This window comes from Ziziphus jujuba, chromosome 2, assembly GCF_031755915.1.
Source record: "Ziziphus jujuba cultivar Dongzao chromosome 2, ASM3175591v1".
In the NCBI taxonomy this organism is placed as follows: Eukaryota; Viridiplantae; Streptophyta; class Magnoliopsida; order Rosales; family Rhamnaceae; genus Ziziphus; species Ziziphus jujuba.
Window position 1 is genome coordinate 8,343,326 of NC_083380.1, and position 107,639 is coordinate 8,450,964.

The following is a 107,639-nucleotide window of genomic DNA, read 5'->3' on the forward strand; positions in this document are numbered from 1 at the left end:
TTAATCAATAAAATAAGCTAATCCTAAAGTTTGAATATAAAATTTTATTAATTTTCGTCATTTTTTTTAATGAATTTTTATTAATGTTCAATAATTTTTTTATAATTCTATGAATTTTTTATTTTAAACCTTTAATATTTTTTAAATCTTGGTTAAAACAAAATTAATTTCAAAATTCTAGAATGGCAAAAAGATATTAACTTTCTGTTTTTTTATAGTTTTAGTTTTAATGGAATCCTATTAATAATAATTATTATTTTGTTGCTCATATTTTTTATGTTTCTTGGTTAAGCAGGTGGTAAATCTCTTTTGGCACGGGTCCTTTATTGTTTTTTCGTTGAAACAGATCCCTTTATTATTTATATCAAAAATGGAAGAACGATATTGATGTTGTTAGAAGAAGGGAGTAAGATCCCTTTATTCAATAAATGTTCTGTCTAGCCAAAAATTATTATTTTTGTATTGTTAACTATAGCAAAAAATAAAATAAAATAAAACACTGAATGGTAGATAAGGTAACAAAATCACCGGTGGTGCATTAAATGGTAGATGGTGAAACAGAGAAAGAGGGAGAAAGATAGATAGTGAAAGAAAATTATTAGAAGTTATAATTGTTTTACCAAAATAATTTTACATAGTCATAAGTCCTTTTATTTATAAATTACTGTAGTTATTCATTATCATTGATGACAATTACTATTTTTGACATATTTTAATTAAAATATTTTAATTTTATTATATTTTATTTTAAAATATGAAGAATAAACAATTTAGTGATAACTATTTAAATGACCATTTAATATATAAATGCTGGTTAATTTTCAATATTAACCAAGGGAGTGATCTCTTGTAAGCCCTTTGCCTACAAATTCATTAAAGTAAACAAAGTAAATTGTGTTGCGATCGATGCCTCTCGTAGTACCAGTTCTCGCTTCAGCTTCAGAAACTATACAATATGTATATACATATTAAAACAAGAAATATAAAATAATATTAAAAAAGAAAAACCCAAAGAAAGAACTATATATTATAAAATTCAAGCTTACCAACATATTGCTGCAAAGGGGTCCACCACGTTTGAACATAGACTGAATTTGTCCTTCAAAGTCCACCTTCTTTGCTTCCCGCCCATCCATATTCTCTAATCTATGCAAGAACACCGAGAAAATTTGTGACATAAACTTAATTAGACAATATATATATATATATATATAATGGGAAGATTTTGATTCCAATTAGAATTCCACGTCTGGATAGTGGTAGGAAACAGATAATATTTAGGATTTAGCAATAGTACTATGTTCTTTGTCTCTTTTTATTATTTTATTTTGATTCCACGTGTCTTCATCTAACCTGTTCTCCTTATATATTTGCGGGCCTGTTTCTTCCTTCTTGTTTTGGTTTTTCAGTTCTAAGTTCTACAACTTCCTAAACCATTTTTAGTTTTACTTTTATTTCTATTCTTTTTATTATTCTTTTACTTTAGACTTAACTTGCATCTTTACCCAAAAAATATTAAAAAAATAATTTATTTGCATATAATTTGCTTCTTGTTCCCTCCCTCTATTTTTATGCCCAAATAACATATCTAGAAAATAATAATAAAAATAAATAAAGATACAATTTGTTTTTCAAAAATAATACAAAAATCTATTTGACTTAAAATAATTCTAAAAATTTCCCTTGAATTGAAAATTATTTGCTATTAGCAGCGCATGATTCTTTTTTTTTTTTTTTTTTTTGCATTTTCAATTTTTATTTATAAAATAAATAATTTATTCACATTAGAATATATATATATATATATATATATATAAAGAGATTCACTCTATATAAATGTCATGGTAATAACTCCAATTTATACATAATATTTTATAGTTTCTAATCAATACTATTCTTTTAACTTTAGAATTTTACTTCTGTGACTTTTTAGTCTTCATTTGAAAATAATTAAGTTTAGATTGTTATACCGAAAATGTATATATATATATATATATATATTTATATGTTTGGGTTAAAAAATTTAATAGTTGATAGTCTAGTTTCAAATAAGTGTTAAAAGTAATAATAAGAGTAGCAGTAGTAGATAGCATGTGCAATTTTATTAATAATATAAGATTAAATCAATTTCACATGATTAAATATTGAAATGCACAATTCAAAAGAACCATCCATTCATGTATATACTTCAAAGAATTTCAAAAAGAACCTGGTTCAAGAATGCTATGCACATCACCTATTACACACAGCTGTGCCCTAATTGTGAATTGAAAAAAAAAAAAAAAAAAAAAAAAGGGGAAGAAAATTGGATGCTGCCTCAAGAATCCTACACACAGCTCTAGATCAAGATCAAGAAAAGTAAAATCCATCTGAACACAAACATCAAAAACAAGAGAAAAAGAAAAATCCAGAGTGAGAGCTAGCCAAAAGTAGTTCAGGACCGGAAGCGGAGTCGTCTGATTTCTTCATCATCATCTTGCCAGCATGAAGGTCCAAAGAGAGATCAGCGGCCGATACTTTCCTCTCAATCTCATCAGCGGGTCCACTGACAAATGAGACTCTGACTCATCAGCCGTGGAGGCAGTAGGGTCCACCGGATCAGACGATGCGGGCTCCACCGATTAGCCATCGCGGTTTACAATGAATCGAAGACGGCTTTATTGGGTTGGAATGTGGGAATCAACACCGAGTAAATGATTTAAATGTGGCCGGATCGATCGTCGCTGCTTTGAGTGTCTCTAACGCCGCCGAATTGAGTGGAGTGAAGAGTGTGGATTTTCCGCCACCACGCTCCAACAGAGGATCGAAGATGATAGGATGGTTCAGGGGACGCGCTCCTTCAACATTGGACTTGGAATTGGACGCCATGGAAGAAGAAGAAGAAGAAGAAGAAGAAGCTGAGTATTCATGAGAAATGGACGTCTCCGACTCGGAATATTGAGACGACAACGACGAGGAGGCAGCATCATCAGACGAGTCCTCATGATCATCTTGGACATAAAGAGCCAAACAGAAAAACAAACTGAAGAAGCTCAGAAAGAGATCCATAGTGAGAATTGGGAGGATAAAAGCCTTTATAGAAGCTAACAATTTGCAAGCAAAGTGACGGAAAATGTGAGAGAAACAGAGAGAAAATGCAAGAAAATGGAAAGGAAAATTCTAGAGGATTCTTCTCTGTATATTTCTTTCTAACTGAGAAAGAAAAAAAAAAAAAAAAAAAAAAAAAAAAGAGTACAATGAAAAAGAAAATACAAACTGACAACTTAGACTATTTATACGCTTACACGCACTCTTGGCTCAAGACTGTTTTCTTTTTTGCACCAAATTTCCCAAAACCGACTAACCGAAAAACGGTTAACAGGGTGGTCTGAGTCAGCTTCCACATCAGCACCTAAAATCTGTCCTGTGTGTCAAGTCTGATGAAGTTTTGCTGATGTGTATGAGTCTGTTACAGAAGTGGTTAGGCGGGTATTACGACTGTGATATAACCGGATTAAGCCTGGATTACATTCCATAAGTGGGCTTGGCTTACGAAAATATTTGGGTTGGGTCCTCTATTAAATGAGTTTGTTGTTCCCACATAGACACAAAAAAAAAAAAAATCTTTAGGCCTTGTTTTAAAGCTCACGGTTTGACACTGGTGCCTCTGGAGTCCCTACTAGGTAAATAGACCATGAATTAAAAATTTGTTTTCTAATAATTTTTTTTTTTTTAATACTTAAAAATGAAATAGCGGGAGCAAATGATATTCTAATATATTATTCAAAGCACTAGTATACCTACAACATAGCATTTCAAATAGGAAGGGTGACATAGAGACAAATAAAGAAAGTCTTTTATTGAATTAGAAAGTATTGAATATAATATTATCCTTTTTATATTCAATTAGAAGTATTGAATATAATATTATCCTTTTATTGAATAAAAAAATAATAAGGTCTTAGTTAAGATTCATCACTTCGGGGTTACCTTCTAAGAATATTCTTTGAATTGTAAGCATGGTTCCGCGTTTTTCTTGGCTGGTTGTTAAACAACACACCGGTTTTCAGGCACGAAGAAAAAGTTCAATTTTGGATGCATTCAACACGTATGAACCCCTCTACACAAGAAGATAATAATAATAAAAAAAAAAAGCATGCATGTTAATGATGTGCATCAAAAAAATTAACCAAAACCACTTATGCATCAAAAAGCCAAAACCACAAATAAATAATCTAAGAATTGAATTCTATCAAATATATATGAATATATATATATATATATATCTTGAGTTTCTAGATTCTATGATCAAACGTTTTCAGTTTAGTTTTTTTTTTAAATAATTAATTAAGACCTGATTATTAATTAATCATGATAACTAAAGTGAGAAATTAAGGTGGAAAAGATGCTGTGAATTTGACAATTACAATAACAACTACGAATGAATATTAATGAAATATTTCCCCAAAAAAAAAAAATTAATAAAACCATTTTTTACGTTAAAATTGATTGAACTTACTTTATATATATATATATATATATACCAGAAAGCACTTTTGTATACTAAAGAAACGTTTTCCTCTTGGTTAAAATATGTTATTTTATTGACCAAGTTGTTATTAAGAGAACGTCATTTCAAGGAAACTTTACCTTGGGCTGCTTCTAAACTGTCTATGAGAAAATTGAACCACTCATGCATATCCACAATCCACTCATTGATTAACAAACATAGCAATATCTATATCTGAAACAACAATAATAATTTTTTAAAAATTGGCAAAAGTATTAGCTGCACTACTAAACTAAACTTTACACAGTTATAACTCCTTCAATTTCTTAATTTACCCTTAATTCTCAAGGTTTTTACCTTCTTTTTTCTTTTTCTTTTTTTTTTTTATTTGGTCCTTCTTCTAAAGCTCAACTAAGAAACTCTTATTTTCCTCTTCTCCTTACTGTCACCGCTTCCTCTTCTCACCATATATATTTCAACTACTTTCTTCTTTTATGAAGTTTAATCAAAATTTTTATTTCCTTTTTCCTTTCAGTCCCAAGGAAATAACAAACTCACATAAAACCCAAATTGCACATAAAATTGATCTAATTTTTCTTTTATTTATTTATTTATTAGTTTTGTTGCCAAAAGTGAAAGAAAAAAAAAATGCTGTGGATTTGTGTGAAGCAATTTGATCAGATCCGAAAGCAAATAACAAAAATATTTTAGATTTTGATTTTAGAAATAGTAAACGTTTAAAGAATTATTTTTTTAAAAATGAAAATCTTAGAACCGCCCCAGTAGAAGACCACTGCGACAGCCAGCAGTGTACTGCAATTCTAGTGGCATGATATCGAACAATTTTTATTTGTTGGTAGATTTGTGAATGGTGTTAACGGAAAATAAAATTTCAAAAAGTAAAAAGCAATGACAGGATAATTTAGTAAAGTACAATTTATGAGGATGGTATAAAATCCAAATAGAATTGCCAAAAAAATTTCTTAAAATTATAAGATTCTCAAAACTTTGTTAAATTAGAAACTTACCTTCGAAAAATTTGTTATTACACAGACCTTTTCCAATATATATGTATATATATATGGACATATTCAGTTGAACCAGCCTTCATCCATACCTTACATTGCTACATTACTATTTACTACACTACATGAAAACCGAAAGAGTAGTACTACTACCTACATAACATTTGCTAAAATTCATCGAAGTTGTAATAACCTATAGACATCGTACCAGCAATTCTCGCTTCAGCTTGAGAAACTAATACAATATATATATTCATATTTAAACACTGAAAAATAAAATACAAAAAAAAAAATAAAAAAAATTAGAGTTCCATGTCTTCGTGGTAGTAGGAAACGGATAATATTTAGGATTTAGATATAGTACTATGTTCTTTGTCCATGTTATTGTTTTTTTATTCCGCGTGTCTTCATCTACTTGTTCTCCTTTATATATTAGATTAAATTAATTTTCACATGATTAAATATTGAAATGCACAAGTCACAGAGAACCCATTCATTCATGTGTACCGATTACATACGCAATGATGGGATCTCAATCACATCAGCACCTATAGAAAACTAATAAGTTTGTTGTAGTTGTGCTGAGGTCTATGGGTTTTGTACAGAAGTGGTTAGGTGGCATTAGGACTGTGATAAGTCTGTTAAGCCTGGATTATAAATATAAAATCTAGTTGTTATGGTTTTTTCTTTTTTTTTTTTGGGTGAATATCTAGGTGTTATCTTTGTTTATCTTTTTGTATCTGCATTATTAAATCGTATTACAATATAAAAAAACATAGACTTATTATTATTAGGGTGGTTAATGTTTTAGTTTGTTGTAAGAGGAAGATAGTCTAATTGCATGTCTTAAAAATTTGTTATCTAGTTTTATTTTTTTTAAAATAAAAATAAAAATTAAATAATGGGACAAAATGAATTTGGTTTTTTTTTTTTTTTTGGGTTATCTGAATGATCATTACCTTGTTTCTTTCTCATGATCAGAAGTATTATATTACCTTCTGCATATTTGCTATGAGAATCTCATCAAATTGCTATTAACAAAGAGTAGGATTGCCACATCCGTTGATGTGACTAAAATTTCTTAATTAATCGGGATGGCAGAGGCGACGGATTCCCTTTTTACATATATATATATATATATATAGTTCAGATTGGAACTAATCAATATGATGTGGACTAAAAATATATAAAAAAATATTAGATCATTAAATTCAAATGATTACTCAGACGGTTTAGATTATCAAAAAGCTCAAGTATCAAAAATTGCTAAAAATTACTTGCACCGAGCTTTTTTCTCCTCTGATTTCCATTCACACCACCCCTCCTCTCCTCTTCTTTTTTTATTCTCATTCGCACATTTCTCTTCTCTTATGGTGTTTTTTTCCCTCTGTTTCCACCACTGTCTCCAGCTTGCACGTAAGCCATTTTAGTCCTGTCACACCAAACTCAAACTTACCAAAAAAAATAAAAAAAGAAGAAGAAAAAAATTATTAAAAAATCAGAAAAAAATTACAAAAGAATTACTCCAAAAAAATTTCAAAAAACTTTTATTTCTTTTTCTCCTCTACGAAACAACCGCTCAAACTATCTCTCTTTGTATTTCTCTTTCGCTCTCTTAAAATTCTATAAAAAAATTTACCAAAAAAATTAAAAAAATTGTATAAGTCGATGCTATTGTTGATAATAGCGTTGGCTTTAATCATTTTTTATTTTTTTTTATTTTTTTTTCTTTGATATTTTTTTATGTAGTGATTTGTCATAAGTAATTTTAAAAGAGAGAAAGAGACTTTGCACATAAAGGGAGAAAAAAGATATAAAAGGTCGAAAGAGAACGAGGGAGAAAAAGGGGGATCCATATTCGACATATAATGGTACTTTTTTTAAAATATTATTTATTTGTCAATACCAATTCCAATTGTCCCGTGTGGATCCCTCTCTCTCTCCTCTTCTCTCTCTACCTTTACAAAAGAATTAAAAAAAGAAAAATAATAAACAAATTTACAAAAGCCAAGCAAAAGCGCTGGCTTTGGTAAACTTTCTAAATTTTTTGTTATTTTGCTTTTTTTTTTTAATTCTTTTGTAAAGGTAGAGAGAGAAAAGGGGGGAGAGAGAGAGTGGGACCCACATGGGACAATTGGTCAAAGACAAAAAAATAAAAATTGTCAAAGCCGAGGTTGTTATCAACAGAAGCGTCAGCTTATACAAATTTTTTTTTAAAATTTTTTTAATGGAATTTTAAAAGAGAAAAAGAGAAATACCTAGAGAGAGAGAGAGAGAGAGAGAGAGAGTTTGCACGGTTGTTTCGTAGAGGAGTAAAAAGAAATAAAAGTTTTTGTGAATTGTTTTTTTAATTTTTTGGATTTTTTGAGTAATTTTTTATTTTTTTCTAATTTTTTAATATATATATATATACTTTTTTTTTTGGGTAAGTTTGAATTTAATAATAGGGTTAGAACAGTTTGGATGCGAGTTGGAAATGGAGATGCGAGCTTTAATTTGCAAATTTATTTAATTGTCAACAATAAATTAATTAATATCCCTAAAACCATAAAGCGCACATATATATATATATATACGTATATATGTCTGTGTGCATACGCGTGCACACATCACTAATTGAATTTAATTTAATTAAAGTTTTTGTTAGAATCGGTAATTTAAATTTTTTTAATTTGATTCGAAAAGTTCATGGTGCATCTGTTACAGATGAAATATATTTTGAGAGAAAAAATAAGATTCTGTGATAGTAGCAGAGGTCAAAGGCTAATAGGTCTGAGACCGTAGTCCATCATTGAGCACCGATAAGGTGCGGGGGCAATGGCCCCATGGTATGGATCTTTCTAATTTTTAGTTTATTCCGTCTGTATAATATATATATATATATATTTTTTTTGGGTCGTATTTATTTTGAGGGTTTTAATCATTCTATTTTGCTTATCTTTTGTACCAATTTTCATTAATAAAAGTTTGTTTTTTGTGGTTCATGATTTTTTTCTGTTAAAAATTTTCCACATAAATCTGTGTGTTTTATTTTATTTTTTTATTGCTATTATTTTATTCTATTTTTCGTAACAGTTTCCTTGACAGAAAAAAAGTAAGCATGAATTAATTAATGCACAATACTGTCATATTATTAGGAATAAATGGTCTAATACAAAGTTTTAATTCAACTTCGGATAGAGTAATTCTTAAATATCAATTCCATGGATGTGTTATATATACAATAATAACACCAGGCTTACATTTTACAATACCCAAAAAGCTGGACAAATTAAATGTTATTTGAACAGGGAAGATCAGACTAATATCAATGACTTTTCTCTTGTCCATTCTTCAAAACGATAATGCAATAACTCTTTTATGTCCATTCTTCAAAACTCAAAAAAGTCTTTTTTTTTTTTTTTTTTGGCTAAAACTCAAAAAAGTCTTCTTAATTCCTTCAGATCCGTCCCAACATGTGAAAAATTGACACTGAGAACAATGCTCCAGAAATGCTTACACAGTGAAACTTTGACAAAAATTTTCTTTAATTTGCTCATAGATACAGATCCACCTTGGATATGGCTATCGCGGCATATTATTAACCAAATACATTTTTGTGGCTCTAAGTTAGCTTTTTTTTTTTTTTTTCTCTTTTTTTGGGTGGGGGGGTGGGTGTAAATGGTTCTAAGTTAGCTTAGTCAACCCACTTTTTAACCATTTCTTATGGACAATGGCTCTTTTGACAAATATAATAGGGATATTCAGAGACTTCAACCACATTTTACTCTCAACGATAACTACTGCACATATATCGAGATGATCATTCTCCTATAAAAACAAAATTGGATGCCATAAGGATTTTTATTATAAGCCATTAGATTATTTTAAGTGTGGAAACTCGAAGATATATGTATATATGTATATATGTATAGGATTTATGCAAGTTTAATAAAATATTAAAATTTTAAAAGTGCAAAATAAGCCTGTTAAAATCAATATAAATTTTACATATTTCTAAATTTTAATGTTTGAAACAATTAAAAGGCTAATTGAAAAGATTATGGTAGTTTTCCATCACGATGATCGTGGGCTAGAAAATTTCTATATTTCAATATTCATCATAGCTTAAAATATCAAAAAATATATATTTTTTTTTTAAGTTTTGTAAAATTTGTATTTTTTAAACATATGGAAAATAAATTTAGTTTCTAAATGGAAACATATATAATTTTTATAATATTCACTAAAATTTTTTATATTTCTTTATAATTTTCATGAAAATTTCCGTTATAATATCCATATTAAATTCTTCACAATTTAGTTAAAAAAATTTATAATTTTAAGAAATTTTAGTGAAATTTTTATAAAAATTTTGAAAATATTTATAATTTTTTTATTAAAAAATTTTATAAATATTATTGATGTTCGTAAAACTATTAGCCAAATGAACATGATTGATATATTTTTTTTAACTTTTTAATCGTCTTTCAATAATTAAGCAAATATAAATAACAAATTCACATTTAACAAATAATATCTAAAATTATACTAAATAAGTCTACCTACATATTCTTAGAGAAAATTAGAGTCACAAGTTACAAGTTTCCTTATTTATTAGTATATACATATATTTTTTTACAATAATAAATTTAATATTTGTATAAATGCTATAAAGCAAATAAAAATTAGAATATATACAAAAATTGAAGGATATTTAGATAATATATTCTCTGCAAACTTATCTATCAAATAATCATATCAATGGTATATTAACATTTAAAATATATGCATCTTTTAATAATTATTTTTTATATTTTACATATTAAAATAAGAATAGAAAAAATATAAACAATTTTCAACCATTCAAAAGTTTTTTGTAGTATTAAAATTATATTTATGAGATATAATGTAATTGTAATAATTATTTTATACATCTTAATTAATATGTATTTTTGTGCCTATTTTTTTATTAATAATAATATATTTATAACCATTAACGTTTAATATAAATCGATTGATTATGAAAAATATAATATTCATTCAATATTTTTACAATTTTTATTTGATAATTAATTAATTAATTAAGCTAATATTAAAGTTTCAATAAAAAATTTTATTTTTTTAAAATAATTCTTTTATCAATTTCCACAATTTTTTATGAATTTTATTAATATTCGATAATTTTTTATAATCTATTGATATTTCTATATTTTGAACCTTTAATATTTTCATCGATATCGAAATTTGAACATTATATTCAATACATTAATTATTCTATATTTTTCTACTTTTATATTTTTCTTTTTTAATTATTTTTCCTAGCATTGAGCAAAAACAATGAATTAGTAGAAGAAGAAAAAAGCAAGAAACTTTTGTAAGAAATAAAGTTAAGCTGTTCCAGGAAAAAAATAAATAAATAAGAGAGAAGGAGAAAGCAAATTGAATATGAAAGTCTACTGTGAGATTGAGAAGAAGGAAAATAAGGTGCTGTGCATGAGTGGTCCAGTTTTAGGAAGAAATTGTCAATTTCCTACGCAAGTTGCACAAGTAAGTAAAAGGCAATATATACAAGCAAAGTTATTTCCCAGTCTGCGCGTATATATACACACACAGAATTATGAGCTGTATAAAAAACTCTAAATATGATTATGTGTATAACAGTCGCCATCAGCAACTAAATACTTAACCAAGAATAATCAATTACTTCAAAAAATGTTCAATTTTCTTACAATCTTCTTACTTAATTTGAAAGATTGTTTCATGGTTTTGATTACCATATTACTCATCAATTGCCATCCTAATCCTTTTGGTATTATTTGTTACCTTGTAAAATTGACATAACGGATCCATATGCTTGTACAAATAGCTATCATATATTTCTGTTGACATGATATGGTATCTAGAAATTATTCAAACCAATGTAAAAGAGGGCAAGGATATTATAATTCAATAAAAGTTTTTTTTGTGAAAATACACGCCAATTCTAAACCTTAAATGGTACGCTACTACTTTATTATTAACAATAAATTAAATTTTTAAATTTATTATTGTTGATGTATCCCTTATGAAATAGGATTGACGCATGTGTGACTGAGTTGTATAAATATAATAGTTTAATTTATGTAATATACTATCGGAAAATCTCCATATATATATATATATATATGTAAATTATATAATGGATTGTTGAATAATGTATTTTCTTTGACATTTTGGAAGAAAAGCAAATATAACAAGACCTTCCAGGATACTCAATAAACCTACTCCCACCTTTTCAGCAAAAAAAAAACCTACTCCCACCTATATAGTTTGTGGCATCCACAGAAGGTTTCGTTATCCATCATGATCTTCTACTACCACTGCTACTTTTTCTTCCCTCTTTAGATTAATCTATATTATTATATTTTCGTGGGTTTATGATTAATTTATCACTAATTGGGTATTTGAACACATTTACTACTACTTTTTAATTATTAATTTGCTTTCTCTCTTATCATTTTTTCTTTTTTTGGCACTGTGCGCAAGCGTTGAAAACACAAAGAAGTGGCCCTCTCTTTAATAAAACACAAACATATGACCTTTTGCTTTTCTTTTCTTTTCTTTTTTTAATAAAACAAATAACTCCCGTAGTCAAAATCTGTCGGCGTTATTGAGGATCGTTGACAAACACCATATTATTGAGATTGAGTAATGTTAACAAATTTTATGATATATTATATGCAATACATATGAATAGACAAATATGATATATATTTTATATAATATGTCGCTTACAGGTACGGGTTTATATAACAGTGCCGCCTTTCCTACTCACACATTGTCCACTTAAAAACGCTTCTCTTCTTCAACTCTCTCATCATAGGCATACCTCGCGAAGTTGTCTTCTGCATATTTCTGTGTCTATCTATCTATATCTATATATATGTATAAACTCTTCTTGGTCTTTCATTTCTTGAGCTACAAGTCTTCTTGAACTTTATGTTTTAGTTCATCAAAACTTTGTTCATCTATTATCATATAGTATCATAGCAATCATTTTTTCTGTTTTAGTAATATACAAAAACAGCCAAAAATTAGCTAATTAAGCTAAAGCAAAGCTCTTTCTTTGTAAATTAAAAAAACAAAAATTAAGCTAAAGATTTAAACTCTTCTATATATATGTATAAACTGTTCTTGGTCTCACATTTCTTGATCTGCAAGTCTTCTTGAACTTTATGTTTTAGCTCATCAAAACTTTGTTCATCTATTATCGTATAGTATTATACCAATCATTTTTTCTTTTTTAGCAATATACAAAGACAGCCAAAAATTAGCTAATTAAGCTAAACTTTTGCGTATCGAATGGACGTCGTAAAAGCGAAATGGAAGAAGAATTTGTTCTGCAAGGCATGGGAGAGGTGTCTTTCACTTGGAAATGGAGGCTCATCATCATCATCAAGCTCTTTGATGAATTTATTGAGAAGATGCAGAACAACACCATCAGAGAGGAAACAGAAGCGAAAAGTGGCTCCGAGAGGTTGTTTTTCAGTATATGTTGGGGAGCTGAAACAGAGATTTGTGGTTAAGGCAGAGTTGGCTAACCATCCTTTGTTCAAGATGCTTTTAGAGGATGCTGAAATGGAATATGGGTTTAATAGTGAAGGTCCTATATTGCTTGACTGTGATGTTGATTTGTTCTATAAGGTACTTGCAGAGATGGAGAGCGGTGATGAAGATTTTGCAGCAAGTCCTAATTGTAGCTCAGTTCTTCTTAGTCCATGTCGTTCAAACTATAGCAGAATTAGTAATGGTTATGGAAATTATACGGCTTTCAATCACATTTGAGAGTTTATTAGATCTTTAATTTGTTTATAGTGTTTTTTTATTTTTTATTTTTATTTATTTATTTATTATTTTTTCTATAGTTTGTAATCTTAGCTTGTAAATAGAAATTGATAAAAAAAAAAAGACTTAATTTGCATATAATAATTATATATTTATATATAATTTGCTTCATGGTCCCTCCCTCTATTTTTATGCCCAAATAACATATTTAGAAAATAATAATAATAAATAAATAAATACACTAATCTTTTTTTTTTTGGGGAAAACAGTACAAAAATCTATTTGACTTAAAATAAATCTAAAAATTCCCCCTGAACTGAAAATTATTAGCTATTAGCAGCGCATGATTCTTTTTCTTTTCTTTTCTTTTTTTTTTTAATAAAATAAATAGTTTATTTGTATTAGAACATATATATATATATAAAAGAGATTCAGAATATATGAATGTCATAGTAATAACTCCAGTTTATGCGTACTTAACATTTTATAGTTTCTAATTAATACTATTAGTTTAACTTTAGAATTTTACTTCTATGACTTTTGAGTCTTCATTTAAGAATAATGTAAGTTTGGATTGTTATACCAATATATATAAAAGTTTGGATTGAAAAAAATTAAAAGTTGATGATCTAGTTCCAAATAAATGTTAAAAGTAATAATAAGAGTAGCAGTAGCAGATAACATGAACAGTTTTATTAATAATATAAGATTAAATTAATTTACATGACTGGATATTGAAACGCACAATTCAAAAGAACCCATTTATTCATGTATATACTTCAAAGAATTTCAAAAAGAACTTGGTTCAAGAATACTATGCACATCACCGATTACACACAGCTGAGCCCTAATTGTGAATTGGAAAAAAAAAAAAAAAAAAAAAGAAGGAAAAAATTGGATGGTGCCTCAAGAATCCTCTACATACAGCTCTAGATCAAGATCAAGAAAAGTTTCCACATCAGCAATGAATTTCCCAAAACCGGCTAACCGAAAAACGGTTAACAGGGTGGTCTGAGTCAGCTTCCACATCAGCAACTATAATCTTTTCGGTGTGTTAAGTCTGCTGAAGTTGTGCTGATGTGTATGAATCTGTTACAGAAGCGGTTAGACGGGTATTAGGACTGTGATATGAGTCCTTTAAGCCTGGATTATAGATACGTCAAGATTTCTGATTAATACAATACAGAAATGTTCTTCTTCTTCTATTTTCTATCTGCCTTATTAAATCCTATGAAAATATAACTAAAAAACAAGTCTTTTTATTAATTGGTACCACTTGGGGGATTCTTAGGTATGTTGTTATTAGGGCAGTTAATGCTTTAGTTTGTTATATGTATAAAAAAATCTCATGGACCGAAGCACCATGGGAAATTTGCTATGGTCTAATTATAGTCACATTATGTTATTCTGTCTTTTTACTTTCGTGAAGTTTATTTACACCCAAAATATATATATGTACAATTTTCCTCTAAGTGCAGTGTATATATATATATATATATGTATAAAAAAATCTTATGGTGTAAATTTCTCTATTTTTTTTATCATGCAGATAATAAAAAAAATAATAATTTTAACCTTCATTTTTATATAATAATATTCATGACATTTGTTTTTCCCTAAAAAATCATCATTTTTTAGAACATTTCCATGATAAAAAGATATAAATGGGTTTCAATTAGTCGGTACTATACATGGACTTCTATATATATATAAAAAAATTCTATGATACATACGGTCCATACGCCGGATCTACAGTATTGATAATGATTTTTGAAAAAATTATCTTCAATACTATCTCTGTATGATAATATTAATGATAATTTTTTTAAAAATCATCATTAATATTGCAGGTCTGCATGCGGAAGGTACATACCATAGACGGACTATGTGTGTATATATATAAATATATATTCCATTAGTGGGCTTGGTTTATGTAAATATTTGGGTTGGGTCCTCTGCTAAATGGGTTTAGTGTTCACATAGACCCCAAAAAAAAAAGTCTTTGGGCCTTGTGTTAAGCTCACGGTTCGACATTGGTGTCTCTGGAGTTCCTACTAGAGCAACTAGACCATGAATTAAATTTGTTTTCTAATAATTTTTTTTTATTAAAAATGAATAATGGGAAGAAATGATATTCCAATATATTATTTTAAGCACTAGCGTAGCTACAACACAGCATTTCAAATAGGAAGGGAGACATAGAGACAAATAGACAAAGGCTTTTAGCCTAGCTATTATTTTTATATTCAATTAGAAGTGTTGAAATCCTTTTATTGAATAAAAAAATTAATAAGGTTTGTGGTATTAGTTGGATTCATCAATGGGGGGTCACCTTCTAAGAATGTTCCTTGAATTGTAAGCGTGGTTCCACATTTTTCTTGGCTGGCTGCACTTAAACAACCCACCAATTTTCAGGCACCAAGAAAGTGCACTTGTCGATGCATTCAACATACATAAACCACTCTACTCAAAAAGATAATAATAAATAAAAATAATAAATGTGAATGTTATGCATCAAAAAATTAACCAAAACCACTTATGCATCAAAAAGCCAAAACCACAAATAAATATTCTAAGAATTGAATTCTATCAAATATACATAAACACACACACACACACACATATATATATATATATATATATACACATCTTGATTTTTTAGATTCCATGATCCTGAAACGTTTTCAGTTTAGTTCTTTAAAAAATAATTAATTAAAACCTGATCATCAATTAATTATGATAATTAAAGTGAGAAATTAACGTAAAAAAATGTTGTGAAATTGGCATTTACAATAACAACTATGAATGATTTAATGAAATATTTTTCCCAAAAAAAAAAAAAAGTTATGATTTATGAAACCATTTTTTACGTTAAATTTGATAGAAATTTACTGTAAAAGCGGATTAATAATGAAACGTTTTGTCACTGGGTAGAATATGTTCTTTTATTGACTAAGTTGTTATTAAGAGAACGTCTTTTCATGGAAACTTTACCTTGGCTTGCTTCAAAATCATCTGTGAAAAAATTGAACCATTCATGTATATCCACAGTCCACTCACTGATTAACAAACATCGCAATATCTATCTCTGCAAGAACAATAATAATTTTTAAAAAAATTGACAAAAATATTAATTGCACTACTAAAAACTACCTTTAATTCTCAAGGTTTTTACGTTTTTCTTTCAAAAAACTTTGGTCCTTCTTCTAAAGCTCAACTAAGAAAATTATTTTTCCTCCTCCTCTTCGCTGTCACCGCTTTCTCTTCTATTTTTTTAATTAATTTATTATTATTATTATTGTTTTGTTTTTATTCTGTTGCCAAAAGTGAAATAAAAAAAATGCTGTGGATTTGTATGAAGCAATTTGTACAGATCCAAAAGCAAATAACAATAATATTTTAAATTTTAATTTCAGAAATAATAAACGTTTAAAAAATTATTTACAAAAAAAAAGAAATGAAAATTCTGGAACCGCAGAAGACCACTGCGACAGTCAGCAGTTTACTGCAATTCTAATGGCATGATATGGAGCGATTTTTATTTGTTGGTAGATCTGTGGATGGTGTTAAAGAGAAAATAAAATTTCGAAAAGGAAAAAGCAATGAAAGAATAATTTAATAAATTATCATTTATAAAGATGGTATAGAATCCAAATAGAATTGTAAAAAGAATTTTTCAAGATCATAAGATTTTCAAAACTTTGTTAAATTAGAAACTTAAATTGGAAAATTTTGTTATTACATGTAATTTTCCCAATATATATATATATATTCGATTGAACCAGCCTTCATCCATGCCTTACATTACTACATTATTATTTACTAAACTACAAAAAAACCGGAACAGTAGCACTACTACCTACACAGCATTTGCTAAACTTCATCGAAGTTGTGATAACCTATAGACGTCGTATCAGCAATTCTAGCTTCAGCTTGAGAAACTATACAATGTGTATATTCATGTTTAAACATTGAAAAAAAAAATACAAAAAATAAAAATAAAAATAAAAACAATTAGAGTTCCATGTCTTGGCAGTCGCAGGAAACGGATAATATTTTGGATTTAGATATAGTACCATGTTCTTTGTCCATTCTATTGTTTTTTTAATTTTTATTTTTTTTATTCCACGTATCCCATCTACCTTGCTCTCTTTTATACATTAGATTAAATTAATTTAACATGATTAAACATGGTACAGTACCATGTTCTTCGTCCATTCATGTATACTGATTGCATACTCATATTATAGCCATAACAGAGAATCTCAGTCACATCAGCACCTATAGACAACCAATAAGATTGTTGTAGTTGTGCTGATATCTATGGGTTTTGTACAGAAGTGGTTAGGTGGTATTAGGACTGTGAGAAGCCTGTTAAGCCTGGATTATAAATATAAAATCTGGGAGTTATTTTTTTTTAATTATTTTGGGGTGAATATCTAGGTGTTGTTTTTGTTTGTCTTAATGTATCTGCATTATTACAACGTAAAAAAGCAGAGACTTATTAGGGTAGTCAATGTTTTAGTTTGTTGTAAGAGGAAGATAGTCTAATTACGGTTTATGTTAATGTTATTCTATCCGTACTTTTGGTAAAGTTTAATTACAGCAGAAAAAAGAAAATAAATATATACTTTTTTTTTTTTTTCCCTCCAAATGTGATATATATGGATTCCATAAGTGGGCTTGGGTTACCTAACCATTTGAGTTGGTCCTTTAGTAAATGGGTTTGGTTTTCTAACATGTGTTTTGTGTGAGAAAACAAGATAGAAAATGAGGTTCTCTGACCCAATATGGGGAATCCCAATCTGGTCTCAGCTCCTAATAAACAGGGAATGAAACCGGGACGAGGAATGGGAAATGTCACCAAACAAAAGACTTTTTTTTTTTTTGGCCCCCTGAAAATAATAATCTAAAACTCAGCGATATTAGTATTTAGCAAGGTACTAAAAAAATTTATTCATCAAGTCCAAGCTGCAAATGAATATTCTATTGTATTGTTGAAAGCACTAGCATAACTACAACCTAACATTTCAAAGGGGAAGGGAGATATAGAGACAAACAAACAACGGCTTTTGGTGAAAATGCTGAAGACTAGCTACCTATTATTTTTATATTCAATATTAGAAGTATTGAATAGAATATTATCCTTTGAATTGAATAAAAATTTAATAAGGTGTGTGGTATTAATTAGTTAAATTTATCACTTGGGGGTCACCTTCTAAGAATGTTCTTTGAACTGTAAGCATGATCATAGCAGGTTCCTCAGTTTGGTTGGCTGGCTCCACTTAAACAACCCACCAACTTTCAGGCACCAAGAAAGTTCAATTTTGGAGCATTCAACATGTATACCTCTCTCCTCAATAAGATAATAATAAATGTGAATGTTGTGCGTCAAAAAATTAACCAAAACCACTTATGCATCAAAAAGCCAAAACCACAAATAAATAATCTAAGAATTTAACTCTATCCAATAAATAAATAATATATATATATATATATATACATCTTGAGTTTCTAGATTCTATGATCCTGAAACGTTTTCAGTTTAGTTTAAAACCTGATCATCAATTAATCATGACAATTAAAGGGAGAAATTAAGGTGAAAAAAAAAAATGCCGTGAATTTGGCATTTATAATAACAACTATGAATGATTAATGAAATATTTTCCAAAAGAAAAAAAAAATGGAATGATTAATGAAACCATTTTCTACGTTAAAATTGATAGAAGTTACTGTGTTCATACCAGAAGGCGGATTAACAAAAGGCATTTGTCACTAAAGAAACGTTTTCTTGCAGGGTAAAAGATGTTCTTTTATTGACCAAATTGTTATGATGAGAGCGTCTTTCATGGAAACTTCACCTTGGGCTGCTTCAAAACCCTATGTTAGAAAATTGAACCATTCATGCATTTCCACATTCCAATCATTGTTTAAACAAACATAGCAATATCGATCTGAAACAGCTATAATAATTTTTTTTTTTAAATGGAAAACTTTTAATTTAAAATTAACTAAGGAATCTTTAGCTTAAACGTTTTGGTTAGTTTATTCATATAAAAAAAATTTGTAACGTTTCATATCTCATGCATGATGAAAGCAAGAGTTTTCGATTCTACTAAGCATGCGCCAATTTATTAATATTCTTCTGGCAAATATATATATATATATATATATATATTAATATGTCAAAAACGATGCAAAATTTAATAAATACATCGATTATTTTAACAATATTTTATATTATAAATTTCAAGTTTTAAGCAAAAAAATTATACGGGTTCTAGTCCTTCCTTTAAAGTAATCTAACGGCCATATTTAACATGTTGGCTTTAGTTATTTTCGATTTTTCTGTTCTTTTGTCTTCTGCCTACGTGTCCTATCAAGAATTTCTTCTCAAAAAGAATGATTATAGTTAATTTGAAAAATAAAATCTGTTGGCAGTTGGTCAATTAACCTATTTTTATTTTCATAGTAAAGTATTGGGAATCATTAAAATTTAAAAGCAGAATAAGTATTAGGATCTGATTAACTAGTGTTTATGAACATGTGCCTTTTTCCAATTCTATTTATTAATTATTATATATATACACCATGAGGCCAAGAAAAAAAAAAAAAAGTAACCCTACATTAAAATATATATGTGCCTTAATTTGCAAATTTATTCAATCGTCAACAATAAATTAATTAATATCCCTAAAACCATAAAGCGCGCACACACACACACACACACACACATATATATATATATATGTATACATCACTAATTGAACTTAATTTAATTAGAGTTTCCTTGACAAGAAAAAGTAAGCATAGATTAATTAGTACACAATATTATCACATTATTAAGAATAAATGGTCTAACACAAATGCTTTAATTCAATTTCTGATAGATTAATTCTTAAATATCGATTTCATGCATGTGTTATATGTACAATAATAACACCAGGCTTATATTATACAATACCAAAAAAGCTGGACAAATTAAACGTTATTTGACCAGGGCAGATCAGCGTAATATCAACGGCTGGGAACTGGTTTCAAGATGAAGACAGCATGGGACTTGGTCATATATTGATGCCTTTTCTCTCGTCTATTCTTCAAAACTATGATGCAATAACTCTTTTATGTCCCCAACGAAACTCAAAAAAGTCCTCTTAATTCCTTAAGATATGTCCCTACATATGACAAACTGACAATGAGAACAATGCTCCATAAATGCTCATACAGTGAAACTTTCACAAAAATTTTCTTTAATTTGCTTATAGATACAGATCCACCTTGGGTATGCCTATTGGGGCATTATTAACCAGATACTTTTTTTCTTTTTCTTTTTTTTCTTTCTGTTTTTGGTCTTTTTTTTGTGTGTATGGCTCTTATAAGCTAACCTAGTCAACCCACTTTATCATTTCTTATGGACAAAAGACTAAGATACTTTTGAGAAATATAACTACTGCACATACATCGAGATGATCATTCTCCTATAAAAACAAAATTTGGATTTTTATTATAAACCAATTAAGTGTTGAAATTAGAAGATATATGTATGTCTATATATATATATATAAATATATATATAGAATTTATATAAGTTTAATAATATATTAAAATTTTAAAAATGTAAAATAAATTCTGTTAAAATCAATATAAATTTTAAATATATTTTTAAATTTAATATTTTAAATAATTAAAAGGCTAATTGCACAGATCATGATGGTTTTTTATCTTGTTGTTTGTGGGCTAGAAAATTTCTATATATTAATATTCAATCATAGTTTAAAATATCAAATTTTTTTGTAAAATCTTTATTTTTTAAATATAAAGAAAGAAAATTTAGCTTTTCAAGTAAAAATGGATATAATTTTTATAATATTTACCAAAATTTTTGATATTCTTTTATAATTTTTTTGAAAATTTTTATCATATTATTTACATCAAATATTTCATAATTAGATTAAAAATTCATAATTTTCATGAAAATTTTTAAAAAATTTCATAAAAATTTTGAAAATTTCTATGATTTTTTGTTAAATATTTTTATCAAATTTTTTTATAAATATTATTGATATTTAGTAAATTTTTTTTACCAAATTAACATTATTGATTAATTTTTTACCTTTTAATTGTTCTCTAATAATTAAACAAATAAAAAAATACAAATTTAACAAATAATGTTCAAAATTATACTAGATAAGTGTACCTGTCACATTCTTAAATAAAATCAGTCACAAGTTACAAATTTTCTTATCCATTATTATATTTTTTTACAATAATAAATTAGATATTTGTGTAAATATTATAAAATAAATAAAAGATATACAGGAAATATATTCTCTATAAATTTAACTATCAAATAATTATTTTGATGGCATATTAACAATTACATGCAAGGTTATCAAATATATATATCTTTTGATAATTACTTCTTATGTTTTATATATTAAAATAAGAATGACGAAGATACAAATAATTTTCAACCATTCAAAAATTCTTTATAATATTGAAATATAATATAATTGTAATGATTGTTCTATATATCTTAATTAATAAATAATTTAATTCGATTTTTTTTCATATTAATAATATATTTATAAGTAATAATGCTTATTATAAATTGATTGTTTAAAAGAAATATAATATCTATTCAATATTTTTATAATTTTTATTTGATAATTAATCAATTAAATAAGTTGATCTTAAAGTTTCAATAAAAAATTTTATTTTTAAAAATACATGTTCATCAATTTCTATCATTTTTATGAGTTTTTAGTGATATTTAATAACATTTTATATTTTCATAAATATTTTTTTATTTTGAACTTTCAATATTTTCATCTATATCGAAATTTTGAACATTATATTAAATACATTAATCATTCTATATTTCTATTTTGATATTTTCTTTTTTAATTTTTTTCGTTGTATTGAGCAAAAACAATGAATTAGTCAGAAGAAAAAAGAAGAAACTTTTGTCAATATGAAGTTAAGCAGTTCAAGGAAAAATAAAATAAAATAAATAAGAGAGAAAGAGAAAGGAGACAAAGCAATCTTGGTGAGATTGAGAAGAAGGAAAATAAGGCGCATGCATTTTACTTATATCCATGCACTCAAATCATGATGATTTCTTTTAGGATGAAATTGTCAACTTCCCACGCAAGTTGCAGAAGTAAAAGATAATATATATATAAGTAAACTCATTTCCCAGTCTGCACATATATACATGTATATACATAGAATTACGACGTTTTGTGACGACTCTGAATATGATTATGTGTACAAAAATCGTCATCAGCAGTAGAAATAATGAAACTAAATACCTAAATTAACTAAGAATAATCTCAATTACTTTAAAAAATGTTGAATTTTCTGACCTAATTTGTAAGTTTGTTTCATGGTTTTGATTACTATATTACTCGTGAATTGTCATCCTAATCCAATTTAGAACTATTTGTTACCTCATAAAATTGACATAAGGGATCCATATGCTTGTACACATAGCTAGCATATTTATATTGATATGAAATGGTACCAACATACTATTCAAACAAATGAAAAAGAGGGTAAGGGTATTATAAATAAAATAAAAAAATTCTAAAAAACATATCAATTCTACATCATAAATGGCAGCTATTAATTTATTTTTAACACTGAATTGAATTTTTAGATTTATTATTAATGGTGTACCCTTATAACATAGGATTGACGTACATATAACTAAGTTGTATAAATAAAATGGTTTTATTTATGTAATATACTGTTAGAAAATCTGCATATACATATATATTATATAAATTAAATAATGGATTTTTGAATAATGTATTTTCTTTGAAATTTTGGAAGAAAAGCAAGTATAACAAGACCTTCCAGGTTGCTCAATAAACCTACTCCCACTTGTACAATTTGTGGCATCCACAGAGGGTTTCATTATCAATCATGATCTCACTAGTACCACTGCTACTTTTTCTTCCCTCTTTAATAAATCTATAATATTATATTGGCGTTGGTTTGTGATTAATTTATTACTTATTGTGTATTTGGACACATGCACCACTACTTTTCAATTATTAATTTGTTTTCTCTCTTATCCTGTTTTTTTTTTTTTTTTTTTTCTTGGCACTGCGCTCAGTCGTTGAAAACACAAAGAAGTGGCTTTCTCTTTTGTCTCCATATGACTTTTTTATTTTGTTTTGTAAAACAAATAACTCCCATATTCAAAATCTATCGGCGTTATTGAGGATCGTTGACAAACACCATATAATTGAGATTGAGTAATATTAATAAATTTTATAATATATTGTATGCAATACACACATATACATATACAACTATAATATATATTTTATATAATATGTAGCCTACAGGTATGGGTTTATACAAGAGTGCCGCCTTTCCTACTCACACATTGTCCACTTAAAAACGCTTCTCTTCTTCAACTCTCTCATTATAAGCATACCTCGTGAAGTTGTCTTCTGCATATTTCTGTGTCTATCTATCTATATCTATATCTATATATATGTATAAACTCTTCTTGATCTTACATTTCTTGAGCTACAGGTCTTCTTGAGCTTTATCTTTTAGTTCATCAAAACTTTGTTCATCTATTATCATATAGTCTTAGAGCATTCATTTTTTTTTTTTTTTAGCACTATACAAAGGGCCAAAAATTAGCTAAATAACCTAAAGCAAAGCTCTTTTTTCGTAAGTTTATAAAGTTTTTCTTGTCGAAATGGATGTCGTAAAAGCAAAATGGAAGAAGAATTTGATCTGCAAGGCATGGGAGAGGTGTCTTTCATTTGGAAATGGAGGCTCGTCATCATCATCATCATCATCAAGCTCTATGATGAATTCATTGAGAAGATGCAGAACAGCACCATCAGAGAGGAAACAGAAGCGACAAGTGGCTCCGGAAGGTTGTTTTTCAGTATATGTTGGGGTGCAGAAACAGAGGTTTGTGGTTAAGACAGAGTTGGCTAACCATCCTCTCTTCAAGATGCTTTTAGAGGACGCTGAAATGGAATATGGGTTTAATAGTGAAGGTCCTATATTGCTTCCCTGTGATGTTGATTCATTCTATAAGGTACTTGCAGAGATGGAAAGCGGTGATGAAGATTTTGCAGCAAGTCCTAATTGTAGCTTAGTTCTTCTTAGCCCATGTCGTTCAAACTATAGCAGAATCAGTAATGGTTATGGAGGTTATAAGGTTCTCAATCACATTTGAGAGTTTATCAGATCATTAATTTGTTTATGGCTTTTGTTTTTCTTTTTTTCTTTTTTTTTCTTTTTCTTTTTTTTCCTAAATTTTAGCTTGTTATTAGTAATTTAGGAAAAGTGGAAAAAGAACTCTACTGCAAAAGTATATAATACATATGTAATGTAAATCTATGGGGTGTTTAGTAAAAGAAGAAATATTGAAGAAAACTAATTTTAGAGAATTAGTTTTTTGGAATTCAAATTTCTAAGAATGAATTTTTTTGGATCATTTTTATAATGTTTGGTTAATTATAAAATAAAATAAGATTTACAAGTAATTAAATAAATTTATACATTAAAAGTAAAGAATAAAATTATATTTAAAAAAATACATAAAATCAGTTTCTCAGATAATTTTAAGATAACACTTCTTTAGTATGATTCATTTTTCTTGTTAGTTTTCCATATTATGAAATTTATTTTTTACTGGGATCCATAAATTTTACCACTATCCAAACACTTCATTAAAATTAAAAAATAAAAAAAAAATTATTTACATTAATATTGCTGAAATCTTATACAATCCTTTTGTTTCATCTTATTCTTCTTCACGGGTTTGAAACTATAGGTGCTTTAATTCAAAATCCAAAATCCTTTATAAAGACTTGGATTTTCCTGGGAAAGGTACTACAAACTTGTTGACTTTGCCCTCTGGGCTGGGTTGAGATGATGATCATGTGAACCAACATTTAAAACTTTTTTTGTTTGGAAAACAAAATTTAAAACTTTGGAATAGGGGAACTAAAAAAAAAAAAAAAAAAAAAAGAATGGCCCTTTAATATATAATAAGGATGATATAGATAAGATTTGTAGGTTATTAAACCCATTCTTATATTAGTCTTATTTTGTTTTTTGAAAAATGTATTAGTCTTATTGGTCTTATTTGATCAAAAGGAAGTGCTTTTTTTTAATTAAAATCTTCCAAGGGAAATATACAAGCGAAACAATATTATCATATAACGTTTACATTCCATTTTGATTTAAAAAAAAAAAAAAAAAAAAAAAACGTTTACATTCCTTTTCTTGATAATTTATAAAATTCTAACTATAAACTAAATAGAATCTTAATTTATGTTTGAACTAAAATTAAAGAGTTTCCTATAACAATCTGCCTCAATGTATTTGTCTTTGCTGCAAAGTAATTTAAATTTCAATGCTACGCAAATTAGTTGGTAGTATTTCTACGAAATACTCTTTAAGCCTAATTGGGAATTAAGTTGAGGGACATTTGATTTTTTGGTTAACCAAAACTAAAAATAAAAAATAAAAAAAGTTGGGGGCTTCTATTTGCACGACCAATGCTTCTACCCCAACTTCATTTTATCAAAGAGGATACCTCCAATTGAACTTTTTCATGTGAATTTTATTTTTAAAAATTATATGGTTAAATTGAGATTTTATTTATTCATTAAATCTCCTCTATCACGTAGTACTGCTATTAAAATCATTAAATAAAATTTACGGTAGATTCTGTCATATTTGAGTTGATTTAAAGCTTTACATTTGAGAACATAATAGAGAATTTGTTTTTGAAATATTGAATGTATGTTTAGCTATGGTTTCTTGAACATATTTATATGGTTTGGTTGTAGGAAACCAAACAAATTTTAAAGTAACTTCATTTAAATATCTTCAACATTTACCTACTAAACCAGTGTTGAATGTTTGGCTAGTAAATAATGATTACCATACTATTGTTTGAATGAAGTCCAGTGAACATGCAAACAACGTTCAGCTATGTGAAAATAAAATAATATTTATTTAATAAATAGGAATATTTTGGGAGCTTCGTACATAAAGTATTTGTCTGTAGGGAGAAAAAGTGGTTGTGCTGAAAGAACCCCAAAAGAATAAATAGAATGGTCCAAGATAGACAATAATGGGCCTAACTTGATATTCCTTCTTTTGTGGGCCTTATTAATGTATGGAATTGGGCCCAAGGAAGGCAAAATGGCCCTTAAGACTACCGACAGAAGAATTGGAATGATCAATGTTCTTGACCTTGGTACCCTACCCACGATCCATCATTCTCAGATGTTCCTTTTTTAAGTTTGATATTAACTACGATGTTACTTATAACTATATCTTAAATCTTTGTTGTTAAATATATATATAAGCAGAACCAAAAATAAATAAATAATACAGAAAAAAGAATAAGTAAAATAGTATTGAGGGCTCACCCCATAAAGGAATTGGATAATTGGATTTAAAGGATTATTATTATTATTTTATGATTTTTTTTTTTTTTTTTTTCAATTGGTTAAGTTATGAATCTAAAGTTGAGATAATAATTTTTAGTCGATGGAAAATTGAAGAAACAGTTTAAAAGTAATTTTCAATGGAACAACTGTTTTTTATGGGAAAATTCAACTTTGACAAGCAAAGTTGCTTTTGTTTCTCTTTTGTATTCTGGATTCCAAAGGAACATTTAGTTTTGTTTGATCATCTTATTACTATGTTAAAAAAAAAATGTTATTACTATATATATATATATATCGCTAAGTTAGATGCTATTATAATTTTCTGCAATGGTACCATTCTTATCTGATTTATCTGTCTAAAAGTATTTCCCAAATATGATTTCGAATGGTTACTAAATTCTTAATTTTTCCTCTGTAGTGATATGAAATTTGGACCTAATTATTTTCTTTTTGATATTAGCCCCACAAAAATAAAAAAATAAATAAATAAATAAATAAAGTGCTGTTACAAAGAGAATCTGGTGTACCATTTTTCTCATCACTGTTTTTCTCAACTGAGCAAGAAACTTGAATAAAGAACGTAGAAGATTAAAAGGGACATTTGTCTTAAAAGATTATATTGTCCTTTTATTTCCAAAGAGTAATCCATCCCCACTATTGAATTGCACTAAACTTGTCGGATGAGCTTTACTCCTATAACACCAACAACAAACTGATTCAAGATCTCAGTAACCCTGAATCCATTTCACAACCAATAATAACACAATGTATAACAAATGCTTCAAATAAAAATAGAAAAATTAATTTTTCTGAATTACTTTTTTAATTAAGAACAATTTGGTTGTATAATATAGAATTTTCCATCTTCATATCTGCATCAACTCCTCAAAGATCTTCATTGCAGAAGCTGGCAAACCCAAAAGAACATTTATGCTTTTCCTCTCTTTTCCATGAGAAAGGAATAAAATCACTTCCTTCTCTGGCAAAGCCACTGGTCCTGATAAAACAGGCTCTCCCCAACCAAAATCTGTGGTGTGAAAAGACAGTCTAGACCAGGTTGTGATCAGAAGAGTAGCTGCAAGAGAAGGCCTAGCTCTGGTCATTTCAAAGTAATCTATGGCAGATCTCATATAATTGTCTGTGACCATTTGGACTGCCTTTTGAACAAGTCCCACGGAGAATGAGATTGGGTTTTCCAACATTTCTCCAGTATTGCATATTGAATTTGTCAACACAATTGCATTGCCAAAATACCCTTTTGGAATTGGTGGTTCAAATCTTGGACGACCATCTACTGCAAAGAGGAGCTTTGTTTTCTGGTTAGGTTTCATCCTTAAAGCCTGAGTTCTAGATTTCCAGACAAAAGCAGAGAGGGATTCAAATGTTGTGCATTTTTTAAGAACCCCATCTGCCATGACTTTTTCTTTGAGGTGTTGAAGCTTTTCGGGATCGAAACAGAAGGATCTGTAAAGCATTTCTTCTTCATAGAGTTTGCTGGTGTCTGATATATCTTGTATCTCAGCAAATTCATGGTGTAGAGACTCTATTTTTGGTGGGTTTCTTGCTTTGAGTATGCTTCTGTCTAGGAATGGAGGAACTTTTAAAGGTAAACCCCTGGCAGTTTCGCCCCATGAGTTCACAAATTCCATAGCTCCAAGCCCATCAAACATGCAATGGTTCATACAAAGACCAAGAACAAACCCTCCACATTTAAACTTGGTCACCTGCAATTATGAGATTTTTAGCACAGGAAACTATTTTGGAACTGTTCATAGATTTAGATATAACAAAAAAAAAAAAAAAAAAAAAAAAAAAAAAAAGGGCATTAAACTCGATTAAACTAAGGAACCCTGATATTCCAAACTTGCTTGTAACCCAAGCAAGACACTAGAACAATGAGATGCTTCAGAACACCCAAATATGTAAAAGTAATCCTTTTGGCTTCTACATCCAAATTAAATTTTGAAAATAAAATTGAAATAAACTAGTTTGAGAGTTATGTCACATTTTGTTAAACATTTAGATGTTATTGTCCTAGACACTTTTGACTGTCTTAACTTCCAGGGAGTAACAAGTTTGAGAATTGAGATTGTCTTCTCTTATGTCATTATTCTTTTTAATTCACATTTCAAGTTCTTTATAAGAAACTAAATCAGAAAAAAATGGAAAAAAACTTTGAGAGATGCAAAACCTGAGCAACGAGAGGAGGAATCTCAAGAATGTTCTTGGCACCAGGAATATCATAAACCAGCTTCCCAAGGGTCACAGGGTCAGGCTTTGTTATGTCACCTATTTCTTCTATACCACAGTTAGCTTCAGCCTCAACAAATACAGCACCTTCTCCTGTACAATCCACTATAAGTTTCCCTTCTGAGCTTATTGTTAATCTTCCAGCGAGCGGGTAGTAATGAACAAGAACTGTAGACAAAGCATTCTTGATAACTTCAACAGCTTCCTCATTGCCTCTTGTATCAGATTTGAAGCAGTAAATCGTACGAACAGTCACCGCGATGTTCTGGTCCAGGTTCGATAGGAAATACAATCCCTTCTCTGTTTCCTCTGCTGGAGGAACAAGTGTTGGTTCTTCTTGGTGTACACCAAGTTCAAATGTCTTCTTATTCACACTCTCCATTTGAAAAAAAAACTCTTTGTTCTAGACCCAAAAAAATTTTAAAAAAAAAAAAAAAAAAAAACATAACCCAGAATTCAGTTTTTGAGAATATGAAAGAATTATAGCATGGACTACATGCAAATAAAACAGGAAAAGCAATGCAGAATTGGTTAGGAAATGAAAATATTATACCTGAAAATGCAGTAATATGATCAAAGAACCAAAATTTTGGAATTGATAAAAACTAAGATATTGTTGTATAACTTTTTGGAAAGGAATTGGTATTATATAGGAAGAATTGGACCAGAAATTTGACTATTTAGCTGTATTGGTTAAACGAAATTTTAATATATGAAGGGGACAGTTGCTGAGGTCGAATTGGAAGTGGTTCATACGCAATTATTTTCATGTCTGAAAAGCTTTCTTCAAGAAAGATAGGGACAGAATTGGTGTTTTTATGGAATTATTTTTTATTTTTTCTTTTTAGGTTTTGATCTTGTTTTGAATATTTGGTCTTTTTGTTCTAGAGAACGTGCCTAAGCTCAATAGGGAGGCTGAGGTAGGCTACTGGTCAGTGAACCAAAACATTACCAGCCAAAGAGTTTAGCGTGAAAAAAGAAAGAGAGAGAGAGAGAGAGATTGTGAGGTTTGGTTGGTGTGGTTGGCATCCAAAACTTTTAGGTTACTTGGTCTACTTGTCTTCAAATAATTTAACCAAAATTACTTTCTTCTTCTATTATAAACCATTTGAATTATGATGAAATCTTGGTTGCCTTAAATGGGTTGGGTCTATGAATTTGCGACAAAATTGATGAAATAATGTAAACCAACCCAACCTCCATTTTTTATCACAAAAAAATAAATAAATAAAAAAGCCTCCATTCCATGTGGTAGCGGTCCAATTGGATCAACTTTGACTTTGGATAATCTTATAAGAAAAATTCAATTATGGTTCCGAAAATCTATATATATATATATATACATATATCCATATATACATATGTTTAGTTGAAAAGAAATCACTAAATTCCAATGTTGGTAATATTGTGGGATTATCATTGCAGAGCTCTGAGTGAGAATGTGTAACGTATAAGATTTATCATTTCTTTGGAACTTTTCAATCAACTTTTTTGAGAGTACAATTAAGCAATTATATTATTGTTTGAGATTCTTCCTTTTGGTTTAACCCTAATTTCAGTTGAAATTAAATTAATGGGGTAGCATATCTCTGCAAAATCTTGTGTTGTATGAAAAAAATCTGCTTTGATGTTTAAGCATCGCCGAATTACCGACAAGTCTTCTTCTGCGTATGTTTAATAGAAATGCATGCAATGCAGGATAAGATGGAAAATGTTAAAAGACATTGATGACACAAATTTTGTTATAAGCTTTTTAAAATTTTGTGATGTATATTATAAAATATTGTTTATCAATCAAATTGAGTTCATAGAATGGGTTGAATGTTTCAATTGAATTATTTTCGTCAAATTATTAAAAAATAAAAAAGGTGGAGGATTGAGCAGCCGACAAGAGATTGCATTATACGAACAAACACAACCATATACAGATAATATAAAGTATATATAACGTAACACAATCAAATTAGGAAATGAAAGCTTATCTAGGCAACAATAATACCCCTTTCACCAAAAAATAAAATAAAATAATTGAAAATTTGAAAAAACCAATAATACCCACATCCGAATTAACACTCGCAATACGCACAGATTTTTCCACCCTAATTTTATTTGTGTAATAACAACTCCAAGAAAATATTATCTTTGAACATAACAAATGAAATTAATGATTAAAATAATAAAACTCAAAATTTGCTCATATGATATTTATTCAAGACCTTGCTTAAAAATTATTACAGAATTTACAAACTCTCCCGTCATGGATGTATATATAACCAGCAAAAAAAAAAAATATATATATATATATATACCTACCAACATTTCTTTTGTTTGATGAATTTTGCAGATTTGTCAGTGTTTTTATTTAAAACAAAAAATAAAAAATGCAGAAAAAAGCTTGGTTTTTTATTTTTATTATTTTCTCTTTGGATAAAAGTCACGCTTTAAACCCTCATGTTTCTTGGATTTTTCCTTTTTTTTAAAAAAAAAAAAAAAAGACTACGGCATTAAAATTCCATGAATGATTTCCAATTTGTAGCTTATCGTATTATCCATTTTAAACGTCCAAGATCCAATATCCTCGGAAAGCAATAATATCAGTAACCAATATGCATATATATACATAGACCTGTGTGCCTGCATTTATATGTGTGTGCGCGTGTGCGTATGTATACATACATATATATTGTAAACAAGCTGATGGGGAATAATCGACCAAAAAGAATCCACTTACTAATCTGAAGGAACAAAGACTAACAATTACAGCTAAAATTTTTTAAATTATGGGAGTAATATCTAAGAGAAAAAAAAAAAAAAAAAATTGTTATCACTACAGAGAGATAAATATATATGGTACAGACTACAAACACACCCAGTCGGGTCAAGGATCTAGCATCCCAAAGATAGTTTATCAATTTCCACAACTGCTTGAAACAACCACTGTTAAGGGTCAACAACCTCGTCCATGCACCATCATACACCTCAATCCTCATCATCTGCAATTGGTCATGCACATCTTCCAGCCACAAATGAACTAATCATCATCATCATCACCATCCTGCTCATCATCATCATCATCCTTGTCTTCATCTTTCTCTCCATCATCGCCAGCTTCGGTATTCTCCTCAGCTTCATCCCCTTCATCTTCTTCATCACTCATGTTATTTATCACTTCAGTGATTATATCCTTCACCTCTGCTTTTCTGTGCATTAAATCCACCCCAAAATGGGAACCTAAAAGAAGTTGCATTTGAAAGGTTAGCCAAGTCAATTTTTGTTGGTAGTGTAACAAAAAAACAAGAGAGCATTACCTAGTTGCCTGAGAATATCAGATAAAGTTGCCTGCATCAAAATATAGAATATTTGAGGATGATACACAAATTGGAATTACAAGAAACAAAACTACTACAGGTACCAGAATTACATACAGTATTGAAATCCACTCGCTTCAGGATATCAACAATTACTGAATGCATCTCTTCTTTGGTGGGCTCTGCCTTGGCCTTCTTGCTGTTTTTCCCTTTCACTATTTCAAGCATGAACTTTAAACCATTAGAATACCCATCACTATTATAACTCTCAAAACAAAGAATCAATCAAAACCTTCCACAACCCAAAGATCATAGTCCAATAATCAGAGAAAAGTATAACAACGACCTCTTCAAACTTACATGTACTTAGTACCCAATAACCTAATTAAATTCAACAGAAGGGTGAGTGATCTAGTGCCCAACAATTATTTGAATCAAATCAAACGCCACTTGAGATAATCCTTTACATCAAATCTCTAAACCAAATCTATCATCCTTGATTACAAGAGTCAAGAGCGCATAAACACAAAACAACTCACCTTGATCCTTGGCTGAAACTTTTGATGACGACCTGCTTGACTTTTTCTTGCTTGCAGCTTTGACCTTGACATCCTTCTCACCTTCCTTCTCAATCTTCTGTTTTTTAGAGGTTGATCCCTTTGATTTGGACCGTGAACCAGAAGTTCCATCAGCATCACTTGCACCTCTTTTTGAGGAAGACCTAAATTTTTTAGGCGTAGACTCTGCAGGGTTCTTCGTAGACTTTGCAGGGGTGCTCTTTTTGACCGGTGCAGTCTTGCCCCCAGTTTTGCTCCCCGTGCTCTCCTTCACAGCCCTTTTGGATGAACTTTTTGGGGTTGACTGCTGGTCCTTCTTATCCTCTTCCTCTTCATCAGATTTATCACCATGACCACTTTCTTCGTGCACTGTATCTTCATTCTCTTCTTCATGAGAGTCATCTTTCACATCTGAAGATTCAGCTTTATCTTCACCCTCATCTTCAACTTTGGATGAATCCTTTCTCTTTTTTCCAACATTTGGAGTTTGTTTTTGTTTCTTGAGAAAGTAGAACCACAAAAAAATTATCATGAGATGAAAATGGAGCTTCATGCTATGATATTGGAACACCAAGAATTAGAAAAACACAAAGCAATAGAATAATCATGGGTCATGTTGTTTGGTAGAAATACACTATTTAACAGAAGGGGAAAAAAATCATACATAGAAAGGAACACAAATGAAATTATTTAAGATCTCCCTTCAGAAAGATAGGGAACTAAATCAGTAGCATAGCACATGCCTTACTGTATCACAACGAACACTATTTTAGTTTTAAGCACAAATCCTTAAATAAAGAAACTAAAAACCAAATCTCCAAATTAGGGAGAATGCATGTGGGGGAATCCTTGGAATTAAAATATTATATGCTTACATATGAAGCCATACCTTGGCTGGTGTTTCTGGAGAAGCTTCACCAGTACTTCCACTTTTGCTTTGTGTTGACTTCCTCCTCCGTTTTTGACCTTTCTGAAAATCAGTTAAGCAATGAGGTTTAACTCCAAAACATGACAAATAGACATACATCCAGCACTGTGTCTAATATAAGAAAACTGAAATGATATATAACCTGTTCCTTATCAGCCAGCAAAATGTCAGTCGTAGCATGTGGGGATTCCAAAAACTCCAATAGTCTTGCAGAAAGTTCTTCCTGCAAGGATGCTAGGAAGATAAGCAATGGCATAAATTGCTCACATCAGAGGAGATATTATTCATTATTATTACACTATCACTTACCTTTCGAGTACTAGCCTTACTTATCGGAATATTGAGCACATCACAAAAATCCATTAATTTTTCTTTAATGCACTTATCAAGCTTCTCCTTTACTTTTGCCCTCTGCTTTTCCTGCTGAAACATCAAAAACCAAGTAATAAAAGAAAAACATCATATTCACATGCATACAAGAAGATACTATGTATGTTAGTTAAAACTTAAAATGGTGAATGGAAAGAATCAAACTTGGCATAGATTACCTCATTCTCGACCCACACATAGCCTGAAAATTGACCTATATTTCTCTTCAGACTATGTGCCTGCAACATTTTCAACAAGTGAAAAACTTAGATTGATGAGAATAGATTAGTAGAGAAGCAAATTTTAGTTTCCAACAACACATTATCTGAGATTTAACACAAATATTGGAATGAAAAGCAAAAGCCTCAAAATAACAAACCAATAAAAGCAAATCATTTTATCACCTTTGCTTTTTTCCCAAAAAGTATTGTATGAAGTAATTGCAAATTGTCGTCAGGTTTTCTCTTTGCAAGCTTGAAAGCCACTGAAACAGTTTACAACATCAGACAAAAAACAGGCCAGGCTGCTGTAACAAGAAATTTAAATGGAAGTAAATAATGCTTTCTAGACATAGACACATGGTAACTTGGACAAAACAAGGGATGAAAACTTATACCACCTTCAACATGCATGCCATTATTTGATGTGTCAAAAACCAAACTTAATAACAAAGTCAATATGAAGCGCATTGAAATAAATTGCACAAAAAATTTACATCTGCCACTAAACTGTCAATATATCAGAGGCAAATTCAGGTAATTTACCATAAATCAATAACTTAGAGTGTAAAGCATTTTCTGTTTCACTGATGACAACCATAATCATGTCTATATTCAAAAAGGATATCATAATATATGCAGTAAACAACTTTTCTTTTGAGACACAAGAACCACTGAGAAAACAATTTTACCATAACAAACAGAGAATGATAAAAAAACAAAATTCTGTATTTCCAATTAGTTATTTTACAGTAGACGGTAAAAAATAGTCTGCATCTGTAAATTCATTATAAGGATTACATCCAAATGAACATGGACCTCTAAATAAAGGGAGGTGGATTGTAGTGTTAAATGGGATCAAATTAAGCAAGTACCAGATCAAAAAAGCATCCGGTAAGCAAGATTTTAAACCAGCAGTAACATTATCATATTCTTATACATTCTCAACACAAATCCAACCGATTATCATCTTCCAAGATGGAAATTCTGACAGGAGGGAACCACATCACTTTGCAGCTAACAATTTCATAAAGCACCTAAAACTACTAAGTTTTGACAATAACTTACAAATACAAAGCCAAAAATTCGGAAATAGTATGAAAATCAATTCATAAGTTGTAATATTCAGCATAATCACGAATTTACAAGTCTTGTAAACAATAGGAACACACAATGTTCACCATAAGCGATGTCCCCCATCCCTTTTTTATTTACAAAAAATGGATAATAAAAGTTTAAAAAATCACTCATCCAAAACAGAGACAAATAGTTGAACATAAATAGCAGGCACTAATTACCCCATCACAAACCTTGCATATTACGCAACACGTCCATCAACAAAAAACACCATTACAACACCAAGCAATTGAAAACATACCATTTGGAATATCCTTGAGCTGCGTACCACGACCCTGAAATCATAAAAGAAACACATTGTGACCCAGAAAAGGAATCAACGAAGAAACAAACCATATGAGAGTTGTTCACCACCATACCTTCTCAATTGACAAAGCTTTACTCGCCGAAGACCTGGGAGTGGAAGGTGCGGAGTACCTCTCAACCAGTTTCCTCTCCCTGGCTGGCCTCTCAATGGCCGGTGTAACAGGGTGGTCTTTCTTCTCCTCCAACGAATCTTCACCGGCTTTCTTCACCGCCGGTTCTCGAACCCTCTTCTTAGACACACTCTGGTCTTTATTCCCACTTCCCTTTCGAACCCTCTTACCTTTTTTCTCATCGCTCCCTTCACCTTCTTTCTCTTCCTCAGCCTCCTCCTCCACTTCCTCTTCGTTTTCCAGCGACCCAGCTTTCTCTGGAACTTCCTTAACATTACCCTTCTCTTCCTTTTCTTCTTCCTCTTCCTTTACTTTTCCTTCCTCTTTGCACTCTTCTTTCTCTTTGCACTCTTCTTTCTCTTTGCTTTCTTCCTGTTCCTTCTCCTCTTTCTCCTCTACTTTACTCTCCTTGTCTTCAATAGGAGCCTCATCTTCAGGCTTCTTCTCCTCTAGGGTTTCCGACGACATGGCTTCGAAAAAACCAGAACACAGACAAACAAAACAAACTACAAAATTAACAGGAACTTCCTAAAACCCTAGATTTGGGGTTTTGGGGAAAAAGGTAAAACAAAATTGAAAAAAAATCAAAAACCCTAGCAATTCTAGAGTACTGGTAGAGAGCAGACCGGGCCTACGAAGAAGAAGAAGGAGGGAATTTGAAATTTTGGGATCTAAGAAATTTTGGGGGAAAAAATTGAAATTTGGGAGAAAATAAAAATCAGAGCTTTAAGGCGTTAAGTGAAATAGGGAGAACCCAAAAAAAGAAAAAAAAAAAAAATGAGAGAAAGGGCGGGGGTTGGTTGGTTTTGTTGGGGTTTCAAAATTTGATGCCAAAATTTTGATAGCGGGCTCGCCAAATTTTTATTTTTATTTTTAATTTATTTTCATTCAACAAAAATTTTCGTACCCAAACCATGTTTTCCTTCTTCTTCCCAAAAAGGTTTAAAAAAAACTCAAGGGTCTGTTTGATTTCTGTCCTTTTTTTACTGAATACCTGACCTTTCTGCTTGCCACGTGTCCAACAGATGTGGTCATTTTGGTAAATGTACTTTACAGTTTACTTCTTAATCCCCTAGTTTTGAAATTGGAAACCAAAAAAAAATAAAACTTTTTTTTGTGTATATTTATCATATCATACTTTGGTGATGTTGACATTTGGAATTTGGAGTTTGTTTTGTGCAACTTAAGCTGTTTTAAGCAGAAGATGGTGATAAATAGTTGATTTTGATTTTTTTTTTTTCCCTCTTTTGGACGAAGATGATAAATAGTTTGATTGAATATCCACCATACAATAATATTAATAACCATTTTCTTATATTAAAGATTTTTTTATATGAGTTTATGAAGGATTATCTACAGATAAAATTAATATACCATACGCAAAACAAAGATTTTTATTCAAATTATATGAGTTGTCAAAATTTAGACCCAACTTAATTTAAGTACTTAAAATAAGAATAGTTTTAGACCCTATTTTATAGGTAGTTTCATTTAAAGTCATGAAAATTAAGCATCAAAATTTGGAGGTGTTGTTGACTTGCTAGCATTTCAAATTCATCCTTTTAAATTGACCTTTTTGTATTACATGTATAGTGTTGGATCCCATCCAACGTGCTATCGTATTCATACAGGGATAGATCCCGAATTTAATTATTTTATACTCAGTCAATCGTAATTTAAATTCTTCAATTTCAATATCATTAAATATATATACACATACATATATATATATAATATATATATATATATATTTACATATTCCATGGCCAATGAACCATGACAAGATAAGAAGAGTGCCCAATACAAGCGACAAATAGTTTGTCATGTACTGTAGCATTGATATTTTCATTGTCTAAATTATTTTAGACCACCTTTTCTAGTGGTACTTTAAAATGGTTCTCATACAGAAACTTCATTCCTGAATTGAGACTTGGTTGGTCCTGATGATAAGTGTTTTATATATATATATATATATTTATATATATGGATAGAACAATTTTATAATACGAACTATTTGTACTGTAAAACTATTATATATATATTTCCCATATAATATTGCTTTTTCTATTTGAAATGAAAGTTATCAAAATCATCAATACCTTTGCTATGATCAGAAGCTAATATTTGCCCCATTTTCCTTTAAAAGCAAAATTGATATTGCCATATAAGGTCATCTCTATCTAATTCTTTTTCTCTATAGTTAAGGTTTTGATTTGGTGTATATGTACCTTTTACGGAAATTGAACAAAGATGTTGATTTGTCCCTTAGACCTTGTTTGATTGTCATGTCTTAACCATAATGCATCAAAAGTTGTAATATATATAGTTTGGATATAAGCATGCTTATATATTTCGTAGATTTCATTTATATCTTTTTAATTTTATTATTATTTAATTTAGATTGTATTTTAAACTCAGCAGCCCTTCCTTTTAAATCAATCCATGCGGTTAATGCAACAAACGGAATGACATTTGCTTCTTAGTAGAAGCAAACAAAAATTTAAAACAACAAAAAATAAAACCCAAATTTAAAATTATTACATCAATATATAATGTTAGAGAGTAGTAGTGTATAAAAATATGAATTTTGTTCATTGATTACTAACCGTATTATTGATGGTGGTTTTGGGACATGCTCATCCTGTAATTAAATGGAATAATTAGCATATGTACCTTAATGCAAGTAGTTGAATGTCTTGCAATTCAAAACTGACAATAATATTTGGTATGATTATGCAAAATTAGCATATGTACCTTAATGCAAATGTCAACATTTTATGTACATAGCAAAATTCCTTAATAATACCCACTCTCTCTCTCTCTCTCTCTCTCTCTCTTTATTACATATAATGTGTCGAAATCCTCGGTCAGAAAATACCTTAAACCAGATTCCAATTCGATAATGAAGTTTCTGTGTGGGGATGAATTTACAAAGTTATGTATTAAAAATTATTTCAGCATCTACAAATGCAATCATAGAAGATACAATAACAAATCTTTAATGGAGATTGATAATTTTTTGCACAGACGCAACAAATCTATTTTATATATCATAAAATGCTTAATATATGCCTATTGGTAAAAATTATTATTTCCTCTCATAATTATCAGAGTTAGAATTTTTTTATTATCAATAAAAAAATTATATGTATGCATTTATTTTAGAACAATCTTTTCAGTGACATGTAAAATAAATTAATATAAATCATTGATATGAGATTGAACATTTGACAAAGATGATCATGTGGTGTCAGGATATTAAATATTACTATTTAAAAAGAATATAATTATTATTGAGGTTAATATCATTTTACCTTATAGATAATGATATGTTTTTAAAATTGTACCCCTTGTTAATTTCATCAAATTCACCCGTTGTAATTGGACTAAAGTGACACAAAAATAATTATTTGAGTGGAAGAATCTATATAATATATAAAAAAAGAATCATATGGGTCACCTGTCAGCATACTCTTATTCAAAATTCCCTCCAAAAGCATTATTTTTTTATTTATTATTAATTATCTTACATTTTATCAATATAATCAAATATATATAAGATTAATTATTGATATAAATATCCATAACTATCAAATAATTGATAAAATTATATATGGTAATAATTTTGAAATAAATTAAAAATAAATAAAATATTTGATTTTATCTTATTTACCAAATTATCTATATAATATATAAAAAAATAATCGTATGGATTACATGTCAGCATACATTTTCTTCCAAATTCAGTCCAAAAGCATAATTTTTATTTTTATTTTATTTTATTTATTATTAATTATTAATTATTATTAATTATCTTACCTTTTATAAATGTAACGAAATATATATAAAATTAATTTTTTATATAAACATTCATAACTATCAAATAATTAATAAAATTATATATAGTAATAATTTTGAAATAAATTGAAAATAAATAAAATATTTAATTTTATCTTATTTATCAAATATATATTTATGGCATAATTATGGCTAAATTAGTATACATACATATTATAATGGAATTATACATATATATAAACTAATATATATATATATATATATATATGACCTAATATGTATTATAACAGAATTATGGTCTAAATATATACATATATGTTATAATGAAATTATGGCCTAATTGTGGCTTAATATATATTTTAATAATATCTATTTAAAAAATATGAAAATAGTATAAGCAAATTAACTACTGATAAAAAAAATGTTGAATATAATTAATCTTAAAATTATTTAAATTTTAATTATTTTATTTAAGGATAAATATCAATTTACCAACGGAATTATCTTTTTCTATGATTATTTGATTTGTAAGTATTATTTGTCACATAAATTTATTAATGCATAGATTTTTCTAAAATATATAATAGTTACTTTTATTTTTTTATTTTTTATTTTTTTGGTTTTTCTTATTAAGATGTTATTGAAGAAGTAAAATCAATTAAGCTTCCATATCATGCCTTACATAAAAGAAATAAATTTTACAGAAAATAAAAATCACAATCTCAGAACTTTACCAATGAAATCATCTTTTTTTATGATTATTTAATTTGTAAATATTGTTTGTCACATGGTAAAAATAAAATACATTTGAATTGGAATTTGAATTCCATAGATGAAAAATATTATTTAAATATATTTAAATTTAAATTAAATTATATAAATAAATTTGAATTTGAATTTAAATTTCATAAATGAAAAAATTATATAAGAAAATTTAATAGATGAAAAAATTTTTTTAGATAATTTATATAGGTAATTTTTGAATTTAAATTTTATAATTTAATAGTATTATATATAGAAATCAAATTTATAATTTTTAATAAACTCTTATAGCATAAATTAAAAAAAAATTTAAATATATTTATTAGCAACAAATTTTTTAAATATAATTAATTATTATATATTATATTTAATATTATCTATTATTGTTATATCATCTATTATATTTACATAGTAGGAGAATGAATGCTAATATAAAAAATTATAGTTGTAAGGTGTAAAATGTTAAATATGTATTTATCAAAAACAAAGATGTTAAATATGTAAAACAATAGTAACCGATACTATCATTATTTGGAGAAATTAAAAAAATAAAAAATAAAAATAACAAAAGTCAAAATCTGATTGGTCTGTCAGATAAGTAAAAGCAAAACCCCCGGGAATTCGAAACGAGGAAGCCCAATGCCCCGGCGCGCATAGTGCAATAGAGAGAAACGCAACACATCGGACAGCTAGCTTTGCCTGGTCCGACATGGAGCTTACACAACAGGATACGAACTCTAAAGAGAACCGACCCGAAGACCCAGAACTCGACCTCTACACCATACCAAGCCACTCTAGTAAGTCTCTCTCTTCCTCTCTCTCTCCATCTCTCTCTCTCTCTCTCTCAACTAAAACCCTCAATCTAAATTGCAAAGCCCTAATACTTTTATTACAAAACCTGCAGTAAAAAGGTTTTAGATGGAAATTGATTTTGTTTTTTTGTAATGGGTCTGTTTTTTTTTCGGTGAATTGGTAATGGGTCTGTTTGGCTTTAATGAATTTGTTAATGTGAATCAATAGCGAGGTCCAAAATTTGAACTTGGTCGGTATAATTTTTTTTTTTTTTTTTTTTAGGTTGGTTTTCGTGGGACGAAATCCATGAAACCGAGGAAGTTGCTCTCAAAGAGTTCTTCGATGGGAGCTCCATAACGAGGACACCGAAAATATATAAAGAATACAGAGATTTTATTATCAACAAGTACAGAGAAGAGCCTTCTAGGAGGCTTACATTCACCGAGGTCCGAAAATCATTGGTTGGTGATGTTTGTTTGCTTCAGAAGGTTTTTCGTTTCTTGGAAAACTGGGGTTTGATCAATTTTGCTGCCTCTTCAAGTGAGGGTGAGATTCCTGTGGTTGGGGATGATGAGAGGTCTAAGGTTAAGATTGAAGAAGGAGTACCAAATGGGATTCGGGTTGTTGCTATGCCCAATTCTATCAAACCTATTTCAGCACTGCCTAGTGTGGGAAATAGTGGGGATGCAGCTGATAATGGATTTAAAATGCCCGCTTTGGCATCTTATTCGGATGTTTTTGCTGAGTTAATGAAGCACAGGGGGTTGGTTTGTGGGAATTGCGGTGAGGTTTGCGATTCCGGACATTATAAGTGTACCAAGGTATGTATTTATCAATACGAGATTGTTTCCTTGCCTTTTTATTGATTGACAAAACAGATAATCTTACTGGCTACAGCTGTCGGAGTTTTGTTGCCACTTGTTTTTCTAATAATGTAGTCCTTTTTGAGCTTGATCTTACATTTATTGAATTGTTCAAATTGTCATTGAATAGCTCTACAAGATATACCAATTAACCATGATCTAGGTACATTTATTGCCAGTACATCTGATTTGTGGCTCTGTATGTCTTTCCACTTAGAAATACCACATGTTTGAGTAGCTTGAAGAGAGAATAGTTTGCGAACGGAGACTCCAAAGTCTTATGTCTGTATTACAACCTTAATAGAGGTGTGAGTCACATAATCCCAAGTTCAGTGTTTAGGTGTGTCTTTCAAAATTGGGAAGCCATAGATGATGACAAGTCTGGAAGAGATAACCATGGATAAGTTTCTTGAGAAAAACTTACCTCTGCGTTCTTTTTGTTTTCTTGTTTAATGAGTGGCTGCTCATTATGTACCAAATGATTTGTTTGGCAGGAGCAGTAGTGAGCTTCAAATCCTCATTCTTTTGCCAGTACAACTAGGCAATATTTGCATTATAGTTTGCCTCTGTTGCTTTAAAACTTTGATTAAATATACAGGTGGAGCAAAAATAATAGTTTACGTTGTTTCTGTAGATGACATGTAAATTTGGGTCATGGGATTAGTGTGATATGGTTAATTGTTATTTTTTCCCTCTGCTATTTAAGACTAGTCTCTCTCTCTTTTTCCCTGTTTGTCTGTCTATCTTACTATGTGTTGAAATATTATTTTGATTATTTTATTCTAATTATTGTATTGGCAGGATGATCTGCTAATTTGTGTAAAATGTTTCAAAAATGGAAATTATGGAGAGAGCAAATCAGTGGATGATTACAAGTTTAACGAGTGCTTTCAAAACAGTGGTAATCATGGAGCTCTCTGGACTGAAGCTGAAACTTTACTTCTGTTAGAATCTGTTTTGAAGCATGGGGATGATTGGGAGCTTGTTGCTCAAAATGTTCATACAAAAACCAAAATGGACTGTATTGCGAAGCTCATTGAGATGCCCTTTGGGGAGATTATGTTGGGTTCTGTCCAGAGAAAAGGTAATTCTAGTGATCTCAATGGCAACTTGAACAATTCAAAACAAGTCCATCTACCTTCAGCTGAACATCAAGAGAATGCCAAAAGTGGGGTACAACATGATGAGCAGACAAATGAGAATGAGCTGAATGGAGATACTGAGAACGAAGGTCCTCCTTTGAAGAGAAAGCGGATTGCATCCCTCTTAGGTGATGATGGTTCACTGATGAAACAGGTAGGTATCCTGGCACATTCATAATCTTCAAAACTTGTAGAAATAATGTAATCTTGTGGCATAATTTTGGCAAAATTGGTTCTATCCATGTCTTCTAATTGTCTTCAATTCATTTTATTAAAACAACTTTTGAGAATTTGTTTGAACTTAAAGTTCAACTGCTTACATTTTTACCTCAATATCAACAACGAAGTATTGATAATGTTTCTTTAGGTAGCTCATATATCAACTATGGTTGGGCCACATATAACGGCTGCTGCAGCTGAGGCTACCATTGCTTCACTTTGTGAGGAAAACTCATTATCAAGGGAGATATTTGATGGTGAAGATGAATGTGTAACTAATGGGCTGTTGTCTCCCACTGCTGATTATGAGGCAAAGAGGTTAAATTCTTCCACTGAAATTGTTCCATACTTGTTGTAGTAGTATTACAGTTTGAAATTAGCAGGTATCTTATACATTTCAGAGTCCTTGAGGGTGAAGATTCGGAGATCAAGGAAAGGTCTTCCCAGTCAGGTATGCGTTAACCCTATGTATGGTTGTGAAATTCATTCACCTGCATTCACAGTTTTTTAAGATGGTAATATCCCCTTCCTAGCTCCGTTGTCTAATTGTTGTTTCATTATGCTAGTTCTAATCATCTCTCACTATATACCTATCTACAGAAGATCAGGATGCATCTTGTAACAAGGATGATATACCTCTAACTTTGCGAATTAGAGCTGCTGTTGCAACAGCTCTTGGGACAGCTGCTGCTCGTGCAAAATTACTGGCTGATCAGGAAGACAGGGAAGTTGAACATCTATTGGCGATCATAATTGGAACCCAGGTGGCTCAAATTTTCTGTCTCCTTTTTTGTTTATTTTGAGGGGTTTGGGTTGGTCCATTCCTCTTCATAACTGTTGCATTTTGTTTTATGGACTTTTACATTCCCTGCTTGTTAAAAAACTTGCGGTTTCTCAATCATACAAGCCTAAGGGCCTGTTTCGTACTGATTCATGGGACTAATTCCTAGGAATCACTTCCACTTTAGGAAGTGATTTTTTAAGAATCATTCGATTGGTTATTCTTTATGTGATTTTATATCAACAAAATCACCGAAATCTGGTTGCATATTTTTTTGGCAAACATTATAGGAAGCGTTTTTTATGTCTCGTTAAAAGTTATTTTAGCCATTCTAAAACACTCTCAAATGGGCATTAACTGTGTCTGCTTTGCATGAATACTTTTTTAGATGAAGAAATTGAACTGCAAAATCAAGCATTTTGAACATCTGGAGATGATTATGAAGAAGAAACACGCTGAAATGGAAGAACTGGAAGAGTTTCTCATATCAGAGAGGATTAGTGTGTTACAAAGGGCGTTGAGTGCTGGTGTACCTAGATGGAGGGGTCATTCTTTTGTAAAATATTAGAACGCTTAATTTTATTTCATAATGTAATATAGTTAGAAAATTGACAAGCATTGATGCATTCTCATAGGTTTCTAGTCTTTGTTGTGTTCAATTCATATGTTGGAGGAGGAAATGATTCAGTCTGTGTAGCATTTAGGTTTTTGTACGCTTTTGAGTTTTCTATTTTTACAATACCTTTCAATTGGCATAATGACATTTTCATCTTAATATTGAATGTTGCGTAGTTATAACAGATTCTTAAGAAAGGAGATTGAGAGTTTGATGAGGGGAATTGGATCTATACATTTTGCACCCTTCCACAATATGGCTCTTGGACGAACTCTATTAACATAGTTCGGTCTTGTTCATGTTTGTTAGGTATTCTAATTTTCTTCAAAGTAATGAGGGAGAGAAGCATTTTATACTAGTAAAAAACAGGTTTTAAGATTAGAACAGAAAATTATTTACAAAAGTTTATATTTCTATTTCTCTGTACTTTATTTATCAATACAACTCCTAAAAGCCTATTTACAGGTGTTTAGATGCTAAACTGGAACCCACTTCTACAGTACAAATATAATTTAGTTTATATACATAAAAGGGCTCAAAGAAATGATTCTGATTCTGGATTGGGATGTATATCCCATTTCCCAACACGCAATTGCTTGTGAACTTTACTTTTTTCTTTTGTTGTCTTTAATGTTCCTTCCCAGAAAGAACATAAGCCAATAAACTAAAAAGAGTAGGGTCGCTGAGTTTAGAAACTTTGGAAACTTCGACCTTTGAAAAAGTTCCCGAAGAGGAAACTTCTTGTGGTTCCCTCCTCCTGGTGTCTTTCCGGAGCCATGTTAAACTGATGTTTCACCTGCAATATGCTTTGTCCTACCTGTTCCTTAACCAAATCAACAATTTTGGGTTCTACAGGGTTTCCTGAAACATCACTAACCAAAAAAGTATCTTTGGCTTTCCCACTTTTTGTTGAGATTTCTGCACGTTTTATGTACAAACCGTTCTCACGAAATATCCTTGTAACATCCGAAAGGAGTCCAAGCCTGTCGCTTGTGCACAATTCTAGTTCTAGTCCCTACGAGGAGGAGGAACAACAATCATTTTCTCAGCAAAAAGAACTCTGTGAAAGTACCTGAAAACAATGGCTTAAACTAGTTCTATGTTTATCAACCTCAGTGGCCCGTCTCTCTATGGCTGCTTCTAGGCATTCTATTACTCGTTGTCGTTCAGCTTCGGAACCCAAAGGAAGTCCATCAATATGTCTTATATAGTATTCCTACACAAACAACAAAATGTAAAAAAAAAAAAAAAAAAAAAAAAAAACAACAACAACAACTTTATTGCTACATAAAATTTACATAATTTAAGGGAAATTTCCAGCTCTAGACTAAGCACTTTCTGGGTTGTTAATGCTGTCAAATCAAAGTTCATACTTTTGGCTATTGAACTTTTGGTTTCGAAAAATTGAGCTTAAATTTTTTGTACCTGGTAAGCTTCCCTTCTTCCTGTGATGACAGTACCATGGAATACCACATATTGCATATCTGTTAGAGAGCACAAAGTATCAAACAAAAGGTTTGATCGGTCCTTGGACCTCACGGTAACAACCGTATAGTCTCTGTCATTGCAGTCTAATACGCAGACATGAGTTCTTGAATTCTTGTCATTGACACCTTCTTCCTTCTCAAAATCCCTATCAGAAAACATCAACCGATGCAATCTTTGACCTGCATGTGATGACCCGGATGAAGAAATCATTATTTTCGGGGTCCTAGTATTGTTGTTGCCTTTGAGGACATTGCCTAGCAGATTCTTGATCAAACACAGCCTTTTTGGGTCTTCAATTGCATTTCCAGTTAATTGGTCTGTGACATGAATAATAGCCGCAGCTCTAGCATTGTGTGTCCATATTTCAGCATTCACCACATTGCATTTAAGATCTGTTAGCACTGCAGATACTTCAGATAGCAAACCAGGTCTGTCTGTGCCAATCAATTCAAGTGTAGTATGATCTTTGATGGGCATTAAACCGAATGAACCTCGATTCGACTTCAAGAAACAGACATCAGTTTCAAGAGTCTGCAGGAGATTGATGATCATGGAAATTACATATCAGTAAAATCTAAACAAATATTGGGCAAAAAGGATCACTTCAAGGTTATAAAACAGGGTTCTAAGAAATTTAGCATATTAAGTATTCCTAAAAGAGGAAACAGAAAAAACATTAATTGTGGACGAATTAGGATTTTCTTGCTGGAATTGTGAAGAAAATCACTCACCTTCTTCATATATTTGAGGATTCCTTCATCTCTAATCTTGTTCCCATGACAGTCGGTCACATTAAAAACTGAAAATTTCCATCCAATAAAGAGTGAGGAATTATAAAGAAAGAAATAGGTGGGAAAACTAAATATGCTTATATAAAGAAATTGTATGATTTAAACCATACCATCCATTAACCATCCTCCATCAGAGGAAAAGTAAGCTTTCGTTATAATCAGTTTCAGGTCTGTAAGCAATTGAACAACTTCAAGAAGACTTCCCTGTCTATTATCACTAACAACCTGAACAATAAATCAAACACCAATTCAAAACTACAAAGCAGGAAATCTACAAAAACCCAATTTATGTTTCAATAATCTCCACTGTAAAAGCTTACCTCAATAACAGTAGCATGATCACAAGTTTCATTATCAATGAAAGCCCTGAAAACGACAAAAATTGTGGCAAAATAAATATATAAAAAGCAGAGCAAACTAGAACAAACTACAAAGAAACTCTGCATAATATACAAAACTTTTAGCCTTGACACTACAATAAAAACAAAATCCAATGTCCGAAACAAAACCCAGATCCTATTATGTCCATGAGATTACATAAGAGAAATGAAGAGGTTTCACCATTATTATATTATATATATATACCTTGGAGAGTTCATTCTCCTAATAAGCCTAGCATACTCGTCTTCCATTTTCTGATCCTTGTAGACCTCCATAGAACCTGAAACTCAGACCTCAAACATACACACACAAAATCTCAGAGTAGAGAGAGAGAGAGAGAGAGAGAGAATGTGGAGGGGTAGAGAGAGAGTGAAGTTTGGAGAGGGTGTTTAAAGCAGAATTCCAAAGGGTAAGGAGGTAAAAAGTCGGTTAATTAGCAATGAAATAAAAAATAAATAAATAAAAAAAGCCGAGAAGTGATTACGTGGAGGAATATGATTGGTTTGATTGACAGTTAAAAGACGTTAATCAGAGTGACAGCTGTCTAACTCGAACTTCGTACACCTCTGCGCGGGAACTTAAGCCCACGTGACTTTTTTAGGTCGGCGGGCATGGTATTCTGCGTCCATCACGTGACATGTAAAAAATAAAAAATCAAAAAAAAAATTTTTTTTGCCGCAAAAAAAAAAAAAAAAATCACATTATATATTCTTTTTTTGATATTGGGGTTGCACATTATATATTCTTGATTTTTCCAGTAATTATATAAGAATTTTCCTGATTAAAAAAAAAATGACATTAAATGTTAGTACATGAAAATTAAACTTTTTACGTGAAGAAAGATATAATTAATAGAAAGCTTTACATTTTTAATCTCTCTATATATAGTTATATATGTTGTCCACACTAATAAATAATGTGGATATATATCTTCCACTTGTTCAAATGCAAATCCTTTATTATTACATAAAAAAACAAAATTCAGTACACTTTCAATCATGACTAGATGTTTTATTAATTTATGTTATGATAAATAAGCTTGATTTCTTAACAATTATGACCATTTATAGGTATAGGTTTTAAAACTTTTAATTCACTCTAAATGCTCTACTTTAATTAGTTTGTTTTATAACACAAATGTCCTAACTATATTTTCCTCTTTCATTTATTCCCAAATTACGTGGATATATTTCTTCCACTTATTCAAACGCATAAATTCTCCATTCAAGAGAAATAGTTAGAAAGAAGAAGAAAAAAAATTATTTTTTTCCCCTTAAAATATATATTTATGGACAGTCATTTAACATGTAGTTGATTGATTCACATCATGCATCCAGCTGTCAAACAAATATCAGAAGAAAAAAAAAAAAAAAAGTGAATCTTGCTACGAAGGAAAGAAATATTCCTTAAAAATTAATTAGAGAAGGGCAAGGCCATTGGAACCCAACTAAAAGATTGCTTGGTTGAAAATTATTATGGCTTTTTAGTTTATGTTTCAGTGATTGACATAATTCTAACAAATTATTTTTATTCACTGTATTTTGAAATGCATGTGATTACTACTGATAAAAGAAAGAAACAAAAAAAAAAAAAGAAATACTGTGCTAACACTTTTCTGTGTGGAACCAACTTATTTGACAAAAGAGCTAAAAGAAACTTTTTTCAATTTTGTTTAACTGTAATCTGTGAGTGAAAGATCAAGAAACTGAAACCATTTAAGATTATGGCTGTGAATGAATGGCAGAGGCAGAGCATTCTGGTCCACAAGGGCTGGTGCCAATTAGCTAGCCAACAAACACAACAAATGGCATGCTTGTTATCTTAATGTTGTTTTAAGAAAAATGGTTAATCTCTACACAGAAAACTGAATTGCAAAACATTTTGTACTTTATATCGCTTTTTTTGCTAGGCTTTCTCAGTTTCTTGATCAAGATACAGTTTCTAATTAAGTTCCAAAAACAGTGACAACTAATATATAATTTTATTAAACAGTACAAAAGGAAGTAATAGAACATAGAAACTGCATGTATGAAAAACAAACGAGGGTGTTTCTACAATTTTTTTTTTTCCCTCCCTGCATATTCCACACCATATTTATATTACAAAGATACTTTATTTTATATTCAGTCGGTTGATATAACCAAAAAGGAAAAAAAAAAAAAAATCCAATTTGACCTGCGAAAACTTACAAATAATGATAAATAATATATGTATTACTTGATAACGTAGTTAGTTTTTAGCTTTAATTTTTTTTTCCTATTTAGTTTTATGTAATTTGCTTATGTTAAATATTAATTTATGGCAGTTAGAATTTATTAGACATATAAATTAACTATAAAATGAAGGAAGAAAAAAAAAAAAAAACCCACAAATATCAAATTGTGTTAGTTTTAGGGATTTCCTTTTTTTTCTTCCTTCCTTCAAATTTATAGTTATTTAAAGCGTCTAACAAACTATAACTAGTATTTGCTAATACTCAACACAAGCAAATTGCATAAAATTGTGTATAAGAAAATAAAAACAAAAACTAAAAACTAATAGTGTTACCAAACGACACTTAAACTTTTATGTTTTTTAAGCAACATAGTAACTTCTAAAACAAGTAAAAGAAGCAGTTCTTTAACCAATTTCAACCCAAACAGATGCAAAGCTTTCCCTGAGATTTTGTTGCACAGGTTGCACTAAGATACTTCTCCTTCAGGGCCTTTTTACATTCTTCAATGCATTGAGAAAGTGTGCATGGATTTAGTTGAATACCAAATGCACCCTCCACAGATTTTGGGCCAAAAACTAAGAAACCCAGAATCATGACCACCATAAGCAGAATTAATTTCTTCATTACCTTTCCTTCCATTCAAACAATTTCTCAATCTTTTTTCTGTTTGGGTTACTGAGTTCTGTTTTCTTGAAAATGAATACGATGCATATATATACATATATATATAGAAGAAAAAAAAGCCTAGAATGATTCCCATCTTTAGCCAATAATTATTAAACAAACTCACAGATTCATTGAGGAGCTCTCACCAACCATTGCAGAGATAAGATTAGCTGCAAAATGAAAGTTGATCAATCCCATTCTCTTTAAGTGTTTTATGCTTACACCTACATCCACCAGAAAAATATGCCCTGAGCTGGCCACTCCATGTTCAAAGTTTCTTGGATCCCAACCAATCAGAGACGGACTCCTCGAATATCTAAGTGCCTTTTCTTTACACGTGTAGACGTTGGATTTCCAGGTTCTTCATATGCCAATCGCTGTATATATAATTGAATGGCTCACTATAACCAACCAAAGTTTGCAGGTAAGATTATTATATAAGAGGTCAAAAACAACTAGTTCAAAATTGGAATGATTTTTTTTTTTTTTCCTCATTTTGGAAAAAGTATGCTTTTTGAGATATTTTTTGTTTCCAATCAAATTTCAGAGATGTTATATTGGCAACGAATAAAAGCTTGACCAATAGTTTTTGGTGAAAAAAAAAAAAAATGGACCAATATGATTGTTGATATGTTCCCTGTCAAACCTCCCACTGGCAAATGCTTATTTCTTGATACAACCTTTCATTAACACACAATATAATGTTTTGGTAAAAAAAAATGTAAAAACATTTTTGATAATTTTGCTTTTAGGAAATAACTTTTTATAACAAATGTCCATTCCATTCCATAATAATCATTTTCAAGTGCGCACCAAACCTATCACCATCCAGATTGGTAGGCATAGTTATATTTATAAAAAAGGGTATACAATTTTGCTAAATTGATACTAATGCATTCATCATTTAGAATTGCAGATGCACATCAATCTTTACCCTTCCAACTTTTTTTGAATTACTTAAAAAAAAAAATTTCGCACCAAGCCTTTTTCTTCATACAATTTTCTTAGTAGAAAAATTTAATTTGTACCTTTAGACAAGCTCAGAAGAAGAACAAAGATCAAACTTAGTTGAATAAGGGATGGCAACTTGAAAAAATGCAGTTTCCTAAGAAACGACGTGCCGTTTCTTTAAGAAATGCTCAATGCTTAAAGAGTGAACGACGAGCCGTTATCGCTCCTTTGTGTTTGGGGTCATCGTAGCGCGGTTTGATCAACGTCTCTTTTCATTCCCTAACTTTCCCTCGCCCCAAACGCTTTCAAAATTGTCCAACCAAAGCCACTACATCTTTTTCTTTTTTCCGGTGAACCCAAAATGCCCCGAAGGCGTCTCAGGCTGAGTACTTCTTCCGACGATGAAGAAAACGACGACGTAGAGCCGCAGAATCATCATCAACCCCAACAAGAAGATGAACAACCACCTACAATCACTCAACATCACCCTCTAAACCCTAACCCTAATAATCGCTCTGAGCCGCTTGAAATATCCGACGATGAAGAATTCATTGACGTCTCCGACAACCTCTCAGAACCCTCACCTCCGGAACGGATTTCAAACCAACAGCCGCAGCCTCAGGTTGCTCCGCCGAGCTCCGGTGGTGGCTGTCCGATAACTGGGTTTCTTCAGGGGCTTGGATTGACACTGAAGAGAGAGTGGTTCGATGCTTGTGTTCTTGAACTTGAGCGGTCAATGCCGGGCTTCGCTAACCTCGATGTTGGGGCTAAGGCAAAGCTCGTTTTCGAGCGGTTCTTGGTTTCGGATATGAATTACTCTGGGGGTGGTGGGCTTCCTGAAAATGTTCATTCCCTTCACTTGGTTGATCTTTCAGGACCGTATGTTTTGCAGGTATATATCAAAACTCTACTCTTTTGCTATATTGAAATGAAGCTAGATTTTTTATTCAGTGTCGTTGCTTGGGGAAAGTTAACAAAAATAAGGAGGGTGATAATTCTTACTGGTTGTTGTTGTTGTTGTATAGTATCTTAAACCGATTCAATTTCAAACAATTTCAGGTCTTTACATTGTATATACGAATTCTTAAATGCCGGGACGGTACCCATTTTCAAATTTTTATTGGTGAATGTCAGAACCTTTTTTCTAACAGGGACTTAGTTGAGAGAGTAAACCACATTTTGCAGGTTGATGAGATTGTTAACATCAGTAGTGCTCTCAAAAGCAGGTATCAGAAAGCACCTCCTGGGATCAAGAGATGCCTCAAGCTGTCCATGACGGATGGTGTTCAACGTGTGTTTGCAATGGAATACAGACCGATCAAGGATCTTGATGTTTTGGCTCCTGCTGGATTGAAGGTTTTTGTTATAGTTTGACTGTTATGGTTATCTTGTTTATAAGCTGTTAAGGTCCATAAGATAGATTGTCAGGGCTTATGTGTTAAGTTGCTGTCGAATTTCTGATATTTCCATTTTTAATTTCACGGTTTTTCTGTTTCTTGGCCACTTCATGCCCGATAGGAGAAATGTGTATTACTATTCACTCTTCCTTTTTCAATAAGGGCTATTATGTTCTGACTTAGACAGGTCATCCTCTTGTGTTGTAGGTTGCTATCTGTAATGTGCATGTACGACGTGGACTTCTTATGCTTGTCCCTGAAAGTTTTGAAGTTCTAGGAGGATTAGTTGAGGAATTAGATGCGGCACGACAAAGGCTTGTCGATGAAGTAAATAAGCCACCAAGGGGAAAAAGGTAATTTCAGAGTTCTAACTGCCAAGGGTAAATTAAAATTGTTGAAGATATGAGATGCTACTCTTCATTTGGATATTTGACTGCTTCATATTCACATCACAATTTGATTTCCCCAGTTAATATGCAAACTTTTTGATGTTTTACTTATTTGTACAGGTTTTTAGTCTCAGCATCTTAGTTTGATCTAGATTATTGATGGCTAAATTGCTGCCATAGCTAAAAGCTCTAGTGGTATAAAATCATTTTTAGTTGAACTGCTAGAGCAGTGAATTATGTAATTTTCAAACTATTTAATACATGCATCTTTCATAAGTGGATAAATGCGGGTAAAGTTTGATGATCCATGATGTTGGAAGCACGAGTTACTTAACAGTATTTGGTGATGAATGTCTGGTTTAAAATGCTTCAGGAACAGATTCTTAGTCATGATTGTTGTAACTCGAAATATTGCTATGATTAACTTCTGCAGGACAGTAGTGATATTTAAATTTTTTTGACACTGTTCATGTTACAGGGTAAGCTCGGGAACTGTATTGGTTAATATATATAGGTTCATTCTTTTTAAACTGCTGATCATTGGCATAGTTGTTTGACCTACAAATGGTCACTTAATTACCAATTTGCTGTAAACTTCATTCCTGTTGATACCATTTTCATTGTTCTTATGCAGAACCAGGACAGGAGTGGTTCCTCCTTTAATTACTAGAGCAACACTTGCTGCATGGCCATCTACCGATGCTCATAATGCACATACCAATAATTCCACATCTCAAGACACAACACTTTATCAAGTGCATGACCAAGGTATATACGAATGACTTCATTGGAATCATACACATCTAAAAACTTTTATGACCCACCCTGTTCGTATATGCTGAGAGCATATAAAGATTTATATGGTAGAATCTCTTAATAAACATTGATTAAGTTTAGATTAGTTCATTATTTCAGATTCTGTTTTTGCTTTGAAATAGTCTATTCTTTTCTCTTCTCAAATTGTAGGTGCTACTTTTGTTGCATCTGGTGGTAATACTGAGCGCCAAAGGACTCTGGAAGAGTTTTCTGTACCTGTTAGTGAGCACTATGCCATTCCTAACCCATCAAGGAGCACTGTTTGGGATGATGAGGAGACTCATATTGATACTGTTCCTAGTCACAGATCAAATGGTATGCCTAACCCATTGCGGAACATCGTTGCGGATGCTGAGGAGGTTCATATGGATACTGTTCCAAGTCACAGATCAAATGATATGTCTAACTCATCACTGAACATTGTGTCGGATGCCAACGAGATTCATATGGATACTGTTTCGAGTCACAGATCAAATGATATCCCTAACCCATTGCGGAATATCATTTCAGATGCTGAGGAAATCGATATGGATACTGTTCCTAGTCACAGATCAAATGGTATGCCTTACCCATCTCGGAACATCATTTCAGGTCCTGAGGACATCCATATGGACACTGTTCCCACTAGCAGCAGATCCAGTGGTATGCCTAACCCGTCCACTGATGTTGCTTCAGTTGGGGAGGAAGTTGAGATGGATGCAGTTCCTTATAGCAGGCCAAGCGATGTGTCTGAACCATGTTTAAATGATTTTCCAAATGATGAGGATGTCAGTACGATTGAACATCCACTCATACTATCTGGAGACCAAGAAATGCCTTTCACTTACTTAGCTAGTTTGTCAGCCAAGTGGGCTGCAATGAGAGAGAGTGCTCATTTTGTTCGGGGGAAAATTAAGGTATATTACTTTCCAATTTCTTGCTTTATCAGAGGACATTATCTCTTTGGTGTCTCATCCGTTAGAACTGAACTTGCAATACTGAGATTTGTTTCAGCATCTAATGACTGGGTTGAGTTGTTCTTGTTAATTGGAGGTCAAATATGTGAATTAGAAAGTCAATATGTTATAATGAAATAACCTCTAGTGTCTATAAACCTTTGAATGGCTGCACAATTGCGAATAGAAATTTTCTGATTAACTCTGAAATTTGTTTGTTTGTTTCTTGTAGGATTTAGTATTCATCTAACAATAGATTTATCCACACTTGCATTTACTTTGGTACGAGCATATATGTTTCACTTTTATATTGATTACAAGATTTTTCAGATCCCTCTTGTCAAATATAGATAGTGTGTCACTGTGTCTTATAATAGTAAAAGCTGGCATATGATAATATAGTTTAATTATTGTCATCTAAAATGTGGACAAAATTTTGTAGTGTTTTTTGACTGGCGTGAAGGGATTTCAATATAAGAGAAGGAAAACATATGAGCTTCGGGTGTATGTTGATGATGGTAGTCTCATTTCTGAGATCATCGTCGATCATAAGGTGAGATCAAGTTTGATTTCTCATCATCTCAGTGTGTTGGAGTTTCATATTATCGATGGCTATATTGCTCTTCAGGTTGTACAAAAAGGGATAGGTCATTCTCCAGAGGATGTCACTGCTGCTCTTTCTTCTTCAGACACATCAGTGGTTCGTGCTATGAAGGAGACCCTAAAGCAGTTCCAATTTTTCTTAGTGAATTTTGAGGTAATAATTAACAAGCTAGATTTTGGTGCTAATGCATGATTATATCTTTTATTTGTCTTTTGTTTCTTAAATTTTCATTGCAAGACTATTGAGCCTGTCCTTTAGAAATAAAAATGTATTTTTATGGGTTCGTCATGCACAAATGTTATGGTTCATATTTCAGGGCATCATACTTATAGAGATAAATGAAACCTCTCCTGTTCCAGTTGCCCTTGAGATGAATCAAGGTTGTCCCGAATCAGATGCGTGGCTGCTTTTGAGAAGACTGAAGGCCTCTGCTCCAGCTCAAACACTACGTTCTACACCTCTGAACCCCCTTGATATATCCCCTTGAATGGCTAAACTTGTGTCTTTGTATCTTGGACAATATTGGAAGGGCCATTAAGTATGCAAACGCTGGGTATTAATCTGCTGGCATCTTGCACGCAAAGGACTATTTTAATTCATGGATCAAAACCTATGAGTCGGCAGACAAAGTGGAACCAGATGAAAATTGTATACGAGGGCCGAGGCACATTTCATGGCAATACCCACTTGCCTGAGCTCAGATTTGGAGGAAATCTACAGCTGTATAAGCTCTGGTAGGAGAAAGTGATGGTTGATGGTGCACTATCCTGTAAATCCTTCTAGGGCTCCACTTCCTGAATTTGTCTTGTCACTGGGGAAGGTCATGCTTCAACAAACGACCTCCAATTCAGTAATATTATATGATTTGAGGTGAATAGTCCAAAGCAGACAGTTTGAGAAGTAGCTCCAGGACAATAAACGGGAATAGTTAGCCAAGAGTATCTCTCTCTCATCTTCTGAACTGAGGGGCACTCTAAAATGGTATTTATTTTTCATTCAAACTTATTGATAAATTCGGAGTAAATTAAGCCTTTAGAATTTATGCATCTATATATTTTTCTAAGTTCCTTGTAATATCATCGTACACAAAAATGACTGAAGATTCAGCAAACTACTGTATAGTTGCATTAAATAAGATCTCAGAGCATACAAGAGTTGCAGGTTCATCTGCAACAGAGAACCATATTTCATTTTCTTCAAAAAGCTAATTGGTAGAATTTGCTTTCAACTTTATCTCTGTTCTATGTCATCCCAAATACTTTTCTTATTTACTTTACAGATAGGTCTCTATTCAAATCAATGATAGTATGCAAAAATCTCTTCTGCATCCCCCTTGTGTTCAGGAAAATGAATGGTCCCTGGGTGCAGATAGCGGTCAACACCAGGAAACAGGTCAAAGATCTTCTTACTGAGTGTATCCGTCTCCGGTTGCCCTGGTCCAGGGACTAATAGAATTCGGTTGCACCAGTCCAGTATCTCAGGCCAAAACACCCTCCAGAATAATGTTGGTCTGATCCAAGGTGGCTGTGCCACGTAATCATCTCCCTGGCAAGCGCTTTTCACAATTGCTCTGGCACACTCTTTGGCAGGCATTATAGGCATCAAGCTTATTTCAGTCTAATGGCAATCAGGTTCATTTACTCGTAAGGTTTCTATACCAAAACACTTTTAACATTAGCTATGAAGAAATGCAAATATAGAGTAGAGAAGCTTACATCTCTCATTTCTGGGTCTACTCGCAAACGGCCTTCCCTGGATAGAAACTTGCCTTGAGTCATTTCTGACTCAATTAACCCTGGAGTCACAATTGTTATTCCAACATCATTCCCGATTTCAACCCTTAGTGTCTCATAGAAGCTTATTACTGCTGCTTTGCTAGCCTGAAAGAAAAAATTGCAATATTTAGAAACTCATTCACAATATTATACAGAAACTAGATAGTATTTGAGTGAAGAATTTTATTTTGGTTTACTTACACTATAGATGCTGATTCGGGGTGTTGCTAACCATCCTGCAGAAGAAGCAATTCCTATGATCCTACCTTTGCTTTTCTTAAGGTGAGGAATTGCATTGTAAGTGCAATACACTGAACCCCAGAAGTTTGTATCCTACGAACAGGAAGCAGACCAATTTGTGGAAGCATCTAGATATTAATGTTTGAGAATAGGACTGTGTCAAAATTTTTTTTTTTTCTTTATTTAATTGGCCAATCAAATGGAAAAAAGTCCTATCTAGCAGAAGCTGAAGAACGAATTACCATTGCTTGCACATAGTTTGTGACATCTGGGCAGTATTCAAACATGGAAACAGGAGCTATCCCAGCATTGTTAACTAGATGATCCACTATTACCATAAAATTCGAATAATTGTGTTTTTTAGCAGATTAGCTTTCAAAAGCCCCTCAATGAACATCTATGAATATGATAAACAGAGAGAAAAATCAAAACCCTGCTAGTTTCACTCACATCGCCCATAATATTTTATTGTCTCTTCAATGCACAGTTTACAGTGTTCAGGATTGGACACATCAGCACACATAATGAAAACATCTTGACAGCCGATCAAAGTGGTTGAGTGAGCTACTGATTCAAGCTTTTTTTCTCTTCTTGCAACAAGAGCAAGACAAGCTCCTCTTCTAGCATATTCAATCGCCAATTGCTTCAAAACCATTGAAAAAAAAAAAAAAAAAACAACCCTACATATCAAATAAACTTAAGAGAACAAGGATTAAACAAAAAAAAAAAAGAAAAAGAAAAGAGAAGTAGATTTCTGAATTAGGTGCTAATAAATAACCTTGCCGATGCCTGAGGATGCCCCGGTGATAAGGATTACTTTTCCGGCCACGTTTTTGCTGAGAACCGGTTTTATGGTCGTGGAGATGAAGTACTTGACGAGCAGATATGGTGGGAGGAAGAAGAACAGCAAGATTATAGCAATAGGAGGAATTACAATGTTCATTAACAAGTTAATGATATAAGTAATTCCATTGTAGAAAAAGAGACAGATAAAGGTGATAAGAGTGAAATCCATGGCTTCTGATCTGCAGAAAGAGATGGTGAAGGAGGAAAAAAGAGAGAGAGAGAGAGAGAGAGAGAGAGAGGTAATGAAGGCTTTAATGGAGGTGTCATTGTGAGGATGACTAAGAAGGAAGTAAAATCTGCAACGTAGCAGCGTTGCATGAAGAGGAAACAACACGTAGATTGCCTTTTACGTTATCGTTTAGCTTTTTCTATAAGCTCCACTCCACAAAGGGACAAGCAGTTTTTGTGCCATCTTTTTCTTTTTCTGGGGATGCATGGTTTTTACTTTTAAGGTCTATCCACTTTATCCCGTTGAGTCAATTCATCACCTTAATCCAAGTAAAACAATTTTTATTTTATTTTATTTTATATAAATGGGACATGAATGATTTGGTGTGATTCATAGTCTAATACTCAGCAATAAGAGTATTTTGAGTTTGTAGAATATTTTTAACGGTCACACATGACTATAGTTTTTGTTTTTCTTGATTTTTTATTTTTTTATTTTTTTGGGTAAGGAAGATAAGCAACTTTCAATTAACAAAATTACATAAGTCATCTTGGATTGCAAAAGAGAGCCAAGGTGGGCCGTCCTCTAATCAAGTTTCATAGGAATTTAAATCTAAAGCATATAGGCTTTTTTTATTATGTATATACATAATTATAAATTATTCAATTTAAATCTAAAGCATATAGATTATTCTTTTTACGTTATACATAATTATAGATTATTCAATTTACATTTTACATTAATATAATAAGTGATACCATATGACATACACATTAACGGTTACAAATAATATCTTGTTCTTTATTCAATGCAGATAGTAATCGTATTTGTTGAACTTGGTGCCTAGATACAGACGATTCGAGGGCCTCCAAAAATGAACATTATTTATTTATTTATTTATTATCATATTATTTCTTGGAATATAATTAACATAGACCTATTCAGACTTGAGCTGGGAAGATGGGAGTGAAGCCTGAGTTTACAAACGAGAAAGCCAGCGGTTGGCAGGGTCCCCAAGCTCAGTTGAAAAACCTTAAGAGGAAACAAAACTCTGTCCCAAGAAGGTTCTATCAAATACATGTCTCCTCCGCTAGCACACTTCACTATTGCCTTTGCACACCTTTCTACTGACTCTGCCGAAACTAGTTGCAAAAGACCCTTTAAAAAAACAAAACCATCAGACATCAAAATTATTAGCTACCAAAATTTGCTGCTAATTAAATTCTTTCTTCCTAACAAAGCTATATGAATGCAATATATGTTTGTTTACCTTGTGGGTTTGTTTGTTGGTTATAGATGATATGGTTAAATGTGCCATTATTAATCTACAACCAACTACAAATTAATTAATCAACGCAAATTCTTTTTATTTATTTATTTTTTAATGATAAAGAAACAAAATATTTGTCATACCATTGCTTGTGACACTTTCGTCTTGATCGCACCAGGAGTCACAATGGTTATGCCAATACTCGAACCCAGTTCTGCTCTCAGAGTCTCAAAGAAGCTTATCAATGCAGCTTTTTGCTTGCCTGAATATCCAAATTGAAAATTGATCAATTGGATTAATTTAGAGAACTTGATGCTAAAAACCATGAGGAAATATATGATTAAGGTTTGTGTGTTTTTGTCTTTTTACATTGTAGATGTTTAATCTTGGAAAAAGGGTACCATCCAAAGATTGAAGCAATGACTACTATTTTCCCTTTGGTCTTTAGCGGGTGTGGAACTGCAAGGTGTGTGCTGAAAACTGTACCCCAGAAATTGACAGCCTACCAACCAAAATTAATGAATTTCAGAGATGAGGTTTCTACACAATCAATGAAATTTATGAACAAAATATTGCAGCTATACACATTATATTAGAATAAACTAACTAAATTAATTACCATAACAGGAACGAATTTGAAACTGACAGTCTCTTGCTATCCCAGCATTGTTCACCAGATGATCCACTTTTTTGCATGGAAATTAGGAATTAATTCATCATTTCATTTCAAATATATAAGAAACAAATAAATATCACACAATACATGACCAAGTATAACTATAGGTTACATCGATGAAAATGGTTAATTGCTTCATTCATAAACCACCGACAGTCTTCAGGCTTTGAAATATCTGCAACAATGGAAATAGCATCCGGGAGCCAAGAGAAAGAGCTTTACCACAAACTGTTACCAAATTTTCCTCATTGATATCAACAAGGACCAACATTGCTTCTCTTCTACCATACTCATAAGCAAGTTGCTGCCCAATTATAATAAAATTAAAAATCAAATAATTACATTATATATATATATATATATAGCAAGAATAATTAAAATAAATTAAAGAAACAGATAAGGAACATAATTAAAAAAAATATACGTAAAACAAATTAATTAACCTCTCCAATGCCTGAAGCTGCTCCAGTGATGAGTATCACTTTTCCAGGCACATTCTTACTGGAAATGGATCTTTTCATGCAAAGAAGAAGCTTGAATGCTAGAAAAGGTGGCAGCAAGAAAATATGTAGGAGTGTTAGGAGGAAATACAAGGTTCATGGATTTGTAAATCAAATCCATAGAGACAAGATAGCTTTTGCAAAATTTTCGTGTGATAAACTACTAATAAATATTGCTAAGAAATTATTTATTTATTTATTTTTAATCGACTGCTCACATAAATTTACATCTTCATATTTTAATGTTTTGCATGAATATCTTTATATACATTTTTGGAAATTATAGAAACACCTCCTAATTAACCAATAAAATCATAACAACGCATCATTTTGCTAAGTTATAATTGACTTTTGTTACAATGTCACTCCTTTTACTAGGAAATCCAAATGCCCCGCGAAATTCTAATTTGGTACCTCTTACTTTTTATGACGAATAATTTGTCACCACCTGCTTGTCCCATTTAATGCGGTAGTAAGTATTTATGTGCCAACCAGCTATTTTTCTTTTGCCACTTTTCATCTCCATCACCCAAGGAGACATATTTAATCGTTGAGCCATTAAACACCATTAATTGATGATAAATACTGATTATCGGCAAGTTTTGATATATAATAATAATAATAATAATAATAATAATTATCCAGCTATAATATTTTATTTTTACTTATTTATTTTGATTGATTTGAAAGGTATTTGATTTTATAAAATCAAAATATCCTGATTATTGAATCACAATTATATATATTATAACATAATATTTTATATATGTAGACATTTTTTCATATAATTTTTTTTAAAAATTTTAAATTATTTTAAAAAATTAATATTTAAAAATACATTTAAAATTTATATTATGAGCTTACACAAGATTTAATTTACCTTTATAATATTTTAACATTTTACTAAATTTATGCAAACTTCAAAATGCACTTTAATATTTGAACCCTTTAAGCACATTAAAGGCTACTAATCCTGGATGAGGACAAGCAATTTGACAAAATCTGTTACGAGAAAAAATATATGTAGTTAGGACAAGCAGTTCTTGTGCAATCTTTGTTTTTAATTTTTCGGGATGCATGGTTTAATATTTCTCTATTTGTTTAAAACATTTATAAATCCCGTTGCATTAATTCACACTCCAATTAGCTTCTTATCCACCACTTTTTATGTATTTATTTTCTTTATGTAACCAATACATGGATGTAATAGTGTCGTAAATAATTCATAACAAAACTGATGCAATCCCTTATAATCAATCTGATAATGACTACGCAAAATAATATTTTGATGCTAAAATTTTCAAAAAGAAAAACAATTTATTTTACATGATCATATATTTTATATTAATTAAAAGTAATACAGGTAACCGTTATACATAATAGCTAATATTTATTCAATCCGGATAGATTATTATTATTATTATCATGTAGTCAATTCATATGTATTAATTTTAGCTAAGTTTGGGAGGTACATTACAACTTTTCAAGTTTCCAAATCATTCCAAACACTGCAAAAATTGCATTGCACTAATTTATGAATCCCCATTGTTATTTTATTGGATACATGGTGGGAAATTTCCCCAAAAAAAAAAAAAAAAAAAAAAAAAAACTAAAATCCAAGGCAATTAAAAAAATAGGCTTCAAACTTTGAAAAGAAAATCGTGGACCTATTCGACCTTGAGCTGGGATTGGGAAGATAGGAATGAAGATTTGATCTTCAAGCGAGAAAACCATCTATTTCCAATGTCAACAAGCTCAGGACAAAAAACCTTCAGAGGAACCAGGACTCTGATCCAAGATGGTTCTGTCAAATACATGTCTCCCCTACAAGCACTCTTCACTATTGCCTTGGCACATCCTTCTGCTGACTCTGCTGGAACTGGTTGCAAAAGATCCTTCAAAACCATTAAAAATGAAATATATCAAATTATTAGCTACCGCTAATTAGTTCCTTGTTACAACTTGTCCAGACAAATCTTTAATGCTATATATATTTATATATATGTCTGTGGGGATGTTTAATATGGCATTGTTTATCTGCCATCAACTACAAATTTAATAAAAAAAATATATATTAACTACGAATCAATCAATGCAAATCTTATTAATAAGTAAAAACAAGAACATTTTTCTGGTCTTATATACCCCTTGTGTCAATTTAGTCTTGATAACCCCAGGAGTCACAATGGTAATGCCAATATCCCAACCAAGTTCTGCTCTCAAAGTGTCGAAGAAGCTTATAAGAGCAGCTTTGCTTGCCTGAAATTCAGTGGAAAATTGCAATAACTGTATCATCAACTAGGATTTTATAGAATTTTATGCTATATAAACCATGAAAATTATATATATATATATATATATAATTAAGGTGTTTAAATTTATACGTTGTAGATGATCAATCTTGGAAGAGGGTACCATCCACAAGTAGAAGCAATCACTACTATCTTCCCTTTGGCCTTTAGCAGGTGTGGCAGTGCAAAGTGGGTACTGTAAACTGTACCCCAGAAATTGACATCCTACCCAACATACCACCAATGCAAATTACTGAATTTCAGAGAAGAGTCAGGAACGGGTTTGTATACCATCAATGAAATTGATGGTTTCATTTATGATGTACAAATATTGTACAATATATAGTACATATACTGAAATACAAATCTAATGTAGCTGAAATTAACAAATTAATTACCATAACAGGAACAATATCAGAAATTTGTTCTACATTCTTAAACACGCCATCTCTTGCTATGCCAGCATTGTTCACCAAATGATCCACTTTTTTGCATGAAAACAGAAAAGGAAAAACCATTTTTTGGCAGTTAGAGAAATTTGTTATTTTATTGCAAATATACACAAGAAACAGAACATATACATATTGGCATACACTCATACATAACACATACATACGGTCAAGAAATGCAAGCTTACATCGGCCAAAATGGTTAATTGCTTCGTTTATAAACCTCTTACAGTCTTCAAGTTTTGAAATATCTGCTACAATGGAAATAGCATCTTGGGAGCCAAGAGAACATGCTTTACTACAAACTGTTGCCAAATTTTCCTCATTGATATCAACAAGAACCAACAATGCTCCTCTTCTACCATACTCATAAGCAAGTTGCTTCAAGTTATTTGAAATTATTACATAATTTATCAAACAATGAACGTTTAAAGAAACTAACGAAACAGTTAATAAGGAATAACACATATATAAAACTGTAAAAAAATAAAACCTCTCCAATGCCAGAAGCTGCTCCTGTGATTAATACTACTTTTCCAGAAACGTCGTCGCTGGAAATTATGGATCTTTTCACGAAACGAAGAAGCTTGAAAGTTAGGAAAGGTGGAAGGAAGAAAATGAGTAGAATAAGTGTTAGGGGAGGAAGTAGAATGTTCATCAACTTGTGAAACAAATCCATTGACATACATAGCTCTGGAATTTTTTTTTGTGAACTGCTAATTAATATTGCGAAGAAAATGGATATAAGTTTTCTCTACCTACTGCCCACCTATATTATTAATATGCATGTTATCTGCCAAAAGCCACTTTTGTTTTGTGGCCTCATAATATCCCCTTGTGTCATTTTCGTCCCCATCAAGAAGTGTCACAATTGATATTCCAATACACAACAAAGCATATCGCTTCAGATTTTGCTTGTCCAATCCAGTCGCAAAATATCAATTGGGATTAGAGATTTTGAGGCTAAAACTATTATCATTGTTATTTGTCACCATTGATGATAAATACTAATTTAGAATAAAATTTTGATAGTAATTAATAAATCGAAATACATTACATGTAACATGTTATCTTTGTTCTTTGAAACTGAAATCTTTTTCCAGTTGGAGCTGAATACAAATTAGTCTTTGATTTCTTGCTAAACAAGTTAGTTCCCTATTTTGGAAAGGAATATAAGACTGTATATGTAACTCCACCATTTATATATATAAAATAAATCTTTTGTCAATTATAATTCCAATGTACAAATGACATATGGGGTTTTACTCACCATGGATTACAAAATATTCTTAGTTTAAGAATAAGATGAGTTACAAAATGCTTGAAGTCCAAACCAAGTCTAATTTTGGGAACATAATCAAGAGCTTTTATATGCATATGCCGGCTTGTTCTAGGCATCTTTGTTTGAAGTCCATGGCCTGCTGATCATCATAAAGTGCATATAATCCATCAAAAACTCAGGAAAGAATACCTTCAACCAGAATCCCACCCTGAACCAAGATGGCTCTGTCAAGTACAAATCTCCTCTGCAAGCGCTATCCACAATCGACTTTGTGCACCATTCTACTGACTGAAGTGGAAGATTGTCCAGTCGACCCTAAACAATATACCATGCACGCAAAAAAAACACCATTAGAACTTTCCTTCCAGTTTCAGAGATTTTGACAAAGGAGTTTGGTCAAGCTACTTTATGTTGTATGTTCTTTAAATGGTTGGAAGGATTATAAGCAACATGATTTTCTTTCCAAATTGTTTGTCTCAGGTGCTTGTGTTGGTCTTAGTTTTATGATTCCTTTTCATTCAAGTTTTGTGGTTGTAAATTGGAAATGCATGCACTGACATGGAAAAAGTTTGGATTTTTAGAAAATTTTGGGGTTTATTTTTCGTTGTTCGACCCAAGGACCATTAAGAAGTTTGGTGTATTAGCATTGGGGATTTCATTTTGTCTCTTCGTTTTTCCGGGCTATTTTTTGGTATAAATACTGCATTTCTTTTGTGCTCTGCTTATGTTTGTAATCATACTGTGCATGTGTAATTCTGCTAGTGAATGAAAAAAGGAGATGGCCCTTGACTTCAAATGCAGGTTGTATTGCATGCAGAGATCTCTGAACTTTCCCCCAATGTTGGCTGAATTTCCCTAAATGTTATTGTGTTTTGATTAATTTGTTCACTTAAGAAGTATGAAACTCAACTAGAATCTACTTATATACTACAATTCAAATTAATATCTTTTATTTTGATCATAACCACTACATTAGACATTCATACTACCACAAATCTTAATTTTCCCTAAATGTTTAGCCGAATTTCCACTAATGTTGAAACTTCATGTTTTGATTCATTTATTCACTTTAAAAGTATGAAACCCAAGTAGAATCCACTTGTAAACAAGAATTCAAGTAGATTTCTTTTTATTTTGATCATAACCCGCTACATTAGACATTCATCCTACCTCTAAGCTGAATTTTCCTCATATGTTGAAACTTTTGTATTTTGACCCATTTATTCACTTAAAAAAGTATTGAGACCCAACTAGAGTTCGAGTTAATTTCTTCTTATTTTGATCATAACCCACTACATAGACATTCATCCTGCCACAAAGCTGAATTTTCTCCAAATGTTGAAACTTATGTGTTTTGATTGATTCATTCATTCACATAAAAAGTATGAGACCCAACCAGAATCCACTTATAAACTAGAATTCATGTTAGTTCTTTTTACTTGGATCATAACCCAGGGCATAGACATTCATCCTACCCCTAAGTTGAATCTTCCCAAAATTTTGGTTGAATTTCTCCGAATGTTGAAACTTTTGAGTTTTGATTCATTTATTCACTTAGAAGGTATGAGGCCCAACTAGAATCCACTTATATAAACTAGAATTCAAGTTAAATTTTCTTTATTTTGATCATAACTTGATAGACATCCATCCTGCCATAAAGCTGAATTTTCCCCAAATGTTGGCTAAATTTCCTCAAATGTTTAAACTTTTGTGTTTTGTTTCATTAATTCACATAAAAAGTATGTGAACCAACTAGAACCCACTTAGAAACTAGAATTCAAGTCAGTTCTTTTTATTTTGATCATAACCCACTCCATAGACATTCATCCTACCACTAGCTGAATTTTCCCCCAACGTTGGCTGAATTTCTCTAAATATTGAAACCTTAGTATTTTGATTCATTCATTATCTTAAAAAGTATGAGACCCAACTAGAATCCGCTTATAAACTATAATTCAAGTTAAATTCTCTTTATTTTGATAATAACCACTGCACAGACATTGATACTAGCACTAATCTGAATTTCCCCAAATGTTATTGTGTTTTGATTCACTTTTTCACTTAAAAAGTACAAGATCCAACTAGAATCCACTTATAAACTAGAATTCAAATTAATTTCTCGTTATTTTGATCATAACCCACTACTTAGACATTCATCCCACAACAATGCTTAATTTTCCCCAAATATTCTCTCCCCAGATAAGAGCAGAAGCTCCAGGATAAGTAGTATGTCCAGGATTCCCAAATTCATTCTCTGCTAAATTTCCCCAAATGTTGAACATTTGTGTTGTAATTCAGTTATTCACTTAAAAAGTATGGCCCTTGCAAATATATGAATATATAAGTTGTAAATGATCCCTTGGTCTAGTGGCATAGGGAATTCTTAGCAAAATGTTAAGAGTTGCTTCAAGCTCTAGGTTGAGGCTGCAAGGGTAGGGAAGAGGTTAAATGTGGGTTGAGTTGCAATTTGAAATTTCATAGACTAAACATTTGTCATTCTTTTTCTGCAAGTGGATAAATTTTAACTTGTATTTTATATCTGTTTCCTTTTCAGAAGAAGAATACTAAACTTTCTTGTTCTGTGAACCATAATTAAAACCCAAAAAGATGCATTGTCTTTTAGTATGTTTGCTCAATTATGTATAAACAGCATTAAGATTAACATGATTCACTAGTTTGTATGTGTAGGAATTCTGTGCGATCAAACTGTAAGAGTGTAATTTCCTATATCTAAAGGACCAGGTTTCAAACATTTGGGATTTGGATGACAGTTTTTAAATTCTTGCTTTGACTATAACTGCTTTCTTGTTTCTTTGCTGCAACTCATTAATAGAATCGCTAAAACGAAGCAGCTTTGGTTCCTACATACCTTTGATATAACTTGTGAACTTGTCATTTCCGATTCAATTAGACCAGGAGTTACAATTGTTATTCCAATATCACGTCCTAATTCTGCCTTCAATGTCTCAAAAAAGGAAGTTTGAGCTGCCTTGCTTGCCTGAAACCATCACATTTGAACCAATCAATCAGTAGAAAGGCCAATTAGAAAGGTAATGACTAGAGTATGAAACATACAAATATAATTATAAGCTCATCCTTACACAGTAGATGCTCATTCTTGGTGAAGTAATCCAACCTGCAGATGAAGAAAGCACAATAATCTTCCCTTTGCTTGCTTTTCTTAAATGTGGAACCGCAAAATACGTGCAATACACTGAACCCAAGAAATTTGTGTCCTACAAAGTCAAACAGAAGCTGGTTTGTTCAGAATTTCCAAAAAATGAAGCTTAGTATTTCACACAGAGATTGGTTAAACTTCATCAAGTCCACATAATCTTGAATTCGGATGACAAATATTTTGTTCATGAAATACACACCCAAATATGCAAACAGATATCCTATGTAATCCTATGAAATGAAATTACCATAATAGAACGGATATCAGAGAATTGGGTGAAATCTTCAAACAAGCTAATATGTAGAACTCCAGCATTGTTCACCAAATGGTTTACTGTTGCATAAAACCCCAGGCCAAAACCATTAGAAACCGGAAAAAATTATGCATTGCAGAAAGTACTTATTGATGGATGCTTTACATTGGCCAAAGTGGTTCACTGTCTCTTCAACTATTCTCTCACAATCTTCAACTTTTGAAACATCAGCAGAGATGACAATGGCATCTGGGGACCCCAGCTCAAGTGCTTTATCAGCTACTTTCTTAAGGCGGTCCTCTCTTCTCGCTGCCAGAGCTAGTCGAGCTCCTCTTCTAGCATACTCATAAGCCAGATGCTTGATAAAAAACATTGAAAAAATCAGCAAAAAATGTCCCAAGAGGATAAGGAAAAACATCTATCACATTTCAGAATAACAGACTGATAATACAGACCTCACCAATACCAGAAGATGCACCGGTGATGAGGACAACTTTTCCTGCCACGTTTTCTATGCATTTCGATCTTTTTATTGAGTGAAGGAACTTGTAGATCAGAAATGGTGGCAGAAAGAAGATGATAAAAATGAGTGTAACTGGGGGGATTACTATGTTCAATAACTTGTGGATTTTATCCATTATTGCTTCTCCCACAAGAAACCAAGTAGATGGAGATGGAGAGCAATAGAGAAGAAAGAGAGATCCTTTTTTATGTATATTTTGTATGTTCCAAGTAGTTGTAAGCGATGCAAATCAAATGTTTTCTAGATTTTGCTTCCCTACCTCACGAGAAAAGCGATGCAAATCAAAACAGGAATACGATTATTGGGGTCAACCATGTTTTCTAGATTTTTTCACCAAACTTTGGATTTTTGTTTATCTTTCATTATCTCCATGGAGTCCACAAAAGAATCTAAAAATCTTATGGATTTGGAAAATCATCATCCATTAGTCTCTTAGATTTATCATCTCTCAGCTGCGGATTACATGTCATTCACTTCAGTTACATATAATCCGAGGGTAGATGCCAAAATTTCTGATATAAATATGCTAAAATATACATCTATATGTGGTAGTTATAAAGATAAAATTAAAAAAAAATAAATTAGCAATATATAGGAAGAAAATAAAATAAAAAGTGGAGAGTACTCATCGATTATTTTAAAATAGGTAGAGATATATAGGTTTCTGCTATGCAGTCCGTACCTATAAGCATATGATGTCTTATTTCATAGAAATTTTCTAGAACTAGAACTTGTGAAAACCTTCAATATTCCTTGCACAACAACCACACAAAAAGACCAACAATTTTATTCTTTCATTATTTCGGAAGCCTTTAGAAATATTGGTTTTGTCACTTCATAGTTCTTCATCATCATAATTAAATTTTCTTTCGCGTGCGGATTGTGAACAGAAATTTATTAAAGTAATTGAAGAAACATAATTGGAAGTTTTTGATTTCATAACCTATAAATCATATGTACTCTGTTTTAACAAGGGACAATTAATAGCTCAATGAAATTTATACATTCAATATTTTGATTTCTTGTCCTTCACATGGTAAAGGTTAAACAATATGATCTCTTAATTTCTTAATATTTACAATTATATATCTCTTGCATCTGGAACAGGTCAAAAAACCCAAAATTTTTACAATCTCAAGAATTTGCTAATTAAAAAAAAAAAAAAAAAAAAGAAGGGTTAAGTCTCTTTCTCACACATTCATATAAAACACCTCAAGTCCAACATCTGCAAACAAACACATAAACCTCCACTCACTACCACCGAACTACATACAGATCCTATTCATGACACTTTAAAACGAACTTCAGCAGTACTGGAATTTTCCAACTAAATAAAACAACAGTAAAAAGGTTGTAAACATACATGGAAACTATGGAATTCTGTTCTTAATCAGTCTTAACATCAGAAGTTTGGATGAAAGAAGGATGTAGGATATTTGTGGCTCCATTGAAATCCAAAATCTTCTTGCTTGGTGCCCACTCAGCTACATCGAAATTTTCCATATATATATATATATGTATAGGTGGCCTTACACCATGATGGTTATGTAAAGTATCTTTGGCCCTGCAAGCACTGTTCATAATTTCACTTGCACATTCTCTTACTCTCCTGGTCTCACCAACCAATATGGAAAAGAAAACAGATTTCCCACCTATATTAATATGCATGTTATTGTTTAGTTTTGTTTTGTTTTAGTTCATAATTTTCTCATTATATGTTGTTATTATACACATGCGGTAGAAGGATATTGAATGTGGCATCATTTATACATCAGCCACCAACTGCTTTTGTTTCCTTAGATCCTCTCCATCACCCTGAGAGTCATAATTGTTATTTGTTATACCAACAGACACCAAAGCTCATCATCACTATAGCTTTTGCTTGCATTACATTTGTCACTATTCATGATAAATACTAATTTATAAGTAAATTCTGATACATAATGAAATGTAAAATTATTACATGTCACATGTTATCCTTTGTCTCTAAATTGAAATTTTTGTAGCCAGAATTGAACACAAATTAATTTTTGATTTCTTGCTAAAGAAGGCAATTTGAATTTGTATTTTGGGAAGGAATATAAGACAGTATATGTAACCTCACCATTTATATAAAATAAGTCTTTTATTTTTTATTATAATTCGAATTTCCAAATGACATATGGTGTTTTACTCACCATGGATTACAAAATATTTTTAGTTTAAGAATAAGATGATACAAAATGCTTGAAATCCAAAGCAAGTCTAATTGTGGAAACTGAACCAAGAGCTTTTATATGTATATAAAGAGCTTTTGGCATTAAAACCAGGCTTGTTTTATGTGTCTTTTTTTGAAGTCCATGGCCGGCTGACCAGCATAAAGTACAGACAATCCATCAGAAACTCAGGAAAAAACACCTTCAACCAGAATCCCATCCTGAACCAAGATGGCTCTGTCAAGTACAAATCTCCTCTGCAAGCGGTATCCACAATCGACTTTGTGCACCATTCTACTGACTGAAGTGGAAGACTGACTGTCCATTTGACCCTAAACGATATACCATGCATGCAAGAAAAACCATGAGAACTTTTCTTCCAGTTTCGCAGATTTTGACAAAAGAGTTTGCTGAAGGGTGGATTTTAAGCAACATAATTTGTACTCAAGTTCATGTATTTAACAATGTTGCAGAATTGCTAAAAGGAAGCAGCTTTTGATTCCTTCATACCTCTGATAGAAATCGGGAACTTGTCATTTCTGACTCAATAAGTCCAGGAGTTACAATCGTTATTCCAATATGTTGTCCTATTTCTGCCTTCAATGTCTCGAAAAAGGAAGTTTGAGCTGCCTTGCTTGCCTAAAACCATCACAATCTAATCGAATTAGTAGGAAGACAAATAAGGTAACATTGCCGAGTGTGTAACATATAAAATATAATAAGCTCATCCTTACACAGTAGATGCTCATTCTTGGTGCAGGAATCCAACTTGCAGTTGAAGAAAGCACAACAATCTTCCCTTTGCCTGCTTTTCTTAAATGTGGAACTGCAAAATATGTGCAGTACACTGAACCCAAGAAATTTGTGTCCCGCAGAGTCGTACAGAGGCAGGTTGTTCAGAATTTCCCCATAATCCAGTTAGTATTTTTATACCAAAGATTGGTAAAACAGTTTATCAAGTCCATATACACATGATTTTGAATATATCAGTCAGACAGACAAAAAAAACTAAAATAAAAATACTGTTTATGAAATATATACACACATATGCAAATGGATATTCTATGTAATCCTGTGAAATGAAATTTACCATAACAGAAAAGATATCAGAGAATTGGGTGAAATCTTCAAACAAGCGAACACATGTAACCCCAGCATTGTTCACCAAATGGTCTACTGTTGCATAAAAACCCATAGAGAAACCATTAGAAACCAGAACGTTATACATTGCAGAAAGTACTTATCGAGAAATGATTTACATTGTCTAAAGTGGTTCACTGTCTCTTCAACTAGTCTCTAACAGTCTTCAACTTTTGAAACATCAGCAGAGATGACAGTGCATCTGGGGACCCCAGCTCATGCGCTTTATCAGCTACTTTCTTAAGGCGGTCCTCTCTTCTCGCTGCGAGGGCTAGTCGAGCACCTCTTCTAGCATACTCATAAGCCAGATGCCACATTTACGATGCATTTCGATCTTTTTATTGATAGAAAGAACTTGTAGATCAGAAATGGTGGAAGAAAGAAGATGATAGCAATGAGTGTAACAGGGGGGATTACTATGTTAAACAACCTGTGAAGTCCATCCATTATTGCTTCACCGAGAAGAAACCAAGAAGGAGATGGAGAGCAAGATAGAAGAAAGAGAGATCCTTCTATATATTGTTGTATGTTACAAATTTGTTGAAGCTACGTTGGTGGAAACTTCAAAAAGCTATAGAAAAGCCATACAAATTCACGGCAAATTTGTTTTTATATCAGGAATACTATTTTCATTTATCTTTAAAGATTTGGAAAATATTCATTATTAAGTTCTTTGTTTTCTCTCTTTTTTAATTTTTGTTATATTCTCTTTCCTAAGATTTTAGAACAAAATAATAATAATAATAAAAAATTGAAAGGATGGACAAGATAACAATTGACAAGAAATATGTATAATATTCTAAGAAGTTACAAAATAAATTAAAAAATTTGTAATATGTAGGAAGAAAATGAACTGTAAACAGGTGGACTAGCCAACTAGTTAAAGAAGAGGTAGATACATAGGTTTCTACTATGCAGTCGGTGCCAGTTCTCATTCAACACAACTAGAACATGTGAAAACCTTTAATTCATTGTACAACCACACAAGAAAACCAACACATTTCTTCTTTCACTATTTCGCCCTTTAGAAATATTTTCTCACTTCATATAGTTCCTCGTCATAATGAAATTTCCTTGAGCATTAATTTATTAATTAATTGAGGACAAATAATTACATTTTTTTTTTTTTGACTTCATAACCTACGTATCATATCATATTTACTCTTTTTTAACAAGGGACAGTTGGCAGCTTAAAAAGATTAATGTATTCAATATTTTGATTCCTTGTCCTCAAATGGTAAAAGTTAAAAAATGTGATCCCTCAATTTCTTAATATTTTCATTTATATATCTCATTTCAAAACACTATATCTATTATCTTTGGACCAGGTCTAAAAACCAACATTTTTATAATCTCAAGAAATTGCTAATTAAAAGAAACAAAAAAAAGAAGGGGGGGGGGGGGGGGGGGGTGAGGGGGAGGCGGCAGTGGGGGTAAGTTTCTTATCTCATACATTTATATAAAACACATCATGTCCAACATTTGCAAGCAAACATACAAACCTCCACTCAGTACCAAAGCTACAGAACCTACTCATAACTCTTTAACACAAGCTACAGTCGCACTGGTGTGGAGTTTTCCAACTAAACAAACGGCAGTAAAAAGCATATAAAATATTATACATGGAAACTATGGAATTCTGTTTTTTCTAATCAGTCTTGACACCAGGAGTTTGGATGGAAGAAGGGTATAGCAAATTTTTGGCTCCAGTGTAATCCAAAATCTTCTTGCTTGGTGCTTCACTTGGTGAAGTTCCTGGATTAGTGAGGTAGAGTAGTCTATAAGCCCACTCAATCACATCAGGGCACAAAACTTTCCATATATAGGTGACCTTGAACCATGATGGTTCTGTCAAGTATCTTTGACCTCTGCAAGCACTGTTCACAATTGCCTTTGCACATGCTTTTGCTCTCCCAACTGGCATTACACTTACTTGAACCTGCACATAAACAAGAAAAGTCAGAGAAAAAAAAAAAAATCACATTTTTATCAAAAACATATAGAGCTAATACAAGTTAGAAACAAAATTTCAGACAAGCAGCAGAAAAAAGTTTCTTACATCTCTCATATCTTGATCCACTGTCATTTTGCCTTCTCCTTGTAAATATTTGCCTTGATTGAGTTCAGACTCTATGAATCCGGGCGTCACAATTGTTATCTTGATGTCCGACCCAAATTCAACCCTCAATGTATCAAAGAACATTAACAAAGCTGCTTTGCTTGCCTAACGTGAGCAATGGAGTATAATTAAGAAAACGTGATTTTAATAAACAAGCAAAATGAGGAAAGAGAAAGGAAAACAAGGTGAGGATGATTTACTGCTTAAAAAAGATTACTCACATTGTAGATGCTCGTTCTTGGCATAGGCAACCATGCAGAAGAGGAAGAGAGCACTACAATCTTTCCTCTGCTGTTTCTAAGATGTGGAATTGCAAAACGGGTTGTATAAACTGAACCCCAGAAGTTTGTATCCTGTAAAGACAAGCACAATGAATCACAAACACCAAGATTTACATGAAAGATTCTTGCTTATAATCGATAGGGATTTGAGTTTTGCAATCAATTGGGGGAGAGGCATATCGGGTCCAAAGCTACCATTTAGATTTCTTGGGCAATTATAATTTGCATATGATCACTTTGTTTTAAGGAAATTAAAGAAATCATGATTAAATTTCAACATTCATGAGAATCTCGCTAAAAATGTATGAAAGAAAACACAACGAATGAAAAAGTAAGACCAACAAGAAAAAAGACAAAACGAAGAAAAAAAGTGACAAATAAAGTATAATAAAGAAAGCCTGGTAATTACCATAACAGGTCTAAGATTAGTAATTTCATCTACTTCTTCAAGCATGCATACCGAACTAATTCCAGCATTATTCACAAGATGGTCCACTGCATCAATCACATAAGTTATCCATCACCCATTTATATATATATATAATCATCAAAATGCTATAAAGCATCCAGATATGGAGACATCAATTCAAATACATTATAAGCTTTATATATATATATATATATATATAGCACTTACAGGTCCCAAAATGATCCACAGTTTGATCAACGATTCTCTTACAATCCTCAACCTTAGAAACATCTGCACCAATCATCAGAACATCAGGGGAACCAATCTGCTCTGCTTGTTCCGCAACTTCTCTTAAACGGTTTTCCCTCCTAGCAACAAGAGCTAAACGAGCTCCTCTTCTAGCATACTCATATGCCAAATGCTGCCAAAAAAATAAATAAATAAATAAACTTTCCCCAAAAAAAAAAAAGAAAAAAAAATCATAAAAAAAGAAATGGGTATTGATTTATATACCTCACCAATACCTGAAGAAGCCCCAGTGATGAGAACGACCTTACCAGCAACATCTTCACTGAAGATGTATCTAACAATGGAGAGGAAGAAATTGAAAAACAGAAAAGGTGGCAAGAAAAACAGGAGGGAAAAGAAGGTGAAAGTTGGAGCTGCTACGTTCAAGAACATGTGAATAAGATCCACCATGGTTGAAAAATAGCTTAGAATGAGTATAGAAAATTTTCAGTCGAAGAGAGGAAAAAAAAGAAAGAAAATCTCAAAGAGAGATGAAAGATGGCAGAGTTGGCTAAGCCATATGGTGTTTATATCAATGCAAAGGTAAAGTGGTGGAGAGCCTGAAAGGAGAAAAAGAAAACTGCCTGGTGGCGATATTGCATGGCAATGAAACGACACGTAGTTAGATGGCATAATATATATCATCAATATATACATACATATATATATATATTTATATATTTTCTTTTTAGGTCTGGAAATTTGCTGGATAAGTATGGGAACGAAGATTTAAACCAAAAAAAATTTCCCACTAAAAACCAACGACAAAGAATGCCAAAAAAGGATTCATTGAAGCAGAAACCGGTTTTTGCTTTTGTTTTGAAGCATGCTTTTTTTGTTTTGCTTTCGTCGTTTTCGCCGCTTTGGAAACGGTGGATTTTGTGTTCATTTCAGAATCCTCCTTTGTCACGTAAATTTATTTATTTATTTCAATATATATATATTTTTTTTCTAAAAACATTGGTGATGATACATACATTATCAATTGATTCTATGTATCTTTGCTTATTTAAAAAGATGATTGGATTAGATTCTATTGGACTTATAATTTTAAATAGTTCGATTCAATACAACTGTGCCAACTAAACCTGTTAAGAGATTTAAGATAAGAATTAAGAAGGCCCTAAATATTATTTTTTTTAAAAATAAAATATTTGATTTATATATATATATATATATGTATATATATATTTTTTTTCTTTTGACATGAAAAATTAATAGTTAAAATTTTAGAATGCATTTTTTTTTTCTAAAAGAAAGAAATCTGTTTGTCATGTATAGAAATAGCAATTTATAATGTAGGAGTGCCTAATGTATATTAATTGAATATAAAGAGAAAATGTTAACTTAATTAGCTTGGCTATTTTAAAACAAAAATTAGTTAGAGATATTTATAGATATAAATATTTGATTGATTCCAATGTAGAAGTTTAAAAAATTTAATAAATCTCTAAATATATATATATATATATATGGAATAATATTTTGGAAGGTTTTTCCTCGATGGTCTCACTCACTTTACCTTATGACGGCTGCGCAATACAATTCAGTCCTGAATTTCCAAATGAACAGATGTTTACTTTTTCATATTAAAATTTTAATTTCTAAAACTATAAAAATATTAAAAGCAAGCATCTAATATTTAGCAAATTAGTTGGGGATAATTCAGACATAAGAAAGTTTGTCAAAAGGAGCTATGGATTGCGTTCTCTGTTTTGGGTAGCAAGTTGGGCCTCTTTTTAGGGCAAGCCCATTAGAAAATAAGTTCACTGTTGGGCTGCCAAAAGTTTAAGCCTAATATTGCTTGACAAACATACCCTTTTAACTTTTTGGTTGAATATTCTATAAATATTTTAAAATTCAGCATGCTTTTTATATGAATTTTGGTTTGGTCATTTAAGTCCGGAATAATGGTGAAATTATTGAAACCTGATTTAAAAAAAAAAAAAAAAATTCCAGTATAATGGTACTGAGATAGTAAAAGTGCTTCCACCAAGAAAAGTAAAAGCCCAAAATGATTCTTTTCGTCATTTCTATTGTGAAACTTTATATTTATTATTAATAATACAGTAATAAATATAAACTTGGAATAATTGTCTAATAATAAATCTAACTGTTATTATAATTGGAAGAAATTTATTATATATTTGGATTTCAATATTTTAAAATTCAGTATACTTTTTATATGAATTTGGTCATTTAAGTCCAATATAATGGTGAAATTATTTAAAAGAAAAAAAAAAGTCCAATATAATGGTACTGAGATAGTAAAAGTGTTTACACTTTCTAAGTGGCCAAGAAAAGGGAAAAAACCAAAACCAGCCTCTAAAATTCCTCAACAATGTGTAGAAGATGGAAGCTGTTGCATGATGAGAGATACTGTAAAAGCTGGCTTCTACCTTAAAATGAAAACTAGAAATGATCTTATGTGTGAATATAAAGAAGTTCATGCTAAATTTTATTTCCACAATAAAGGATTGGATGTGCAAATACTTGATTTGAAAGGCTCAGGCCACAAATATATGTATATATATATATATATATATACATACACACACATAAAAATTCTAATTCCACCGCCATTAATGGGATAATCCATTACAGGAAAACCAGTAGTAGACAATTAACCCCAAAAAAAAAAAAAAAAAGGCTTCAGCCTTTATCTACTCAAGGTTCTTTCTTCTTCCATTTACATGGGAAAATTACCATATGGAACCTGGATATTTGAATGGATTTATATTTTTCACTTCACCATCGCGAGGAAATTGTCTAGCTTCAAACATTCTCTGTTTGGTCACCCTAGCAATATAATCATCAGCTCTTTTTCTCAATTCCTCAGTTGGTAAAATTAGCCCATCATCATCACCATCATCTTCATCTAAGTCTTCCATTCTTTTCCCTTTTGTTTCTTCTTCCTTTTTCATTGTAATATCCTTTTTTTCTTCAAAATACTTCTCCAAAATTTTCTCTCTCTTTACTTCAATGTCCAAAGATTTTTGAAGTTTCCTGCTCCTGCTCATATATTCATCATAGTAATTTTCACTAGCTGGAGAAGAATTTGAGTAGGAAAACATTTTGGACTCCCCTATAAGGGCAGCAACAATAAGGTTGCCTACTATGAACACAAATTTGGAGCTGTAAAAGAGTGAAAATATTTTTGGGGAATTGTCATTTAGAAAAACCTTCATGGAAGAAAACAGAGAAGGAAGCCATAAAGGGCTTGAACAGAATAGACTACAGGTTAAGGCAGATAAAGAATACAGGAAGAGATTGTTTGGTTTTTTATGGTTTTTATATTCGTTGAGAGCTTGAAGCTTCTTTAGCTTGATGGGATCCATTTGTGAAATTATTGTACAGAGAGGATTAGAAGTGGGATTTAGAGTAAAGGAAAAAGTACTTGATTAGGCAATTTTTGGGTAAGTGTTCAAAGGCAAGGAAGAAAAACCATGAGAAAGATTTTCCATCTGCCTGAACATTGAGCTTTCCAAGCACTGGGATATATAGCGGGGAAAATGGGGTTTAGTTAGGTAATTAAAGATTAATCACATGCTACTTTATAATTATTTTAATAATGGAATGACTTTTGAAAAGCTGTGGGGAGATTGCTTAGTGTTTTTTTAACTTTAGTGGTTTAAGTCTATCTTTGAGTATCCATTACTTATTTATTTATTTCTCTTTTGGTTAATAACTATAATCTTTTAAACTATTATCACGGTAACCACTTACAGTAGGGATAATCAAACCGTGAATTTTTTTATTTTTTTTTAACTATAAATTAAAAAAATTTAGGCTATGTTTTGCATAGTTTTTATTTTTGCTTTTTATAAATGTTTTCTAAAGAAGCCACTCTTTATTATTTTCGTTAAAAGCTTTTTTGAAAGTTAAAAGCACTTCCTGAAAATTATTCAACCACTTTCCAAAGTAGTTTTGAGTTTCCAAAAGCCTTGTCAAAAAGGATCTTAATTGATGTTCCTTCATGAATACCAAATACATAATTAGTCTAATTTTAGGGTTGGTGTTTGGATAATCTTGAGTTTTTCTATTATATTGACCTCATTGGTGTGTATATTGAAGGTCACTATGCGGATTTCCCAATCTCTTTAGGGCTCATTTGAGACGGAGAACAAAGGGGGATTAGATTTTGAATATTTTAAGGATCCCAAATCGATTGTTTATAAGGTGGTGTACGTAATTCAAATTATTGTTGAGAATCAATGCTAAGGATTTAAAGTGTGAATGCATCTTTAATTACTTTCAGTAGATGAACAGGTAAAATTGCATTTAGACTTCTGAGATGTGCTTCACTTATGTTACTAATATAAATCATAATGGTTATACATCATAGTAGAATATTTTCTTTTTTCATATATAAGTAAAGCAGAAATCCACTTTAAAAGCAATTTTTTATATAACTCCTTTTTTTTTTTTTTTTTCCTTCTTCTTTTTAGGGTGTTTGATTAAAGTAAATAGCTTTTCCTCTCATAATTCTATTCGGTCTGATGTGGAGTGACGCCCAAAAGGGGAAACTATAGCAGAGGGACATGGCGGAATTTGGTTCTTAAAAAGGCAAAGAACAGTGATACATAGTTATGAAGAGGCTTAATTTTAGTCTTATATATTTTCACCCCAACTAAACTTAATCTTTAATTTACAAATTAAAAACAATTTGTCAATAAACTTTATGTCATTTTCGCAAATCTATTTGTATATGCAGAGAGAGATTGTAATGTTAGTGATTGCAAATCAATTTTGCCAAATTGAATCCTTATCTGCATCAAAGTGCTCCACCACAATAACTACAGGTTGACGCTTAGATAATATATTAAGAGTAAAAAATCATACCAAATAGCAAAACAATTACATATTATATGGATATTATATATGAATTTAGTGACTGAAATAACTTTATTAGGTATTGGAAGAGCCAATGGGCTTTATATATGTATGGAGGTGGGAGTGTTTTTTTTTTCTGAGATGGGATCTGGTTAGGAAATTAACTAACCAAAGAAGATTTGGCAGCCTTGGGCCCTCCCTTGTTGTTAAAAGCAAAGGAAAAGGAAAAAGAAAAACCTGGCCTTTTAATTATATACATCTTTTCCTAGCCGCTCTAGTTGATTTTTGCTAAAGATTGAAAGAATTATTTTGCTTTTTGTGCTAAAAAGTTAAAGATTTTGGTTTCCCTAACAAAGAGATCTTTCACAATTATATATACTCATGTGCATTTCTGTGTCTTTGGGGAAAGAGAGTGATGAAAATTATATGCAACTTAAATCATTTGAAAGATATTGTTTTCACGTTTAGATTTTCTTTAGAAATTACCATGCAATTTGGATTATATAAATATAAATATATATATTTTATATACCAAGATTTAATTGATTATATTAATATAAGAAGCTTCACAGAAGTTACCTAAAAGAGATTTTTCATAAAGACAGTTCTAGAGAGATGCAGAGCTTTAGATGGTACTTTAACCAGAAAAAAAAAGGTCTCTTTTATAGCTAATTGGCTAAATGTGTAAAGTACTCATCCCATGCGGTGCATGCACGTATATGTTCCCACAGTACAATAAAAGTGTTATTAATTTCACCAAATTAAATCTTTGTGTAATATTCAGAAAATAAAAATAAAGTAAAATATGCATGAGAATAACAGCCTGAAAGCCATTGTTGCTGATATAAAAGCTCTAGCCTATGAATACGAGATGCCAATTACATCATTTTACTTTGGCCTTTTTTTTTTTTTTTTTTCCTAGTAAAATAAAGTATAAAATGTACTTTAGCAGATGGGCATGAAATGAATGAACTAAAAACTAAAAGACCCATATATAAATGCATGAATTCTAATCGGTTTCTTTAATTTTTGATTATTCAACAAAAATATTACGTTGAATAATCAAAATACATGACTAAAAGATCCCACTAATATCTTAAAGAGATACACACCAGGTGTGATTTATTATTATTAAAAAAAAATTATCTATTATTAAAAATAACAGTTCAACGAAGAATAATCGATATAACATTCATATTTAAAGATTTAAAAATTAAAATTAAAATTTTGATAAGCTTTATTATTATCTTAGATAACCATATATTTGATTTTTTTATACTATTAAAAGGTATTTTTTTTGTTTATCGAGAAAAAAAATAAAAAAATAATTATCTCCAATCTAATAATGATGCGCATAAAATTGCATCTAGTAATTTTTTTTTTCTCTCTCTTTGTCCATTAAAAGGTGTCTGTTTTTCTTTTCTTTTTTTTGTTTAATGAAAATTAATAAGGTGTCTATATGAACAAACAAGGATTGTAAAATAGCTATAAATAACGTTAAATTAGCAAAGTATTTCTCCTATCTTCTTTTTCTTCTTTTCTCTTTTCACTTTTTTATGACAATTAACTTGGCTTGTAGTTTTTTCTTTTAAAGTGTGTTTTTTTTTTTTTTGGGGGGGGGGGGGGGGGGGGAGAAGAGGTGTCGTTGGTTAACGATCCACCGACCACAACTACCATGGTGGAAAATTCCACTTTTTTTCTTTTCTTTTAGGGAAATAAAATTAAAAAATTTGCAGTTGGAAAGAAACAGAGAAAATGTCTTTACACGGAAGCATCCATGATAAGACCCAGACCCACTGGGCTAGTCCAACAAATGAGGATGGTTTTATGGTCTCTTCTGGGCCTAGAAATATATTCTCAACCCTACCCAAATCAGAAACGGCCCTTGCAAAGGCCCATCTTCTTGGTTTGTCTCTTCTTTCTACTTGATTTATTTATTTATTTTAATGAAAAGAGAGTAACAAGCCTATTGTTGCGGATCTGTATCATATTTGATGAACTGTGTTAAGACTTGATTCAACATATTTTAAATTCAATTTACGTAAAACTTTTAAAATTTAAGGGGTTCAGATCGTTTTTTGCCTCTTGCAGTAATTAACCCAAGAAATAGAAAAAATTCTAAAACCATTGAGAAAATACAAGAAGAAACTCGTAATCTCCATTAACCCCATTGATTATTATAGTAAATTTGAAACTAGGAAAAGTGGTTGAAAAAACCGAGTAAAGATTAGGTGGTAGGTCCACATATTGGCCCAAATTGATGTAAGAAAAAGCATCACGCAAATAAGATTTCAACAAAGTCATCTTTGCCTTGCATATTTTTTCTCATTAAAACATCATTATTAATTCAAATGTAGGGTGTGTCACCAAAAGCCTTACAAGTAGTGACTTGTACATGAATTTACAAAGACCAAGCAAACATTTTTAGACAAAAGTCCAAAAGAGTAAAAGAAAAGTTCAATCCAAGAGACTTGAAGTCCAAGATCCTGATCTTAAGCCGGTTCCCCATCCTTTAATAAGCTTCATGCTCATCCTGTTCATGCCACAGTATTCACAATAATCAGTCAAATGAATGTAACAGTGAAATAAAGTGCTTGGCAAGTGGGAAAATTGTTGGGGTATGGTTAATTTTGAGTTTTAACTCACTTTCTTGGTGGTGATAAACTGCACAAACTTCTTCTTTCCTTTGCCATTGGGGGATGATTTTTGCTGTTGCTGCTGCTGTGGCTGCTGATGCTGCTGCTGCTGATGATGGCCCAAAAATCCATGCTTTTTGATTTGCTGTCTAACAAATCTATCATATAGAAAAGCTGCTCCTTTGAATTGTGGTAGAACCAACCATAACCCAAATATCAGCTTCACAGTGTACCAAATTGGAATCCTACAATTCCATAAAATTAACCAAATATGATTCAAAATCTCAGCCATATTTAAAGAAAAAAGACCAAAAATTTCTATCTTCCTACTGTTTTTTTTATTTTTCAGAATAAATTTTATTATTATTTCCATAAAATCTTTTAGAAAAGAAAATAAACCATCTGAATATTTCTTACCACTCAAGAATGGGTTGGAGGACCATTTCCGCGAGAGTGATAAAGGAGTATAAAATCCAGTAAGCAAGCCACTGCTCATCATCTAGTTTTGATGTGGTCTCCATAGCCACAATCGATGCATACCTATTTAAAAAAAGAAAGAAAAAACCAAACCCATAACAGAAACAACAATTAGAATCAAAACCCTTTTATTAAAAATTAAACCATAGAAACAGGGGAATATTTGAAACAGAGTCGCTTACAAAGGGTAAAGTAACATGGTCACAGGCCTGCAGAAAAAAAAAAAGAAAAAAGAAAAAAGAAAAAGAAAAATTTCTTATTAGAAAAACAAAAACACCATAAAAATGGATTATGGAGTATTAGCGAAAAAAGAGTTTTAATTTACCCAGCAACGGAATGAAGTTGGGTAAGCAAAGTCCAAAATTTTCCCATTTTTCCTTTTTTCAACTTTTTGTGGGTCTCAGATAGAAAACAACAAAGAAACTAAAAACTGAAGCAAACTAGCGAAAGATTGGCCAAACCAAAAGATAATTCAGGGAGAAGAAATTAAAGGTTCAGAGATACTACAAGAAAGACAAAGATGGGTTAGTTTAGATGACTTTGAAAGTTACGTCAATGGAGGAAAGAGCCAATTTTATACAATACAGAATAGAAGCCACGTGGCCGTAGAGAAGTCAGGATCTGATTCTGCCTTAAACGTGTCGATTTACAATTAGCACCGGCCAAAACCCGTCACGCTGAGTCTGCCATATTTTCTTCAAGCTTTGGATAATTTAATTTCATAATTAAACCTTGCGAATGTGCAATTGTGCTTTGCCCCATGAACAAGCCACGTGCTCATATCTTTTAAAAAGACGGTGACACGTGGCACGGAATGGAAGGTCCAAATGTATTAGGATGAACTGGTGGTTTTTTTTTTTTTTTTTTTTTTTTTGAATAAATGGTTTTATTTCTTTCACAGGAGATAGATGGTATGATCCTAAGATTAAACTTTTTTTCTTTATTTTTTTTTGTCTGGTTTATCTTAATTGTTTATTGACAATTGATTTTGATTAATAATTTATTTTCTTAAAAGCAAGAGCAAGGTGCTGGTGCATAGGAAAATGTGTTTATATGTCAAGTATAATTGGACCATAGACAGAAAACTTTCACATAACAAAAAGCTGAAAATGAGTAATACACTTCTCGGAGAGAGATTTGTTTATTTATTGGTCAATCAACAACCCGCAAACCAACACCTCTTCTATGTCCTTTTCAATTTTCTGTGGAAGTCATTGTTTCAAGATGAAGCATTTTATGGACAATAGATCATGTTATTTGTGTAACTTCTAATTAAAATGCAAATTGAAACATCATATTAAAGCGTGTAGGTTTTTTTATTATTATTATTATTTAAAAAAAAAAAAGAGCATAAGTGTTCAATTTATTAGACTTGTAATAATGGTTGCATATAATAGGTGTGCAACTCGCCGTGGAGCTCAAGTGGCGGAGTTTCCACATCCCAGCCTCTATGTGCTCGGGATCGAGTCTTAGTGGGGGACCGAGAGCCTGGGGGCCCAGCCACACTAACTAGCAAACGAAAAAACCAAAAAAAAAAAAAACAGGAGTGCAACATGCAATTAAGGTCTCCAAATAGTTTTAGAATGACATAATATTTTATTAAAAATTACAACATTTTCTCATCTCTACATAAGTTGGGTATATTTTATTCTAGCTAGTAACTCGCAAAATCTGCAGAAAATATTTGCATCAATGTGAAAAAAAAAAAGAAAAGAAGAGGAAATTAGGTGGACAAGAATTGGCAATATAGGAGGTTAGTTCTTGGCAAATTTTAGGGAAAGCGTTCCATATGAGGTACTGAAATGTAATGTAATTTGTAAAATCATTGAATTTTATGAGTGAGAAAGTTATACATTTTCATTTGGTTTATAGTTAGTAGCGCTGGTACTAAATGAAGAGGTGAAGAAGGGAAACAAAGTGTGAAAACCTCTGTTTCTGGATGAAGCTCATGAAGTGGTTTAGCAGGGCTTTTGCCTGGTGATTGTTCGCTAAATGACGCCCAATTTAGAGTTTGTGGCCCCACTATTGTCTACTCCAGTTCCGTACAGAAAGGTTCAATTTCAGCGAGTTGCTATTTACATGGAGGTTGAACTCTATATACACCCCCAATTGTGATGACTTTAAACTAGAGAAAGGAGGAAATTTTTCAGTACTCCTCCTGCCTTTAATTTATAAAAAGTGGATAACTCTTCGACATCAGAAATTCAGAATTCACCTAAACATGTCCGATCATAAATAAATGCTTAATTTCTAAATAAACTCGTCCATTATAACATGCTATTTACATTCTACTCATTTGTCTTTCATTAACCATCGCAAGAAAAATAATAATAATAATAAGAGTCTTTCATTAACATTTAAAAAAAATATATTTTCAAATTTATTCTTTTAGAACAGTTTAGATGGTAATAAAAATTGTTGATAATCCAAGATCGTGATTCGATCAGGCCTACAGATTACAAAAAAAAAATAATAATAATAAATAACGAAGTTATCAATCTTAATATTTCTTACCAGTCAAGAATTGGTTGGAGGTACATTTCAATAATTGTGAGAAAGGAGTATAGAACCCAATAAGCAAGCAACAGCTAGTCATCTAATTTTGATCTGCCCTCTATGGCAACAACAACCGATTCATATCTGTAAAATTAAACAAATAAGTCATTGGATTGGGTTTTATTGGTGCGAAAGTTTTATGGATTAATATCATTCACCACACCCCTAGTCTTGGTATAAATACAATTTAATTTTTTTGTTTAAAATGTATCATAATCTCTTATTTGATTTTGAAAAATCATCGTCTTCCTCATATACTATTATTATTATTATTTTTATTTTTTATCTTTGAATTTTTATCGATATTTTTTTTATAAAAAAGCTAGTTAAATTTTAAAAATTTTAAAAAATTAAAATGTAATTGATATAAATTTCAGAAGAATCATATCAAATATAATCAAAGTCCTAGATTTCTATTTTGTTTTTAGTACTATAAACTACAAGGGGAAGAAGGAAAACCAACAACAAAATTTAACATACCGCTCTCCATCATTTTCTTTCCAAGGAAAGAGAAAATGAAATCCACTTTACAAGGTTGAATCTGTGCTTATAGACCAAGCTCATCAAATGGTTGACCCAAGCTTATGGTTTAATGAGTGTCACCTCAGTGACGCCCAATAAAAATTTTGTAGCATCTACTCCATTTTGGTTTTTGAAAAGGCTCACGTTTGGAGCGTTTAGTTACATTCCAGTTGAACTCTGTGCACACTATATATATCAAATTACCTAAACATCAATCTCCCTTCTTTTAAGTTGGATATTTGGGTAAATTTGGTGAGGATGGGAAGTGTATAGAATTCAAATTGGATGTAAATAGAATCACTCAAATGTAATTATGAGACCAAAATTAAACCAAAAAAAAAAAAATTACCTTTACCAAAGTAGCCAGAAAGGAAAAAAAATCTCCTCTTCTTTGTTATAATAACTTAACAACACAAAGGGAGAAAAATTTTAATTTAAAAGATTTGTTATTTGTTATTGTTATGACTGAACGATAATAATAACGACCAATCATAAAAAATAATAATTTTTAAAAAAATTTAATAAAAATTGAATCACTTGTCACGTAAGCTCATCAAACTATTGAACCATAAAAGCTTAATTTCTGTGTAAATGCCTTGATTTAACACTGAAACGTAAAAATTCATTTTCATTGTATGCAGTTGAGTCACGGCACTGAAGGCCGACGCCAGAGGAATGTTATCCACAATATGCCTCAAAATCAAGTTTCAAAAAATCTCAATTTCTTGATTGGTCTTTTACTGCACTTTATTTATATATGAAAAAAGACATTGGTTTAGTGGACTTTATTCATTTTTAAGGTAACCGTATTTTGACATAGGCTGTTGACGAGTCACAAGGAAGTTTTAACAAACTGATCAATGCGTTACATACTTTATATAAAACTATAACGAAGGGTCAGAAAAGTCTTACAAGTAGTAACCATCAATGTGCATTCACAAAACAAAGACCAAGCAAATATCATTTTCAAAAAATTCGAAAAAAGAAAAAAGCAAAAGTTGATCCAAGACTTGAAGTCAAGTAGTCCATTAGTCCAGTTCCAATTGTTTCATAAGCCTCTCATGTTCCTCCTGTTCATGCACAACATTCACAAAATATGAGAGTCAAATGAAAGTAATAATAAAATCGCTGTTCGGCAACTGGGAAAATGGTTGGTTTGGTTTTTGAGTTTAACTCACTTTCTTCATTTCAAACTTGACAGTCTTTTTGTTTTCATTGCCACTGTGGGGTGCTTTATCTGCCAAATGTTTTTTGATTCGCTGCTTCAGGAACCTCTCATACAGAAAATTTGCCCCTTTGAAATTTGGCAGAACCAGCCATGTCATGAATATCACCTTCACAGGATACCAAATTGGAATCCTACAGTTTCATAATCCACCCAGCAGAAAATTAAAATTAAACATATATATATATATATAGTATTATGGCCAGATGACTCAAAAGCTCAACCATTTTTTTTTAAATAAAAAAACAAAAATTTGAAAGAAAACTTATTGTTCTGTTTTTTTTTTTTTTTTTTTTTTTTTTTTGGGTGTAAAAGAGAGTAGATTACTCATATAGGTCCCTGTTCCCAAAAGGACAGAATATAAGAACAAAAACCAAAGAAAAAATGAATTTAATCGAAATCTTAAAAAAAAGAAAAACAATAAAAATGTTTCTTACCACTTAAGAATAGGCTGGAGGACCATTTTCAAGAAATTAATGTAGGAGTATATAATCCACTGCTGCTTATCTAGTTTTGATTTGCTCTCTATGGCCATAATTGATTTGTATCTATACAGAAAACCAACAATGAAAGTCAAAACCTTTAATTATAAAAGTTGAACAAACTATAATATTAAATTGAACCACATAAATGGAGACTTATAAAACAGAGTTGCTCACAATGGGTAAAGGAACATCAATAAAGGCCTGCCCAAAAAAAAAAAAAAAAAATTGAAGAATAAGAGCAATTATTTTAAAAAAAAGAAAAAAAAACCATAAAAATGGATTTTTTCTTGGAAGAACTCTATGTGAAGCAGTAAAAGAGTTTCAGTACCCAGCAATTGAACAAACTATGTTGAGCAAAGTCCATAATCCCAAAAGTAAAATAAAAAAGAGAAACAAGGAATGTAAATGAAAATTATAATTTGATAATAACAGATGAAAATTATAAAGAAACAAAAAATATTTTCTTCAGAAATTCCATTATTCCTTACCTTTTGTATGCTCAGACACACACACAACAACCAAAAAAAAAAAGAAAAAAAAAAGGACACGAAGTAAAAACTGAAGCTAAAGAAATTGAGTCACTGAGTAGTTTTTCAGTCTTTGTTGCAAGGTACACAAACACTCTATTGGAAGAGCCAAAGTTTTTCGAGGAGGAAAGAGCCACGTGGCAACATGGGGAGCAATAACAGGATTCTGCTAAAATGTGTAGAACTGGCTTTTGAATTTCTTGAATTATGGTTAATTTTGGGCCTTTCCAGTAGAGGGTTGGTGTACCTTAAAAAAGAGAGGAAATTTGGTCCAATATTCCTTTCCGGATGAGCTTAATAATATTTATTCTTTCATTTGTTATTATTTATTTTTTATTTTTTAATATCTATTTTAATTTTAAAATAATAAAAAATAATTTAAATATCTTTTTATATTTTAAATAAACAAAGAACAAAAATCTATTTTTTAGAAAGAAAAAAAACAAAATATATTAAGTAATTGTTTTTACAAGAATACACAAAAATACAAAAAAACAAAACTTGTCGTGGAAAAAACAAAAGAAGCTTCATCTCAGCACCCTTAAAAAATATAAAGAAAAAACAAAAAAACAAAATTTTATCTCATCTCAATACCCTTGAATGGCTATCTTTGAGTTAATTGTTTTAATATTTTTATTTATTTGTTGCCGTGAACTGGTGTGTGTTTGTTTCTGTGTTAATTTTTTGCCTTGCCGTGCCAGAACCGAACATGCCACAATTTTATTTTTATTTTTTTTGAAAGATTCTATTGTACCAAGTTGAAGTTTTACAATTCCATAATCCACCCAATAAAATTAATGAAATATTTTTTTTATTATTTTATTTTCTTTGTGGCTAAATGCCTGAAAAACTCAACCATTTGAAGAGAAAAGACACAAATTTTCAAAGTGAAAACAAAGACAGCCACCAGCCTTCTTTTTATTACTTTTACCACATATATATATATATATATATTTAGATATTTAGATATAGATATATAAATTTAGATAAAAAAAAAAAAGTTTAATAATACACACCAATTGTCAGTCTAGGGGAATATATAAAACTAGTTAATTATTTTTCCATGCGTTCTTTTTTTTATAAAGGGTTAAAAAAAAAAATTATCTGCATCCCAATAAGTTTATTAAACCATTTGTGTGTGTGTGTGTGTGTGTGTGTGTGTGTGTGTGTGTGTTTGTTATTTTCTGAGAGAAGTGTGTTTATGTTTTAACAAATTGATAACAGGACAATTTTATTGCTTGTATATTTAATAAATAAATAAATAAAAAGGTTGTATGTTGTTTGTGCATACACAGTTGTGATTGTATCTAGCAAAAGAGGACAGAAGAAAGGAGCAAAAATTTTCACATGACCCAAGGTAAAAAATGAGCCGGGCTGAACTTCTGTTTCTAGACCACGTTCATCAAGTGGGTTAACTGGGCTCTTGGTCTAATGATTGGTAGCTCAATGAAAGCCCAATAAAGAGTTTGTGCGCTATCCTCATTCCTCAACATCACACTAAACTCTCCTAGCGTAACATTACCAAGTACCCAAATCTCTTTACCCCATTTCCATCCTTTTTTTTATTTTTATTTTTTCCCCTAACTTGGGTATTTTGGCATATGTTTCTGGATGGGGGGGTGTATATAGTTTAATTTGGATTAGCATATAGGACCTCTCTTTAAAATAGACCAGTAATCTCTTCTTCCACAGCTGGTCAATATTCAACAATCAATAAGTTACTTCCAAAAAAAGTTTCTGATTATACCATCCAACATTTTTTGCCCATGTCTATGGACATGACCAAAATTGTCCTTTTCATCCAAAATGGAAATAAAAAGTTGGAGTTTGGATTACCCAACACAACCTTTTAATTACATTCAAACTCTAATTTATTTTCCTCCTCCCATATGCAAACCACTCTATTTGTTTAGAGGCATCCCTTTTTTCTAGCGTAATTAAAAACACAAAGGGCTATGAATTAATAAGGTCGTATACTATTCTCCAAATTAACTATTATTAAAAACTCCCCTATTTATATATATATATATATATATATGTAAAAACTATGCCCAAAAAAAAAAAAAAATACCACTAAATTCTCTCTACATTTGCGTGCAAGCTTGGATATGTTTAACCTCCCAATTTCTTATTTCTTCCCCACCCTTTAAAGTAGTTGAGCTACAAATAGATTCTCGATCTCATGCTTTGATTATTAATAAACCTCTCCACCCACATATTTAACTTAGATAGTTTTTTTCCTTCTTTCCATTAATCTTTTTCTTCGACAACTTTCTTAATCAATAGTAGTTAAACTAACCAATATTTTGAAAACTTTTTTTCTTTTTTTTCTTTGTCACAGAGAAGCATGTTCTAGAAACCAAAACAGTCTCTCATTTCATTTTTAAAGTCCTGTTGGTTTTCTTTTTTTTTCCCCTTTCTCCTTTGATCTTTGGAAAACCAATGAGCACTTTGCAAAACGACAATAATGGCGGCATCGAACAGTGTTAGGTTATATGTTCCAGCTGGGAACGCTTGCAAGGCAGAGAAGATGATAATGGCGGTTTCCATGTCAGGTTTTTATAACCCTTTGAATGTTGCAGTCAGTAATTATTGTTCAAAGCAAAGAAGAAGCTTCTGCTTTAGTGTTAGATCAGCGAGTGTTCCTAGCAGTCGGAAAAGTGTGGGAACCATTAATATTAATGGGAATAAAGTGAATGGGATTTCAGTGGGAGAGAATCCAATATTAGGTACGGGTGGGAAAAGAATTAGTAGTGAGATATTAGGAAATGGAAATGGTGGTGGTGATGATGATCTTCATGAATGTTTGCTCGGAAAGTTTGTTGAGAAACGGTTCGTTTATAGGCAAAGCTTCATTATTAGGTCTTATGAAACTGGTCCTGATGGTACTGCTACCATGGAAACACTCATGAATTTGCTTCAGGTGATTACTTGGATTTGACCAAATATCATGTTTATACATACATACATATATAGAAATTATCACATCTGGATATCCAAATTTAATGTATTCCCAATGAATTATATGTTATTCATCGATAATGATTACATGTAATTGCTTGAAAGTAAACTGTATTTGAATTTTATAAAATCTAAGTATCTGAATGAGAAAATAAAACAATCATATGTATCCGATTTTGCTAATTAATGCAGGCGATGTCACCCACCTTTTGGTGAGGGTCAACAATGCAATTACATGTAAGCACGATCTTATTACATATAACCAACTTGATAAGATCATGATCAATACTTGTTGTCGTTTATGGTAGTATTATATAAATATATATATATATATATATATTAGAATATCCTGAGTTTAATAAAATCAATATACAGTAATTATATACAACCTTTTTCTTCTAAGAGATTAAATATTTGTTAAAATCACAATATCTTGATACGATTAGGATTTTATTTATATATATATATATATATATAATGTTCTTGATGAATGGTGAGCAATGGATGATGCAGGAGACAGCGTTGAATCATGTGACAAGCTCAGGGCTAGCGGGGAGTGGATTTGGAGCAACCCGAGAAATGAGCCTCCGGAAACTCATTTGGGTGGTTACCCGTATCCACATTCAAGTACAGAGATATAGTTGCTGGTATGTTACTAAAGACCATTTATTTATACAAATTATACTTTGTGTCATTAATATGCGAATTGCATTAAAATGTTGCTAATTATATCGTGATTACTTTAATTTTACGTTTGACAAATTTTTTGTTTCCTACATATCAATTTAGAAGATCATGAATACTAAACACTAAACATTATATTGGGTTTCGATATGCTTATCATTATCTTTTTCCCCTCATCTACTTGTGAGTGTTTATATTTACGTTCTTTTAGAATTAAACTTGAGGGTTTAACTTTATCCCAATTCCTTCATGATTAAATTTCATCAGTAATTTTAAAATAATGATGTTAATAAAAAGTGATTTATCCTTCTATAGACATTCTAATACTATAAATGCAATTGGGGGTTTCACTTAATTTTCTTATGTGACATATTAATTCACAATTTCACATCATTCAAGGGATTAATTTTTTCATCATTGAGCTATGAGGATTTGAGCTCATAATCGTTGCTAAAAGAAATCAAATAATAACAAAAATATTTGTCATTAGAGATGCAGATCCTTTTATCCAAAACTAATAAATTCATTATAGGAACTCATAGCTCATGAATGATTGTCTTTTTCAATCTTCCACAGAAACTAATGCAGAAAATAAATATTAAAAAAAAAATTGAAATTGAAATTGTAACAGGAGAGACATTGTGGAGATAGATACATGGGTTGATGCAGCAGGGAAAAATGCAATGCGAAGGGACTGGATTATCAGGGACTATAAATCTAAAGATATCATAGCTAGAGCAACAAGGTTTCACCTATACCCTATTATAATCTTCATGGACTATATCCAAGCTAGCTAGGTAGCTAGATTAGCTTTATTATTATTATATTTTTTTTTTTTTGTTAATATTTTGTCAATTAATTTATCTCCAATACATGTATATGTAATATGTTATGCAGCACTTGGGTGATCATGAATAATGAAACAAGAAGACTATCTAAGATTCCTGAACAAGTTAGACAAGAGGTTATGCCCTTTTACCTAAACAGATCTGCAATCCACAAAGACAAAAATGACATCGAAAAGATCGACAAGATCACCGATGAAACTATTGATAGAATTAAATCTGGTTTAGCAGTAAGTGTGAAAAAATTTCTGAGTTTATTTTAAGCATCCAATTTTGTATATATATCAATCTTATTTATATTGTTTCATTGACACTGCTTTCTTTCACTACAATTTTCCAGCCAAGATGGAGCGATATGGATGCCAACCAGCACGTAAACAATGTCAAATACATTGGATGGATTCTGGAGGTACACCATTTCCTTTTCCTTCTTTTTTTTTTTTTTTTTTTTTTTTTTTTTTTTTTTCTCCTCTCTCTTTATAATCGCTTTTTTGGTTTCTAACTAGATAAAACATATGATCTCCAAGGACAATATCATAGAGCATGGTGACTAAAACTATATTTAGCAACATGTTGTAACCAAATATAACTTTTAGTTACAAAGTGGTGCAACCAAAACACCTTTATTAGTCGCAACATTTATAGCTAATGACATTTGATGTATCATAAAGTCTTTGGAAGCATACACAACAAAACCAAACATAAAAGATTTGAGGCATAACATATCAGGATTGATGAGCTTACAATTTGTCATGGAAATTGATATGCAGAGTGTGCCAATAAATGTGCTAAGAGATTATGATCTAACAAGCATGACTCTTGAGTATCGCCGAGAATGCACGCAATCCAATTTGCTAGAATCCTTGACGAGTCCAACAGCAAGTGTGGCTGAAGATTCAAACAATAACTCCATCAATCGGAAACCAGACAACGAATATACACACCTACTGAGGATGCAAGATGATAAGGCAGAGATTATACGAGCAAGAACAGAATGGCATTCCAAACAAAAACGATGATCTCCATTACACTTCAAAAATATATTCTTTCACGTATGGTTTTTACATTGGTTTTCTTCATTTGTTTACTACCTTTTTTTTTTTTCTTTTTTTTTGTGCTGTAATTAATTAATCATCAGGCCAATCCATATTTTGCCTGTGCACCTCCATGTTTTACGGTGCATTGTTAGGAATGAATCAGCGTATTGTGAATTATATCACACTGTAATCGTTATAACCATTTCTCTGGAGTCTCTCTTTTAGATTTGATTAAAAGGCTGAGAAAAATATAACTTGTGCTACAAGGAAAGGCAATGGGTTTAGAGCTCAAGCCCAAAAATGTACTAATTGACCCATTTGCAAGGAAACTCCTAGGGTAATGGATTCAAGAAGCCCATTTTTTTGTTACAGACCCACCAAGTTCTAATGGGCTTTATGATTTAAGCAAGCGCATTTTCAGAACAAGGAAAATGTCTCTGCAATCTTGCAAATAAAATTACCATTCACAAACAAAGACACATTAGCAAAACACCCAAAAAGAATCCTAGTTTGGTCAAATGTCTTGGTTTCAGATCTCTGATTTTCTACCCTTCAATCAGTTTAGGACCCAGAAGTACAAACAACAGAAAGCAAAAGTCTCAAAATAGTAAAAATGCCCCGCATTGGTATAAGAAAAATCCAAGTTGGTAATAATTAAGCTCTTCATTGATCTTGAAACAAGTTGAACCAAACCAACCATGCATTTGGACAAAAGCATTGTATAGGACTTTCAAGTAGCAGAAAAAGGAATATTAAGGCCTACAGACCCCTCCATTCCTTCTTCCTCTTAGGCACTTATCCTTTTCCCCCAACAAGGCATATAACCCCACCACCGTGGTCCTCATTACATATTAGACCCCCAATAATTTTGGTTTTGAGAGTAACCCCAGACCAACAATTTACTCCACCACAACAACAAAAACAAATAAAAAAAAAAAAAAGGCAAAGTAGTGATTAGTGAAGAGAAGAAGAAGAACCAAGTTATGAAAGATTGGAAGTTGTTAATTGAATCCATTATTATATGCTTTATGTCCTACTTTTTTGCAGACACACACAGTATTTTGGGGTACTCTCTTCCTCTTCCTCCTCAAATCCTCCACCCAATTTTTCTTAATTTGTCAGCAAAAATTGAAAGTCTTTTGACAAAATTTTAATAACCAGTCAAAGTGTGCAATCAATATGTTTGATGAAAAAAAAAAAAAAAGTTTCTTATTATGCAGCAAAAGCAATGTATTATACTTTGGAATATAATATCAATAACCCATTTTATACATGTTTTGGAATTCTCTTTCAACCCTATTTGGAGAAGACATGTGACCCAAAATGATTGAGAATTTTAATCTGAGAAATGCTCAGTTCCGTAATATAATAAGGATCATATACTTGCAATGATTTCAACATATGAAAGGTCTTTTACCTTCATTAAAAAAAAAAAAATGTTATTTTTTGACCATTATTTTAGTTATGATATTCTCTTTTGCAAACCAGATCTAGTGGAAGTGAAACAAGTTCGAGGTGAGTCACATTTTCTTTTTGTTTGTAATCTTTAAATAATTAAGTGAAGCACAGAGTTTTGAACATAAAATATTATGCATATAGTTTTTATTTTTTTATTTTTTTGGACAAATCATGCACATTGTTTGCATATATATAGTAATTTACCCATCTTATGAATCTCACTCTTCTTTCAAAAGATACCCATTCTAAGTAGCATTTTTTTTTATTATTATTATTTTAAGGGTTCTCCATCATGCTGTCTATATAAGTATAAATATATATTTTATTAGAAAGTTGGGTGAAAAAAATAATAACTCCAGTTGAAATCAATCTTTCAACTTTATCAATCTAACTCGAGATTTAAAACAATAGAATTAATAAATGGATCTTTACTGTTAAAGATGTTTCATAAAACGATAAAACATCATTTACGAGGAAACCGTACGTTATTAAAAATATTAATATATATAATCACCAAAAAAATATTTTTCCTCTTTGGTATATGTTTATTTATTTTGCCAATAAAAGTTGCATTTAAAGTCAATTTTTCTCTGCTAGCTACTAGTAATTTAACATGAATATGATTCAATAAAGAAGTAACATGAATACCTTATTTTAAATATTTTTATTGAGCAGCACAGAGTCCAATTGCAACAGCGCAGTCATATTTGAACTGATTTAGTTACAAACAAAGCAAAAGGACTAATTTATACATCTAAAACTATAGTCATTTTATTTATTTAATTAATTATTTATTTTTTTGGGCTAAATTTGTACTTTAATAGGTGCACCCTATTATACTATAAGGCCTGTTTTCCATGCTGATGCATAGTGGCAAGAAGCCTATTTTCCATGCTAATACATAGTGGCAAGAATCTTAATGGTACTCAATACTGATCAGCATTAAAATACTAGTACTTACTGATATAAAAAAACAGCTTTTTTGTCTAGTCAGTACTAACACTACTGTTAAGCATCAGCTAAACAAATTTAACATATTATTTTATGTTTCATAGATTGTACCATATTGTCACCATCTATTTAGGTCATTTTTAACTGAGGTAAAATCTATATGGAAGGAGCTTTCCTCAATTGTTTTTCGTGAATCAAAAAAGAGCTAAAACTAATTACATTTAGTTGTAAATCCACACCAAACCAAAATCAACACCTTTTTTTTTTGGTTAAAGAATACCAACTTGATTTTTTGTATTCTTAAACTCTCTCTCTCTCTCTATATATATATATATATATATATTTGTGGAAATAAACTAAATAAAAAAAATCTATTTATTCCCTGAAAAAATGGTCCCCTAAAACTCATCCTGAAAGTATAAATGTCTATAAATTGATGCACCTGTCACAATTTGAATTAAGTTCTAGACAATGTCAGATACTTGTAAACACTAAATTAAATATTTTTGTTTCTCATTGTATTACAAACTAAATATCATTCCTTTCCCTACTCACTTTATATAAAAATAACTATTTTTGTTCTATAGTAATAATTATGAACTTATAACCCAAAAATAAAAATAAAAAGGAAAAAAATAATCATAACAGTAGCAAGGTGATGTAACCATGATATATGGTAAATATATATTAAAAATTTTGTCATATGATATGATATCATATGGTCCACAATAGTAGGCTGGCTAAGTAGACAGGACAAGGCAACTAATTAGTGTCACCACGTGATCCCCACCACCCTAAACAGTCCACCTCACCAATTCATCATAACAAATCTGACACATAAAGCCGCACAGGATCACCAATTACCTTCTCTTTCTGATCCGTTAGATTATTTGACCAATGTGATAAGATTGTCGTACTGAATTACCACCCACGTGGCGCAAAATGCAGTTCTCTTAAGCTTTGTTGTATCCTACGTGTATGCATGCATGTGTAAAAGAATAAATAATTTTAATTTTATTATTATTATTATTTTGGTTTATCGATTTTAGAAAATGTTGGGAAAAGTGGAAGAATCAACAAATGCTTTTCGGCTTTCGGGGTTGTGCGGGTGTAAATTGATAAAGTAGGCGATAATACAGGAGATCTAAAAGGAAGAAAAAAGACAAAAAGCCAAAGGAGGTGTACGAAATTTGTAATTTTTATTTTATTTTTAAAAGGGCAAAAGAAAAAGGGATTTTTTTTAAGGGGGTCACGTGGGTTCGACCCGTAAAATTATACGGACCCATCATCGTGGGACCCTCTATAAACCCCATCATCATCAAAGTCACAACTTCCAAACCAATTTTCCATATCCTTCTGAAACAAAAGAGCGTTTGAACACGCGCTTCGTGTACAGCGTGAGGGAATTATTTTTTATGAATAAGAATATTGCAGGAAAAACGTCAGAGTGAGGTAATGGGTGCTCTGCAATTGTTGGCTGAAAGCGTTTGTGAGAGAATCCTTATGAGATCACCTTCGTCTCTATCCAATCAAACTTGAAATTGTTTTTTTATTTTTATTTTTTTATGTGTGTTTCAAAATTATTTAAATTGTGAAAATGGTAATATTTTTCAGTGGAAGTGTCAGAACTACTAAAATGGATTTTCAAAATTGAAATCCAATTATTGGATAAAGATGAACTTTTAGATCAATTAAAATTTTGGTCATGAGGAATCATAAACAGAGAAATTGATTCCTAAATTCCTATGGAATGGATGTGAACATGTCTATACAAAAAATAGGACAAAACACATGATATATCGCACAATCTTTAGCCACCCACTCCCACATTCTTCCATTTTGGACCATGGGTTTTGTGCACTTTGATCTCAGATACAAATGATATATTATAATTTCTTTTTAAAAAATATAAGAGACAAAAAATGAAATTGGTGCCATGTATATGTATTGACATATGTGGTACCAAAAAGGTATGGTTTTGTTGCTCATTTTTTGTTCAAAAATCTTACATTCATAAATGAAACTGCGTAAAACAGTTTAAACAAAAAGCATAATTGTCTCCTTTTTTAAAAAGTTTTAATTGGTATATACTTTTATTAAATTGTGAATATTCTTTTCTTTATTTTAATAGAATTTAATTTAATATTTGAAGTTTCTAAAACCATTTGACTAGCATCCCCAGCTTAACCATTCTGGGATATTTGGCATAAAAAAATAATAAATAATAAATAAAAAGAAATAGAAGACAAGTCTGTGACGCATGTGATAGAGTTTTGTCAAAGACACGTCAGCATTCCATTTTCGATTGTAAAATTCACCACGTAGTCCCACTCAGCTCAACATTGCCAAAACCTCACTCCTCACGCCACCTAATCTTAACGACTCACAGCATTCTGGCGCGTGGATTAACTAAGAAAATATGAAAAGGAAGAAAAAAAAAAAAACTAACTGAATTTGCGGCGTTTTGCTAAAGGGACCACTGGCATCACCATCATCTTTCGTCACTCGTCGCCCGTAGTTTTAGAATTTAAAAATGAAAAATAAAATAATAATAATAATAATAGAGCGTCAAAATTCGAGCTAAGCTTAGCTACCACCATCACTTGCATGCATTCACTCGCTTCATTTCTGACACCTAAATTTAGCAGAAAGACACCCATATCTTTCACCTTCTGTTTGGATGAGATTTGTAAAATGTTCTTTGTCAAATACAATTATATATGAAGACTGGGGGCCACTGTAAATTTTCTTTTCTTTTCTTTTCTTTTTTTTAAGTGAATGTAAAAGGTGGGAATTGTAAATGTTGACTTGCCCCTCTAATTTTGGATGGAGATTCATTCCCAATCAATTGGATTGGACAATTTGCTTGCATTTATGTCTATAATTCCACGAATATGACTAAACTTCCAATTCAGACTCTTGTGGAACTTGAATTATTTGATCAGAATTCAAGTATGTTCGTTACCCATCCATTTGTTAAACATCTGAATTTTATAATAAAAAGGTCGTAATCTTATCAATATTAGATAAATTTACTGTTATGTTTTTACTATTTATAAAATATATATATATATATATATATATATTTTTTGTTTTGAAAAATTATATAAACACTTTCCCAAGTTTTATTTTTGTTTCAATATATTACATTTTCTATATATACACGTAAAAATACAAACGTATTTTCATAAAACTCAAAATGAAAGGGGTGAGTGAAACTTATATATATATATATATATAAGTTTTGATATGGTATTTTCTATAGCAGTGAAAATGTATTTTGTGCTATTTGATTGGAAATTTGAGAATGTATATTCAGATTTATATGTTTATTATTGGATTGATTGTGGTTTTAGAGATGGGGAGGGTGGAAAAATTCTGGTTTAAGAAACCCTTTTCAACGTTTTCGAGACTCCTCGTAGTAATATATACATATATATATATATATATACTAGTACTATAGCATAATATTTATTCATTTAATTAGGAAATATATGAGAGTGTACAAAATATATTTATACATTTTAAAATATTATTTGTACGTCGCTGTTTATAATATGCTAACAATGATAATAAAGCAATTTAGTTACGATACGGAGCTTTTGGGAAAGCAAATTTAGTGGTCCAACAAAACAAGCTCCAAAGCCACCCCCCCATGGATTAGTCAATTTTATGAAAGTTACCTAAATCATATCGTGATCATAACCACAAAATTAATCATACAGATATTATATTCATGTCTCATACAGATATGGCGATTTTCATTTTACCATCTAAAAAGTTTCATAATTAGTTAATTGAAACTATTCAAAACTAGCCCGGCGTTTATTTTAATATAATTAATTATTTTTCATTTGATTGTTTATTTAAATTATCATGAAATAAATAGACATATTAATTAAATTAAAGAAAATAAAAAGCATACATACATACATATAATATATATATATATATATATAGTTCCTAACGAAAGATCATGATCTATAGGTGCCAGGTCCTAATCCATATAATGTTATCTTCTCCAACCCTAGTAGGTATCCATTTCCTCCATCCATATCTAAACACATCCAATTAGGTAGGTCTAAACATTGATTAAGCTACCCTTTATATTGGAGTTTTTCATAAACTATATATAAACACCAAGAGAGAGAAGTGGGGTTGAATCTATGGGTTGGCTTTGACAAGTGAAAGAAAAGGGAAAGGAAGAGACAAAAAGAAAGCGACCGTGAAATATGGCGTTTGAATGTCCACATAGCCATATCTCATGGAGCTTTTAGATAAAGTAATGGGGCTCCATCTTATCTCTTTCTCAATACTGGCAATTACTCCCAAGAAAGAAACTCTCATCTGAGTTTCGTCAACACATGCAAATTGACAACGAGGCGGCCGGACTAAGACACATTTCCATTTCTATACTATTTTAAATTGTTTATGAAGAAGCTCTTACCATAATATCGTAACAGTAATATTTAAGTTTCAACAAAACCACGGCTACTAGAAAGCCATGAATACCAATGGCCTATAGACTATATCTATATGGTTGCCGTTGTAATTAAGATGAAGTTTTCGTGCTAATTAATAATCAAAAACTAAGCTCAAGACGAAAAGAAAAGTTAGATTAGAAGTAGGAAATGACAAAAAGAGAACATGAGAGGCTAAAAGAGAGCATGATTGGCATCTTTTGTATAAAGGAGTAGTAGTACCAGTCCAAATATATATATATATATATATATATATATATTAGCGGAAGATTGATAACTTTATATGATGGAAAAACCGACAGTCGGCATTGAGAAAGCTAAGCTTGTCTAAGGTTGATTAATTTTTATGTAATAATATAATATTAATAATGTGTGTGATGGGGGATTTTTAGAGTATGTAGTCCCTGCAAATGAAACAAAAACGAAAAATTTTGTTGTCTGGAATAATGAAAGTAGCATGTGATGGATCGGGGAATCTGATGCAGCGAAGGTAGGATGCATGGAGTCAGTAGTACATTATACGCTAAAATTCTTTTTTGAAAAAGAAAGAATTAGTATACACTATTTATATTATATAGCTAGAAAAGAAATGATTAAGCGCTATTAAAATTGTTGCAAAAAGAAATTATTAAGCCCTATTAAAATTGTTGCAACAATTCTGGACATCACTCACTATGCTCTACTTTCATCCATTCATTCTTATTATCCTCTATTTATATTATATAGCTAGAAAAGAAATGATTAAGCTCTATTAAAATTGTTGCAAAAAGATATTATTAAGCCCTATTAAAATTGTTGCAACAATTCTCGACATCAGTCACTATGCTCTACTTTCATCCATTCATTATCTCTCTCTCTCTCTCTCTCTCTCTCTCTACATTTATATATATATATATATATAAAGCAAGTTTTTTGTCAGAAAATCTAAATCAGAAATTATTACGTAATAAAAAATTTAACTATTATATAAAATAATGATTAATATTTAAATTTAAATTTACAATTTTAGACGAGATATAATAGTTTTTAATATTTATCATGTAACAATTTCTGATTTAATACAATTAAAAATTTCATAACTAGAGATTTCTTTTATAATATGTACGCATATAGTATACGATACACACAAACAGAAAAAGTTCATTGCATGTGCTAATATCCTCCTCTAGTAGGGTTGTTATGAAGCACTGATCTTGGTATTATTTTGATATGCCCCACTTATGACTAATTCCACTTCCATTTGCATATTTTTGTCAAGCCTATGGCTAACCATAAATTGATTATTATAAAAATTAACAGCCAACTTTCCAATGTTAACCCTTAATTTTTCCAAACTATTTCCATTTTTTTTTTTTTAATATTTCGGAATGGAGATTGGAATTCGAACTTGTGTCCGAGGCTTGCCACTGACTATGCAACAATGGAATTTTTATTTCCCCGTAATATTACAGTAGGAATTAACGAAGAGAATTAGAGAAACAATTATGTGAAAGGGTTTTAATTCCAACTAGTTATATGAAAATAATTTAATTAGTTATATTAAGTAATTTTTATGTAAGACGTAAAATTTGAGGAAGCATGGTTTGCGGTCTTCCAAAAAGTGAGATTTTCAAGATTCTTAGGTTAATAGTATCTGGTTTTTGACTAAAAACCTTGATGTTTACAAAGAGAGCAAAAAGAAAAAGGTAATAATTTTCTCAAACGAATTTTTTGGTAACAGAAAGGTGAGAAAAAGAAAAAATTTGCCATTGAAATCATTATTGAAAAAAGGAACAGAACAGAGAACTACCACACAAGTAGGAAAATAACCACGGCTTCAACGTGTTGCGGAAAAGCTGTTTTCGAAAACAAGAGGCACAGAAAAACATACAACTATTTTCTTTTTTTTTTGGTATATATAGAACTATATATATATATAGAGAGAGAGAGAGAGAGAAGCATATTTGAGCTAACATTTTATGCAGGTGTACGTTGCCAATGCCATTGTTTATATAAGAAAAAAACAGTTTCATGTTCTCTATTTCCGAAATGCATGCCATTGATTTCAAATACCAAATTTTTTTTTTTTTAAATCATAATTAAAAGGGGTGAGTGAAAGAATGTACGAATGAATGAAATTTATCCATTTTTGACAAAAACTTAGGATTAGCTTTTCTTCTTTCGTCATGATCCATATTGAATATTGTTCTTAAAACAAACCGACCATATCCATAACCATGATGCTGTTCATTTCAAAGGTACAGTCACGAATGGTCATCGCCACGTTTGATTGAACACCTCACTTGACCTCACACCTTGCACACATGGCCCCACCAAACTCTACGGTAAAACCAAAAAGTTCTTTTGATATTCTGTAATGATGACCTATTTCTGTCTCGCCATTAGGTGGGACCCCCTTTTTACTCTCATAAACCAAAAATAAATAAATAAATAAAAGATGTGGACCCCTATGTCTATAGTTACGAAAAAGAAAAGAAACTAAACCCAAAAAAAAAATAAAAAAATTCCTTATACATATTTAATCCATTGAATTTGGTCAATGCCCATATACTTCACAGCCAATGTTAGTGCCTATTGCTCAGAACCCTGTAGTCCATCGTTTATTCATTTCAATCATCTTTTTACGCTAAAACCCATTTCCCTGCTTTTTAAACAGTGGGAGAGAATTATTAGCATTGAAAACCCTTCATAAAAAGATATTAAATTAAAAAAATATAAAAATCAATACATAATACTTTGCTGTAATATTAAACAGTGAAAATTTGGATATATAAATTTACATTTCATTGCCCATATGAAGATGATTATTTATTCTTATTTATTGTCTTTATTTTCTTCTAATATTTGATATGTAACAACTACTTTTATGAAAAAAAGAAAAAAAAAAAAGAAAGTACAGAATCCTCACAAAATTCTACAGCGTATCTGTAGATTATACTGTATCAGTAGTTTATACTTTCAAAGCAAGTAAACCTACAGATAGGGCATATGTAGAAGAACAGAGCAAGGGTAAAGGCAAAAGACGTAAATGACTACCCTTTTTAAGTTTTTTTTTTTTTTTTTTTTTCCTTTTCTTGATCCCATTCCCAATTCTACCCTTGAACTTTCTCATTTTTTACATAACAGAGCAGGCGTTAGGATTCTCATCACTGAAGATCTGAGGTGGATAGGCATGGTAAGAAGCATACATCTCCATTCCATATCTTGGTGGGTAATAGGAATATTCATTCCTCTTCAGCTCCACCACCTTGGTCTCTTCTGCAGCAGCAGGTGGATTTGCTTCACCTTCTGCTGCTGGTTGAGCTGCTGCTTCGCTGTCTCCTTCTTTCTTCTCTTTGTTTCCTTCTGTAACTTCACCACCACCTTCACCACCTTTTTTATCTTTGTCTCCTCCTCCACCTTTTTTCTCTTCTTTATTATTATCACCACCACCTTCTTTGCCTTCTTTGTTTTCTTTCTTTTCTGGTTCTGTCTTCACTATCACCGCATGTTTGCCACTCCTCTTGTACACGTAATCAACCAGGTTCGGTGGATCAAACACTCCTTTTACTGTCACTTGGGATCCTTTTAGATCTGCTTCGACTGATTCCACTCCTTTAATTGATTAAAAAAGAAAAAGAAAAATAAAAGTTTGATTAATTTAAAGAAATGGGTATTGAAAAGGAAATTGATATATGAAACGGGTTGGATTTGGATTTCTTATTTGTTTAATTGGATTTAAAATGGAATCTAATTAAGGAATTTTCAATATTAATCTTTATGAAAAGAGAAAAAAAATTGTATTTTGATTTTTTATAAGTTTGGTGAGAGAATAAACTCTTTTTTTTAAGAGATATTCAAAAGAAAGTGACAGATTATTATTAATTTTTTTTGCTTTTCTTTTTTTTAAGGGGATGTATGTTACAGATAGATTACAAATTAATAGTGTAACACCGTTATGTGCCAACGGATTCAAACTAAAACTTTATTAAAAAATTGAAAGCTCAAATTGCATGAACTGAAAATGAAGCAGAGTGGCAGAGGGCATTAAACAAATGACTGTTTTTTTAATTTTATTTTATTTTTATTTTTACCGTTTTCTCTTTCAAGAATCAAGAAAGAAAAATAGAATGAGAAAAAATAAATAAATATATAAAGATAAAAGAGAAATATACCTTTCATTCTCAGTATACGTTTCCTGATCTCCTGTGCACAAGCTTCACAATGCATGTGAACTTTAAGCAACACTGTTATAACCTGAGGCTACAGGACAACAAAAATCAAAATCAACCAAGAAAACTTGAATAATCCAAGTAAAACCCAGCAAAAATCACATTAAAATTTTATTAAGAAAAAAAAAGTAATGGAAAAAATTCTGTGAAAATGGTTTTTTTTTTTTTTTTTTGGTTTTTATTTACGAAGTACAAACCTCTTCTTTCTTTTCCTCTGCTTTGGGCTTCTCTTCTGGTTTTTTCTCTTCCTCAGATGGTGGTTTTGGTATTGGAGACAGAAGCTCAACCTGTCTGTGACTCTTCCTCTGAACTCTGTCACGAACCTGGATAGGATCAGCTTTTTCTCCTTTCACAATCACTTTGTGAGTTTTGCAATCTGTCATAACATCTTCAACTCCTGAAAAAATAAATAATAAAAAACCAATAAAAAAAAATCAACAAGAGCTCAGATTGAGAAAATATCACAACCATATTCAGTGCATAAAAAACAAAGACCAAACCTTCAAATCCTTTAAGGCACCGCTTAACTTTACGAGCACAGCCTTCACAATGCATATAGACTTTGAGAACGATTTCTTTTGGTGGTGGTGGTGGAGCAGGAGCAGCAGATTGGTCTTTGTCTTTGTCTTCTTTTCCATCTTTGGATTCCTCTGTTTTCTTCTCCTCAGCAGCTGGTTTCTCTTCCTCTTTCTTCTCCTTTTTCTCTTCCCCTGCTGGTTTCTTTGCCTCCCCTGTTTTTCCTTCTTCAACTTTCTTCTCTTCTGGCTTCTTTTCCTCCTAAACAAACACCAATCCACGTATCAGAAACTAAAACAAAAAACAAAAAAAAAAAAACAAAAAAACCATAAATGACAGAGAGATTCTAAGGCTTCAAAACCTCTCCCATTGTTAATCAGATGAGTTTTTGCCAACCGGGTTTAGATTAAATAAGCCGTGAAGCTTTTTTATGCTCTGCTTCTGAAATAAGGTGGTTTCTCACTCTCTCTCTCTCTCTCGCTGTGTCTGTGTTTCTCTCTGTTTATCTATGAGGGTGTGTATAAAACTTTTTAGAAACTAATCTTTGGATGAGATTGAGAACCATCAGATCTGAACCGGGAGAACTCGTTGATATCATCATCATCACACAACGTGACGTGGCTTTTTATAAGGAGGCACGTGCACTGGAGTTAGAATGTGCTCGAGACAAATGTAATCTGAGGTTGCATTTTACGGGCATCTTTAGGAATTTACTAGATCTTCTTTGTTTGGGCTTTTGTTTTAGAGAAAAATATAAATGGGATAGAAGTTTAATTTTTATTAGTTTAAATTTTTAAAATTAATGATAATTTAATTGATATTAGAATTAGAGATTTAACAAATTTTAATTCAAAATTTAATAATTTTATCCAAAAAATTAAAAATATATAAGAATTTTAAAAAAAAATCTAAATTTTAATATAAATTTATATGAAAAAGAAAGTAATAGAAAAAAATATAAATAAAAAAGAAATTTAATATCGTTTTACCACCCCCGGCCCTTGAACTGTTTGACCATGATTTAACATCTAGAGTTATTTTTTATTTTTTATTTTTTTTTAAGGTTTTTGAAGATTTGGAGTAATTTAGCTTTAATTGGTAGGATGTCATCATCACCTAACCTCTACTTAGGTTTGGAACTTTTGAGGATTTTTGAGATATAAAGAAAATAAATTCTCTTGAATATCCCCATATTCTTTTTTCCTGGTAGTTTTGAAAATTTTTATTATGTTAAAAAAATCAAATCTGTCAGTAGAAAAAAGGTAAAAAATTTGGGCAACAATTTCAAGGCAATTTGGTAACAGCCTTTTGCTCGTCATAAATATTCCAATTCATTACTTATCTGTGTGACTTACCAAGTTAGGAAAATTATAAATGCAAAACTATTACTGCAAAGTCTAATTGCAGAATCTGTACTAAATACATTGGAAAATTAACTTGTGATTTATTAATATATTAACTAGAAAAGAAAAATAAAAAGAAAGATAAGACGTGAGATTTTAGATCATTGAATTGTATGATAAACATTAGCCGTATGATTAGGGAATCATATGTAATTTAGTGGACCCACAAACTTAGAGACAGGCTTTTTAAAGTGATAACATATTTGTATATATTATATATATATATATATATTTTTTTTTTTTTTTCATTACTAACCAATCAATTTGTGGGCTTACCATGTGCTTCACTTGTCTATCACATTTCTAATCATTAATCTAACGGGTACCCAAAAATCACATGGTTTTCAATCTTATGTTTGTAAGAGGAAAAATAAATAAAATAAAATAAAT

The 107,639-nt window shown here is 31.1% G+C and overlaps 16 protein-coding genes and 1 pseudogene across 24 annotated transcripts; 5 read left to right on the forward strand and 12 right to left on the reverse strand.

The window, feature by feature from the left end:
* The first annotated feature begins 12,308 nt into the window (after window positions 1-12,308).
* LOC107403462 (auxin-responsive protein SAUR71) lies at window positions 12,309-13,451 on the forward strand. The gene has a single exon (XM_016010348.4). It carries the CDS (start codon window positions 12,838-12,840, stop codon window positions 13,318-13,320), a length of 483 nt encoding a protein of 160 aa, XP_015865834.3. The 5' UTR covers window positions 12,309-12,837; the 3' UTR covers window positions 13,321-13,451.
* Window positions 13,452-23,727: 10,276 nt separating this feature from the next.
* On the forward strand, window positions 23,728-24,704 carry LOC107403461 (auxin-responsive protein SAUR71). Its single transcript, XM_016010347.4, has one exon. It carries the CDS (start codon window positions 24,044-24,046, stop codon window positions 24,533-24,535), a length of 492 nt encoding a protein of 163 aa, XP_015865833.3. The 5' UTR covers window positions 23,728-24,043; the 3' UTR covers window positions 24,536-24,704.
* Window positions 24,705-27,287: 2,583 nt separating this feature from the next.
* LOC107403469 (omega-hydroxypalmitate O-feruloyl transferase) lies at window positions 27,288-29,724 on the reverse strand. Its single transcript, XM_016010354.4, has 3 exons — window positions 29,572-29,724; window positions 28,960-29,421; window positions 27,288-28,492 (listed from the first exon to the last, which is right to left on the reverse strand). Exons 2-3 carry the CDS (start codon window positions 29,398-29,400, stop codon window positions 27,635-27,637), a joined length of 1,299 nt encoding a protein of 432 aa, XP_015865840.2. The 5' UTR covers window positions 29,401-29,421; window positions 29,572-29,724; the 3' UTR covers window positions 27,288-27,634.
* A 1,994-nt stretch (window positions 29,725-31,718) lies between these two features.
* Window positions 31,719-36,891, reverse strand: LOC107406484 (DEK domain-containing chromatin-associated protein 1). 2 transcript variants are annotated; one of them, XM_048473697.2, is made up of 11 exons: window positions 35,895-36,891; window positions 35,777-35,810; window positions 34,585-34,664; window positions 34,360-34,419; window positions 34,121-34,231; window positions 33,954-34,034; window positions 33,773-33,853; window positions 32,866-33,382; window positions 32,444-32,541; window positions 32,327-32,357; window positions 31,719-32,249 (listed from the first exon to the last, which is right to left on the reverse strand). In XM_048473697.2, the coding sequence occupies exons 1-11, from the start codon at window positions 36,417-36,419 to the stop codon at window positions 32,050-32,052; spliced, it is 1,818 nt and encodes a 605-aa protein (XP_048329654.2). In that variant the 5' UTR covers window positions 36,420-36,891; the 3' UTR covers window positions 31,719-32,049. The 2 variants fall into 2 exon arrangements, with proteins under 2 accessions (XP_048329654.2, XP_048329653.2); XM_048473696.2 differs by having other exon boundaries at window positions 34,121-34,234.
* A 4,246-nt stretch (window positions 36,892-41,137) lies between these two features.
* Window positions 41,138-45,090, forward strand: LOC107406482 (SWI/SNF complex subunit SWI3A). 3 transcript variants are annotated; one of them, XM_025069469.3, is made up of 7 exons: window positions 41,138-41,308; window positions 41,586-42,124; window positions 42,968-43,462; window positions 43,676-43,845; window positions 43,911-43,978; window positions 44,128-44,291; window positions 44,697-45,090. In XM_025069469.3, the coding sequence occupies exons 1-7, from the start codon at window positions 41,221-41,223 to the stop codon at window positions 44,874-44,876; spliced, it is 1,704 nt and encodes a 567-aa protein (XP_024925237.3). In that variant the 5' UTR covers window positions 41,138-41,220; the 3' UTR covers window positions 44,877-45,090. The 3 variants fall into 3 exon arrangements, with proteins under 3 accessions (XP_024925237.3, XP_015869092.3, XP_048330009.2); XM_016013606.4 differs by having other exon boundaries at window positions 41,140-41,308; window positions 43,929-43,978; XM_048474052.2 differs by lacking the exon at window positions 41,138-41,308 and adding an exon at window positions 41,340-41,459.
* Window positions 45,091-45,302: 212 nt separating this feature from the next.
* LOC107406483 (ACT domain-containing protein ACR6) lies at window positions 45,303-47,974 on the reverse strand. The gene is made up of 7 exons (XM_048474053.2): window positions 47,789-47,974; window positions 47,524-47,569; window positions 47,314-47,428; window positions 47,144-47,211; window positions 46,350-46,943; window positions 46,036-46,140; window positions 45,303-45,939 (listed from the first exon to the last, which is right to left on the reverse strand). The coding sequence occupies exons 1-7, from the start codon at window positions 47,857-47,859 to the stop codon at window positions 45,613-45,615; spliced, it is 1,326 nt and encodes a 441-aa protein (XP_048330010.2). The 5' UTR covers window positions 47,860-47,974; the 3' UTR covers window positions 45,303-45,612.
* Window positions 47,975-51,362: 3,388 nt separating this feature from the next.
* On the forward strand, window positions 51,363-57,040 carry LOC107417983 (recQ-mediated genome instability protein 1). 2 transcript variants are annotated; one of them, XR_009635760.1, is made up of 9 exons: window positions 51,363-52,308; window positions 52,602-52,772; window positions 53,021-53,166; window positions 53,837-53,970; window positions 54,169-54,914; window positions 55,396-55,506; window positions 55,582-55,710; window positions 55,874-56,538; window positions 56,901-57,040. XR_009635760.1 is itself a non-coding variant. In XM_060814678.1 (8 exons), the coding sequence occupies exons 1-8, from the start codon at window positions 51,778-51,780 to the stop codon at window positions 56,042-56,044; spliced, it is 2,139 nt and encodes a 712-aa protein (XP_060670661.1). In that variant the 5' UTR covers window positions 51,363-51,777; the 3' UTR covers window positions 56,045-56,742. The 2 variants fall into 2 exon arrangements, 1 of the variants encoding a protein (XP_060670661.1); XM_060814678.1 differs by lacking the exon at window positions 56,901-57,040 and having other exon boundaries at window positions 55,874-56,742.
* Window positions 56,650-58,891, reverse strand: LOC107417985 (11-beta-hydroxysteroid dehydrogenase A). 2 transcript variants are annotated; one of them, XM_025074390.3, is made up of 6 exons: window positions 58,351-58,830; window positions 58,023-58,215; window positions 57,815-57,900; window positions 57,534-57,665; window positions 57,273-57,437; window positions 56,650-57,174 (listed from the first exon to the last, which is right to left on the reverse strand). In XM_025074390.3, exons 1-6 carry the CDS (start codon window positions 58,585-58,587, stop codon window positions 56,854-56,856), a joined length of 1,134 nt encoding a protein of 377 aa, XP_024930158.3. In that variant the 5' UTR covers window positions 58,588-58,830; the 3' UTR covers window positions 56,650-56,853. The 2 variants fall into 2 exon arrangements, with proteins under 2 accessions (XP_024930158.3, XP_048330152.2); XM_048474195.2 differs by having other exon boundaries at window positions 57,032-57,209; window positions 58,351-58,891.
* A 599-nt stretch (window positions 58,892-59,490) lies between these two features.
* LOC125422540 (11-beta-hydroxysteroid dehydrogenase-like 6) lies at window positions 59,491-61,054 on the reverse strand. The gene is made up of 5 exons (XM_060814935.1): window positions 60,977-61,054; window positions 60,688-60,837; window positions 60,227-60,359; window positions 60,001-60,119; window positions 59,491-59,745 (listed from the first exon to the last, which is right to left on the reverse strand). The coding sequence occupies exons 1-5, from the start codon at window positions 61,052-61,054 to the stop codon at window positions 59,491-59,493; spliced, it is 735 nt and encodes a 244-aa protein (XP_060670918.1).
* A 1,429-nt stretch (window positions 61,055-62,483) lies between these two features.
* LOC107403458 (11-beta-hydroxysteroid dehydrogenase-like 4A) lies at window positions 62,484-64,528 on the reverse strand. Of its 3 annotated transcripts, XM_025068250.3 has the most exons (6): window positions 64,267-64,452; window positions 63,962-64,154; window positions 63,723-63,808; window positions 63,418-63,549; window positions 63,179-63,292; window positions 62,490-62,928 (listed from the first exon to the last, which is right to left on the reverse strand). In XM_025068250.3, the coding sequence occupies exons 1-6, from the start codon at window positions 64,450-64,452 to the stop codon at window positions 62,701-62,703; spliced, it is 939 nt and encodes a 312-aa protein (XP_024924018.3). In that variant the 3' UTR covers window positions 62,490-62,700. The 3 variants fall into 3 exon arrangements, with proteins under 3 accessions (XP_048330023.2, XP_060670181.1, XP_024924018.3); XM_048474066.2 differs by having other exon boundaries at window positions 62,484-62,928; window positions 63,723-64,154; XM_060814198.1 differs by lacking the exon at window positions 63,962-64,154 and having other exon boundaries at window positions 62,486-62,928; window positions 64,267-64,528.
* Window positions 64,529-64,954: 426 nt separating this feature from the next.
* On the reverse strand, window positions 64,955-69,189 carry LOC107417986 (11-beta-hydroxysteroid dehydrogenase A-like). The gene is made up of 6 exons (XM_025074364.3): window positions 68,942-69,189; window positions 68,652-68,844; window positions 68,481-68,566; window positions 68,157-68,291; window positions 67,925-68,053; window positions 64,955-65,370 (listed from the first exon to the last, which is right to left on the reverse strand). Exons 1-6 carry the CDS (start codon window positions 69,122-69,124, stop codon window positions 65,164-65,166), a joined length of 933 nt encoding a protein of 310 aa, XP_024930132.3. The 5' UTR covers window positions 69,125-69,189; the 3' UTR covers window positions 64,955-65,163.
* A 1,813-nt stretch (window positions 69,190-71,002) lies between these two features.
* On the reverse strand, window positions 71,003-73,696 carry LOC107403457 (11-beta-hydroxysteroid dehydrogenase A-like; annotated as a pseudogene).
* A 76-nt stretch (window positions 73,697-73,772) lies between these two features.
* On the reverse strand, window positions 73,773-75,993 carry LOC107403456 (11-beta-hydroxysteroid dehydrogenase A-like). Its single transcript, XM_016010342.4, has 6 exons — window positions 75,667-75,993; window positions 75,382-75,574; window positions 75,154-75,239; window positions 74,685-74,816; window positions 74,404-74,568; window positions 73,773-74,283 (listed from the first exon to the last, which is right to left on the reverse strand). The coding sequence occupies exons 1-6, from the start codon at window positions 75,850-75,852 to the stop codon at window positions 73,993-73,995; spliced, it is 1,053 nt and encodes a 350-aa protein (XP_015865828.3). The 5' UTR covers window positions 75,853-75,993; the 3' UTR covers window positions 73,773-73,992.
* A 1,757-nt stretch (window positions 75,994-77,750) lies between these two features.
* LOC107403474 (uncharacterized) lies at window positions 77,751-78,929 on the reverse strand. Its single transcript, XM_016010358.4, has one exon. It carries the CDS (start codon window positions 78,777-78,779, stop codon window positions 78,144-78,146), a length of 636 nt encoding a protein of 211 aa, XP_015865844.3. The 5' UTR covers window positions 78,780-78,929; the 3' UTR covers window positions 77,751-78,143.
* Window positions 78,930-82,563: 3,634 nt separating this feature from the next.
* On the reverse strand, window positions 82,564-84,031 carry LOC107403470 (HVA22-like protein e). Its single transcript, XM_016010355.4, has 5 exons — window positions 83,713-84,031; window positions 83,570-83,596; window positions 83,328-83,450; window positions 82,921-83,155; window positions 82,564-82,807 (listed from the first exon to the last, which is right to left on the reverse strand). Exons 1-5 carry the CDS (start codon window positions 83,757-83,759, stop codon window positions 82,787-82,789), a joined length of 453 nt encoding a protein of 150 aa, XP_015865841.1. The 5' UTR covers window positions 83,760-84,031; the 3' UTR covers window positions 82,564-82,786.
* Window positions 84,032-90,868: 6,837 nt separating this feature from the next.
* Window positions 90,869-94,406, forward strand: LOC107418024 (palmitoyl-acyl carrier protein thioesterase, chloroplastic). Its single transcript, XM_016026691.4, has 6 exons — window positions 90,869-91,625; window positions 92,177-92,310; window positions 92,979-93,092; window positions 93,245-93,422; window positions 93,533-93,601; window positions 93,963-94,406. The coding sequence occupies exons 1-6, from the start codon at window positions 91,170-91,172 to the stop codon at window positions 94,209-94,211; spliced, it is 1,200 nt and encodes a 399-aa protein (XP_015882177.1). The 5' UTR covers window positions 90,869-91,169; the 3' UTR covers window positions 94,212-94,406.
* A 9,480-nt stretch (window positions 94,407-103,886) lies between these two features.
* LOC107418041 (heavy metal-associated isoprenylated plant protein 7) lies at window positions 103,887-106,425 on the reverse strand. 2 transcript variants are annotated; one of them, XM_016026713.4, is made up of 5 exons: window positions 106,208-106,425; window positions 105,831-106,107; window positions 105,528-105,727; window positions 105,274-105,355; window positions 103,887-104,713 (listed from the first exon to the last, which is right to left on the reverse strand). In XM_016026713.4, the coding sequence occupies exons 1-5, from the start codon at window positions 106,214-106,216 to the stop codon at window positions 104,235-104,237; spliced, it is 1,047 nt and encodes a 348-aa protein (XP_015882199.1). In that variant the 5' UTR covers window positions 106,217-106,425; the 3' UTR covers window positions 103,887-104,234. The 2 variants fall into 2 exon arrangements, with proteins under 2 accessions (XP_015882199.1, XP_015882198.1); XM_016026712.4 differs by having other exon boundaries at window positions 105,274-105,361; window positions 106,208-106,424.
* Between the last annotated feature and the right edge of the window lie 1,214 nt (window positions 106,426-107,639).

Bases quoted from the DNA above. Each gene is read 5' to 3' on its own strand.
- LOC107403462 (XM_016010348.4), top strand. From the start codon at position 12,838: ATGGACGTCGTAAAAGCGAAATGGAAGAAGAATTTGTTCTGCAAGGCA.
- LOC107403461 (XM_016010347.4), top strand. From the start codon at position 24,044: ATGGATGTCGTAAAAGCAAAATGGAAGAAGAATTTGATCTGCAAGGCA.
- LOC107403469 (XM_016010354.4), bottom strand. From the start codon at position 29,400: ATGGAGAGTGTGAATAAGAAGACATTTGAACTTGGTGTACACCAAGAA. The intron at 28,493-28,959 runs GTTTTGCATCTC...TCATAATTGCAG, and splicing joins TTCCTCCTCTCGTTGCTCAG to GTGACCAAGTTTAAATGTGG.
- LOC107406484 (XM_048473696.2), bottom strand. From the start codon at position 36,419: ATGTCGTCGGAAACCCTAGAGGAGAAGAAGCCTGAAGATGAGGCTCCT. The intron at 33,383-33,772 runs GTATGGCTTCAT...TACTTTCTCAAG, and splicing joins CTCCAGAAACACCAGCCAAG to AAACAAAAACAAACTCCAAA. The intron at 32,358-32,443 runs GTATGTAATTCT...ATTTTGATGCAG, and splicing joins AGCGAGTGGATTTCAATACT to GCAACTTTATCTGATATTCT.
- LOC107406482 (XM_025069469.3), top strand. From the start codon at position 41,221: ATGGAGCTTACACAACAGGATACGAACTCTAAAGAGAACCGACCCGAA. The intron at 43,463-43,675 runs GTAGGTATCCTG...ATGTTTCTTTAG, and splicing joins ATGGTTCACTGATGAAACAG to GTAGCTCATATATCAACTAT. The intron at 43,979-44,127 runs GTATGCGTTAAC...ACCTATCTACAG, and splicing joins GGAAAGGTCTTCCCAGTCAG to AAGATCAGGATGCATCTTGT.
- LOC107406483 (XM_048474053.2), bottom strand. From the start codon at position 47,859: ATGGAGGTCTACAAGGATCAGAAAATGGAAGACGAGTATGCTAGGCTT. The intron at 46,141-46,349 runs GTACAAAAAATT...TTGTTTGTGTAG, and splicing joins GAAGAAGGGAAGCTTACCAG to GAATACTATATAAGACATAT. The intron at 45,940-46,035 runs GTTGATAAACAT...TCCTCCTCGTAG, and splicing joins TAGAGAGACGGGCCACTGAG to GGACTAGAACTAGAATTGTG.
- LOC107417983 (XM_060814678.1), top strand. From the start codon at position 51,778: ATGCCCCGAAGGCGTCTCAGGCTGAGTACTTCTTCCGACGATGAAGAA. The intron at 54,915-55,395 runs GTATATTACTTT...AAAATTTTGTAG, and splicing joins TTGTTCGGGGGAAAATTAAG to TGTTTTTTGACTGGCGTGAA. The intron at 55,711-55,873 runs GTAATAATTAAC...TTCATATTTCAG, and splicing joins TTTTCTTAGTGAATTTTGAG to GGCATCATACTTATAGAGAT.
- LOC107417985 (XM_025074390.3), bottom strand. From the start codon at position 58,587: ATGGATTTCACTCTTATCACCTTTATCTGTCTCTTTTTCTACAATGGA. The intron at 58,216-58,350 runs GTTATTTATTAG...ATGGTTTTGAAG, and splicing joins CATCCTCAGGCATCGGCAAG to CAATTGGCGATTGAATATGC. The intron at 57,438-57,533 runs GTAAGTAAACCA...TTTTTCTTTCAG, and splicing joins CCCGAATCAGCATCTATAGT to GCTAGCAAAGCAGCAGTAAT.
- LOC125422540 (XM_060814935.1), bottom strand. From the start codon at position 61,054: ATGAAAAGATCCATTTCCAGTAAGAATGTGCCTGGAAAAGTGATACTC. The intron at 60,360-60,687 runs GTCGGTGGTTTA...TTTGGTTGGTAG, and splicing joins TATTTCAAAGCCTGAAGACT to GCTGTCAATTTCTGGGGTAC. The intron at 59,746-60,000 runs GTATGACAAATA...GTTTTTTTAAAG, and splicing joins CGAAAGTGTCACAAGCAATG to GGTCTTTTGCAACTAGTTTC.
- LOC107403458 (XM_048474066.2), bottom strand. From the start codon at position 64,452: ATGGATTTGTTTCACAAGTTGATGAACATTCTACTTCCTCCCCTAACA. The intron at 63,293-63,417 runs GTATAAATTTAA...ACTGAATTTCAG, and splicing joins CAAGATTGATCATCTACAAC to GCAAGCAAAGCTGCTCTTAT. The intron at 62,929-63,178 runs GTATATAAGACC...ATGGTTTTGAAG, and splicing joins AGACTAAATTGACACAAGGG to GATCTTTTGCAACCAGTTCC.
- LOC107417986 (XM_025074364.3), bottom strand. From the start codon at position 69,124: ATGGATAAAATCCACAAGTTATTGAACATAGTAATCCCCCCAGTTACA. The intron at 68,845-68,941 runs GTCTGTATTATC...TTTTTTATCAAG, and splicing joins CATCTTCTGGTATTGGTGAG to CATCTGGCTTATGAGTATGC. The intron at 68,292-68,480 runs GTAATTTCATTT...TTGACTTTGTAG, and splicing joins CTGATATCCGTTCTATTATG to GACACAAATTTCTTGGGTTC.
- LOC107403456 (XM_016010342.4), bottom strand. From the start codon at position 75,852: ATGGTGGATCTTATTCACATGTTCTTGAACGTAGCAGCTCCAACTTTC. The intron at 75,575-75,666 runs GTATATAAATCA...TTTTTTTGGCAG, and splicing joins CTTCTTCAGGTATTGGTGAG to CATTTGGCATATGAGTATGC. The intron at 74,284-74,403 runs GTAAGAAACTTT...GTTTATGTGCAG, and splicing joins TGGATCAAGATATGAGAGAT to GTTCAAGTAAGTGTAATGCC.
- LOC107403474 (XM_016010358.4), bottom strand. From the start codon at position 78,779: ATGGATCCCATCAAGCTAAAGAAGCTTCAAGCTCTCAACGAATATAAA.
- LOC107403470 (XM_016010355.4), bottom strand. From the start codon at position 83,759: ATGGGAAAATTTTGGACTTTGCTTACCCAACTTCATTCCGTTGCTGG. The intron at 83,597-83,712 runs GTAAATTAAAAC...TTTTTTCTGCAG, and splicing joins CAACTTCATTCCGTTGCTGG to GCCTGTGACCATGTTACTTT. The intron at 82,808-82,920 runs GTGAGTTAAAAC...TGGCATGAACAG, and splicing joins AGTTTATCACCACCAAGAAA to GATGAGCATGAAGCTTATTA.
- LOC107418024 (XM_016026691.4), top strand. From the start codon at position 91,170: ATGGCGGCATCGAACAGTGTTAGGTTATATGTTCCAGCTGGGAACGCT. The intron at 93,093-93,244 runs GTTTCACCTATA...TATGTTATGCAG, and splicing joins ATCATAGCTAGAGCAACAAG to CACTTGGGTGATCATGAATA. The intron at 93,423-93,532 runs GTAAGTGTGAAA...ACAATTTTCCAG, and splicing joins GAATTAAATCTGGTTTAGCA to CCAAGATGGAGCGATATGGA.
- LOC107418041 (XM_016026712.4), bottom strand. The intron at 105,362-105,527 runs GTTTGTACTTCG...GTTGTCCTGTAG, and splicing joins CAGAGGAAAAGAAAGAAGAG to CCTCAGGTTATAACAGTGTT. The intron at 104,714-105,273 runs GTATATTTCTCT...AATCAATTAAAG, and splicing joins ACGTATACTGAGAATGAAAG to GAGTGGAATCAGTCGAAGCA.